General features: G+C 48.1%; 2 protein-coding genes and 1 pseudogene across 3 annotated transcripts; all 3 read right to left on the reverse strand.

Moving 5' to 3' along the window:
- Nucleotides 1-2122: 2122 nt before the first annotated feature.
- Nucleotides 2123-47380, reverse strand: TCEA3 (transcription elongation factor A3). The gene is made up of 11 exons (XM_074380265.1): nucleotides 46065-47380; nucleotides 40057-40119; nucleotides 38881-38986; nucleotides 37909-38050; nucleotides 29180-29242; nucleotides 18938-19101; nucleotides 18692-18753; nucleotides 15065-15214; nucleotides 6787-6933; nucleotides 5270-5341; nucleotides 2123-2245 (listed from the first exon to the last, which is right to left on the reverse strand). The coding sequence occupies exons 1-11, from the start codon at nucleotides 46131-46133 to the stop codon at nucleotides 2237-2239; spliced, it is 1047 nt and encodes a 348-aa protein (XP_074236366.1). The 5' UTR covers nucleotides 46134-47380; the 3' UTR covers nucleotides 2123-2236.
- Nucleotides 29256-37902, reverse strand: LOC141580214 (ribosomal protein uL30-like; annotated as a pseudogene).
- Nucleotides 47381-50640: 3260 nt separating the features above from the next.
- Nucleotides 50641-112692, reverse strand: ASAP3 (ArfGAP with SH3 domain, ankyrin repeat and PH domain 3). 2 transcript variants are annotated; one of them, XM_074380264.1, is made up of 25 exons: nucleotides 112425-112692; nucleotides 78426-78498; nucleotides 78186-78331; nucleotides 74945-75019; nucleotides 73762-73811; nucleotides 64007-64118; nucleotides 63696-63781; nucleotides 63177-63252; nucleotides 62911-62997; nucleotides 62626-62741; nucleotides 61204-61273; nucleotides 60810-60897; nucleotides 59543-59591; nucleotides 59258-59448; nucleotides 59039-59172; nucleotides 58688-58782; nucleotides 57949-58126; nucleotides 56511-56596; nucleotides 56232-56347; nucleotides 55811-55878; nucleotides 55583-55690; nucleotides 55235-55430; nucleotides 53962-54190; nucleotides 53312-53402; nucleotides 50641-52320 (listed from the first exon to the last, which is right to left on the reverse strand). In XM_074380264.1, the coding sequence occupies exons 1-25, from the start codon at nucleotides 112551-112553 to the stop codon at nucleotides 52246-52248; spliced, it is 2724 nt and encodes a 907-aa protein (XP_074236365.1). In that variant the 5' UTR covers nucleotides 112554-112692; the 3' UTR covers nucleotides 50641-52245. The 2 variants fall into 2 exon arrangements, with proteins under 2 accessions (XP_074236365.1, XP_003934926.1); XM_003934877.4 differs by having other exon boundaries at nucleotides 62626-62735; nucleotides 112425-112691.
- Nucleotides 112693-139077: the final 26385 nt, after the last annotated feature.

Genomic DNA, 139077 nt, shown 5'->3' on the forward strand with positions numbered 1-139077 from the left:
TATGAGGATTTGTGATCTTTCCAAAGAAATGATTCACCCCAAATCTAACTTTTTAAAAATCAAAGATGGGCCTAGCGTGGTGGCTCATGCCTGTAATCCCAGCACTTTGGGAGGCCAAGGTGGGTGGATCACCAGATGCCAGTAGTTCAAGATTGGCCTGGCCAACATGGTGAAACCCCATCTCTACTAAAAATATTAAAAAAAAAAAATTAGCTGGCTGTGGTAGTGGGCGCCTGTGATATCAGCTACTTGGGAGGCTGAGGCTGGAGAATCACTTGAACCCAGGAGGTGGAGGTTGCAATGAGCCAAAATTGCACCATTTCACTCCAGCCTGGGCAATAAGAGCAAAACTCCATCTAAAAAAAAATTTTTTTTTTAAACCGTCAAAGTCAGGACCAGGCGCAGTGGCTCACGCTTGTAATCTCAGCACTTCGGGAGATTGAGGTGGGTGGGTCATTTGAGCTCAGTAGTTCAAAACCAGCCTGGCCAACATGGTGAAACCCCGTGTCTAATAAAAATACAAAAATTAGCTGGGTGGTAGTGGTGCGTGCCTGTAATGCCAGCTACTAAGGAGGCTGAGGCAGGAGAATTGCTTGAGCCTGGGAGGTGGAGGTTGAAGTGAGCCAAGATTTCACCACTGCACTCCAGTCTGGGTGACAGAATGAGAACCTGTCAAATAAGTAAGTAAGTAAATAAATAAATAAATAAATAAATAAAAATAAAAGTCAAAGTCAGTGGAAGACTCCTGTACCTAGTGTATTTCCAGGCTTCATCTACAGGAGCACTTTTGGAAGGAAGAAGACAGTAACCAATTCTAGAGTAAATGATGTCCAGGGTATGTCAGGAACTTGGGCTATAATTGCCCCAACAGCTTCCTCAAGGTTTTTCTAGAAGTTTTCGGCTTTGCTGAAAGTTCCTGTCAGCATCAAAAGCAAGCCAAGGCCCGGCAAGGTGGCTCACACGTTTAATCCCCGCACTTTGGGAGGCTGAGGAGGGGGGATCACTTGAGCCCAGAAATTTGAGACTAGCCTGACCAACAGGGTGAAACCCCGTCTCTACTAAAAATTCAAAAAATTAGCCAGGCTTGGTGTCTTATGCCTGGGACTCCAGCTACTTGGGAGGCTGAGACAGGATAATTGCTTGAACCTGGGAGGTGGAGGTTGCAGTGAGTCTAGATCGCACCACAGCACTCCAGCCTCTAAAAAAGAACAAAAACAAAAACAAAACAAGCAAGCTGATAATTATCATGGGAGAAGCATGGCAAGGTCCCTGTGCCCTGCAGATGTCTTCTGAAGCTCACGTCACAGATGGAGCTGTGAGGGACACACTGATAAGGGCCTGGGCAGATTCAGAGGCTCAGGACTTTTAAGGGGCCATGGAAATCAGGGTGCTGCTGTCACCTTCACTCAGAAAGCCTACCTCAGGAGGATCTGTTCCCTGCCTAGAGGGATATGGCTTCGGGTCCTGAAAGGGATATGGCTTCGAGTCCCACAGCCAGCTGTGAACAGGGAATAGCAGAGAGTTTGGGAAGAGATAAGGAAACAGTAGGGAAGAAATATTTCCATTAGGCCAGTGCAAAAGTAATTGCAAAAACTGCAATTACTTTTGCAGCAACCTAATACATGGTATGAAAGGAACATCTGCTGAACCCAAATGGTGTACCAACTGTTCTGCATGTGTGACTATGAGGTGGGGGTGGGTTGACGTTTGTGTTGATCTAGCATTTTTCAATTCAGAAGAGGCTGGGAGATCCAGGTGGGAGAGAAGGAACTCAAAGCAAAGATCTGCCAGCCCACTGTCAAAGATACCACACCTCAGGTCTGAGGCGCAGCAGTTTCTTTATTTTTTCTTTTTCTTTTATTTTTATAAAGATGGGATCTGGCTATGTTGCCCAGGCTGGCCTCAAACTTCTGGGCTCAAGCAATTGTCCCACCTTAGCCTCCCAGAGTTTGCAGATTACAGCCATGAGCCACCGTGTCCAGCCCTCTGCAGTTTCTATAAGAGGTTCATCAATATGGATTCTCAGCATCACACCCCCAGCAAGCTTCCCCTGTTAACCAATTGTTAGTAATGACCGATTATTAATTTGCAAGATAATTATTCCTTCAACTCATACCACCTATTCAGAGTTCAGTATTTTCCTTTACTTTAATTTTTATTGCTTCTCCAGTTCAGACAGTTTAGTGCTTCCTCTTTGTTCTTCCTCACCTTGTTCATGTCAGTCCTGGCTGTTCCATCAGCAGAACTACAAAACCAAAAAGCAACAAAATGTGAAAGGTTTCTCTGCATCCTCCAAGCAGGCTGTGGGGGAATATGAAAAAGAAGGTGGGATCTGGAGCCACACAGACCAGAATCCAAAGCCCAGCTCTACCATGATTAGCTGGGTGATCTTGACTAAATCACTCACCTAGTAAAATTAGCTCATAATGCTGGTGAATGCAAGAGTGATATCAGGTAATAACATGAATGGCAATTCAGTGCCAGGAATGTGCTGGGCTCTTAATTTATGATCAAGAACATCACTGGAATGACTACTAAGCACTTGGTTAGACTTTCAGTCTCCCACAGGGCAATGGACACCATCTGAAAATGTGTCCAGATGCCTGTAGTTGTTATCTCTAGTGGATCCTGTCTCTCCAACCAATAAGAGTCAAGGAGGAGGAGCTAGATTTAGAGCATTCAGAATGTCTTTTCTCCAGCAGCAACAAAATCGCAAGAGCTACATTTATTGAGCATTTACTCTGTGCTAGGCAGTATTAACATGTACTAACTCATTTCACCCTTACAATCACTCTGTGAGGTAGGCACTATATCACTCCTTTTTTTTTTTTTTTTTTTTTTTTGAGATGGAATTTCACTTGTTGCCCAGGCTGGAGTGCAATGGGGAGATCTTGGCTCACCACAACTTCCACCTCCCAGGTTCAAGCGATTCTCCTGCCTCAGCCTCCCGAGTAGCTGGGATTATAGGCATGCACCACCACACCCAGCTAATTTTGTATTTTTAGTAGAGATGAGTTTTCTCCATGTTGGTCAGACTGGTCTTGAACTCCCGACCTCAGGTGATCTGCCCACCTCGGCCTCCCAAAGTGCAAGGGATAATAGGTGTGAGCCACCGGGCCCAGCATATCACCGGGCCCTTACCTATTTTTACAGGTAAGAAAGCAGATCAGGCTGGGTGTGGTGGTTCACGCCTGTAATCCCAGCACTTTGGGAGGCCGAGGCCAGCAGATCAGGAGGTCAAGAGATGGAGACCATCCTGGCCATGGTGAAACCCCATCTCTATAAATAAAAAAGAAAAAAGAAAAGAAGAAGAAGGAAAAAGAAAAGAAAGCAGATCAGAGAGGTTAACTGACTTGCCCAAACTCCCATAATACTAGTAGATGACATACCCAAAATAGTAAGAATAGTGATTTTTATGTACCAGGCATGTCTTTGCTCAGGGCTTTTTTTGTATTGTATAATTTGTTGACTGCACAAAAGAGCCTGGCCAAAGGTGCATGTTGAGGCTGACACTTAGCTCCTGCTCTGTTTGCTCTGCACCCTGGCATGAGGCTGTGTTGCTTGGAGCCTTCCTCCAAGCAACACTTTTTCCTAATTTGAAAAGATGCCATATGAGCTCTCAGAGGCCTTCTCAAAACAGCTCTGTGGGCTAGATATAAATACCTTCATTTTATAGTTGAGGAAATCCAGGCTTAGTGAGTTCAGGTCGCTGAGCCAAGTCACTTTGTAAGGAGTAAAACTAGGATTTGAGCCTGCTACCAAAGCCTATGCTTTAAACCAGTAGGCCACTATACTGACCCCATCCCTAAGTGCTCAATAAGTGAAAAAAGAAAAAATATGTAATCATCTAGTTTTTACTTTAATAAATGTGGCAGTTCTGGGTGGGTGCAGTGGCTCATGCTTATAATCCCAGCACTATGGGAGGCTGAGGAGAGTGGATCACAAGGTCAGGAGTTAGAGACAGCCTGACCAACATGGTGAAACTCCGTCTCTACTAAAGAAATACAAAAATTAGCAGGGCATGGTGGCATGCACCTATAATCCCAGCTACTCAAGAGGCTGAGGCAGGAGAATCACTTGAACCTGGAAGGCAGAGGTTGCAGTGAGCCGAGATCGCACCACTGCAGTCAAGTCTGGGTGACAGAGCAAGACTATGTCTCAAAAAAAAAAAAAAAAAAATGGCAGTTCTAATGAGGCCCCAGTAAAGGCTACTGAGGTCCTTAGTAAGAAAGAAAAAAAAAGAATTGATCAGGAAGTTGGTGCATTGGCTTTCAGTGTTTTAAACTGTGGCTTTATGCTTATTAACTATTCTGTAGTTCAGTTTCCTTGTCTGAAAGTGAGAATAACATTATAAAGGAACAGTTCTTGTCATTGTTTGCAAAGTGTTTATGCTTACATAATAATGTCAAAATGATCCTCATGATGATCATGTCAAAATGATCCTCACATCATAAACCCTGGGAGAAAGGCATTATTATTGCTCTTTTGCTGAAGGAGGTGAGTAACATGCTTAGGGTGAGTAGGGCAGCATGGGACCTGAAACCAGGGATACTGACTTGCCTTGCGCTGCTTGCTAAGTACCTGAGAACTTCTGGAGCACCTGCAGCATCACATGGTGCACATGCAAGTCCGATAGCAATTGGAGACTGACATTAGTCATATGACCACACTCCCTTCCTCCAGGAGACTTGGCAGGAAGGAGCACTCTGGGAGGAGTCTTTGCTTGGCTCCCATGCGTGAAAACAAAACCTCTGCCTTTGCAGGAGCCGAGGCAGTCTGAGCTACAGCCTTGCGTAATGTAAGACTTCCAGAGCTTCCTCAGGAGGGGAGGGTGACCTGGTGGCATTTAGGGTCAACTCATTTCTGACAGGGCTCAGCCTTCCTGTCTCCCATCCCTGGCTGTGGCCAGGTTCAAAGGAAATACCATCTGGGGAAGCACTTTCCAAAGAGGCGTGGTCCAAGTGCAGAATGTTATTGTTTTTCCTCTCCTCTGTGGATCTCAGGAAGCCAATTCCATCTGTGCTCAAATGACAAACTTGCTCATCCTGTGATAAAATGTGGGCTGCTGCCCCCACTCCAGCTTGGTGTCTTTCCAAAATGAAAACATACATGTGTGTTCTCTCCTCACCTTCCCAACAGCAAGCCACCACTATCTCTGGCTCTGCAGGCTACCATGCATAAGGCCTCTTCTGGGTTGTGGGAATACTACTCCTTATGTGGGCAAGGTCTATGGCTGACAGGGAAGGGGGGAATATATAAACATACAGACCTTCCAGCGATTGCCGCATTCATTGCATAAGACAAAGGTCGTCATGGGCTCATCAGCACTGCGTGTCTGCACCTGAGAGAGAGAAGAACCATTCATGAAGTCACTCCCCTGCTCCAGGACTTGCCATGGCTCCCACTGTCTTTGGGAGTAGGTCGAAATCCCAGAGGTTGGCACTAATATTCCCACCCCACTTTGGCAATTTCCTTATCACTGACAACTCCATAATGTATGCCTACCTCTCTTCTGGCAGTCCATCAGCTCACTCCCAGTATCTCACTGGTTTTTTGCACTCTCACTGTTTTGTTTTTTTTTTTTTTTTTTGAGACTGGAATCTTGCTCTGTTTCCCAGTTGGGAGTGCAGTGGTGCGATCTTGACTCACTGCAACCTCCGCTTCCTGGGTTCAAGCAATTCTGCTGCCTCAGCCTCCCGAGTAGCTAGGACTACAGATGCCTGCTACCACGACTAACTAATTTTTGTATTTTTAGTAGAGGTAAGGTTTCACCACGTTGGCCAGGTTCGTCTAGACCTCCGGACCTCAAATGATCCACCCACCTCGGCCTTCAAGGTAGTGCTGGGATTACAGGTGTGAGTCACCGTGCCCAGGCTTTTTTTTTTTTTTTTTTTTTTTTTTTTGAGATGAAGTGTTGTTCTTGTCACCCAGGCTCAAGTGCAATGGCAAAATCTCTGCTCACTGCAATCTCTAACTCCTGGGTTCAAGTGATTCTTCTGCCTCAGCCTCCCGAATAGCTGGGGTTGCAGTTGCCCGCCACCATGCCCGGCTAATTTGCACTTTCACTCTTGTTGATCTTTCATAACAGATCTCTCTTCTCTTGCCTCAAGACTCATCTCCTACAGGAAGTATTCCCTGACTCACCCGTGAACATCCCCTACTGGACATGCTCACTTGAGTGAACTGGAAGCAGCCTTAGCGGTCTAATTTATCTTCCTTATTTTACTGGTGGAAGACCTGAGGCCCAGAGAGGAAAAGGGACTTAAATATCATTGGGACTATTTAACGTTATATTTTCTAGCCTCATCACTCAGGTGCAGGAACTGGGTATCCCACAATAAAGCCCTGACACTCCTGTCACCCAGGCTGGGTCGCAGTGGAGCAATTGTGGCTCACTGTAACCTTAACTCACTGTAGCCTCAACCTCCCAGGCTCTAGTGATTCTCCTGCCTCATCGGCACCGATTTCTCCCCTCACCTGCCCTGCCGCACATTCAGTAGCCGGGACTACAGGCACACACCATCAAGCCTGGCTAATTTTTGTATTTTTAGTAGAGACGGGGTTTTACCATGTTGCCTAGGCTGCTCCAAGCCTAGGCTCAAGCCATCCACCTGCCTCGGCCTCCCAAAGTGCTGGGATTACAGACAGGAGCCGCTGCACCCAACCAAGCCAAGAGAATTTTAACCCTTTCTCCCCTCTGGCTCTTCCCTAAGCTTCTCTCTGGTTTTCCACCTCTACGGCCCTGCAGCCCCTTCCCCCTTGGACCCGTCCCCTCACGGTCCACACCTGGTTATAGGTGCAGTTCTTCTTCTTGCATTTGCTGCACTGGAAGAGGTCAGTGGTGGTGCCGCCGGTCTTGGCCATCTGGTGCTCACGGATGGCCTCCTGGGTCATGGCATTCCTCAACTCCCTCAGTTCATCACTGGCCATTTCCTGGAGAAAATAGAGTCTGCCCTTCAGGACTGAGGAGTCGCAGGGGCCCTGCCCCACACCAGGTTTCTAGATAGCCTGAACAGAAGAGGAGGTAACATGCTTTATTGACTGTAAGGAGCTGGAAGGAGGCCTGGATTCCGGGTCCTGCCCCAGTTGGGAGAAAGCTGTCCCCACAGAGTCCCCATGACGCCCATGGCTGGAAGGAGAGCAGCAGGCAAACAGCTTCTGGCTGAGGATGGGCACTCCTGTATATATTTCTTCAGATCTGGGGCTCATCTTGCCTGCCAGGATGAGCAGAACCTTGGCCTGAACCTTACTGCTTGAGCTGACTTGATCACTGCCCACCTGGTCTATGATGTTCCCCTTAGCTTTCCTCTCTGGACTTGACCCAGTGCCCTTTTACACTGTGATCACTGCCCTGCTGTTCTGCTTAGTGGGAATCTTGGCGCAACTACCTATGACTTGCTGCTGCTATCCCCTCCCCGAAGATCCTGGGCTCACACAACTAACTGCTCCTCTGTGAGCATCCACCTGAGATCATCTTTTTCTGAGAGTTTCTACAGAAGAGTCTCCAGTCTCCCACCAGCTCACGGTAGACACTCCATGTCTGCATCACCCATGCCTTTGCCTTCTCTGTCCATCTCCCTGGCCACGTGTCTCCCCTTAAGCCTCTGCCAGAGGAGAGCAGAGAGGGGGATAGTTAAACTGCAGAGAGCTCCAGTTAAGGGTTGGTGGAAGGGGGAGGAGGATGGCTGATGCTAATGTCAAAATGAAGATTTTAAACTTTTTTTTGAAATGGAGTCTCGCTCTATCCCCAGGCTGGAGTGCAGTGGCATGATCTTGGCTCACTGCAACCTCCGCCTCCCAGGTTCAAGTGATTGTCTTATCGCAGCCTCCCGAGTAGGTGGGACTACAGGCAAATGCCACCATGCCCAGCTAATTTTTGTATATTTAGTAGAGACGGGTTTCACCATGTTGGCCAGGATGGTCTCGAACTTGATAAAATGCAGATTCCTATGAATCTGAATTGCTGAGGGCAGGCCCAGGAATATGCATTTTTAAAAGTTATTTATTTATTTATTTATTTTTGGGACAGAATCTTGCTGTCACCTAGGCTGGAGTGCAATGGTGCGATTGCAGCACACTGCAGCCTCAACCTCCCTAGGCCAACCGATTCTCCCACCTCAGCCTCTCAAGTAGCTGGGACTACAGGCATGCACCACCACACCTGGTTAATTTGTGTATGTGTGTGTGTGTGTGTGTGTGTGTGTATTTTTTGCAGAGATGGGATTTTACCATGTTGCCCAGGCTGGTCTCCTGAGCTCAAGCAATCCACCTGCTTTGGACTCCTGAAGTGCTGGGATTACAGGCGTGAGCCATTGCACCCGGCCAGAATATGCATTTTTCCTAGTGTCCCCAAATTATTCTGGTACATATTAATGTTTAAGTCCTAGCATGTTAATTTGAAAGGCTGGGCCATAACCAATGGTAGGTGAATGTAGAAAAGTTAATAAAAGTCATTTACCCATATGAGTAAAAAGTAGCTAACTTTAATTTGGGTGGATTTTCCAGAGCATAAAGCATTTGCCCACTCAAAATTTATTGGATGTGGCCAGGTGGGGTGGCTTATGCCTGTAATCCCAGCACGTTAGGAGGTGAAGGCGGGTGGATCACCTCAGGTCAGGAGTTTGAGACCAGCCAGACCACCATGGTGAAACCCCATCTCTACTAAAAATACAAAAAATTAGGCGGGTGTGATGGTGGGCGCCTAAAACCCCAGCTACTCTGTAGGCTGAGGCAGAGAATCACTTGAAACTGAGAGGTGGAGGTTGCAGTGAGCCGAGATGGCGCCACTGCATTCCAGCCTGGGCAACAAGAGCGAGATTCCATCTCAAAAAAAAAAAAAAAACTAGCTGGGCGTGGTGATGCATGCCTGTAATCTCAGCTACTCAGGAGGCTGAGGCAGGAGAATTGCTTGAACCCAGGAGGCAGAGGGTGCAGTGAGTTGAGATGGCATCACAGCACTCCAGCTTGGGCAACAGAGTGAGACTTCATCTCAGAAGAGAAAAACAAAATCTGCTAGGTGCGGTGGCTCACGCCTGTAATCCCAGCACTTAGGGAGGCCAAGGCGGGTGGATCATGAGGTCAGGAGTTCGAGACCAACCTGATCAACATGGAGAAACCCCATCTCTAGCCAGGTGCAGTGGCGCGTGCCTGTAGTCCCAGCTACTCAAGAGGCTGAGGTGGGAGGATCGCTTGAGCCCGGCAGTTCTGGTCTGTAGTGCACTATGCTGATAGAGTGTCCACACTAAGTATGTCATCAATATGGTGACCTCCCGGGAGCGGGGGACCACTAGGTTGCCTAAGGAGGGGTGAACCGGCCCAGGTCAGAAACGGAGCAGGTCGAAACTGTGCTGATCAGTAGTGGGATTGCGCCTGTGAATAGCCACTGCACTCCAAATTGGGCAACACAGTGAGACCCCGTCTTTAAAAGAAAGAAAGAAAGAAAGAAAGAAACCCCATCTCTACTAAAAATGCAAAATTAGCCAGGCGTGGTGGCACATGCCCGGCTAATTTTTTTTTTTTGCATTTTATTTTATTTTATTGCATTTTAGGTTTCGGGGTACATGTGATGAACATGCAAGATTCGGCTAATTTTAATAATCTCAGCTACTCAGGAGGCTGAGACAGGAGAATCGCTTGAACCCAGAAGGTGGAGGTTGCAGTGAGCGGAGATTGCACCACTGCACTCCAGCCTGGGCAAAAAAAGCGAAACTTTGTCTCAAAAAAAAAAAAAAAAAAAAAGAAAAGAAAAAGAAAAAGAAAGAGAAACAAAATCTACTGGATGCCAATTTATTCAGTGCCTTTAACTATATTGGTTTGCAGGTAAATCCACTTTGGCTGTGGGGATGCCTTGATTTGTAGCATTTGTCAGCTTCCATGGTGCAAAATGCTCCCATCATGGCCAATTTCAAGCTGCTAATGTGATGTAACTGAATGCAGAGTTGGGAAGAGCTACACATCACCAGCTCCCTTGAGGTGGTAGAAGCTAGCTCAAGCATGCTACTGCCTCTGAGTCCAACGGATTCAGAAAGGAAGATCTGGTTCCTCCTCCCAAGTAGTGCTAATATGGTAGGGTAGCCAAGCATTTACACAGGATCACAGTATTGCAAGAAAGGGAAGGAAGTACCAAAGCAAAGGTATATAAGCTGCAAGGTATGGGGGTTAATTGTTTGGGGTCTGAGGGTCATGAAGAAGCTAGTACTTTAACCAGTCTTGAAAGATAGGAGTTCCTGGGGTGGGTGATGGCACATTCCAGACAAATAAAACAGCAGGGCCAGGTGCGGTGGTTCATGCATGTAATCCCAGTACTTTGGGAAGCCAAGGAGGGCAGATCACCCGAGATCAGGAGTTTGAGACCAACCTGGCCAACATGGTGAAACTCTGTCTCTACTAAAAATAGAAAAGTTAACCAGGCACAGTGATACATGCCTGTAGTCCCAACTAATTTGGAGGCTGAAGCAGGAAAATCGCTTGAACCTGGGAAGTGGAGGTTGCAATGAGCTGACATTGTGCCATTGCACTCCAGCCTGGGTAACAGAGCCAGACTCCACCAAACAAAACAAAACAAAAAAACCCACAAAAAAAAAAAAAAAGAAAGAAAGAAAGAAAGAAAAGCAGACACAAAAGATTAGAGGACAAGAATAGCATGTTTGGGGAAAAGTATTTGGGGTAGGTTCAGGTCGAGTGTGGGAGATGTGGCTGGAGGTCAGATTGTGGAAGGAAGGTCTTGTGTGCCAGCTAAGAAATAGAGAATAGAAAAATCTATCCAGCCACACACCAATCCATTTACTTCTCTGCCCTGCCTCATTAGAATGAGGCATCATCAGAAACACAGAGAGTAAGTACAACGCTGTAAAAAATAAGGTAGAAAATGAGGGAAAGGTGAGTCAGAGACCACGCTGGATCCTCATATTACATACACTGTTGGAGAATGGCACCAATGTGAATTCAATGTCTATTTGTTGAGCCCCATGATGTGCCAGACACTGCTCTCAGTGCTGGGTGGTCTGTGAATGCCAGTCCTCATGGGACTGACAAGATGGCATGTCCACTCAGCAGTGCTCATAGGTATCTCAGAGCCTACTCCATTCTTTGCTATGTCTGGGTAGGGAGGAAAAGAGATGGAAGAATGAGGAAGTCAGACAAACAAGGAGAGAGGCATAAAAACGCAATCAGGGAAGGAAATGCTGAGAGAGACACTGTCCACACGGGTCCTGATGGGAGCTTCCCAGCACAGCAGGCAGCCGAAGCCCAGGCTCAGATTTTTCTTTCTTTCCTTTTCTTTTCTGTTTTTCTAGACAGAGTCTCACCCTGTTGCCCAGACTGGGAGTGCAGTGGCACGATCCGTGCTCACTGCAACCCCCACCTCCCGGGTACAGGCAATTCTCCTGCCTCAGCCTCCCGAGTAGCTGGGACTACAGGTGTGTGCCACCATGCCTGGCTAATTTTTGTATTTTTAGTAGAGACAGGGTTTTGCCATCTGAAATTCCTGAGCTCAGGAGATCTGCCCACCTCAGCCTCCTGAAGTGCTGGGATTACAGGCATGAGCACCGCACCTGGCCTGATTTGTAATGGAACAAAAATTGTCCTGTATCTCTTTTTGAATTATCCTGCACAGGGCAAAAGATGACCCAGGATGAAGGTCTCCCGATATTCACCTGTTGAAATCCTAACCCCAAGGCGATGGTATTAGGGGGTCTTTGGGAGGTGGCTAGCTCTTAAGGGCCGAGCCCTGCTGCAGGGGACTAGGGCACCTCCAATAGGGGCCTGAGAAAGGCCCCTCCACCATATGAGGTCACAGTGAGAAGATGGCTGGCTATGAGGAAGCAGGCCCTCACTAGACACTGAATCTGCTGGTGCCCTGATCTTGGACTGTTCAACCTCTAGGAATTCGCAAAATAGGCTGGGTGCAGTGGCTCACATCTGCAATCCCAGCACTTTGGGAGGCCGAGGCAGGCAGATCACTTAAGGTCAAAAGTTTGAGACCAGCCTGGCCAACTTAGTGAAACCCCATCTCTACTAAAAACACAAAAATTAGCCAGGCATGGTGGTGGGCACCTATAGTTCCAGCTACTAAGGAGGCTGAGGCAGGAGAATCACTTGAATCTGAGAGGCCGAGGCTGCAGTGAAAAAAAGATTGTGCCACTGCACTCCAGCCTGGGCAACAGAGTAAGCCTCCACCTCAAAAAACAAAAAACAAAAAACAAAAAACAAAAAAAACCCAGCAAACAAGAAAAGAAATGTGAGAAATAAATGACTGTTGTGTATAAGCCACCCAGGCTATGGCATTTTGTTATAGCAGTCTGGACTGACGAAAGAGACACTGTAAAGCCAAGTTGCAATTTATAACTCCAGGCATATGTTGCTATTTACCTAAAAAGATCGGATATTTTAAATTAGGCAGAAAGATAACCCTGGTCTACCTGTGCCAAGTTCCCCATTTCATCCTAAAGCCAAGGCTCTTTGTTGTTTGTTTTGGGTATTTGAGGAAAGCAGTGAACCCTCTCCTCCAAAGAATGTACATCCACACGCGACATAACACAGATATGCACTTCCACACACCACACATACACAAACCACACAGGACACACATATACTAATCATACACATACTTCACTCAGACATCATACACACACACTTCACACATCATACAAACCACACACACACTCCATATGTTATACACAGTGCACACACTCCACACATCATACACACCACACACAATCCACACATCATACACACCACATACACATTCCACACGTTATACACACCATACACACTCTCTACACATCGTACACACCACACTGCACACATCATATGCAACACACACACAGACACACTCCACACATCATACACAGTGCACACATCACACACAGTGCACACATCATACACACACTCTACACATCATACACACCATATACACTCCACATATCATACACAACACACACGCTCCACACATCATGAACACACATGCTCCACACATCATACATACCATACACACTCTCTACACATCGTACACACCACACTGCACACATCATACGCAACACACACACACACTCCACACATCATACACAGTGCACACATCATACACACACTCCAAACATCATACACACACTCCACACATCATACACAACACACACGCTCCACACATCATACATACCACACACACACTTCACACATCATACACAACACATACACACTCCCCACATCATACACACCACACCACTCCACACATACACACACACTCCACACAGCATACACACACTTTCCATACATACACCACATATGCCCCACACAACATACACACCACACACACTACATGCATCATACACATACTCCACACATCATACACACTGCATACACTCCATACATCATACACAACACACACACTCCACACATCATACATACCACACACACTCTCCACACATCATACACAACACATATACACTCCCCACATCGTACACACCACACCACTCCACACATACACACACACTCCACACAGCATACACACACTTTCCACACAGCATACACCACACACACTCCATACATCATACATGCATTTTCCACACATCATACACCATACACACTCCACACATCATACACACCACACACACTCCACACATTATATATACCACACAGATATACTAAACACCAAACACACTTCATACATCATACACACCACACACAGTCCACGCATACACAGCCCCCACACCCCACACATCATATACACCAGTGGTCCCCAACCTTTCTGGCACCAGAGACTGGTTTCCTGGAAGACGACTTTTCCACAGACGGGGTAGGGGATGGTTTCAGGATGATTCAAGCACATTGCATGTATTGTGTACTTTATTTCTCTTATTATTACATTGTGATATATAATGAAATAATTATCCAACTCACCAAATCAGTGGGAGCTCTGAGCTCCCTTGTTTTCCTGCAACTAGATGGTCCCCACTTGGGGTAATGGGAGACAGTGACAGATCATCAGGCATTAGACTCTCATAAGGAGCGCACAGCACAGATCCCTCGCATATGTTGTTCACAATAGGCTTCGCGCATCTATGAGAATTTAGTGCCACCACTGATCTGACAGTAGGCGGAGCTCAGTCAGGAATGCCAGCAATGGGGAGCGGCTGTAAATACGATGAAACTTCACTCGCTCACCCACTGTTCACCTCCTGCTGTGTGACCTGGTTCCTGACAAGTACCAGCCTGTGGCCCAAGGGTTGGGGACCCCTAATATGTACCATACACACATGCTCCATACGTACACACCACACATACTCCACACACATACATACCACACACACATCCCACCTATACACATATACCCCCTACACACCTCACACATCATGTGTACCACACAGACACACATGTACACCCACACACACTCCACACACATCTAGCTCTGGGGCCAGACAGCTTGCCTCCTAGGCTTCAACCCTTTCTAGCTGTGTGCATGGGCAAATCAGTTAACTCCTCTGAGCCTCAGGAGCCTTATCTGTAGAATGGGAATAATACACCTTCTATCTCAGCTGGTGTGAAGGTAAACTTGGCCAATTCGCTGAACACATTTAGCACAGCACTTTTTTTTTTTTTTTTTTTTTTGAGATGGTGTCATGCTCTGTCACCAGGCTGGAGTGCAGTAGTGCGATCTCGGCTCACTGCCTCTGACTCCTGGGTTCAAGTGATTCTCCTGCCTCAGTGTCCTGAGTAGCTGGGACTACAGGCATGTGCCACTGTGCCTGGCTAATTTTGGTATTTTAGTAGAGACAGGGTTTCACCATGCTGGCCAGGATGGTCCCAATCTTCTGACCTCATGATCCACCCGCTTCAGCCTCCCAAAGTGCTGGGATTACAGGGGTGAGCCACGGCACCTGGCCAGCACTTATAACCTATTAGCTGTGTTCAGGATCCTGCTAGTCCAGAGCCTGGTGGGGAGGCTGAGATGGGGCTGTTGGAAAAGCTCCCTGGCTCATCGCTGCTGAGTCACAAGCCACTGCCCTTCTGCATTGGGCAGGGCTGGGGGGACCTGGCTTCCCGTTCCACCATGCAGACACCCTGCTCTCACCTCTGCCGTCATCTTGGCTATCAGCCCTGCAGAGATGGCTCCACTGAGCACATTTCGCCGCAGGCCGGGGTTCCTGGGGTCCTTGAGGTTGCTGATGCGGCTGCGCACGCGGTTCCGGTACTTCATGTCCGTGCTCTTGAGCTCTTGGTAGATATGTGATTCAGTCAAGGGCCAGCCAGCCACTCATGGAGGGGCACAGAAGGGTGTAGGCCTGGCCCTGAAGCCTGAGGAGCTCCAGAACCCTCTCTTTCTCTCCCTGGACTCCTACAGGGGTTGGTCCCCTCTTTTGTGACCTCTGACTCCCCAAGTTGGGCATTTGTGGTCAGCCAAGTATCAGAGACAAGAAACAGCCTCTGGGGTAAGATCAGATCACAGCAAGCACTACAGTGTCAGGGACACCGGGAACAGGCAGCCTGGGTTTGTCTGAGCCTCTTGTGTGACCACAGGTGAGGTTCCTTATTTATAAAATACAAGGATTCCGGGAGCTAAGCCACATGGTGCACTAGTGTGGTGTCTGGGACATATCAAATGTTTAATATGTATGGGCTGTTAAGATGATGACAAGGATGTGGACAGCCTCTAGTCTGGAAGGGCCCCTGGAGGTTGCAAGTCCAGCTTTCAGAGGAAAAGATTAAGAGCCACATGTTTAAGGCTCTAGGAAGAATTGCAAAAAAGAAATCACTGAGCTTTGTTTAATCTGGTGTTCCCAATAAATTTGATTATAGAGCCCCTTTCCCCTCCGTCCTTTCTCCTACAATACCTGTTACCATCCCATGGAAACTGCGCTGGGAATTGCTGGTCAGAACTACTTCTTCCATTAATAGATGAGGCTTAGAGAGGGTGCAGGCCCTTGCTCAAGGCCACGGGGCAAATTCCCGGCAGAGACAGGGCTGAAAGCCAGACCCCTCCTGCCGGTAACACTCTCTCCACTCACCCCGCAGGAAGTCACCCCTGGCCACCAACCACAGTGAGTTTCTGTCCAAACACTGCATCCTGGGCAAGCTTTTGAGCCTCCCACTCCCTCCACCCTCTGGAGGAGCTCAGGGAACGCAGCCTCATTTTCTTGGTCTCCTGAGCCAAGGAAGATCAGGAAGACAAAGCTGTTGCTGGGGAAAACCATCTACAAGAAAGAGACTGCGGGGAATGTGGAAAAAGGGAAACAGATGACTCGCTAGAAGTGGTGGGAGGGGAGGTGGTATTCTTTCTTTCTTCTGTTATTGTCTTAATGTTGTTTGTACAATAAAAGTGTGAAAAGCAAAGAATATGCCACAATGCATGTGAAAGCCAAAAAATGTGTTTGAAAATGTGCCACTCGGGATTCCTGGGGTGTGTTGATCTGTGGGGGCAGAAGGGCTGGTGGGACTTTCTCCAGCCTCTTCCTGACTCCTTCTCCACGTCCCAAGGCCACAGGAGGGGAGGAGGTGGAAAGCAGACCCAGAGGTCACCGGCCCCTCAGAAGAGCTTTTGGCTGCTTTGTTAGCACAGAGCCACTCCAAAGAGGACAGATCTATTTTAGGACACAGAGCAGTCAAGCCCCCAAGTGTGCTCTCTCCCTGACCTCCAGCTAGCTGAGAACAAAGAGCTACAGCGTTTGATGCAGCTTTTGTTTCCTCTCCTTTAGAGGAGGGACACTCAGGCCTTGCACAGTGACTCACGCCTGCAATCCCAGCACTTTGTGAGGCTGAGAAGGGCGGATCACCTGAGGTCAGGAGTTCAAGACCAGCCTGGCCAACATGGTGAAACCCCATGTCTGCTAAAAATACAACAAAATTAGCCGGGTGTGGTGATGGACACCTGTAATCCCAGCTCCTTGGGAGGCTGAGGCTGGAGAATCACTTGAACCCAGAAGGCAGAGATTGCAGTGAGCCGAGACGGGGCCACTGCACTCCAGCCTGGGCAACATAGCAAGACCCCATCTCAAAAAAAAAAAAAATGAGGAACATTCAGTGGATAGAGGAAAGGCTGGGAGTAGAACTTTGTACTGGTCCATCTGCTGTTACTTCAAACTGGGCTTGAAGGTGGAAAGGACCTGCTTGAAGGGATGATTGTTCAGGACAAAATGAAGATGAAACTCACGATCTATCTGATACCTTGTGCTCTGCCTTCCTGAATTAACAGGAAAGGATAAAAATGTACTTTCTGAGGTGCTGAATGGCTCCAGACTTGTTGAGGTATTGCTGATTAATCATTAAATGGCAATGGAGAGAAACCACCGGAAAATGAGTTGGAGGGAATGAGGGTAGGCCACAGGCAGGAGGTGGAAATGCAGGTTTGTTGCCTGCAGATCAGCCCATGGTCCTCCCCAGCAGACCCTGCTGAACTCCCCAGGTAGAACCCAGGAGCCCTCAAAAGGGTCAGTCACACCTCAGTGTGACACCTAGACTTCTTTCCCCTGATTGTCTCCCTGCTCCAACACCCTGCAAACCTTGTCTCTAGTAAAAGAAGCTCCATGTTTTCATTCAGTGGGGGCCAAAGGAGGAGGGATTTTTTTTTTCTCCCAAGCCAAACATCCTTTGGTGCAACAGATCTATTAATATATCCCAGTGGTGGTCACCTCTCCTGTCTACACAGGGCCCCTTTCAGATGAGAAGTTGGGAAGAGGAGGCACATGGAAAGGGTTCAGTACATGGAATCCAAAGACCAAGGTCTCCAGTCCCGCTTTGATACCCAGTAGTTCTGAGCCTCAGACTACTTGTCTGTAAAACGGGAATAGTCTCTGCCTCACAGAGAATGCTGTAAGAGCTAACAGAGGTGGTGGTAACTGTCAATTGGCCATTGCAGTGCTTGATATATATTTGGGAGTTAAAAAAAAAAAGGAGTGGGGGTGGGCACAGTGGCTCATGCCTATGATCCCAGCACTTTGGGAGGCCAAGGCAGGTGGATCACCTGAGGTCAGGAGTTTGAGACCAGCCTGACCAACATCGTGAAACCCCATGTCTACTAAAAATACAAAACTACCCGGGCATGATGGTGCATGCCAGTAATTCCCTCTACTTGAGAGGTTGAGGCAGGAGAATAGCTTGAACCCAGGAAGCAGAGGTTGCAGTGGGCCGAGATTGTGCCATTGCACTCCAGCCTGGGCAACAAGAGCAAAACTCCGTCTCAAAAAGAAAAAAAAGAAAAGAAAAGGGAGCTATTAACATCAGAGGACAGGAGAAGGGGAAAGGCTGAGCCTGGGAAATGCTGACCTCTCGTTCTAGTCTGTTCTGAAAGGTAATGACTTGACCAAGTGAGGCATGCTATTACACAGTCTAGCTGGCACAGCTGCTGAGCCCCCTACTTTCCAGAGTCTGGGTTCAGATCCCATCTCTGCTACTACTGTAGCTGTATGGGCTTGGGGGAATGATTTGAGCTCTGTAGGTCTCAGTTACTTCACCTATGAAACTGGAGACATCAGGGAACCTACCCTGTGGGGTTATCAACACTGAATGAGGTACTGCTCATTTTCAAGTTTTGCTGACAGGTGTAAAACATTAATGAATGTTAGAATTAAGAGCTCTGGTTCAAGGGCAGAGCAGGGGCTGTTCCTGGAGCCCTTCCTCTCCTTCCTCACTGTCCCAGCTCGCTTGCACCTTGGGGAGCTGCTGCTAGATGGTCCAGACACCCACAGCCCCGGCCCAGTTCAAGGATATGATCTTCGATTTCTGATGCCATCTTGTCACAGTTGACTCCATAGTCCTTGTAATCATCTAAAAGAGATTTGAGAAATACGGGCATCAGCCAGACACAACCTAGGCAGTGCAACCTGCTTATACTAGAGTGTTCCTGTACCATCCCCTGGAATGCTGAGGAAGACTGCATCTCACCTGTCTTTGGTGAGATTGGGAAAAGGAACCCCTTTTCCGCCCCCATCCCTAGCCCAGGCCCTCTCACCATCCGCCTTCAGGGCTGCTGACAGCATCTCCACACACTTGTCCCGGACAGAGTCTCCTGTGAGATAGCAGGGGGCCAGGAGGCAGATGGAGGAGGCAAACGTGGGGGTCAAGGGGCTGCTAGGTGTTTTGGGACTCTCCGCTTTTGATTTGCTGCTGTTTGATCTGAGGGTGACAGTCAGTAACAGACATTTGACATTAAGAGAGTAAAGCATTTATTGAGCAGCATTCTAGATGTCTTGATGGATGATCTCCTATAATCCTCATAACAACCCGATGAGGTAGGTTCTATTTTAGGCACTTGATATAGATCATCTCATTTAATCCTCGTGACAACCCCGTGAAGTCAATACTATTCTTATCTCTATTTGAGAGACACATTTTAAAGTTGCAGTGTAGAAAAAGATGTATCTAAAGGTACACTTGACTCAGGTCACACATTGATGAACCAGTAGAAACAGAATTCAAAGCCAGGCAGTTGGCTCTTAACCAGCCACTGTGCTTTACTCATTAGAGAACAGTGTGACACCACCAATAATTATATGCAACAGATTATGCACTGTGCTAGCTGCTGTCTATCTGTGCTCTCATAAATATATGAACGTTTATTCACGCATTCACCTGATATTTATTAGACACCTATTCTCCAGGCCAAGAACAAGGGATAACGCAGACAAGTCAGCAGAGCAACCTTCCCTGAAGGAACTTACAGTCTAGTGAATAGTGACTATCCACCACCATTTAAAAGGGCTGGCTTTACTAGATGCCAGAACTGTGCCAGGCACTTTACAAGCATTTTCTAATTTAATCTTCATAGCAGTCCCAGAGGTAGATACACTCATCATCCCCATCTAAAGGTGAGGAAATAAACCCAGAGAGTTGCAACACTGAGATTTGCCCAAGTCTATACACCACCACGGTTTGAACCCGCACCTGTCAAATTCCACACCTATGCTCTTTTTATTAATTTATTTTATTTTTTGAGGTAGGGTCTCTCTCTGTCACACAGGCTGGAGTGCAGTGACGCAATCATGGCTCACTACAGCCTTGACTTCCTGGGCTCAGGCAATCCTCCCACCTCAGCCTCCAAGGAGCTGGGACCACAGGAGCATGCCATCATGCCTGGTTAATTTTGCATCTTTTTGTGGAGATGGGATCTCACCATGTTGCCCAGGCTGATCCTCAAACTCCTGGGCTCAAGAGATCTACCTGCCTTGGCCTCCCAAAGTGCTGGGATTACAGGCCAATACCAGATTACCCAGCCAACACCTACGCTATATAATCTAGGATGTACTATCTAAGAGTGATCTCGCTCTGATTTTGTTTAAAAAATATACACATATGCATGTATGCACAGATAATTAGAAGGCTAACTATGTGGCTCAAGCTATCATAACAAAATACCAAGCTGGGTGGCTTCACTATCAGAAATTTATTTCTCATGGTTCTGGAGGCTGGGAAGCCCAAGATCAAGTTGCTGGCCAATTTGCTTTCTGATGAGAGTTCTCTCTTTGCCTGTGAATGGCAATCTTCTCATTGTATTCACATACAATAAGAAGTGTATGTGTCTTTTCTTATAGGGACGATAATCCTATTGGATCAGGGCTCCACCCTTATGACCTCATTTAACTTTAATGAAGGCCTTATCTCCAAATACAGTCACAATGGGGTTTGGAATTTCAACATATGAATTTTAGGGGGTCACAAACATTCAGCCCATAACACCATGTTAATAGCAATTATCTCTCCGAGATGGAATGACAGGTGATTTTCATTTTCTTATTTTGCTTAGGCCTATTTGCTAAATCTTCTATGAAGAATATATCTACTTTTGTGAAGAATATATCTACTTTTTTTTTCTTTTTTTGAGAGGGAGTCTCCCTCTGTGACCTAGGCAGGAGTGCAGTGGCATGATCTTGGCTCACTGTAACCTCTGCCTCTCGGTTTCAAGTGATTCTCCTGCCTCAGCCTCCTGAGTAGCTGGGATTACAGGCACATGGCACCATACCTGGTTAATTTTTGTATTTCTTTTCTTTTTTTTTTTTTTTTTTTTTTGAGACAGAGTCTCGCTTTTTCACCAGGTGCAGCTGGAGTGCAGTGGCACAATCTCAGCTCACTGCAACCTCCGCCTCCTGGCTTCAAGCAATTCTCCTGCCCCATACTCCCAAGTAGCTGGGACTACAGGCATGCGCCACCATACCCAGCTAATTTTTGTATTTTAGTAGAGACAAGGTTTCACTATGTTGGCCAGGATGGTCTCAATGTCTTGACCTTGTGATCCATCCACCTGAGCCTCCCAAAGCGCTGGGATTACAGGCGTGAACCACCTCGCCCAGCCAATTTTTGTATTTTTAGTAGAGTTGGGGTTTTGCCATGTTGACCAGGCTGGTCTTCAATTCCTGACCTCAGGTGATCCACCTGACTCGGCTTCCCAAAAGGCTGGGATTACAGGCATGAGCCACCATGCCTGGCCAAAAAAAAGCATTATTGGCAGAAATGCATGGAAGTGTGGAAGACCAAGGTTTGCATGGGCAATGTTGAAGGGCTCAATGCAGCTGGAGCATGAGGGTGAGGGAGCCTGTAAGAAGGTGAGGGAGTTAGAAAGAAAGGATCTGACCAGACTCTGGGGTTTGTTAAGGATGATAAAATAAAAGCCACCATTTACCACAGGTCTGCTGTTTATTCTTCCTGATAACCTAAAAGTCACAAATTACTAGGCCCATTCTATAGATGACGGAAGGGAGCCTTCAAGAAGTGAAGTGTGTTGGTCCTCCTGGGCTCAAACGATCCTTCCACCGCAGCCTCCCAAGTAGCTAGGACTGACTCCAGGCAGATGCCGCCATACCAGGCTAATTTTTTTTTTTGCAGAGATGGGGGTCTCAATATGTTGCTGGACTCAAACTCCTGGCCTCAAGTTATCCACTCGCCTTGGCTTCCCAATGTGTTGGGATTACAGGCCTGAGCCACTGTGCCCGGCATGACTTCATGATAGTTGCACAACTCCCTGCCTCCCGAGATGTTTTTTCACTATTTTTAGGGTAAGAGCCAGGAAGTCAAGAAGTCTCTGTCTTCATTCCTCTGCTCTTCTCACCTCCTTTTTCAATAACCCATCAGAATCTGCCAGCCAGCCCCTATATCACTACTCAGGAAAAAATGAACTCATCAGAGTTGAAAAATTAAGGTCCCCTCCTGGAGTGAAATTAAGACCCACTCGAGGGTCTTACCGCACTGAGTCCTTGTGGAAGCACCCAGAAAGCTGCTGCACTTCCTCACTCCAGGAGGCACCATTCACATTATTAGCTGGCTGCCTCCTGGAATTGTACAGTGCACAGCCTGGGCAGCTGCACCAGGCAGCTTGGGCCCTGGATCCATAGCTGCTTCCCGTGTTCACTTTCAGGCTGTGGACATGCTACTTCCTTTCAGGAAGAAGAGGATTTTGGACTTCTGACGAAGTTTTTCAGGCCCAGGGAGTTGTGTCTGAGAGTGAGGCTGACTGATTAGCTCAGGCTTCTCGGGATCAATAACCCAGAGTTACCAGAGAATCCCACCCAGCATCCTGCTGAGCACAGCTCAGTGTGGACTCTGCTGGTGACTTCCCTGCCTCTTACTGTTTAGCCTGATCTTGGATCCCCTCTGTCATTCCTGACTCCTGGATTTTTGGGATTTTTGCATTCTCTAGAGACTTGAGGTTCCTCAAAGGTGTCTCTGTGCATACCGGTGAGGTGGGCTGGGGATGGTAAGCTCTGTTCTTATAAGGTTTACATTTTGAATTTCTAAAAATTTTGTCCAAAGGGATTCATTTCCTAGCTTTTATTGATTTATTTTCAATGCAGTTTGAAACTTACTGTAGTAGATTAATCTAGCCTTGATGCTACCCAGCCCTGCCTGACAACTGGGTTGCCTGGCAGCGTGGTAGAGGGACAGGGAAGCTGAGATCCAAGCAGATTTCTCCTGGAGTCATTGCAGCAGGAGGGGACAGTTTGGCTGAGTAAATGCTGGAGAGGGGGTGAACTAGTGGGGCTGTCAGCAATCAAAACAGACGTTCCTGACCCCAAGCCTGGTCCTGGTCACTGGGTTCCCACCTGAACAGTCACAATAGCTGGCTTCCCTGTGTCCTCTTCCTCCATTACAATCCATTCGCCAAAGTGCAGCCAAAGGGACTTCTCAAAATTCACAGCTGATCAAGTCACTCTCCTGCTTCTAACCCTCTAACATACGGGTTTCCACCCCCCAGGGCCATGGACCGGCACCAGTCTGTGGCTTGTTAGGAACCTGGCCACACGGAAGGAGGCAGGCCCTATTGTAAACTGTCTGTGAGAGATCTAAGGTGTACACTCCTTATGAGAATCTAATACCTGATGATCGGAGGCGGAATGGTTTCATCTTGAAACCATCCCCCACAAGCCCTGGTCCATGGAAAAATTGTCTTCCATGAAACCAGTCCCCTAGTGCCAAAAATGTTGGAGACTGCTGTTGTAACAGCTTCTAATTATTTGCAGCATAAAGTAAAACTCCTGGATGGGTATGGTGGCTCATGCCTAAAGTCTCAGCACTTTCAGGGACTGAGGTGGGAGGATCACTTGAGGTCAGGAGATCAAGACTAGCCTCGCCAACATGGCCAAACCCTGTCTGTACTGAAAATATAAAAATTAGCTGGGTGTGGTGGCGCACGCCTGTTATCCCAGCTACTTGGGAGGCTGAGGCAGGAGAACCGCTTGAATCCAGGAGGTGGAGGCTCACTACAAGTGAGCTGAGATCATACCATTGCACTTCAGCCTGAGTGACAGAGAAAGACTGTGTCTCCAAAACAAACAAACAAACAAAAACAAAAACAAAAAACTCACCACAGTCTGCCAGCCCCTCCATGTCCTGCCCTGCTTTCTGATGTAACCTCATGCCAGGCTTTCCGCACAGTTTACGAAAGGCACCCACAGCACTGCTTCTTTCTGTTCTGTAAACACACCCATCCCTCCCATGGCCGGGCCTTTGCACAGGCTGGTCTTCCCTCCTGGAATGCTCTACCTTCCCTCACAACCTCAGCCAAGGCTGATGGTCCCCTCCTGTAACTCTCTAGCACATCACCTGATTTCTCTCTTTTACAGCACTTACCCAAGTCTATGATTAACTTGTTTATGCGTTTATAAACATTGCCTGCCTCCATCTCCAGATTACAGGCTCCAGTGTATTGGAAACCTGTAGTGGGTTCACCACTGCATTCCAGTTCCTGTAACAGTGCTCTAGGTGGGCACTTGATACATCATTGCTAAATGGATGAATGAATAAATAAATAAATGAATACATGACGGATTGAGGAATTGACAACAGAGAGATGAAAGGCACATCCAGAGGGTCCCCTAAGGCTGAAATGTGGAAAGGGGAAGGTCCTCTTTGGAAGGACAGTGGCCCCACTCTCTCGGCCTAAGAGAGGGATCTCTCTCGGAGCCAGCCTCTGGCAAATCCCATGACCTGGGCAACGTCATCTCCCGCAGCTGGAATGGTGCCTCACTGACCTGTGTGCACCATTGCATATCCTCAACAGCTATGACTCATCACAGGAATACCAGGGGAGCCTGTAACATGCTGCTTTGAAAGAGGCCCAACGAACGACAATAATAATGGTGGTCATTTTTGGAATGACTCCACTGAGGTGGTTCACTTTTTTTTTTTTTTTTTTTTTTTTGAGACAGAGTTTTGCTCTGTTGTACAGGCTGGAGTGCAATGGTGAGATCTCGGCTCACTGCAACCTCCACCTCCCAGGTTGAAGCGATTCTCCTGCCTCAGCCTTCTGAATAGCTGGGATTATAGGCATGCATCACCACACCTGGCTAATTTTTGTATTTTTAGTAGAGATGGGCTTTCACCATGTTGGTCAGGCTGGTCTTGAACTTCTGACCTTGTGATCCGCCTGCCTCGGCCTCCCGAAGTGCTGGGATTACAGGCATGAGCCACTGAGCCTGGCCTGAGGTGGTTTACTTATTAAGAACCCGGGCGGCCATGCTCACGCCTATAATCCAAGCACTTTGGGAGGCAGAGGCAAGCGGATCATGAGGTCAAGAGATCAAGACCATCCTGGCCAACATGGTGAAACCCCATCTCTACTAAAAGTACAAAAATTAGCTGGGTGTGGTGGTGCACACCTGTAATCCCAGCTACTCAGGAGGCTGAGGCAGGAGAATTGCTTGAACCCAGGAGGCAGAGGTTGCAGTGAGCTGAGATTCTGCCACTGTAGTTCAACCTGGAGACAAAGCAAGACTCCATCTCCAGAAAAAAGAACCCAGGCTCTGGAGTCAAACTCCCAGGTTCCCACAGCCTGATACCAACACTTTGTAGCTATGTGGCTTTGGGTGAGTTCCTTAACTTCTAGGTGACTCCGATTTTTCACATGTAAAATGGGAATAACAATAGTACCCATCTTATGGAGCAAATGAAAGCAACTTAGTGGCAAAGTATTAGGCAGTTTACATAGATAACCAGGTTTCATGTGAGTATTATTAGAAAGTGTTATGTATTTATTGAACTCTTACATGGTTTGGGAACAGTGCTTGGTATTTCATTACCTCATTTAACCCTCACGATGACCTTGACAGAGGTTCATAATTATCTTCATTTTACAGATCAATAGACTGAGGCTCAGAGAGCTGAACTGAATTATCCATCCACGTTATTGTCTCAAGTTATCCATCCAACTAGCAAAGGGTAGAGTCAGATCACGAACCTGCCTTCCAAATTCTTTTCAATACATCAACCTTGTCTCTAAAAGAGAGGTTTCCAGAGTCCTCCTACCTGAGCAACACTAGGCTGTGTGGAATATTTCTTCCCACCTTCCTGGCAGGGCACACCCAGCCCCAGTCCCGCCTCCCCAGTTGGGAGCTGGCTGCCTGGCTGGAATTCGTGTCTGGGCAGCAATTCAGTCAACCACACTTATTTTGCTTTCAATGCACACGCCTGGGAACTGAGCCAAACTGCACAGAGGCATCATCGGCCGGGGTGGGACTGGGGGTTGGATTTATCCACAGCTTCCTTCTGCTCCCCGGATGTGCCCGCACCGCACCAGCCCTTAGAAAATCCTCCTGCCCCAGGTCTGAGCAGCGGCATCTGGAGGCCGGGCTCGCTGCTTCCGTGCGCCACCTCGAGGGCATTTCAGTTACTGCATCAACCAGCATGCTCGCAAAGGGCAAATCTTTCTGACCCCCAGGTAAGAACAACTGAGAACAGGCAACTTTCTTCCCTGCCACCATGGTATCCCTCCTGGTCGGCTTCCTGGTACTCCAGCTGCAGTTCCCGGAGCATCGTGCTTACTCCCACTTCCACAGCTTTGCGTGTGCCATTTCTTTCTGCTTGAAATGACTCTCCTGACTTGTGTCCCCAACTCCTCCTATTCGACTTTCCATTCTGAGCTCAAATACCTTCTCTTCCACAAAGCCTCCTCTGACTTTTAGTCATATTGTGAGAGGCTTCCTATGTTCCCACGGTGTTCTATACCTCCCCGCGACCAAAAATATGCATTTTGGTGCCTGCTTCTTCACTCATGGTTAGCCCTGTGAAGGCAGAGATCATGAGTTTCAATCTTTGCCTGGCCTTAGAGTCCATGTTTCCTGCACGATTTACTTCTCTATTTCATCTTTCATATTCATATTCATTTTCATATTTCATTTTTCATATTCCCTCTCCTCATCTTATCCCTACTTTGGTCCAAGTCACAGCATAGTGACAACCAAAAATGCCTCCACACATTTCTAAATGACCCCTGCAAAGATACATTGGTCTAGAACCAGAATGACACTGGGGCCACCATTCCCAGGCCTCACCCACATCAGACATTGCTAACTGACTGCAGAACTTTTTCTACAGCCTCAGACTCCCTCTCCAATCAGCACTGCAGAGAGCTTCCACTCATCAGCTGGAGCTGGCTGCCACATCGGAGCTGTGCAATACAGCCCAGGCCTGTTCAATCTTCATAAAACCTTAAACAACCTAATTTTTGTGTCTCTACTTTTATTTCCAATGGCAGTCTTACTGATACATTAGGCTTAAAATAATTGTGCAGCTCCCACACCTACTCTCCCACAAACCAACACCCTTATCATCCCACCAGGGTGCCTCAAAAGCCAATATGGCCCATGGACCCTGATCATTCTCCTTGATCTTCTGCTTGGCCACTTCCTGGCCTGGCCTGCTCTCTTTGGCCCTGTTTCTCCTGCTCTGATCTCTGACCACTCCTTGGACCACACTTCACACCCACTCCTTTATCCACAATCTCTCCTCGGTGCTCTCATCCAGGTTCTTCTGATGCCAGTTACACATTAATGACTATGCAATTTTTGTTTTGTTTTATTTTGAGATAGAGTCTGGTTCTGTCCCTCACGCTGGAGTGCAGTGGCATGATCTCAGCTCACTACAACCTCCACCTCCTGGGTTCAAGCAATTATCTTGCCTCAGCCTCCTTAGTAGCTGGGATTACAGATGCCTGCCACCACACTCACTAATTGCTGTATGTTTACTAGAGACAGGGTTTCACCATGTTGGGCAGGCTGGTCTCAAATTCCCCGCTTCAAGTGATCTGCCTGCCTCAGCCTCCTAAAGTGCTGGGATTACAGGCCTGAGCCACTACCCTGGGCCTTGACTCTGCATTTTATATTTCCAGCCCAGACTTTCTTCCTGAATTGTAGCCTCAACTAATCCAACTGCATATTCAACTTCTCCAACTGAATGACTAACACACGCCTCGAATCCAACACATCGAGACCTGAACTCTGGATTTTCCACCCCAAGCCTGATTTGCATAAGCACAGTCTTCCCCATGCCAATTCATGGCAACTCCATCCTTGCAGATGCTGAAGTGAAAACTCTTGGACTCGTCCCTGACTCCTCTGTTTCTCTCATTCCCCACATCCAATCTGTCAGGAAGTCCTGTCAGCTTTCCCTTAAGATATATCCTGAAACCACCCCTTCTCCCCATCTCCACCATTACCTCCCTGATCCGAGCCACCATAATAGCTTGGCTGAATTACCGAAACAGCCTCCTGGCTGGTGTCACTGCTCCGTCATTCCTGGCACAGCAGCCAGAGCCATCCTGACACATGCGGTGACATCATTCCCACCCTCAGTACCTTCCAGTAGCTCCAGTTTTATTCAGTCCCCAACCCTCCGCATGGCTTAAACTGCTCCAGTCCTCGGCCACCTCACTGTTCCTTGACTTTGCCAGGCACACCCCCACCTCAGGGCACTTGGTTTGGAATGACCCCAAAATCTGCTTGGCTAAATCCCTCTTTGAAGCTTTTGCCTATAGGTCACTTCCTCAGTGAGGCCTTTTCTGACAACTCCATGAATATCCTTCCCCAGTCTTCTTCCCTCTCCTCTTTTGCTTTCCGTAGTACTTGTTACCTTCTAAGCTTTACCTGTCTCCCCCTACTTAGAATAAAGGCCCCCATGACTGGATAGATTTTTGTCTCTTTTGTGCATTTCTGTATCCCTGGCACCTAGAACAGTTCTTGGCACATAGTAGCCCCTCAATAAATATTTGTTGACTAAATGATTTGATGACTTGATGATTTATGCTACTTTTGGGTAGACGTCCTAGCCAGTTCGGCCCAAATCCAGAGAGCCCACTCCAGGTACAGGCTTTCTTTTTCATTTCTTTCTTTTTTTAGCTGAGTACAGTGGCATGATCTTGGCTCATGCAACCCCTGGCTCCCAGGCTCAAGTGATTCTCCTGCCTCAGCCTCCTGAGTAGCTGGGATTACAGGTGCCCGCCACCATACCCAGCTAATTTTTGTATTTTTAGTAGAGACAGGGTTTCGCCATGTTGGCCGGGCTGGCCTTGAAGTCCTGACCTCAAGTGATCCGCTCACTTTGGCCTCCCAAAGAGCTAGGATTACAGGCATGAGCCACTGTGCCCAGCCTAGGTGTTGGCTTCCAAGACTTCTGTCCTCACCGGGTTCAATCGGACCTTGGGACTGGTCCCGCCATGGCGACGGGGCAACAGCAACCAGTCAGCCGCCCCAGAAAAGGAGCCACGCCTCTGATTCAGGGGCCCAGTCAGCCGCCTCAGGGAAGGAGCCACGCCTCTGATTCGGGGGCCCACTCGGTCTCACTGTGTGGGTCTTAAAATATGGGGGCAACATAACGGAGGAGGTTTCTTCCTTCCCTCCTTTCCCCTGCCTCAGGCTTCCTCCATAAAAACGGAGAGGGGAACACAGGCTGAATAGGGTGTTGGGATGGAGCAGGGTGTGGCCCGCTTTACCTTTCCACCGATGGCCTTCTTGGAGAGGAGGTGGCAGAAGACTTGGAGTCCGCAGAGTCTCTCCTGAAAGAAGAGAAAGCGGCGATGAGACTGCTTTGTGGGCTGGCATCAGTACTGACGGGAAGGTGGGAGAAAGCATCCTGGGAAAAGGCCTGCTGGATTGAGGCTAAGGAAGCCCACGCGGACCACAGCTACCTGGGAGGGGGAGCTCCAGGTGGTGCTGGCTGATCATGACCTTCACCTGCCCTCCATCAAAGTGAGGCAATACAAGAGAAGGAAACTGATATCTGCCAAGGGCCTAACACAGGCCATGTATGTTCCATGTGTTGTTGCTCACTATTAATAACTAACTCTCAGCAGGCCCCTGTCCTCCTGACTGTCAGGCAGGCCTTAGCTAACTGGAGTCCACAGAGACTGGATTCCTGGAGTTGTCTGTACTCATCTGGAACCGGAGAAACCGAGAGATCAGCTTCAGCCTCCCTGGCAGGTACTTTAGGAGGAGGAGAGAAGAACTACATGGGCCTTGGGGATAGAAGAGCTGGGTTAAAATCGCAATCGAAAAGGCAGGAGACAAAATTAGATGCGGACTGTGCCTGAAGTCACGCAAGAAAACCAATGCCTAGGAGGAAAAACAGACCGGAAGAAAACGCACTCAAATGCTAACCACTGTTACGGCTAGGGTGATGGGATTAAAGGTGAATTTTTTTTCAATTTTTCCAGAATGCATGCAGCGACATTCTTTTAATGATATATAATGTAGTTCTTCCTTTTATTGGTTTTAGAAAATTTATCTGTTTGTAAATTGTAAACGCCACTCCCCATGTCACTTACCCTGCCCTCCTTTTAATTTCATAGCACGTGTCACCTTCTAGTATACTGTATAATTCACTCTAGGCTGGAGTGCAGTGGTGCTATATAGGCAGCTCACTGCAACCTCCACCTCCCAGGTTCAAGTGATTCTTCTGCCTCAGCCTCCTGAGTAGTTGGGACTACTAGTGTGTGCCACCATGCCTAGCTAATTTTTTTTTTGGGGGGGGGATGGAGTCTTGCTCTGTCACCAGGCTGCAGTGCAGGGGCACGATCTGGCTCACTGCAACCTCCACCTCCCATGTTCAAGCAATTCTCCTATCTCAGCCTCTTGAGTAGCTGGGACTACATGTTCCTACCACCATGCCCAGCCAATTTTCGTATTTTTATTAGAGACGGGATTTCACCATGTTGGCCAGGATGGTCTTAACCTCTTGACCTCGTGATCTGCTTTCCTTGGCCTCCCAAAGTGCTGGGATTACAGGCATGAGCCACCATGCCTGGCATAATTTTTATATTTTTATTAGAGATGGGGTTTCACCCTGTTGGCCAGGCTGGTCTCAAACTCCTAACCTCAGATGATCTGCCTGCCTCGGCCTCCCAAAGTGTTGGGATTACAGGTGAGAACCACTGTGTCTGGCCAATTTACTTATTTATATTTAATTATATTTATTGTCTGACACCCCATGCAAATTCCACAAGAGCAGCATTTGGCAGGTTTTGATCACTGTGGTGGATACTGCGTGTGCTAAGCCCACTTCCCCTTCCTTGGGTTCTCCTTCTCTCATTGCCTCTGGACCCAAGAGCTGCCTCCTGCAAGCTCCCCAGAGCTTCTGCCTGAGGGAGTTCTCAGCTAGGCTGGCTGGAAGTGCTGGTCATTAACTAATGACCCCAGGAGTAGCCTTCGACCAGACACATGGGAGAGAGAAAGAGAGGTCCTCATTCACACGCCCCTGCACTCCCACAACGGGCCCTGGGAGTTCAGTGGGGTTTCTCCCCAGTGACCCTTGGGGATAGACAATGCAACAGGAACCAAGAGCTGGAATTCCTACAGTGGGAGAGAGGAGAGAAGACACGAGCCTCCGCCCCAGAGAACCACCACTTTCTGACTCTTCCTCATTGCTTTTCTTTTTCGAACAAATCAGAAATATTCTGCAGTTATTGCAAATGACTGTTCTGAAAACTATTCAGAAACATGAAAAAATGCTTGGAATACACTAGCAAGATAGCAAGGAGTGGTGGCTCACACCTGTAATCCCTGCACTTTGGGAGACAGAGGTGGGTGGGTCACCTGAGGTCAGGAGTTCAAAACTAGCCTGGCCAACACGGCGAAACCCCATTTCTACTAAAAATACAAAAATTGGCCGGGCATGGTGAATCACACCTATAATCCCAGCTACTTGAAGGCTGAGGCAAAAGAATCACTTGAACCCAGGAGATGGTGGTTGCAGTGAGCTGAGACTGTGTCAACTGCACTTCAGCCTGGGTAACAGAGGGAGAGTCCATCCCCCCAAAAAAAGAAACAATGAAAGAAGAAAGAAAAAAACAGGAAAGAAGGAAGGAAGGAAGGAAGGAAGAAAATAGAAGCCATGTTTTGAAGACCTGTATTACAGGTATTTCTCTTTTTTTTGGAGACGGAGTTTCGCTCTTGTTACCCAGGCTGGAGTGCAATGGTGCGATCTCGGCTCACCGCAACCTCTGCCTCCTGGGTTCAAGCAATTCTCCTGCCTCAGCCTCCTGAGTAGCTGGGATTACAGGCACGCGCCACCACGCCCAGCTAATTTTTTGTATTTTTAGTAGAGACGGGGTTTCACCATGTTGACCAGGATGGTCTCGATCTCTCGACCTCGTGATCCACCCGCCTCGGCTGTATTACAGGTCTTTCATCAGTTCGTAAGGCATGAGTCCAAAACAGCTAGCAGTTGGGTTCTTGAAAGATCCTTGAATCGTGTGCAGTTTCTTGGGCAAGTGGGTTAGTACCCTGTCATGAGATAGATAGAAGGAAATAATCTAGCACAATATTTTCTCTATCTGTGGTGATAAGGAAACAGTGAAGTCTACCCAATGGGTGATGTCTGTCAAGATGACGTGGCACAGAATATCAGCATTCTAGCCAGGCCTTGGAGACGTGGCACAGTGGAAAAGAGGTCTGGAATTTAGTTTTACTTTTATTTATTAATTTTGAGACAGTCTCCATCTGTTGCTCAGGCTGGAGTGCAATGGTGCCATCTCAGCTCACTGCAACCTCCATCTCCTGAGTTCAAGAGAGTTCCATGCCTCAGCCTTACAAGTGGTTGGGATTACAGCCATGTGCCACCATTCTCAGCTAATTTTTGTAATTTTAGTAGAGACAGAGTTTTGCCATGTTGGCCAGGCTGGTCTCAAACTCCTAACCTCAAGTGATCTGTCTGCCTTGGCCTCCCAAAGTGCTGGGATTACAGACATGAGCCACTGCACACAGCCAGGGGTCTCAAATTTATGTGAAAGAAAAAGCAGACTATGGTGAATAAATGGATAAAAATAATGGGAGGCAACAAGCCACAACAATCACAGCTGATAGTGGGATATTTCTGAGTGACCAGACAAAGAAGACATAGAATGGGTGATTATTCTTTAGCCCTTGTTTGCTACAGTTCATTTCCAAATCATGTACAATCTTTATAGTTCCTAAGGACAAAAATTCAAATACTGTTTTAGATTTTTAAAAACAATTTGTGCCCATAGTCCCAGGTACTCAGGAGGCTGAGGTGAGAGGATCACTTGAGCCCAGGAATTGCAGGTTGCAGTGAGATGTGATCATGCCACTGCACTCCAGCCTGGGCAACAGAGTGAGACTTTGTCTCAAACAAAAAACTGCACACTCTGCCTAAAGGAATGGAAAAATTATGTAGTTATACCAGGCCTGGGAGAGGAGAGGAAGAAAAATAAAAGCTGCTTAATTTGTCTGCTATGCACAAATACTTCCCACTCTTATTCTAAATTTCACTAATGTGGTTACAGTGTTTGTATAATGAATCATCATTAAGAAAACTAAAAAGAAAGGAAATTCATTAACCGAGCTGAAATAGGACCCCTGATAACTGGCTTCTCCCAGCAGAAGGAGGAGATGCTGCTCCATTTTCTGCTAAGCCCCAGCGACAGCTTCATTTCAGAACTCCATGGTTGTGACAAAGTGAGTGGGCATAACAATTTTTTTTTTTTTTTTTTTTTTGAGACGGAGTTTCGCTCTTGTTACCCAGGCTGGAGTGCAATGGCGCAATCTGGGCTCACCGCAACCTCCGCCTCCTGGGTTCAGGCAATTCTCCTGCCCCAGCCTCCTGAGTAGCTGGGATTACAGGCACGTGCCACCATGCCCAGCTAATTTTTGTATTTTTTTTTTAGTAGAGACGGGGTTTCACCATGTTGACCAGGATGGTCTCGATCTCTCGACCTCGTGATCCACCTGCCTCGGCCTCCCAAAGTGCTGGGATTACAGGCTTGAGCCACCGCGCCCGGCCTATGGGCATAACAATTTAGTGTCCCAGGAAAATGTACAGTGCACTTCAAATTTTCTTAAGAAAATGCAAATATAAATGTACATATGCATGTTTTTTTCTTGAGACGGAGTCTCACTCCTCACCCAGGCTGGAATGCAGTAGTGGGGTCTCAGCTCACTGAGACCTCCACCTACCAGGCTTAAGTGATCCTCTTACCTCAGCCTCCCAAGTAGCTAGGAACACAGGTACATACCACCACACCTGGCTAATTTTTTTTTTACTTTTTAGTAGAGATGGAGTTTCTCTGTGTTGCCCAGGCTGGTCTGTAACTCCCTAGCTCAAGTGATCCACCTGTCTCCACCTCCCAAAGTGCTGGGATTACAGGTATGAGCCACCATGCCCGGCCCATATGTATTGTTTTAAAAGACAGGGTCTGTCTCTATCGTCCAAGCTGGAGTGCAGTGGGGCAATCTTGGCTCACTACAACCTCAGCCTCCCAGGTTCAAGTGATTCTCCTACCTCAGCCTCCAGAGTAGCTGGGATTACAAGCACCAGGTGACATGCCCACTACCATGCCCAGCTAATTTTTGTATTTTTAGTAGAGACGGGGTGTCACCATGTTGGCCAGGCTGGTCTTGAACTCCTGACCTCAGCTGCCTCAGCCTTCCAAAGTGCTGGGATTAAAGGTGTGAGCCACTGCGCCCAGCCTGGCCTGTATGTTCTTAAAAGACTATAAAGATATACATCAAAATGTTGACAATAGTTATTTCTGTTATTTTCTTCTTGTGTTTTATTTTCTAAACTTTTTACACTAAACACACCTTGCTACTGAAATGAATACATTTATGTACATGAAAAGGTTACAATATAATATACAGAATATAATTCCATTTTATTAAAATACATATTTTAGGGCAGGTCTGGTGGCTCATGTGTGTAATCATCACACTTTGGGAGGCCGAGGCAGGTGGATCATGAGGTCAGGAGTTTGAGACCAGCCTGGCCAATATGGCAAAACCCTGTCTTTACTGAAAATGCAAGAATTAGCTGAGTGTGGTGCTGCTCACGTGTAGTCCTAACTACTCGGCAGGCTGAGGCAGAAGAATCACTTGAACCTGGGAGGCAGAGGTTGCAGTGAGCTAAGATCATGCCACTGCACTCCAACCTGGGCAACAGAGAAAGACTCAAACAAAAACAAAACAAAACAAAAAACAAGTAAGTATTTTATAGGTAGTAATGCACAGGAATAGTCCAGCAGGATGTGTATATATATGTATATGTATCTAAATTGTGTATGTATATATACACACAATTATATGAGTGCTTGTTTCTAGATAATAAATGATTTTTTTATTATTTGTATTTTTAAAACTTTCTACAATGAGCAAGTAATTATCTGTACTATAAAAAAATACAAAATAGCTAAACTAAAACAACAAATACAATTAAAGACTATTACAAATAAAACATTTTATTTTTTCAGAGCGACAAGTAAACATTTATTTTTGTCCCTTTCCTCCTATGTGTATTTCAAGTCTTTCTCACAAGGCCCCAGGAATCACCAGATTCAGTTACGTCCCTGGGCTTGTCCACCGCTGCCGGAGTCTTAGGGAGCCGGGTACAAATGCTAGAGTTACTCAGTTACCAGCATTAAACCTTAGGATAGGAGATGCAGCAAAGCAGGACTCCTTCCTCTGTGGAATGCGCTGATTTCAGATGAGGCAGTGGCCAATGTAGAACACGCTGGAATTCTTCCTTGGAACTGGATTGTGATGAGAGGCGCTTGCCATGAACATAAGCTAGTTTTTTTCTTTCTTGTTTTTTTTTTTTTTTTTTTTTTTTTTTTTTTTTTTTTTTTTTTTTTTAGACAGAGTTTTGCTTGTTGCCTAGGCTAAAGTGCAATGGTGTGATCTTAGCTCACCGCAACCCCTGCCTCCCGGGTTCAAGCGATTCTCCTGCCTCAGCCTCCCGAGTAGCTGGGATTATAGGCATGGGCCACCATGCCCCGCTAATTTTTGTATTTTCAGTAGAGACAGGGTTTCACCATGTTGGTCAGGCTGGTCTCGAACTCCCGACCTTAGGTAATCCGCCCTCCTCAGGGTCTCAAAGTATTGGGATTACAGACATGAGCCACCGCGCCTGGCCAGCTACTGTCTTTTCTTTGACCCTTCCTTTCCAGTTTTTAAAGATAAAGCAGGAAATAATCTTCTCTGAAGATACTTGATACAAATTCTCCAAACCCAAAAACACATGCTTCCACTTCATTGATAAAAATTTATTGCAATTTGGCACCTGGTTCTAGTTCAGCTGGCAGATGAGCTGATTGATGCGTTCACCCCAATAGCCAGGTGTGCCCATCTCCTTGAGGAAGCCCACTCTATTTTTGGTAGCATGACGGGCCACTGAGAGGTGGAAAGGGAGAAAGAACCATGAGATCTCCTGGAAATGCTTCCCCGGGAAGGCAATTTCATGAATGAGGTCTTCCAAGCAAATGACACCAAACTTCCCCAGGTGCCCCTCAATCACAGTGTTGTCTGTCAGAGGGATGGTCTTGTCCTTGACCCTGGCTTGTCCACGTTTCAAAATGAGTTCCCGGACTGACTTCAGATTTGGAAATCCCCAGGTCACATAAGCTTCCACTATACGCAGCATTTTCAGGTTCTGGAGAGTGACTTTTACAAAGACACCACTAAAAATTTTCTTTAGGCGAAGTCTTGGCAGCGGTTCTCTGCACCAGTAAACTCACACCATCAATCCTTTCGATGCATACAACAAAGGCCAAAGAATGTTTATCTGGCAATTCCAAGGCGTGAGGCTTCACTTCCAGTCGTCTGACATGCACCTTGCCACGTGTCTGCTGCCAGGAATCACGTAGGAATGACTCCACTCGCTTAAACCTGAGCCCTTTTCCTTTCCTCTGCTCCTTCTTTGCCAAAAGTGCCTGCTTTGCCTGAGTGGCTTCGAGGGCTTGATAAGCCTTCCTCCTTTTCAGGAGATTTTCTGGAACCAAAGGGATTTTTCTTTGCTCTTGCTCCACCATCTTTCTGGTGTAGCAGCTACTCAACATTTTATTTTTAAGAAGAAAGAACTGAGAAAATGATGTCTGGTTTTCAGGCCATAATACTGAGTCTTGGAGCCGAAGGTCGTAAGTGACCAAGTTCAGCTCAGAACTTCGCTTTCTGCTTTTTCATTGTTACCTCTCCCACACCTGTTGTCCCCATACAGGCCTTTCAAAGAAATCTCTTTACTGTTCTCTCTCTTTCTTTTCCTTCCTTCCTTCCTTCCTTTCTTCCTTCCTTCTTCTCTCTCTCTCTCTCTTTCTTTCCTGAGTCTCGCTCTGTTGCCCAGGCTCAAATGCAGTGGCACAATCTCAGCTCACTGCAACTTCTGCTCCCGGGTTCAAGCGATTCTCCCACCTCAGCCTCCCGAGTGGCTGGGACTACAGGCACATGCCACCATGCCTGGCTAATTTTTACATTTTCAGTAGACACGGGGTTTCACCATGTTGGCCAGGCTGGTCTTGAACTCCCGACCTCAGGTGATCTGCCCACCTCAGCCTCCCAAAGTGCTGGGATTACAGGCATGAGCCACCTCGCCCGGCCATCCATTATTTTCTAAAACAGATTTTTATCAGTCTTGTTTCATTTTTAAAAGCACTATTATTATTTTTTATTTCAAAACCAGTGCAGGATCATTGTGAATAAAACCCAACAATTCAGATTTAAAATTTTTATTGTATGATACAGAAAATAGAGTTCCATTTAATTTATAATATATGTTTTGGTGTTTTGTTTGTTTTTGAGACAGGATCTTGCTCTGTTGTTGAGACTGGAGTGCAGTGGTGCAATCTCAGCTCACTGCAACCTCTGCCTCCCAGGCACAAGCGATTCTCCCACCTCAGCCTCCAGCGTAGCTGGGACTACAGGTGTGCGCCACCACGCCTGGCTAATTTTTGTATTTTTTGCAGAGGTGGGGTTTTGCTATGGTGCCCAGGCTTGTCTCAAACTCTTAGGCTCAAGTGATCCTCCCATCTCAGCCTCCCAAAGTGCTGGGATTACAGGTGTGAGCCAGTGCGCCAGGTGGAGTGATTCTTATAAGCGGCTATTGCCCTTGCTAGCATCTTGGAAACTTTGTCTTTGGGACTGTTAGATTTGGGATGTGAGGCTTCCACTCATTGTGGTCTTGTTTCCCTGCACCTAGGCTGTTGCTCTTTCCTGTCACTGCACCCTTCTAGGCAAAGCCAGGGCCACTTATGGCCTAGTTGGGTCTTGTGAGTCTAATGTCTGGTTGAGCCAAAGAAGGACTCCCAGAGGGGGCACAGCAGGAGATAATACCAATATCTACCCGCTGCTGGATGTGAGGCTTAAATGAGATAATATACACAGAGCTGCTGGCAGAGGATGTGACAAGTGTCAGCTTCCTGCTCTCCATCCCAGAAAAGAATACCTGGTTTGGGGCTCTTCTCGTTTTTCCCTTGGCGGAGAAAGGCCTGCTTCTGGCTTCCAGTCTGAACAGTCAAGCCTTTTTTCCTTCTTCTTTGCTTTTTCTCTTTCCTCTCCTTTTTCTCCTTTTAGGGGTCCAGGGGAGTCTGAAAAAAAAAGGGTGGCATTGTCCCTCAATTAAGCTTTGCCTCAGCAGAACCCAGCATGACTTTAGTGGGGAGGGAGCAAAGGGCAGGGATGAGGACAGCTGCACACACACTCCCAACACACACACACACACATTTACACACAAATGCACATACAACAGGAACGTGTGTACAAATACACATTCTCACATAGGGACATAAATACATTGGAAAACACGCCTCGGCACATATTCAGACAAATGATGTGTGTATGTAGCCATGTATGAGACCACAAACACGTAATAGGTGCATGCACACAAAAACTCACAAGTTGGCTGGGTGCGGTGGCTCACGCCTGTAATCCCAGCACTTTGGGAGGCCAAGGTGGGCAGATCACCCGAGATCAGGAGTTCAAGACCAGCCTGGCCAACGTGGCAAAAGCCCGTCTCTACTAAAAATACAAAACTTAGCCGGGTGTGGTGGCAGATGCCTGTAATCCCAGCTACTCAGGAGGCTGAGGCGGGAGAATCACTTGAACCCAGGAGTTGGAGGTTGTAGGGAGGGAGCCAAGATCACGCCATTGTACTCCGGCCTGGGCAACAAGAGCAAGACTCCGTCTCAAAAACAAACAAACAAAACAAAACAAAACAAAACTCACAAGTCTACAAATCTTGCCATGTGTAAACAAACACTGGCGCCCCCCCACTAGCTACATCCTGGATCCAGAAGCCATCTGTCACTGATTAAGTCACTCAACAGACATACACTGAGTCCCGGTGCTGAGCCAGGCCCAGTCCTGTCCCAAGTGCTAGGAGAAAAAAAGGGTTCAAGTTAAGCTTCTCCTCTCTCACCTAGCAGCCGCTTCCAGTTTTTGATGAGGACTTTGGCCAGGGACACCACCTCCTTGTCTGAGCAGTGCTTGCGGACCCCATTAACAGCCACTCCAATCCTGGTTGTCTGCAAAGTGAGAGGGTTAAGACCTGGTCTGGGGATGGATACACAGGAATGGCTGCCCTCATTGGCTGGTCCTTCCCCAGCTCTACCATCACCTCCCCTTCCAACCTGGACCCCTGGCGTCCTAGCCCTGACTCCCGGCTGAGGTCAGAACCCCAATACTGTAACTGAGGCCCTGCTCTGCATGAGGCCAAGTAAGCCTGACATGGAGGATACCTGTGGCTTTGGCGAAAAGCTGTGGCTAGGGTTGGGGGCGGCACTTGGCTGACCGTCAGGACCCCTCCCATTCCCAAACCCTCTAGTATCTTTTTTTTTTTTTTTTTTTTGAGATGGAGTGTCACTGTGTCACCTGGCTGGAGTGCAGCAGTGCAGTCTTGGCTCACTGCAACTTCCACTTCCTAGGTTCAAGTGATTCTTGTGCCTCAGCCTCCCAAGTAGCTGGGATTACAGGTGTGTGTCACCATGTATGCCCGGCTAATTTTTGTATTTTTACTAAAAACAGGGTTTCACCATGTTGGTCAGGCTGGTCTTGAACTCCTGACCTCAGGTGACCTGCCTGCCTCAGCCTCCCAAAGTGATGAAATTACAGGCATGAGCCACCATGCCCGATTCCCTCTAGTGTCTTTGAGCTCCAGTTTCAACTTAGATAGCAGCCCCGGCTATGAGACCTTGCATCTGTCTCTGTTCATTTTTCAGGGCCAGGAGCTTTGGGTAAATTTGGGGACTTTAAGGACCAAACGGGGATTTTTAAATGGAGAACTTTTCCCTCTCCCTGGATTATTGGTCTCTTGGATCCCACAGGCCCAAGGCCTTGGGAATTGGGGTACTCAAGAGAAGCAAACCAGTCTTGCTGCAAGGCCCAGAGATCCCCCACACATAGAAGGTACCCTCTCTGCCCTTGAGGTGCCCCCGTGTCTCCCTCAGTCCCTGCCTGGGAGGTCTGCACCTCAAGATCCTCTCCCCCAAGCCTCCCCTCAGGAATTCCTCCCAGGCCCCACCTTCCCCCACCAGGGTCTTTCCCTCCCCCATGAGCTCTCCCCCCAGGCACTGCCCCAAGGCTTCCTGCCCCCCACCTGTAGTAGCTGGATGGACATCTGGCAGCTGTGCAGCTTCTTCAGAAGGTCCAGGGCCCCTTCCTGTGGGAGGCCAGAAGTGAGGACTGGGGCCCGGGTCCTGCCCAGGCTTCTGTTCATTGTGCGGTCTTGGTGCAGGGAGCAAGAGGATATAGACAGACACATGGTGGAGGGACAGGCAAGGGGCAGAAGGAGGGAGAGAGACATCCTGTCCTTGACTGTGCTCTAACTTCATCCTCCGCCACCTGCTGGGTTCAAATCCTCTGAGCCAGGCTCCTGACCGACAGCCCTTGGTTCTGCTGTGCCTCCCCCCAGGAATGCCCTCCCCTTCCCCCATCTCTCCTCCAAAATGAATTCCTTCCTGGCTTATTGTGCCTGTAGCATCCTTCCCTCACCTCCCCACAGTGTGCTTTGCAGGGTGAGGACCGGGGCTTTTTAAACAAAACAAAACAGCTTGGTCAGCATGGTGGCTCATGCCTGTAATCCCAGCACTTTGGGAAGCTGAGGTGGGTAGATCACTTGAGGCCAGGAGTTCAAGACCAGCCTGGCCAACATGGTGAGGCCTCAGCTCTACTAAAATACAGAAATTAGCTAGGTGCAGTGGTGTGCGGCTATAATCCCAGTTATTCAAGAGACTGAGGCAGAAAAACCGCTTGAGCCCAGGAGACGGAGGTTACAGTGAGCCAAGAATGCACCACTGCACTCCAGCCTGGATGACAGAATGAGCCTCCAACTTGAAAAAAAAAAAAAAAAGCAGCTTTATTGAAGTGTAATTGACATACAATAACTGCACATTTGACAGTGTACAATTTGATGAGTTTCAACATACATGTACACCCATGGAACTCTCATCACAAACAAGATAAGAGCACAGCCACCAGCCCCCAAAACTTCCTTCTGTCCCTTTCTAATCCATCCCTCCTTATCCCCAACCACAAACAACCACAATTCTGCCTTCTGTTACTATAGTTGACCTTGTGTGTTTAAGGATTTTACATAAAGAGTATGTAGGGCAAAAACACTTTTTCATCTGGCTTATTTCAGCATAATTATTTTTGAGACTCATCCATGTTGTCTCATGGATCGGTAGTTCCTTTTTATTGCTTTGTGAATTTTTTTTTTTTTTTTTTGAGACAAGGTCTCACGCTGTTGTCCAGGCTGGAGCGCAGTGGCAAAATTGCAGCTCACTGCAGCTTCGACTTTCCAGGTTCAGGTGATCCTCTCACCTCAGCCTCCTGAATAGCTGAGACCACAGGTGTGCATCACTGCACCTGGCTAATTTTTTGTATTATTTTGTAGACATGTTTTCCCATGTTGCCCAGACTGGTCTCAAACTTCTGGCCTCAAGTGATCCTCCTGCCTCAGTCTCCCAAAGTGCTGGGATTACAGGCGTGAGCCACTGCACCCAATCTATCACAATGTTTTAAATTCATTCAGTGGTTGATGGGACTTATGGATAGGTTCCCATTTGGGGCTGCTACAAGTAAAGCTTCTAGGTACATTCATCCCAAGTCTTTGTGTGAACAGATACTTTAACTTCTCCCGGGTGAAGGGAACTGTTTTAATCTCTGAGATCTTAGGGCTCAGCAGAGTCTAGCACTCCCTGAGTGGATGAACTTGTGAAGGAGTAAAGCAGAAAGAAGACGGGAGAGAGAAAAAGGAGGCTTAGATTTGATAATTGGTGAGCTGCCAGGCCCTGGACACCCTCTGACCCATTTCAGCCTTCTCCTTTCCCCCAACCTCTTCCTAGAAGCCATCCCTGCCTGCTGTCCTGAGATCAGTTCCCTAGGGAGCACCAGCTGACTGTGTCCTGTATGTTCCTATCCTTGGCCCACACTTCATGGTTCCAGCTGCCAATCTCCACCCTGCCAGGACCTGGACCATGTCCCAAGAGCTGCCCTCTGTCAGTCCATAGCCTCCCTGAGAACTGGGGTTCACAGTATGTTATCAGAGGCATGACTTGCAGATGTGTGCGCATGTGAACTTGGTGGTGAACAACTCCAAGTGTAACATTAGTTAAAGGCTTACTATGTACTGGGCACTCTTCTAAGTAGTTTACCTGTATTATCTCATTTAACTCTCACAACGACCCTATCAGGTAGGTCATGTGTATTATTCCCTTTTTTTTTTTTCTTTTTTTTTTTTTTTTTGAGATGGAGTCTTGCTCTGTCACCCAGGCTGGAGTGGCGTGATCTCAGCTCACTGCAACCCCTGCCTCCCGGGTTCAAGTGAGTCTCCTGCTTGAGTCTCCTGAGTAGCTGGGATTGCAGGCACCCACCACCACGCCCGGCTACTTTTTGTATTTTTAGTAGAAAAGGGGTTTCACCATGTTGATCAGGCTGGTCTCGAACTCCTGACCTTGTGATTCACCCGCCTCAACCTGCCAAAGTGCTGGAATCACAGGCGTGAGCCACCGTGCACGGCTCATTACTCCCATTTTTACAGAATTATTACCCCATGTTCACAAAAGAGCGATTCAAGAAACAAAGAGGTTAAGTAATTTTTTCAGGCTCACATGCTTTATAAGGAGCCGAGCTGGGATTCAAACTTGGGACTTTTGGGCTCTAACCACTATACAAATTGGGTTAGCGTGGGCATAGCTCTGTCTAGACATACACAATCATGGAATATCAACATGGGTAAGTTCGGTGGTGTGCTGGCCAACATTAAACAACCAGTTCTCAAGGAAAAAAAACTGACTTGTAGTGCTTGCCAGTTTCTGTGGTGTAAACGCTCATCCCATGGCCAATTTCAAGCTACCTACATGCTGTCACTGAACTGAAGGAAGTTTTGGGAGGAGATGTGCAGTCCCATACCATTATATAGTATTTCCACCATACAGAAAACAATAGAAGTAAATTACCTCTGACCATACATGATAGTAACATGTAGTCATATAATTAGGAAGTGATTATTTTGGAGGATTCATTACCTTTGTTTTTAATATAACTTATTTAATTGTAAGCAGATAATGTAATTTTTAAAAAAGAATTGCTGTGTTTAACCACCAGGTTGCAAAATTCCTGAAAATGCGACCATGAGTGTGAAGCCAGTTCCAGCTCTCTACTGGGTGTATGCCTCGTGTGTCGCAGCTGTATAACTGGGTCACATTGGAGAAAAATAGCCATGAGCCTTGATGGTAGCTGGGTTCACAAAGCCTTGTGCAAATGTTGCTGGGTGTCTCTCTCTGAATACACATATGGGTTGTGTAGCCAGCAGTATCTCTGGTTAGGTGTGGAACTGTAAATATGCAGCTCCAGGCACAGCTGTGTCTATTTGTCTTTGTGGGATGATGCCTGTGTTATAACATCTGAATGGTGTGGCTGCTTGCTAAGTCTGTAGCATTGCACATGTGTGTGGCTGTCTTTGTGTATCATTCTGTAACTACAATGGTCAGTGTGGGTCATATGGGTCACTAAGCTTGTCATGTTGGTGTCGATAGCCCTGTCTCATATGCAGTTAGGTTCAGTTGCTTGTTTAACTGTTGTGTTGTGGCTGCATGTGTATAGCTATGTGTATGTGTAGTTGTGACCATAGGCACTTGATTGTGTGTTTGAAGTTGCTTCTGTTAGTGCATGCTCAGAGGATGTCACAAAGCCCTAAGTGGCGGAGACTTCAGCCACTGGCAGTAAACCCTGGGCCTGAGCTGCAACGTGGAGGATCCGTCTTATTACAGGAAGTAGGTCCTCCTCTGCCTAACCACTGCTGGGTGGGTCCACTCTCACTCCCACAGCAGGCCCCACCTTTCTCGGCCAGATGCCCAGAGCTCTGTGCCCACCCAGATGCTGCCAAGAGCCCAGGCGCAGACGTGGCTGTAAACTGGCTCCGTGCTGCAGGAACCCTGCGGCCAGACTTGCGTCTTTTCTGGGGACAGCTCCAGGCACTTCCCAGGAATCCATCTCCAGGAGACACCATTTCCTCTTCCCATTTCACAGAAGAGGAAACTCGGGCCCAGAGAGGGAAAGTTGAGTGGCTCGTTTAGGGCCATAGAAGGAGTGAGGGGGTGGCCAGGGCAGGTCCCCTCCTCTTCAGCCAGAGCTCTGCCACAGCAGGCTGCCTCTCCCAGGGCCTCTAAGCATCCCCACCCTACCCCTCTTACCCAGAGGCCCAGAATTTCTTTCCTGGCCCGAGCTTGGGGGTCAGTGAGGGGCTGGGCTGGGATAACCTGTCTACTTGAACTGGAATTTGGCTCAGAATCCCTGACTGGGCTCTGCCAACTCCAGCTGAGAAAATGCCCCCCATGACTTGAGGCTCAGTTGTACTGAGGATTTCGGAGGAGTCGGGAACGGGGAGCACGTGGAGGCTGGGAGTGTCAGATGAGAAGCTCCCAGCACTCTGTAGGTTTGTCGCTACCTTACCATGTTGGACCTGGCTGTGTAGAAGCGGGTGTCGTTTCCCAGCTCTTACCACACACCAGTCTGAGTCCTACTAAGGGCTTTACATCTCCGTCTCATCTCTGCAACCCTCACTTGCTGTCAGCAGAGACAAGAATCCAGTGACACCCCTTCTCCAGAGGCAGATAATCTCATCTTTCTTACAGATAAAGAAACTAAGGCTCTGGCCTTTATTTATTTATTTATATTATTATCTTTGAGATGGAGTCTCACTCTGTCACCAGGCTGTAGTGCAGTGGTATGATCTTGGCTCACTGCAACCTCTGCCTCTGGGGTTCAAGCAATTCTCCTGCCTCAGCCTCCCAAGTAGCTGGGACTACAGGCATGCGCCACCATGCCCAGCTAGTTTTTTGTATTTTAGTAGAGATGGGGTTTCACCATGTTGGCCAAGATGGTCTCGATCTCCTGACCTTGTGATTCACTCGCCTCGGCCTCCCAAAGTGCTGGGATTACAAGCATGAAGCACCACGCCCAGCTGGCTCTGGCTTTTATATGGACACCCACTCATGACTGCCTAGTGTCCACTCTAGGGCTCCCTGCCACTCCATGGTTCCAGCGACCCTTCCCTGGGCCTTGGATACTCTTGCTGGCTCTAAAACTTCCCGCAGGGTTTCTTCCTTTCCCAGGCTCCTAGGTTTCCTGGAAATGCAGGTCGCTGCAGCACAGGGCTAGGGATGGCAGGAGGAAGAGGACCCCGGGACAGGGTGGGAGGTGGGATGGGTATGCTACCAGGTTCCCTTTCTTTCCTCCCAGGGTGAGCCCTGGCCCTCCAGAACCCAAGGCCAAATTTGCACTGGTCAGGCGACCAGTCCACTGCCAGCAGGAGGCAAAGATCACAGGGAAGATCAAACATTAACTTCCAGTTGGGTCTGTGCTCTAGCCGGGACCCTCCCGTACGGCTGTCAGCCCTGCTCCCCACCTCCCACCGAGCCGCTCCTCCCTCCGCCCTCGCCCTCTCTGCACAGGCCTCCAGCCCGGCCCCCTTTGCCCGCCCTGCAGGCCCCCGCACCTGTTCGGCCCCCGCCTGCCCGTCCGGGCGGCACCCAAGGCCAAGAAAAGGGAAAGTTGCCAAAAGAACCGCTCCTGACGCCCCAAGCTGTGGGGTCGCAGGATCCACGGCTCTTTGCTTCTCTCCTGCAGACCCACTCCGGGGTGCAGGGATGCAGCTCAGCAACCCTCCTCAGCCCAAGTTTCTCTGTCCCTTCTAGGGCCACCAGGATTTACCCCCAGCCCCGCCCCCGCCATCGCCGCCGCTCCCAGGGTGTGCACACGCCAAGTCCCCGGGACTCCCGAAGTCCTTTCCCACTCTCTTCGCCCGCTTTCCTGGGCCCTGCACTAGCTGCCTAGGGTGAACCCTACACGTCCAAAGGGACGTGCGCAAGCCGCGCCTCCAGGACCCGCAGGATCCCCTGGCGCCCTGGGCCACACACACGCCCACCTCGAGGTGCCCAGCAAGGGTCCCCAAAGGGCCTGGGGTCCTGCACCAGTCGCGCCTCCCTCGGGTCCCCGAGTCCCATTTGCGCAGGCGGGGTGCCCCGCCAGCACGCCCCCACCCCGGACTCCCAGGCTCGCCGGCGCCTGCCGGGGGCCGTGGCCCAAACTCTGCAGCCTCACCGTTTTCTTCCTGGCCACCATCTTCTCCAGCTTTTTGGCGATCCTCAGCAGCTCCTCTTCCTGGCCCATGTTGGCCCGCGACGCTTGGCGGGGCGAAGGGCGCGGGGGCAGCAGTCGGGCCTCGGGGGCAGGAGGTGCGAAGGCGGAGGGCGCACAACCCGCGCGGGCCCCAAACACACACGACACACACACCCGGCGGGGGCGGGGCTCTCCCCCACTACCCCCGCCCGCCTCCCAACTGTGCGGGGGAGGGGTGGCGGGCACTAAATATAGACTTCAAGGACTCGCTCGGGCACTGATTGCCTGCGCGGGCGGGTCGGGCCTCAGGGGAGGGACGAGGCTGCGAGAAGGGGCCCTCCTCCTCCCGCCCTTCCAGGGGAGCCGGGGGCCGAAGGGAGATTTGGGGAAGAGGTTTCTCTGGAGAGGTGGGAGGCTGTGTCCCCGGCCACAGGCAGGCAGCGGTCGTGGCGCGGAGGGCGCCCAGGGGTGTCCCGGGGGATCCGGGAAGCGTTCTGGGCTCCCGCGTCTCTGCACCGTTGCAGCTCAAAACGGGAAGACCCAGTTCAGCGCCTATGTCCAAGTGGAGGCAACTCGGTGCGCTGGAATCCCTTTACGTGTGTGTGTGTTTATCACTAAATTCAGCTCTGCTTTAACCTGCACTCACTCCATCGCGCATAGCCTGTGCATGCCACGTGTATCCAGGCTCCTGTTTGCCTCTGAATACCTTAAACTGAGTTTGCTGGCTGTCTTGTTAGTAAGGCTTTGCATTTCTAACAAGCTCCTACGTGCTGGGGGTGCTGCTGGTCTCAGAACTACACTCTGAGTAGTGACAGCTTGTGGGGAGATTCTTATTTTTCTGAGACAGGATCTCCCTCTGTGCCTAGGGCTGGAGTGTAGTGGAGCAATAACGCTCACTGCCTCAACTTCCCCAGCTCAAGCAATCCTTTCTGCCTCAGCGTCCTGAGTAGCTAGGACTACAAGCGTGAGCCATCCATCATGCCCAGACAATTTTTAATTTTTTTCTGTAAAGACTGGGTCTATGTTGCCCAGGCTCGTCTGGAACTCCTGGTCTCAAGTGATCCTCCTGCTTCAGCATCCCAAATTGCTGTGATTACAGCGAGATTCATTCTTAAGTGCACCAAATTTTGAGAAATACCGATCCAGGTGCAAGGCTGCCAGGTCAGGCCAGTGCCCCCTCAGTGGGTTTGTAAGGGTCATCCTGGTGGAGGCGGTGGAAATACAATTGTGCCTACCTTCCCCAGCCATGCGAAGATCTGCCTTCCGGTGGAATCATCTCCAAGTGTCTCCTACAGTCCCGGTTCTCTTGCTAAACAACTGAGTTTAATGGACAGAAATGATCTTCCTGTGACAGGGGTGGGGCTCAGGAACCTGGAGGGAAGGCATGAGAAGTGGGCCATAGTGTATGCAGGTTGGGAAGCTGGGATTAGGGTGTCGAGTGTAATCTCCCAATTTTCCTGAGAGAACCCAATTCCAGCGTGGGTCATAGAGGCAGCTTGGTGTGGACACCTATCTTCCAATTGCTATGTGACTGGGATCAAGGTAGGATGGTGTGGGTTTTTCATCCATTTAACAAATACGTATCGAGTGTCCAAGCAATGAACAAGACAGACCCCGTCCCAGCAAGCTGTCTATGGGCAAGAGAAAGCTTAAACAAAAACAGACATGGTCAATTAGTGTATTTATCACAGCTGGGGTGAGGGGCAGGAAACAGTGGAGGACAATTTAAGGACACATTTGAGGAACCTGCACTATTTAGAGTGTCATCTTCTCTGAAGAAAGTAAGTTTAAACTTTGGCTGAAACGCATAGCAGGAGTTGAGGGGAGGAGGAAGAGTGTTCATGAAAGAAAGGAAGAGGCATTCAACATACATTTGTGAAGCACCTAATATGTGCCAGGCAGTTCTTGTTCTGGACATCCAGAGAGGAACAAAATAATCTTCTCTTCTTGTAGTTCCAAATGTGCAAAGCTTAGGGATGGGAGGGTGCCCGGCCCGCCTGACAATGTTGGAGGAGCTGAAAAATTGGCATGGCTGCAGCAGAGAAGTGTGGGAAGAGGCCGTGGGCGGGACCTGAGCTTGCAGTGCTGCCATTCACATTTGGGAGGTTAGGCTCTAATGGTCTGGGGTGCTGGGAGGCCTTTTGGCCAACTCCTGGCCAAGTCCTTCTGGGTTGAAGAGACATCCTCAGCAGCCTGAGGGTACTTAGGATTGCCTTATAAAAAGATGGCCAGGAATGGTGGCTCATGCCTGTAATCCCAGTGCTTTGGGAGGCCAAGGCAGGAGGATTGGTTGAGGCCAGGAGTTCAAGACTAGCCTGGGTAATACAGAGAGAGACTTCACCTCTATGAAACACTAAAAAAAGCCAGGCATGGTGGCGTACACCTATAGTCCCAGCTACTTGGAAGGCTGAGGCAGGAGGACTGCTTGAGCCCAGGAGTTCAAGGTTACAGTGAGCTCTGATTGTGTCACGGTACTCCAGTGTAGGAGACAGAGCCATCAAAAAAAAAAAAGAAAAAGAAAAAAGAAAAAGGATTTTTCTCAAACTTCCATCCCGTCCTCACCCTTTGAACTGTGGGACATCAAAAGAAGCTAAGATTCCTATAACATCAGGGTATGAAGGACCCTAAGGAAACACAGAGTCCAATTTCCTTATTGTACAGGTGGGAAGACTAAGGCCCAAAGAGGGTGATGATTCTCTCAGGGTTGGACGGCGTTCATATGCATCATATCCCCTCTGCCTACCTGTCTACCCTGCAGGTCACTAGAAGATAATTCTTGGACACACCTTGGACAGCTCTCCACATTTCTCTGATCGGGAGCTTTGGGATGGTAGAAAACTGATGCCCTCAGAAAGGACACCACCAACCAGCAAGAAACCAAAGCTGGTGGAGAACACCCAGTTTCTTCATTCTCAGTGGGACAACCTGAAGGCATCTTCTAGTCAATACCATTTCTCACAGGTCCCCAACAAGAGTCAGAGACAGAGTCTTGTTCTGTTGCTCAGACTGGAGTGCAGTGGCGCCACCATGGCTCACTGCAGCCTTGAACTCCTGGGCTCAAACAATTCTCCCACCCGAGTAGCTGGACTGCAGGTTCTCACTGCCACGCCCAGCTCTTTATTGCTTTTTGACTTTCTGTTTCACTTTTCTATTCCCTCATTATGCTTCCTGGGAACATTTCACAGATAAGCTACTTGCTCTCAAATCCTTGTCTCAGGGGCACTCATCAGAGACAGTGGCAAAGGACCATGGGAGAACCAGAATTTCAGGTCTCCAGACTCCTAGCCCAGTGCTCTTTCCAGGGTTTCTCCACATTGGGCACTATTAACATTTTGGACTGAATAATAATGCATTGCTGGCTGGGTGCAGTGGCTCAAGCCTGTAATCCCAGCACTTTGGGAGGCCGAGGCAGGTGGATCACGAGGTCAAGAGATCGAGACCATCCTGGTCAACATGGTGAAACCCCGTCTCTACTAAAAATACAAAACATTAGCTAGGCATGGTGGCGGGTGCCTGTAATCCCAGCTACTCAGGAGGCTGAGACAGGAGAATTGCCTGAACCCAGGAGGTGGAGGTTGCGGTGAGCCGAGATCGCGCCATTGCACTCTAGCCTGGGTAACAAGAGCGAAACTCCGTCTCAAAAATAATAATAATAATAATAATAATAATGATGCATTACTCTGGAGGGCTGACCTGTGTACTGTGGGACGTTTAGTAGCATCTCTGACCTTTGTCCACTACATGCCACTAGTACCCTCCAGTTGGGAACAGTCAAAACCATTTCCTGCTTTACCAAAAGTTTCCCAGGGGCAAAACACTGCAGTCGCAAACCACTACTCCACATCAGGCCATCTCCCTTGCCAGGACCAGAAAAAGAATTTCAAGCCCCAAGATTCTGTTCCCCTCCCTGTTGTTCTTTCAGGTTGAGGTAATGTGTTAACTTCTCTTCCTGGGTCCACAAGGGGTGTGGTTTCAAAGGCAAGAACTTCCCAGTGACTGCCTGACCTGCCTTCTTTCACATCCCCATTCAGGAGCTTAGAGGTCTTTGTCTAACTTTCACACGTGTGGGAAGACAGACTGCCCAGGTGGGCCTCTTTTGTTTAGAAAGGCCTTGAAAAGCTATGGGAGGATTGTGGGCCAAAAAACCAATCAGATGTCAGAGTTGAAGATCAGTCATTCCAACGAAGGAACTCCTCTCTCGGGACAAGAACTTGAATGGGGCAGGAGTAACTCCCAGAGTAAAAGACCCCTTACCCCTTACCTGTGCAGATTTTCCTCTCTGGGATCCCCTCCCACGACAGTGTGAGAGCTGGCTTTCTCTCTCTCCCTATTTCTCTTTCTCTCTCTGCCTAATAAGTCACTTTTCTGCAAAAGCTCTTGGGGTCTGACATTTACTTGAACAATATCACTGCACCAGGGTCTCCTACCCATTCTTAGGTGGACGAGAGCCCAAGGACCTGAGCACGTCGGGCACCTCGGGCACATCCCATCGGGGAGCTGAGCCTCCCCCACATCCTGCAACCCGGTCACAAGATCTCATAAATGAAACCACTGGAAATTGACCCCCCAATCTTTTATTAGAGATGAATGAAATAACAAGTCTGAGATGAATGAAACCAGATACTGGGGGCTAAAAAGACAACCCTGTTCCTGTGAGAACCACAGACCAGTCAGGTCTCCAAGGGAAACAGCACAGCCTCTCCAGCCGGGCAGCAGTGTGAGCCACTGGTGCTCTCTGGTCTCCCCTGCTTAGCTTTGCCCATTCCTGCCAGGGCTAGGCATCCAGCAACCGGCAAGTTGAGATGTTGGCAGTTGATGATGGCTTAGGTGTATCTGCTTTCTCATTGGGGCTGACAAATGACAGAACTTCTACTGCTGGGAAGCAGAACCCTAAGTCTCTGCCCTCCCATTTCTATCACTCTCCCTTCTTTGCCTCTCCATTCCCTCAGATTAGAAGGCTCCTGTGTTGACCAAGAGAAAGGGAACAGAAGTGGACATCCATCAACCCAGACCATTCCTTTCCTTCCTGCTAAATCATGGACACAGGCAAATGTGAGTACATCTGACTCTACTACTTGGCTGGGGAATACAGGAGAGTGCCTAGAGAAGGCTGTGCTGTCCCTCAAAAGGAGTGACATTCAGAGTATTTTTTTATTTTTTATTTTTTATTTTTTTTGAGACGGAGTTTCGCTCTTGTTACCCAGGCTGGAGTGCAATGGCGCGATCTCGGCTCACTGCAACCTCCGCCTCCTGGGTTCAGGCAGTTCTCCTGCCTCAGCCTCCTGAGTAGCTGGGATTACAGGCACGTGCCACCATGCCCAGCTAATTTTTTTTGTATTTTTAGTAGAGACGGGGTTTCACCATGTTGACCAGGATGGTCTCGATCTCTCGACCTTGTGATCCACCCGCCTCGGCCTCCCAAAGTGCTGGGATTACAGGCTTGAGCCACCGAGCCCGGCCAGAGTATTTTTATTTAACAGCCAGTACAGCATGCATGTTGAACAGCCAGATGGATGCGGTCTGCAGACAACTGCAGTGGTCATACAGGTATAAACCAGCTGAGTCCAGAACCATGCCCTGGAATCTGACCCTGTGCATTCCCAAGCCCAACCCTTAAGACCAGCTTTCCACCAAAGGACCACCCCTGCAGGGCCCTTGTCTTACTTATGTGGCATCTGAAGTGCCTAACACAGGTCCAGACATAGAGCTGGAATTTAGAAAAGGAATACGAGACTAATAAATGACTAGCTGAGAAGACAGTCCCTACTTGGCAGAGTCCCTGATCTGGAAGTCAGTGATGGAAGGCTCTCCTCCCCTTGTGAAACCCCCAGACTGATGGGAGAAATAAAGTCTCGATCTGATGGGGGACGGAGGGTTCTGCAGCTGAAGCCAGCTTAAGAACTCTCAGATCCAGCGACAGGGCTCCCAGGCCCCTAGTGGGTAATGAGATAGGAAAGAATTGCCATCAGACCTAACAGAGAAAGGTCATGTGTCCTTGGTAGGGGCATGGCCCGTTGCAGGAAGAAGTCCAGCCACAGAGGCACAAGGGACAGAGAGAGTGAGACCCAAGAGAACAAACACCTCAGCTCCCCAGTTTTGTGAGCTCAAGTCCCAGCTCTGAACGCTGGGGCCCAGCATGGGGCATGCGGAGGCCAGCAAGGAGCTAGTCTTGCAAAAGTTGCATAGAACTTGCTGGGAGAGTCCCAGTCCTTGAGCCATCTCCTTCAGTGAAGCCAACCTGCAGAAAGAAGGATGAAACTGACATTTTCAAAGCACCTGTAACATACCAGGTGTTCACCTCACTCATTTTCACGTCTGTCCTATTGTGGGTAGATTACATTATTCCCATTTTACAGACAAAGAAACTGAGGCTTGACAAAGTGGAGCCACTTGCCCAGTCTCCTCACTCTAAAGCCCAAGCTCTTACTATGATAAACACCACAATCACAGGCATCAGTTAAATTCCATCTGATGGATACTTGGTTTTCAGGGCAACAGTGGAATCAGGCTGTGGACATAGATTTGTGTCTGGTGCCTAACTCGTGGACTGAAGATGATGATTCCCCAGACAGAACCAGCTTCTGCCCCTGCCATCCTGACTCCCACCCCAACCAATCCATTCTGAGGGATTCCTGGAGGAACAAGGGACAGAAGACACTTCCTTCCCAACACAACTGGCTCTGATCTGTGCCCACTCCTAGGTTCAACTAATATATGCCATTGTTGGAGACTGTGATTCAGCAGGGAGAAGCTGGATTAAAAATGACAGCTCTTGCCCTGTCCCTGTCACATCCCTCTATGCCTGAGACCTTCAAGTCCCTGTGGATTCCAGAAGACTTACGAACAAGGGGAGAGTTAGGCAAACAAGGACTGGTACACAGCCACCCGAATCCTGCCTCTTCTGCATGGAAGTGATGCCTTTTCTGAGTGACTGGCCTGGCCGACACAACTTTCCTCATACTCCCCTGGGGAGAAGCCAGAGCTTGGGCCTCATCACTGCTGCCATCCCAGCCCTGGGCTGGAGCAGGGAAAGAGGAGAACCAGGACAGGGACTAGTCAAACCATGCTGGGTACCGGGACAGAGACTGGCCAAACTGTGGCTGCTTGGGTCCATTTGTACCCCAGTCACGGGAAGGTCTCCCACCCCAATATGCCTACTCAATTTTAATTAACTCTGCCTCCCAGGTACCCTGCCACCACCCCTCAAACCATGGTCCCAGAGTTCCTACCGGCATGTTCCTTCTGGGCAGAGGCTGCCTGGCTGAGGAACCATCTTCCAGGCTCCGTGCCCCCCGCCGATAGGAGCGAGTGCTCTCAGAGCTGGAAGGCAGGGAAAGGCCAACGTGATTCTGGTGTCCCAAGAGTTCTTCAGAGTGGGGAGAAAGGGCTCAGGAACAGAGCCAGTCTGGGGGCTTAGGATGAGTGGGTAGAGTCCACAAGTTCCCCAGGCCAGGTCCATCACAGGCCCACGGAACTGACCTCCAGAGGGCTCTGGGGATATCCCCAGGTCTACTTCTCTCCAAATTCCAGACTGAATGGGTTTGCAAGGAAGGGAGAAGACTGGATCCTGGGTTGGAGGTGGGGACAGAGTGAAGATCCCACTGAGAGCCCCTAGAACAAGCCACACAGGTGGGGCTAACCCTCCTCTACTCTAGCGTCAGCAGACAGAATCCCTGGCTCCTACTCAGCTCTCCATGCAGGACTTGGGAGCAAGTTTGTAAAGGGGGAAGGGGTCCCAGGGTCCGGCATTTCTGCATAAGTAATGGGCCCAGACTGTGACCCAGTCTTTAGGCAGGTACGCTTTAGAGGTTTGGAAATCAATGGATGCTCAGAGAAGTCAGGGGATTTGCCCTGGTTGCACAGCTGGGCCCTCACCAACCTGAACCTGACGGGGAGATACATCTCTGAAGGGGTGGTCCCAGATGTCAGGCTGGGTCTGGAGGTGCCTGGGGGCTCCCGGAGGCCATCTTCAGAGCTGGGTGGGGCTTGGCTGGGACCCCCAGGGTCCGTGGGGCTCATGAGGCTAGAGGAGGAGGAGGAGGCTGGACTGCCCAGACTCTCAGGGGCCTCAGGGGCATCTGAACTCAGGCTGGGGACTTCAGAATGATCTGGAATCAGAAATGATGAAGCCTGTCTTTATCACTTGCTCTGTACCCAACCTCAAAGCAGTCTCTGGCCTCTAGGATGTCTCTTTTCTTTCTTCCTTTTTTGAGACGGAGTCTCACTCTATCACCCAGACTCTCTGCCTCCTGGGTTCAAGCGATTCTCCTACCTCAGCCTCCCAAGTAGCTGGGATTACAGGCATGCTACCACGCCCGGCTAGTTTTTACATTTTTAGCAGAGACAGGGTTTCATCATGTTTGCCAGGCTGGTCTCAAACTCCTTACCTCAGGTAACCCACCTGCCTCGATCACAGGCATGAGCCACCGCACCTGGCCTAGGATCTCTTACGGTTCTCTGCCAACAGTCCACTCTCCATCTAGCTGTCCAGTTCTTCAACTAGAGCCTTCATTCGCGGCGGCCAGGGCCATGCTAACTCACTTTTTTGCTTGTGCTCACACTCTGTCCTCAGTTTGGATTCTTCTGCTCATCCCTCAGGTTCACTCAGATGCCACCCCCACCAGGAAGCCTTCCTAAGCCAACCCCCAATCCCAGCAGGACATGCTCCTTCCCTCCCCTAAGCTCCCAGAACAAGTCTGTTTCTTCATTTGACAAATAGTTATTGAGAACAGCCAGGCTCTGCACTAGGTGCTAGACAAATTGTTTTCAACAAAACACTTAAAGTCCCTGTCCTTTGGGGATCTACATGCTACATCACATCGTGCCTTGTATTACAATGAACTGCATTCCAGCTTTTAACTCCCCTCCTAGACTGTGTCTTGGTAGCCCTCAAAGGACTTAGGATGAAGTAAATGCTCAATAAATTCTTCTCTCTCCTAAGTGAAGCATTGAGGAATTTGGAATAATATGGTCTGGGATTTGAATCCTACATCAGAGACTTATTAGCACCTGTAAGGGGAAGATGAGAACCCCTCCCTGGAGGTCATTATGAGGATGCTATGGACTAATATATGCACTCAGCTCAGTGCCCTGGCATACACAGGCCCTCTGGGAATCGCATGGTGAGCGTTTTTCTGGGCATCCAACTGTACCTCCACTGGCGTGTCTTGCACACCCTTGGACCACGGTCCGAGAAGAGTTTTTGATGGGCAAGGGTGGGGGACAGTCCTCACTCTCGCCCTGAAGGGTGGCTGCTCCCAGGCTGGCGACAGTCTCGTAGGTCTTGTTGCTGATGTCCAGCCTCCCACTGGCCCAGTGGGCCTGGGCAGGGGGTTTCAGCAAGCAGCGCTGCCGGAGCAAAAGAGTGAGGAGGAGGACAGCCTGGTTCCTCTGGTGTAGACCTGTCCCCCTGCCTCACTGCCCCCATCAACACACACCAGGCAAAATCTGGCTCTTTCCTTATACCATCCAGAGGCCCGAGGGTCTGGGCTGGGACCCACCTTCTCGTCCTCATCCTCCTCACTCTCAGAGCCAGGCTCTGTGGAAATTCCCCAGGAGTAGTCCACATGCAGAGGGAAGGCAAGGGTCCCCGCCTGGGCCTGCTCCAGCTGCCAAAAACAAAGGCTTGGCAGTTCAGAAGGTTGGGGCTCAGCAGGGAGAGAGCAAGAGTCAGGAACTCAGCAGGGAGAGAGAAAGGGTCAGGGGCCCCTTGCCTCCCAAGACCTCACCAGCTCCTCACACTCCTTGTGCTGCTTCTTCCTGGCTATGTCCAGAGCTGTCTCCCCTGCTTCGTTTACTGTCAGGAGGGAAAGTCAGCGGTCATGGTCAAAGAAACATTATGGCTTAGAGATGAAGACGTGCCTCTGGAATCAGAATGTCTGCGTTTATGATCATTATCATTCAGATCCAGCTAATATTTATTTGCCTACGTACTTCCAGAAATATTATTTTCTCTTTAGCAGGCCTGCTAGGTCAGTGGTATTATTCCCATTTTACAGATGAGAAGCTGAAATTCAAGAGATGAATGACAAACCCCTAAGTCACAGAGGTGGTCAGAAGCAAGCCAGGATTATCACCCGAGACTATCAGAAGTCCACACAGAGGGTAGCTGGGAATAGGAAACTGATGGAAGAGGTATTCAAGCCCCACCTATGCCAAGCAAAGCTCTCCCCTTCAGCAGCAGCTTGATGCAGTCGGGCTGGTTGTAGAGCGCCGCGTAGTGCACAGCCGTGCTCCCGTCCACAGCCCTGGCATCCAGGTGACCACTGGGGAGAGGAGGGTTCAGGAAGAAAGGAAGGGGAACAGATCAATGAGGGGATCAAAGTCAGGGGGAAAAGTGGGAGGGGAAAGGAGGGAAGAGAGTGGGAGAAGAGAAGGGAAAGGAGAGGGAGTGTGAGGAGGCAGACAGACAGGCAGGGAGGCTCTCACCCGTTCTGGATGATGAAATCCACCAGAGGCAGGGAGGCCTGGTTGGCGACTTTGACAGCCAAGTGTAGAGCGAGCTCTTCAGGTGCCTGAATACACATCCAAACCCCTGAGTTTTCCCCCAGTGCACCTGCTTCCAACCCAGTATTTCCTTCTTGAACTCTTGCTACCCTCTTATCGCCCCATAGGAAGCTGCCAGAACCCCTGAGACATGAGACTGCCAGAGCAGAGCCTCATGTTTGGGAGGAAGGTGAAGGACTACTCTGTCATTGTTTCCCTTCATGGCTCTTCCTCCTCTGCCCCCAACAGGGGTTTCCCAAACCTGTTTCTCGGCTCTGGGCTACTCTCTCTGATTGCACTTCCACACCAAGACCTCAGTAACCTCATGTTTTCAACTATCACACATGTGTGCTTGGAGGACGCCTGAGCACCAAATGCAGGTGAGCATGCCCAGGTTGCTGCTGAGCCACATGGGGTCTGCAGAGGAAAGCAGCTTGAGCCTGGAGGTGCAGCCCCTCCCCTCCACTTCTGCCTCCCTCCTGCCCCAGCCCCAGGGCCCGATCTGCAGCCCTGCAGTTCCAAATTCTTACCTCACCTAAGTGCTGTGCCGCCCATTGGATAGTCCACCAAGATATCAGACAGTTCAAAGATATTCATTTTTAGTTTTTCTGAGACAGGGTCTTGCTCCAGGCTGGAGTGTGGTGGTGCAATCACAGCTCCCTGTAGCCTTGACCTCCTGGGCTCACAGCTCCCTATAGCCTCAACCACCTCAGCCTCCTGAGTAGCTGGGACCACAGGTGTGGTCTTTACTTTGCCCAAGCTGATCCTGAACTCCTGGGCTCAAGGGATCCTCTCACTTTGGCCTCCCAAAGTGTTGGGATTACAGGCTGGGTGCCACAGCACCCAGCTGACATCCAATTTTTGATGTCCAATCAGTCAGCAACTCTTGTGGACTGACTTTTTCAAATGTCTCTGATATCCTTTCTCTGTGCTCACGTTTGTTCTTGGAATAGCCAAAGCAATGTGGCCTTCCTGGCTCTAAACTAACCTGCCCTTACCTATTTTCAGGACTATTTGGGTAAAAGGAAAGGATACTAACATTTATTGCAGACCCATTATACACGAAGCCCTTTATATACATGACTTAATTCTCACTTCATCCCTGTGGGCGCTATTATTAACCCATTTTATAGATGAGGAAATGAGACTCAGAGAAGTAACCTGCCCTAGATCACACAGCTAGGAAAAAAACAAAGCCAGGATTCCCACCGAGGTCTGCTTGACTGAAGCTGTGCTCTTTCCCACTTACCCCTCTGATGGTGAGATTTGAGCAGATGTCAGAGGTGAAGCAGAGGGGGGTAACAGCTGGTCCCAGAGAAGAACTGGGGAATATATGAGGCTGGGTTATGAGTGGCCCTTGGGGGAAGGGGGGAGCTGTCACCTGTGCATCAGGCCCTGGCAGTGGTTGTCCAAAGTCCTGACCATTGGCAAAGGCCTCCAGCACTGACAGGAGATCCCTGTTACAAATGGCTGTCCAGAGTCTCTGAGGCTCAGGTGTGCACCGGCGCGCAAACCTGTGCTCCACATACTTGGCCACGATGTACTCTCTGCGTGTGCCCCTACCAAAGACAACCACAGGATTTCAGAGCAGGGACTGTGTCCACCCAGCTGACCCCCGGGGCCCTTCCACAGGAGATACAGCTCTCTTTTTCCCCAGAACCATGTCCTGAAGACATCAGATCTGAGGCTTCCCTCTCCCCAGACGTTTTTTTTTTTTTTTTTTTTTGAGACAGAGTCTCACTCTATCGCCCAGGCTGGAGTGCAGTGGCGCAATCTTGCAATCTTGCAATCTTGGCTCACTGCAATCTCCGCCTCCAGGGTTCAAGCAATCTCGTGCCTCAGCCTCTTGAGTAGCTGGAACTACAGGCATGCACCACCACGCCCGGCTAATTTTTGTACTTTTAGTAGAGACGAGGTTATGTCATGTTGGCCAGGCTGGTCTGGAACTCCTGACCTCAAGTGATCCGCCCGCCTTGGCCTCCCAAAGTGTTGGGATTACAGGCGTGAGCCACTGCGCCCAGCCTCCCCAGGCTTCTGATCCAAGACCTTTCCAAGCCCCTGGGAGCTACGGAGGCAGAATCCCCTAAATAGGATACCGCTGTCTCTGAGAATCCCCTTACATGTCACTCTCAGCTGAGGGTTTAGGGCCGCCGTGTGAGGGTAGCTGGGCCTCCATGACCTCATTGAAGCTCGTGTTTCCAACGTTCAAGGCCAGCTGGAGTCGTGGAAAAATAGGGGTTGGGCGGGGTAGGACCAGGTGGTTAGGCCCGCACTGGGTTGAGCTCCGAGGCCCCAGAGTCCCGCCCTTCGGCCGCCCTCCCGGCTCAGGCCCCGCCCCTGACCACCAGCTCCCCGGTTTGTCCCAGCCCACCTCGGCCAGGTCCCACCCACAACCTGCAAGCCCCGCCCCCGGATGAAACTACACCCCTAACTCCGAGTCCGGCCCCGTCCAGGCCCCGCTCCACCCTCACCAACAACTCGGAGGGGCCCAGCAGATCCAAGGTGAGTGACTGCATGCGCGAGAAGCGCACGCCCAGTTCGCGGTGGACGCCCGAGCACTGGATGCAGGTGAGCACGCCCAGGTTGGTGCTGAGCCACGTGGGGTCTGCAGAGGAAAGCAGCTCGAGCCTGAAGGTGCAGCCCCTCCCCGTGACTTCCACCTCCCTCCTGCCCCGCCCCCGGGGCCCGACCTGCAGCCCCGCAGTCGCAGCACTGGCTGTTCCCAGGCCTGCTCTTCACCTCCGCGATGAGCAGCTTCGTGAGGTCCTGGGGCTCGCCGTCCTGCCCGGCAGCCCCCCAGGACCCCGGGCCACCGCTGGGCTCCCCGAGGAAGGCGCTGCTCAGGGCTTCGTCCTTGCTGTTCTGGAGCACTGACACCCACCTGCGGAGATTGAGCGGGGTGGGATGGGGATGTCAGGAGGGAAGATGTAGGGCCTCCAGCTCCCACCCACAAGGCTGGCCGAGGGGGCACTCACGCCTCACACTCGTGCTCGTCCTCCGCGTGGAAGTGGTACGTCCGGTTGTCTATCAGGAGAAAAGGGGGTCTCTGGTCCACAAAAATCCTGCTGGCCTTCCCGGAGCCCCCACCAAAGCCACTGGAGCCATATGGAGATTTGTCCCTGCCAAGTCTGAGACTCAAGCTAGGCATAGGGAGGGAGCAGAATGACAGTGGCTGGCAGCAGGGAATCCCAACAAAGCTCTTTCTGTGTGAAGCCCTCATTCCAGGCTCAGATGAAGTGTCCCAGGGCACAGAATCCCAGAGAACACAGCTCAGAGGCACAACATCCTCTGAACCAACTGTCACCACCCCACTGGGCCCCTCCTGGTCCCCTCCTGGGCGACCGGGCCTACTGTCTGGTCTCCTTGCTTCCCATTTCTCCTTTCCCCCAGCCTGTACCAGCTCCCAGCTGTTGTGCCCAAGGCTCTGCTCTGATGACACCACTGCCCTGCTCCAAGATCTTCCCTGGCTCCCTATTGCCAGGAAATAAGGTCCAAACCTTCAGGAGGGATTCCCAGGCCTCAGCTCTCACTCCACTACATGAACCCTCCACTCTGGCCAAACTGGCCAGACCCACTCTCCTGCTTCCATGCCTTTCACCATGTGAATCCTGTCACCTCAAAAGCCCCCATCCCACAAACTCTTCATTCTACATGTCCTTCAAGGCTAAACTCAAATACTCTCTTCCAAATGCCTTTCCTGATTCCACAGCAGCACAGGCCTTCCCGCTGTCTAATCTTCTACAGGGCTATATCTGCATCCATCTTCTGGACACCCCCCTCATCTTACAGGCCTGGGTCCCCACCCCACACCCCTGCCAGAGAGAGCTTCCTGAGGACAAGATCTCGTCTTTCTCAGCCTGTGTCTGCTTCACACAAAGTCTGCACCAAAGGCTCTGAGGAAGGAAAAGTGGAAAATGTAAAGAAATAATAATATCTTCTTCAAGTCTGGGTATTTGGGAAAAAAGGTAAAAATTTTTAAAAAGAAATAATTTCAAAACCCAGATGATCTAAATCCACTTAAATATGCTCTATATAGTCACATTTATTATGGAGAGTGGGTGCATTTTGATGTTTAATGTGAGGTGAGTGTCCTGGACCTAAGGATTCTTATGCCTGCAGTAGCGGCTCCTTGATACCATGTGGGAACTGGAGACAGAACCCGCACTGAAGCCCTGTGGGGGCTGACAGATGTCTTAGAGAAGCCCTGGGCAGCTGTCGGGGAGAGGCACAGGGACCACTCACGGGTCACCAGGTCGAAGCACTTTTTCTCCTCAGGGTTTGGCCTCACTTGGCATGTCAGCAGGGTCAGCTTCACTGGGGGCCGGTTTATCTGTGGAGGATGTATGCGTTACCTCTGGCCCTCCAAACTCTTTAGGCCTCCATTTCCCAATCTGTTAAATGGGCATAATCATCCTGTTCCAGTTGTGTCTCTCCTCACCCAGCACCTCAAGGATGTGGCGTGTAGACTAAGACTAGACTGGGGCCTTCGGGTCCCATCCGTCCTCCCACAAGGGTGTGCAGCTCCCTGGACCAAGGTTTGGGGGCCAGTCTTGGAGGGAGGGCTTGACGTTGTTTGCTCAGAACAGCAGAAGAGGCTCTATCGCGCCCTGAGACTCCTACCACCTCTAGGCCTCACCGTGCTGTGTGAGATGGTCAGGCAGCCATACTTGACTCCACACTTCCTTTTCTGCCAGACTCTTCGAATTCTAAGGCCCAGAGGGATAGAAGGACAGGGACCCAAGGCTCACACCTAGTTCCCTGGTGTCAGAGAATGAGAGACTTGACCCCACCTGTATGATCTCTAGCCACATTCCTTTACCTCTTCCTTCTCCTCACCCTACACCCCCGACCCCTGACTCTCTGGGGCGCCCTTCTGATAAAGGAGACACAGTTCTGCTCTTAGGAAGATCCTCCTAGGCTGATGGAGAAACACAGCCTCACTCCCTGGGAATCCTTATTCTAAGGGGATGATGTGACTGGCCCTCTGAGAGCTCCAGTCTGATGGTGGAGACACAGCTTTTTTTTTTTTTTTTTGAGACGGAGTCTCATGCTTTTGCCCAGGCTGAAGTGCAGTGGCATGGTCATGATCTCGGCTCACTGCAACCTCTGCCTCCCAAGTTCAAGAGGTTCTTCTGTGCTCAGCCTCCCAAGTAGCTGGGAGCTGGGACTATAGGTGTGCGCCACCCTGTAAAATTAGCCTGGCTAATTTTTGCATTTTTAGTAGAGACAGGGTTTTTTGGCCAGGCTAGTCTTGAACTTCTGACCTTGTGACCTGTCTGCCTTGGTCTCCCAAAGTGCTGGGATTACAGGCGTGAGCCACCGTGCCCAGCCGAGACACAGCTTTATACCATTAGGGAGTTCCTAGTCTGAGAAGCACAGGCTCTTGACCAGAACAAATAAATTATGGTTCAACTAAGCAAGATCAATATTAAGACCCCAAAAATAAAATTAGCAAGTCCATGACCCAAAATTACTTAAGACTTCTCCTGTAACAGGTAAATATTCATTGGTTTCTTCTTCAAAGTTATTCTTCTCTGATTAAACTGATTAGTAGGTAGAAACATGAATGTATCCCAAAAGAACCTTTGCATTTCACAACAATTTTTTTTTTTTTTTTTTTTTTTTTTTTGAGACCGGGTCTTGCTCTGTCACCCAGGCCTCAAGTGATCCGCCTGCCTTAGCCTCCCAAAGTGCTGGGATTACTGATGTGAGACACTGCACCCAGCCCACAGACTGATTTTTTTTTTTTTTTCACACTAGAGAGCAAGGCAGTCAATACTCTCATTTCTAGGCATATTCAGTATATTGCAGAGGCTAAGAATGAGGGCATAGGAAATGTTCAATACGTGTTAGCTATTGCTATTCTTCCTCTTTAAGAACAACCAGTGACCTTTCGCGTGCCCAGGTGTCATGGACAACCCAGGATTTGAGGATTTGCATTGCAACCCTCAGGGTCTACACAAATGATAAGAACAGTCCCTTTGGGCAGCCTGCCCAGCCCTGTCATTTACCAGCAGTGTTGACATTGGGTGAATTACTTAAGCTCTGAATCACTTACCCGTCACTTTTCTTGTATAGAAAGCCCACTTTCTCCGTCCCAAACTGCTTGTTGCCTTGGTGCTGGTGGATGCTGTAGCCACCTCCTGAGTTCTTGCGACTCAGGTGTTCCTGTCCCTCAGACATGCAAAGGAGAACTCAGGGCATCTCAGTGGGAAGAGCCCCATTGCGCGGGGGCTCACTCAGGGACCCTTCTCCAGGGGACCCTGTGGGTCTTCCTTCTCTTCTTCCCTCCATGGTGGGCCTTGGGGGAGGGCATTCCTTTTGGGATGGTTCAGGGGCTGACCTCTCTGCTGTCAAGCTGCAGCGTCCCTCGGAGAGAGTCCCGGAGCTGGGTCAGCTTCTGTAGCTCCTCCTCCTGGGCCTGATGGAGCTATGGGACAGAGGATGTGACCCTATCACCAGCCAACAAATGTGCCAGGCACAGAGCCCAGACCCAGAAGAGCAGGGCAGTAGCCTTACTCTGTGGGAAGGAGCCAGCTCTTCCACACCCAGATTTTCCTGGAAGGACCGGGGGCTTAATCACATTCCCAAGGGTGAGACCCAACTTACCGCATGTACTGAGGCTGCCAGCTTCTCGATGAAGGGGGACAGGCTCTGGGCAGCCTTCCAGCCATCTTGGAAAAAGCTAAGAGATATCAGAGGCCAAACAAGGGCCCAGAGAAAGATGGAAATGAGAGATGAAGCCAGAAGTGTGGGAGAAGCTACTGTAAAGATCACAGGGCACCTCAGGGCACTGTAGCCTGATGGTCAAGAACAGACACTCCAGAGACAAGAGTCTCTCTTGACTAGGTTCAAATCCCATTTACTAGCTGTGTAATCTTGGAAAATGAGCCTCAGTTTTCTCATCTATAAAATAGTAACAGTACCTGCTCCCAGAAGATTGAATGAATTGATGTTTGTGAAGTACTCATGCCTGACACCCAGTGAGCACTCAATGAGGAGGAGCTCTGAAAGTTCTGCCAACAGGTGCAGGCATCCAAAGAGACTTGCAGGTCTGCTACATCCTGAGAGAGGCCTTGTCCTGTGACACTGGAAGAGCTAGTGGCAGGGATGTGGGGAGACACCTACTTGTGCTGGGCATGGAAGAACTTGATGAGGCTCTGAAGGAAGTCAGGACCTTGCTTCATCTGGCTCTCTCCAGCTTTGAGCAGATACTAGGGGGAGGGCAGGGCAAGATGTGTGATATAAGCTGAAGCAGAATCCTGGGAATGAGGGGCTGCAGTCCCCATCCCAGGCTAATCCTCCTGTGACTGGGCCTTGGTGACATCCCACAGGGCCGTGTGTCCAGGACCTTAGCTGAGCCTATGACTGGTCCCCTGAAGAGGCAGACAGGAAGATACATCCCACCCCCCCCACCCCCCATCTAAAGCATCCCTTACCTCACACATGTGCAGCTGGAAGATGCGCCGCTCTCTCTGCGTGTCCTGGGTCACTTCCCCATGGATCCCTCCTGTCACCCTGGCCCGATCACGCTCCTTCTCCACCTTGGCCCTAAACCCCAAGGAAAGAGAAAACTGAACTCTCACCAGCCCGTATATCCTCTTCTGCCAGGGACGCATAAGCAAGGGGGCCACATGGTGCAGGAGGCCCTCCTGTGCCAGCTGTGTGGTAGGGGTGGGTACAATAGTGAAGAAGACAGATTTAGGTAATCCACAGAGTGGTGGGGGAGAAAGACATGAATCAAATCACTGCCATGCAGAGAACTATGGGAGAGAAAATGGGGATCCAATCTTGTTGGGGCTGCTAAAGGAGTGATGTCTGAACTGGAATCTGAAGCCTTAGAACCTTAGAGGAAGCTGCCGCTGGGCAGGACGGCTGGACCATGTGATGGCCCCAAGGCGGGAGCGATAGTGCCAAGATGGAGAGGGATGGTGTCAGCTGAGGTGAAGAGGGGCCAGACCATTCAGGGTGTAATTCACACCATGTTAAGATTTTTGGTCTTTATCCCAAGAACAATGGGAAGGATTTGAAGATTTTTATGGAGGGAGATGAAGGGCTCAGACGAGGGCCAGGTGAGATTTGGGGCAAACAGTTCTGATCTTCCCAGAAGGGGTTTAAGTCACAAGAGTGCCTTCATTCTTTTTTATTTGTACTAATTTTATAGATTTAGGGAGTACAAGTGCAGTTTTGTTTCATGGTATACTGCGCGGTGGTGAAGCCTGGGCTTTTAGAGTACCCATCACCCAAATAGTGTACACTGTACCCAATAGGTAATTTTTCATCCCTCACCTACCCGCCCACCTTTTGAAGCCCCTCCCACCTTTTGAAGCCTGCTTAGCCCGCACTTATAAGGGAGAACATGCAATGTTTGACTTTCTGAGTTATTTCAAAGTGCTTTCATTCTTCTCAGCCCACGGAGCTTCCCACTTAAAAAGCTCAGAAAACCTTTGCTCTTTTCTTTTGCTTTTCTTTTCCTTTCCTTTCCCTTTCTTTCTTTTTTTTTTTTTTTCTCAGAGTCTCACTCACTTTGTTGCCCAGCCTGGAGTGCAGTGCACAATCTCGGCTCACTGCAACCTCCACTTCCCAGGTTCAAGCGATTTTTATGCCTCAGCCTCCCAAGTAGCTAGGATTACAGGTGCTTACCACCATATCCAGCTAATTTTTGTGTTTTTAGTAGAGACGGGGTTTCACCATGTTGACCAGGCTGGTCTTTGAACTCCTGGCCTCAAGTGATCCATCTACCTCAGCCTCCCAAAGTGCTGAAATTATAGGCATGAGCCTGTGCTCTTTTCTTTTTAAGTGGAGACAGAAAGCGCTTCCCATCCTTGTAGCTAAGAGTAACCGGGGCCTTCCCTGTCAGTGGTTGGCTGTTTTCCCTCTTTGGGGATGGGTGGATCTGTGTGTAAATGATTTCCTGGAAATCCCACGTCCAGCAGACTACCCACTCACAGCCAGGAGAGTATTTCCACATCTCAGGCTGGGTGCATGTGACCTCGAATCCCATGGAAAGGAAAAGTCTTGCTTAATAGTTCTGTTCTCAAGTGGGGGCCAGCCCTGAGCAGAGAAGACAAAGGCAGAGTGGGACTAACATGAGTTCTGCTGCTTACTAGCTGCACTTCCTCCCCTCTCTGAGCCTTGGTCTCCTCATCTGGAAAATGGAGATTCTTATCTGTACCCAGATGAGGTGCAGCATGCAAAAGACTCAGCTCATAGAAGACATATGGCAGCTTATACTGTAGGCCCTTGAAGGCTTCCATTTTCCCATCTGTAAATGGAGGAAGGTCTACAGTCAGTTCTCAGGTCCCTCCTGTCTCTAAAGTTCTGGGTCCTCCTGAGTAGGTAATACTCAGGGACAGTGTGCATTTCCAGAATCTGTCCCTGGGGACATGTAGAGCAGTTTCTCAATCGTGGAACTGATGACATTTTTGGCTAGATGATTCTTCATTATAGGGGGCTGCCTGGTGGTTTGTATGTTTAGCAGCCTCCCTGACCTCCACCCATTAGCTGCCAGTAACACACCCACCATCCCCCCAACCAGCTGTGACAACCAGAAATGTCTCCAGACATTGCTCTAGAGCAGGCTCTGTAGGCTTTTTTTTTAAATTTATTTTAAAGAGAGTTTTTTTTTTTTTTTTTTGGTTTTTTTCTCCCTAAGCTTCCTGATACCCCAAACAAGAGTTTGTGAAGGGTGGTAGAAGTAGGGTAGGAACTGATTCTGTGAACCAGGCCTGAGGGTCAGGACAGATGCTTTTTTTTGTGTATCTGAAAAAAAGCAGCAGAGAGGGGAGGTGATGGCTGGGCCTGCAGCATCTCAGCAGCAGTGCCTGGCAGCTTGCTAAGGAATTGGGGGAGGGCTGGGCATGGCAGCTCATGCCTGTAATCCCAGTACTTGGTGAAGCCAAGGTGGGAAGATTGTTTGAGCCCAGGAGTTCAAAACCAGCTCAGCATCTTGGTGAAACCCTGTCTCTACAAAAAAGTTAAAAATCATCCAGGCAGGGTGGTGCATGTCTGTAGTCCCAGCTACTTAGGAGGTTGAGGTAGCAGGATCCCTTGAGCCCAAGAGGTTAAGGCTGCAGTGAGCTGTGATTGTGCCGCTGCACTCCAGCCTGGGTGACAGAGCAAGACCCTGTCTCTCAAAAAAAAAAAAAAAAAGGAATGGAGGAGACCAAGTGCCATCAGGTGGGCAGGGGCAGGGGAATCCCCCACTGTACACTGTTAGCATATCTTTCAGTAGTCAAAAATGAAAAATCAGCTAAATGTCTATCAGTAGGAAGTAGATAAATAATAGTATGGCTATATATAGGAATATTATGCACCTGTTAGAATGAAGATCAGCCAGGTGCAGTGGTTCATGCCTGTAATCCTCCTTTGGGAGGCTGAGGTGGGAGGATCACTTGAGGCCAGGAGTTCAAGACTGCTCTGGGCAACACAGCTAGACCCCATTTCTACTTTAAGATAAAATTTTAAACAATTATCCAGGCATGGTAGTACACTCCTGTCAGAAGTTCCAGCAACATGGGAGGCTGAGGTAGGAGTATCACTTGAACCCAGGATTTCAAGGCTGCAGTGTACCATGATTGCACCACTGCACCCCAGCCTGGGCAACAGAGTAGACCCTGCCTCATAAAAAGAAAAAAGAAGAAATATCTGTACATACAGTTGGCCCTCTACATCTGTGTGTGTGGAGCCTGAGGATATAGGTGGCTGACTAAGGGGTTTTGCCATCCTCAGATTTTGGTATCTGTGTGTGTCCTGGAACCAATCCCCTATGGGTACCGAGGGATGACTGTACTGACATGGAAAGATATCTTCTCCAGAGTAAATGGACAAAAAGCAAACCACAATATAGAACAGTGGTTGGAAATGTAGGTTCTGGATTTGAATGGCAGCTCCTTCACTTATTTAACCTTTATAAATCTGAGCTTGTTTCCCCATTTGGAAAATTAGAGTAATACTAAGTCCCTCCTTCTCTGCAGTTTTGCTTTCTGTGGTTTCAGTTATTAGTGGTTAAACCCTGTCCAAAAATATTAAATGGAAAATTCCAGAAATAAACAATTCATAATTTTTTTTCCGAGACTTGAGTTTTGCTCTTGTCCAGACAGGAGTGCAGTGGCAAGATCTCAGCTCACTGCAACCTCCACCTCCCAGGTTCAAGTCATTCTACTTAACTGGGATTACAGGCGCCCACCAACATACTCAGCTAATTTTTATATTTTTAGTAGAGCTGGGGTTTCACCATGTATTCTAGGCTGCTCTCCAACTCTAAACCTCAGGTGAGCTGCCCACCTTGGCCTCCCAAAGTGCTGGGATTACAGGTGTGAGCCACCACACCTGGCCCAATTCATAAGTTTTAAATCATTGGGAAATCCTGCATCCTTCTGCTCCGTCCTGCCTGGGACATGAACCATCCTTTTGTCCAGTGTATTTACATTATCTATACAGCAGTCCCCAACATTTTGGCACCAGGGACTAGTTTCGTGGAAGACAATTTTTCCACAGATGGTAGGGTTGGGGAGGGTGGTTTTGGGATGAAACTGTTCCACCTGAGATCCTCAGGCATTGGATTCTCATAAGGAGCATGCAACCTAGATCCTTGGCATGTGAAGCTCACAATAGGGTTCCTAAGCTCCCGTGCGCATCTAATGCCATGCTGATCTGACAGGAGGCGGAGCTCAGGCAGTAATGCTCATCCACCTGCCACCCTCACCTCCTCCTATTCAGTCCAAGTTCCTTACAGGCCTTGGACCAGTACCAGTCTGTGGTCCAGGGGTTGGGGACCCCTGGTCTATACCACCTGCCATTAGTCATTCAGTAACAGTAACCTTCTTGATTATCAGATTAGCTGTTTCACTATTGCAGTGCTTGCGTTCAAGTAACCCTTAATTTACTTCATAATGGCCCCAGAGTGCAAGAGTAGTGATGTTACTATATTCTATTTTATTACTGTTGTTGTTAATCTTTTACTGTGCTTAATTTTTAAATTAAACTTTATCATAGACATGTATATATAGGAAAAATCATAGATTATTTTTTAATGGCAAAAACTGCCAGAAATACTTTTGCACCAACCTAATATAAGGTTCAGTATCATCTTCAGTTTCAGGCATCCACTGGGGCTCTTGGAACGTATCCCCCAAGGATAAGGGGAACCACTGTAATCACACCTAGTCCTTGGATAATATAATGCATAGGAAACAGTACAGTTCCTGGCATATGGCAAGCCCTCAATGAATGGAAGGATTATGATGATTCTAGTGGTGGCAGTGACAGTACAGTAATAAATACTGGTGATCCCTTTTAGATATTTTTTTCAGCATATGGTACTTTCTTCTTTCTTTTATTTTTTGAATGCTAGTAGAGATTAAAAGATAGTGCTACTTAACTCAGAGTGCAGACAAGCTGTAAAGTACACAGCTTTGTCAGTGTACTTCGGCTCTGACAAAATGGCTTTGTCAATTATCACAGCTCTGTCCCTCAGCCTCCACTAAGATAATTCATAGAGATTTATCCTAGAAAGTCTGACATAGTCATTCTGAGATGACCTAATAGCTGGGGAGTGCTTTCCTTCCCCTTACCCTATAAAATAACACATCCCATTCCTTCCCTATCCTCAAAGGATCACCACCATTTTTTAAACATTTCAAATGTTAGAAACATTTTTCTTTCTTATGAGTGGAGTTGCAGCAGAAGGAATGAAATGAAATAGCGGGTAAAAGTACTTAAATGCTAGTTACTAAGACCGAGATAACTGCAGAAGGGACTAAGGAACAGTCCAGTGTTATTCATGGGATGGGTACAGGGACTCCTGATGCAGGCAGGAAAGTATTTAAAACAAACCACACACCCACCAACCTTGACATCTTCAGCCACGCTTAGGTGCCACATCACCTGTGATGCCTTTTCTGACTACCCTTCCCTCCATTAAAAAAAAATACTCTTTTTTTTTCTTTTTGCCACCTCTGTGCTAATACTATCATTATGACATTTCCACTTTGTATTTTAATTATTTTTTGAGCTGCCTCCCTTCTTACCTTTCAAACCAGGGGGCATCTACTAAGGCAGGGATTCCTCACTACTTACCAATAAACTGGGGATAACAACAGCAGCTTTCCCTGCCAGGGAGAATAAATCTGGTAATAGATGCAAAGAGCTTACTCCAGTGCCTGGCACAAAGGAAACTGTAAATAAGTAGAAGCTGCTATTATTACTAATTATTCTTCTACTTTTTTAGAGACAAGATCTAGCTCTGTCTCCCAAGCTGGTCTCAAATTCCTGGCCTCAAGCAATCCTCCTGCCTCAGACTGCCAAGTAGCTGGGATTACAGGCATAAGCCATGACGTGTAGCTTCTGATTATAAATATATATATACATATATATGTTATATATGTATTATTACTATTATTGTTAATTTTTAAAATAGAGACAAGGTCTCACTATGTTGCCCAGGCTGGTCTTGAACTCCTGAGCCCAAGTGATCCTCCTGCCTTGGCCTCCCAAAGTGTTAGGATTACAGGCTCCTAATTATAATTTTTAGGCTCAGGCCCTCTGCTAGGCCCTTCACACACTAAAATGATAGCCTCATGAGGCAGAATCATTATCTCATTTTATAGAAGAGGAGCCTGTGGCTGAGAATCACACAGCTGTTAAGTGGTGGGGCCAGGAGTTGAACCCAGGTCTGGCTGATACCTGAGCCTTAGGGGCAGCCCTGGCAACCAACACTATGGCTCAGGTTTGTTCCAGCCTTCCTTTCCTGCCTCATTCCCACCAGGTGACAGTCACACTGTTTCTTTTCTGAGAGAAAACAGTCTCTCTCAGAACAGGGACCATTTTACAGATGATGAAATCCAGAGAAGGAAAATGGCTTGCACAAGTTCAAAAGCTGGCTGGGAAAATGCTAGGAGCAAACATGTGGGTTTCTGCCTCTCAATCTTCCTGTGTTATTCTGGTCCTAGTTCTGGCTCAGACGTGGTCAATAAATCCTTGCCGAACCAAAGTGCTGAGTGCTTTATATGCACTGTGCTTATTCATGGCCACATTGACCCTACAAGGTATTACTGTCCCTGTGTTACAGATGAGGAAACAGACCTGTACATGGAACGGCCTAGATAAACTTGGCCTCTGTACAGGGCCTGGGATGCCTTTCTCAGCAGTCCTATGTGGAGAGGGAATCCTCTTCCTATATGAACAGCCAGGGGTGAGGCTCCCAGTGGTTTTGACAGATGCTATCAGGGCCCTAGGCCCTTCCAGCTGCTGCTCAGACTTGTTTGGTAAGAATTGGTGGATTTACATAGCAACTATGGCTCACGCATATCTGGCTGTACCTGGACCCCATATGAAAAGGAGTGTACACAAGTCACCCATGCCAAGACATGTAGCTCAAACTATGTGGCTCCGTGGTAGGAGCCAGGAGACCACGTGGCAGAAACAGCACTGAACTCAGAAGCCCTGGGTTCTAGTCCAGGTCCTGTTGATGACTCACCAAATAGCCTCAGCCAAGCCCCCTTTCCCATCAACTCAATGGAGTCTTGCCTGTAAATGGAATCCTACAGGAAGGCTCAATATAGGAACCTAGGAAAAACAGACTGCTCTGGGAAGGTCAGCAGAGTAGAGCTTATTGTTTCCATTTGGTAGACAATCCCTGAGAGTCTAAGGGCTTAGTCAATGTAACTCAGGAAGAAGAGGGCCATTTGGCCCCACAGCAAATCACAAAGACAAGGTCAGCCTGGGCCCTCACTACCCGTCCCTGGGCCTCCAGTGAGAGCAGATGGCCATGCCCCATCACAGGCAGGGATGGGGCCCCACAAGGATGGCCACACAGTGCCTACTCCCTTCATCACAGGATCTATGCCCACAGCTGGGGCTGAAGATGCTCGTGCAGGGACAAGATGTGACCTTTCTTCAGACTGGGAGAGGTGCCATGGCTCTGGGAGGTGAGGGAACAATAAAAGCTCCAGGATCTACTTCTTGAAATTGATCCTGCAGAAATAATTATGAGTAGGGGCAAATATTTAAATCCAAGGATGCTTCTCCAATGACAGGAACAGATTAAATACATGATGGCTTGTGCATGTTTTGGCACACCCGTTTGAGTGATGTTGTGGAAGAATATGTAATAGTGTACAAAGATGGTCACAATGTATTTTTTTTTTTTTTTTGAGATGGAGTCTCGCCCTGTCACCCAGGCTGGAGTGCAGTGGCGTGATCTTGGCTCACTGCAACCTTCGTCTCCCAGGTTCAAGCCATTCTCCTGCCTCAGCCTCCCGAGTAGCTGGGATTACAGGTATGTGCCACCACACCTGGCTAATTTTTGTATTTTTAGTAGAGATGGGGTTTCACCATGTAGGCCAGGATGGTCTCAATTTCTTGACCTTGTGATCTGCCAACCTCAGCCTCACAAAAGTACTGGAATTACAGGCATGAGCCACCGCGCCCAGCCAGTCACAATGTATTTTTGAATGAGAAAAGCAGATTACAAAACAGTATATTGTTATGACCTCAGTTTTGTAAAAATATTTTTTTGGATATAGAAAAACAAATGGCAAGGGCCGGGCACGGTGGCTCAAGCCTGTAATCCCAGCACTTTGGGAGGCCGAGGCAGGTGGATCACAAGGTCAAGAGATCAAGACCATCCTGGTCAACATGGTGAAACCCCGTCTCTACTAAAAATACAAAAAATTAGCTGGGCATGGTGGCACGTGCCTGTAATCCCAGCTACTCAGGAGGCTGAGGCAGGAGAATTGCCTGAACCCAGGAGGCGGAGGTTGTGGTGAGCCGAGATCGCGCCATTGCACTCCAGCCTGGGTAACAAGAGCGAAACTCCATCTCCAAAAAAAAAAAAAAGAAAAAAAAAAAGAAAAAACAAATGGCAAAATGTTAATACTTTAGGCTTCAAAATTAAGAATTTTTCTCCTATTTTGGGGTAGTTTCTCCTCAACCCACCTTTTTAAAAAAAATAAAATTATAGGCCAGGCGCGGTGGCTCAAGCCTGTAATCCCAGCACTTTGGGAGGCCAAGGCGGGTGGATCAGGAGGTCAAGAGATCGAGACCATCCTGGTCAACATGGTGAAACCCCGTCTCTACTAAAAATTTAAAAAATTAGCTGGGCATGGTGGCACGTGCCTGTAATCCCAGCTACTCAGGAGGCTGAGGCAGGAGAACTGCCTGAACCCAGGAGGCGGAGGTTGCGGTGAGCCGAGATCGCGCCATTGCACTCCAGCCTGGGTAACAAGAGCGAAACTCCGTCTCAAAAAATAATAATAATAATAAAAATAAAATAAAATTATAATGTTACCTGCACCTTGTAAAAAAAAAAAATTCAAACAACAGAGAATATTATCCCCCTGCCATGACCCTAATCCTCTAAGAATTTTTTTTCCTCTTTTACTTCTTATTTTCTAAATTATTCATAATAAACATGCATTGCTTTGGCAAAATGCAAGAGAAAACAAAATTTCACAAAAAAGCTCAAACAGTGCTCCACAGTATGGTCCTGGCTGGGCAGAGGGCAAGGGCTGAGATCTGGACAGACTCCTCAGAAGACAGGGCCCAAGGAGTCTCTGCCCAGGAGGAGTTGGCCACTGGACACCTGAGGCTCCTTCTTTCCCCATGATGTCCCAGTAGCTGGTGAGAGATCTGAAGTATTGTGTGGTATGCACAGGACACAGGAAGCCTAAGTGTGACATCAACTCTATTTCTTCCTCTAGAGATACCACCTGGCATTGAGGAATGAGGAGCAAAAGGCATAATCCCCAGTTCTGCCTCTGCTGAGCTGTGGGTCCTGGGGCAAGTGACTTAACCTCTCTGAGTCCTCCTGTGGTAACTGTGATGCTAATACCTCTCTCATATGACTGGGTGACTGTGAGGATTAAATGGCCAGCACATGGAGGTATTGACTGGGTCAGTGCTAGCTCCTTTCCATCCCTGCCCACGTCAGGCACCTCTGAGCAGATGGCACTCTGAGGGCAGCATCCTGAGGTCCCTTCACAGCAGCTCCTTTGGTGGTCTCGTGGCCCAGTTCCCAGAATCCAGTCAGGCCTGGATATAAACCATCCCCTGTAAATGCCTTCACAGAGCCAGATGCCACCCACTTTTGGATGACATGTCTTGGCAGCATTTAGGTTCTTCCCTACCCAGCTCCCTGCTGCAGTGCAAGCGTTACTCTCCTGGGCAAACCACCCTGGCTGTGGCCACTTACATTTTGGCTTCATAGTCCTTCCATGCCTTCTCCAGCTGCTTTTTGGAATCCTAGGGGTTAAAAAAGAACAATTTGCCCAAAGGGAAGCTGGAGCACTGGAATAAACAGTACACTCTGCTGCCTGTAGGAGGACCTGCGAGTGTGCTCCCCTCAGCTGCTCAGAGCCCTTCTCTAACCAGCCCCTGCCCCCACAGTCCTGCTGCAAACCTGCCCCCACCAGACAGGCTCAACTGACCCCATTACTCAGGACTGAGGCCCTCCTCCCAGCAGACCTTCTCCTCCCCAGAGGAGGAGGAGAATCAGTCAGGTTTGCTGGGCCCTGGCTTGGGGTGTGGAGAGATCTTTGGGCTCTGCCCTGAGACCTCCTGCTCAGAAGAGAGACCAGTCATGAGCATGAGGATGGCAGGATGAAGGTAAGCTCCCCTCGCCTGACTTTCTCCCACTATTTTCTCCTGATGGTGCTAGACCATCCTCTTAGAGCAAGGGTAGAGGTCAAGAAACATGCCAGAGAGGTTGAGAAGTCTACCCAAGGCTCAACAGCAAGCTGGGGAGACCTGGCTACCCGCTGCCTAGCTTGCCTAAGCCTCATCCAGCCAGGCTGCTCACACCCTTCTGAACAGTCCTGAGACTCCCAAGGTGAAAAAGCTGCCTGTCTGGTTTGTGTGGTTAGCAGGCTGGCGTGCAGGCTGGCAGCCTAGGGCAGGGAGGGAACCCTCTGGGGGAAGCACGGCTCCTCCCCTAGGCAGTCTGGGGCAGATTGCCCAGGGAGATTATTCTGTCACCTTCTTTGGGCTCCACTCTGCATGCAGCCACAGAGACAGCAGCTTGAGTATGGGATTCAGGATCCCTGGATTCCCACATGGGCTCTCAACTTCCTAGCTATGTAAACCGTAAGCAGGTTACCTAACTCCCTGGGCCTTGAATTTCAACTGCAAAATGGGGAACAGTGTACCCACAGAGTACCTCATAGGATGGTTTTAAGATTTACATGAGATGTTTCATACAAGGGGCCCAGCAGGCAGCAGGTCAGGCATCCTAGGCTGACCTGAGCCAGGTCCTCCAGACCTCCCCAGGCTCAGCCCCTTCACTTAGCCTCCACCCTCAGCCCAGCCCCGTCTTCCCCTAGTCTCCTACCCACTCCTCTTTCACTCTGTCCCACCACCATGCCCAGCATGGAACTCACCTGTCGCCCGTCCCTTAGCTGCCCCTTCATCAGACTGTCCAGGGGGAATGAGACAATGTTGTTCAGGTTCTGAACCTGGAAAAAACAGAGATGCCCACTCCTGCCTCAGGTGACCGACATCCAACCCCTAGGGATTCAGGGTGTGGTGAAGCATCACTTGGCAAAGACAGCAGCGGGGAAGGGAAGCAGGGGAGAGGAAGACATGTCATCAAAGAGATGACAGCTGAGTGAGGGGTCCATCATGGCAGGAGTCCTGGGGAGGACTAGAGGAGCTGGCTCTGGGGTCAGCCTAGGATGGCTGACCTGCTGCCTGTCAGGCTTCCTGTGTGAAAGGAGGCAGGAGGGGAGGCTGAGGCATGTTGCAGTCAGCCCCTCCCCTGATGACTCCAGCCTCATCACTGCACTGCTCCAGGAATGACTCCAGCCTCATCACTGCACTGCTCCAGGAGCATCCCATGGTCAGTCTCTCCTCTGTTCCTTGCCAGGAGCAGCTTCCCTTCTCCTCTCTTACTCTCTCGAGTTGACCTGTAGTGCACATCTGTTGTTCTGGGCTGGCTAACGCTTCATGAGCCTCCCCTACTAATGGTCATAGAGCCCCCTTTCCTGTGGAGAACTCCTCTGTGGTCAGATGGGGTAAATGCAGGAGTCAGATCTGACCAGGGCACCCCAGCCCCAGGATAGAGGGACTCGATAGGGAACAGGCATGCAACCCAAGCCAGACAATCAGAATCCTCTCTGGGATTTTTCTGCCTAAGTCATAAGAGAAAGACCATCTTTATTCTGGTAAGATGTGCATCTGGGCCTGCTGGGTTATCCTGCCCACTGATCAGAAACAGAGAGACACTATCTAAGGAGGAAAGGATGACACGTAAGCCAGCTGCAGCCCTGGACTTCCCATTACAGGAGCTAATGAATTCCCTTTTTAAAATTTAACCTAGTTTGAGTTGGGTTTCTGTGATTTCGCAACCTAAAGAGGCCTGTCTAATATTTCAACCAACTTCCAAGGTACAGCTTGTGTCTCTTCTCCTCCAGGAAGCCTCTCATGGCCACTCCTCCCCCCGGTCTATGCGGATCTCCCCTTTCCTGAACCATGGCAGCACTAGGCCTCTGACAGCAGCCACTGGGTCCTTGAGTTTGTGCCATGCTGCTGGTATTTCTTGATGCTATTCCACACCCTAGTTCTTATCTCCCCGCAAGACTGTGGCTCTCTGAGGCAGTCTGACCCCTTCCTGTGTCAACAACCCTTGGTATAATGCCCGCCAGACAGCAGACTCCCCAGGAAACACTAGTTTGACTGAAACAGGGAGAAAACAGGGAAAGACAAAGAAAGACATTAATCAGTTCAGTGGAACTCAAATACTACCTTTTTTTTTGTTTGAGATAGGGTCTTGCTTCATTGCCCAGGCTGGAATACAGTGGTGTGATCACACTCACTGCAGCCTCGACCTCCCCCACGCTCAATTGATCTCCCTACCTCAGCCTCCCAAGCAGCTGGGACCACAAGCGCATGCCATCACACCTGGCTGATCTTCGGGGTTTGTTTTTTTTTTTTTTTTTTTTGAGACAGAGTCTCACTCTGTCACCCAGGCTGGAGTGCAGTGGTATGATCACTGCAACCTCTGCCTCCCGGGTTCAAGCAATTCTTCTGCCTCAGCCTCCTGAGTAGCTGGGATTACAGGCACCTGCTATCACGCCCAGCTAATTTCTGTATTTTTTTTTAGTAGAGACGGAGTTTCACCACATTGGCCAGGCTGGTCTGGAACCTCTGACCTCAAATGATCCACCCACTTCGGCCTCTCAAAGTGCTGGGATTACAGGCGTGAGTCACCCCACCCAGCAATTTTCATATTTTTTGTAGAGACAGGGTCTCACTACATTGCCCAAGTTGGTCTAGAGCTCCTGGGCTCAAGCGATCTACCCACCTCAGGCTCCCAAAGTGCTGGGATTAAGGTGTGAACCATCATGCCCGGCCTCAAACATTGTTAAAGGCTTCTACATGCAGGACAGTGTACAAGGCACAGCTATGCCAAGAGCTATAACAATGACAGATTTTATTAGGTTGGTGCAAAAGTAATTGCTGTTTTTGCCATTAATATATTATAATATTAGCCAACATTTACTGAGCGCTTACCATAAAGTAGGCACTAACTTGCTTAATCCTCATTACCACTCTATGAGGTAGGTAGCATTATTATCCCAGTTTCACAGATGAGAGACCTGGGGCTCTGGCAGACTGAGTGACTTGACCTAGTAAGCAGCAGTGTGAGGATTCCAAGCCTGAGTCTAGGTCCAAGGTCAGGTGCTTCACCAGTGAGCACATTGCCTCTCAAGGATGATGTGGCCTCTGCCAACAAGGGAGGATGCTGGGGAGGACTGGAGCCACAAGAGCTGGTCCAGTGCCATGGAGCCTGGAGGGAGACAAGAGGCTTTCCTGGGAGGCAGTGCAGCCAGGCTTATGCTCGGACTCTGAAGCCAGGCAACCTGGGTTCAAACCAAACCACATGACCTCGGGCAAGCTGCTTAATTAACCTCAACGTCTTAGTTTCCTAGCCTGTAAGGTGGAGACAACAGTGATACCAGCCCCACAGAGCTGTGCACCTGGATTGAATGAGTGAACATGTGAAGTACTGAGAAGTGTGCCTGCACATAGGAAGAGCTGCTATCACAGGGTGGCCTTGAGGTGAGGACTTGAAGGACCAGAGAGGAAGCAGTCACCAAAGAGGCCATCAGGAAGCAACCCGAGGCCACTGGGCCATAAGCAGGGGCTGAGAGGCTTGTGGAGGCAGGGACAGGTTCTGGGATTTGAATATGAAGCAGATGGCATTGGAAAAGCAAAAGACAAAGAGGGAGTGAGGAGAGGAGGGGGTGGTGGTGGCGGTGGCAGCGACGGCAGCAGCAGTAGCAGAATAAAGGTAGGAACCCCTGAGCCTGTCTCTCCTTTATCCCAAAGCTCCTCCAGGGAACCCTCCCTTGCATGGGGGTCTTCCCTGCTGTGAGATTCCCCTCTGCTCCTGTGTAAAGAGAAAGAGGAGAAGAGTGAGTGGGGTAAGAAGCTAGAGAGAAAGGAGGATTATGCAAAAGGAGGATCAGGGCTGGAAAGGGACCTCAGGTCATAGGTCAGAGGTCAAGTGCAAATTGGGAGAAGGAAGGAAATGGACCCTTTCCCGGTCAGGTTCTTAAGACCACTAGATTTGCCCTGAGTCTGGCTGAGGGCTGGGCAAGGAAGAGACAGGGACCTCACCAAGTTCTTGAAGAGCGCAGCCACCTCTCGGGTGAACACGGCCAAGTTCAGGAAGCCTGTGGACAACTCATGGCTGTTCTGGGACAGGTGGCTGTTGCCTAAGGATTCCACGGCCTCTCGGTACTGCTCTTCGTTCTCTACATGGCCTGTGGAGGTACGGACAGGAGCTTGGAGTTAGCTCCAGGCTGGAGCTGGGGAGGGGCTTCCTGGCCAGGAGGGGCACCCAGCAGGCTCACTCACCAAGGCCGGAGCTGTGGATTGCCCGCACAGCCTTCTTTATTCTCTGTAGGATGGCTTGGTCTCCTTCCAGGATCTGGAAGCAAATGTGGACAGAGGTTTAGGGATGTCGAGCTGGAAGAGAGTGCTTCCTTCTGGGAACCTTGACTCCATGACTTCCCTGCCTCCAGACAAATACATTGAGTTTTGCTGTCCTCTGGAACGTCTTCCTAGGGTCTTCCTGTTTAGCCCACCAAACACAAAAACCACACAGACACCACACACTAGTCACACCACTCCAAGAAGGCCATGGACTTTTCTCCCTGAATCCAATGCAACGTAAATGTAGTGATTCAAAGGGATGTGGCATGATAGGGTGTGCCAGGCCCAGGTTTGAATATTGCCTCTGGCACTAGCTAGTGTGTCAATTAGACAAATCTGTTAACTTCTCTGAGCCTTGAGTGCCTTGTCTACAAAATGGGGATGATACTAGGGGACTTGTGGAATTGCTGAGAAGATGATTTGGTAACTATGTAATGCTGAGCAAAAGTCCGGAGGGGAGAACATGGACATCTCTATGTTCCCTTAAGATACAAAGCAGGGGATGGTTGTTCACCAAACCCCAGGCTCAATAAACAGTTATGTCAGGACAAAGAGGAAGAGGCCGGGATGCCATGGGTGAACAGAGAGGGGTTGGTTGGAGGCATTCGACTGCCTGGGTCTGGGGAGATGGCAGAGGGTGGAGGGAGCACACTCTGTCCCCACTGGGGACAACTGCAGGGACAACACCAGGTAACCCCCAAGCCCAGAGACTGCAGAACAAGCTTCAGCGTGTGGGAAAGGCCAGAGATGTGATGGCAAGAAGCAAGTCTCACATGCTCCAGGCGGGCTCAGCCTAGATGGGAAACTTCCTAGACACACTCCCTCTTTCACTGGGGCGTGGAAGTTGACGACCTCATGAAATCCTTGTGAAATACACAGTTAACTTGGAAAGTACAGGAAAGTACAGAATGTCAGAGTTGGAAGGGGCCCATAGGTGACAAAACTGAAGCCAAGAGAGGAGAGGCCCTTACCCAGAGTCACATGGCGGGGTAAAAGCAGGGCTGGACTTCCCAGGGTGCAACTGAACAGTGCACCATCCTTGCACCACAGCCCCACCCTGACCCCAGCCCAGCTGTTCTTTCCAGTAACAAAAATGGTATCAGAGTCTGATTTCCAGAGTTACATGACAAGAGTTAGCAAACACATTTGAAATGGTACTGCCAAGGATTCAAAATGATTCCCACAAAAGGACATGCACCGGCAGACGTAAGAGGCAATGTGGAGTATTCTCAGAGGCCTGTGACACGTGGGGAGCCTCTGGAGGAAGGGGGTCTAGTTTTGAAGCTCAGCTCCACTACTTGGGCTCTATGTGATCTTGAACATGTTGCCTATATATATATACACATATATATATATATATATATTTTTTTTTTTCTTTTTCTTTTTTTAGACGAAGTTTTGCTCTTGTCACCCAGGCTGGAGTGCAGTGGCACGATCTGGGCTCAATGCAACCTCTGCCTCCCAGGTTCAAGCGATACTCCTGCCTCAGACTCCTGAGTAGCTGGGATTACAGGCACCCGCCACCACGCCTGGCTAATTTTTGGTAAATTTAGTATAGACAAGATTTCATCATGTTGGCCAGGTTGGTCTCAAACTCCTGACCTTAAGTGATCCACCTGCCTCGGCCTCCCAAAGTGCTGGGATTACAGGCATGAGCCACCGTGTCTGGCCACAAGTTGCCTATTCTTTCTGAGCTTCCTGATTAGCCATGTGTAAAATGGGGAAATTGATGCCTACCTCTCAGGGTTGATATCAGGGATATATGTATGACAGCATACACATACAGGATTTAGCTTGGGGCTGGGCACTGAGTATGTCCTCAGTGAACAGCACCTGTGGTCATTATTATCAGCTGCTGCTGATCCTAGAAAGGTCTGCCAAGTTCTGGGTTCTCTTCCTACAGGAACTAGAAACCTTACACTTTCCTCCTTGGGTGTGAAGTTGAGACACTTTCATATCTGAGACCAGTGGAGGCCCATCCCAGGGCTGAAGAAAGAAAATAAAAGAGTCAGGTAGATTAAGGAGAAGGCATCATATTTGAGTTAGTTAAAATATGAGGCTGGGCATGGTGCCTCATGCCTATAATCCTAGCACTTTGGGAGGCTGAAGCAGGAGGATCACTTGAGACCAGGAGTTCAAGACCAGCCTAGGCAGTATAGTGAGACCTTGTCTCTACTGAAAAGAAAAAATAAACAAAAAACAGCTGGGTGTGGTGGTGTGCACCTGTAATTCCAGCACTGGGGGAGGCCAAAGCAGGAGGATAACTTGAGCCCAAGAGTTCGAGACCAGCCTGGGCAGTATGGTGAAACCCCATGGCCATATGGTGGCATGCGCCAATAGTCCCAGCTACTTGGGAGGCTGAGGTGGGAGGATCACCTGAGCCTGGGGAGGTCAAAGCTGCAGTGAGTCCTGATTGTACCACTGCACTCCAGCATGGGTGACAGAGAGAGATCTGTCTCAAAAAACAAAGCAAACAACCAATCAAGCAACCAAAACGTTTCTTACTAAAGAGACAAAGACAAGTGAGGGAGAACAATTCTTTCTAAACTGGTCAACAAAAAAAGAAAAAAAAAAAGAGGAGAGAACATGGCCGTCTCTATAGTTCCCAAAAATCCAGAGGGAGAAACAGAAGCATGTGTTTACCAAATCCTTTGATCCCCATTTTGAAACCTGGAAAGCTAAAAGATGAGTAATGTAAGGAGCTATGATTTCACTCTAAAAGACAATTCAGGTCAAAGATAGGAACAATTTCCAAAGAGATTTCCAAAATCCCAACAGGACAGATCCACGTGCCTAGCACACAGAAGGTGCTCAATAAATGTTTACCTAAATGAATGATGGTTTGCAAAGTCCGGGGACATGGACCTGGGAGGAGGATGTTCATGCTGTAGATACATTTTGAGGAGTCTTCCCATCCCATGATACCCATTCTCTGAAAACTGCCCTCCTTCCCTCTGGAGTGGGCCCCTGCAGCCTTGTTTATTCTAGCCAGAGTTGACAGACACCTGATTCAAACTAAACCAATCAGATTCTCTCTCCCACCAGACCCAAGCTGGACCAATCAGATTCTCTCTCCAAGGACTTTGGAATTGCACTCTGCAAAGCTAGTTAACCGGCTGAAATGCTAAAGCTGGGATGTCCTTCCTGCCACATGCTGGGATGTCCTTCCTGCCACATGCAGAGAGAAAAGAACAGAGCAGATGTGTAGAAAGCAGTGAACAAGCCCCATGCTGCCACAGCAAGGCAGAAGAGAAGCCCAGTGCTGGTTTCTGGCAACTTTCCAGATGCTGCCTCTTCAGAGGCAACCTCCACACATCATGTCTTTGGTGAAATTTCATGAAATACCCCTGAACCCACCCAGCAAAGTTCCTTTAAGCAAGTTTGAGAAGATTTCCTTTCCCTGTAGTGTGGAGAGATCACTGGGTGGTTCCCAGTGTCCATTCTCTTCTTCCTTCACAAGAAACCTGACTTTTCACATGGCCACATGGCCACCCAGAATAAAGACTACCTTTCCTACCTTGCAGCTAGCTGTGGTCACGGGACTAAGACCTAGCCATGGAATATAATAGATATTGCATTTGTTAACTTCCAAAAAGTATCTTACAAAGAAGGGAGATAACCCCCAAACTCATCAAGCTATATACACTGACTATGTACAGCTTTTTACATGTCAATTCTATCTCAATAAAGTGGCTTTAAAAAAAAAAATGAAAAGGAAGGGAGGGACTACACACCTGTTAGAATAGCCAAAATCCAAAACACTGACAACACCAAATACCGGCAAGGGAGGCTGGGCGCCATGGCTCATGCCTGTAATTCCAGCACTTTGGGAGGCCAAGGCGGGTGGATCACTTGAGGTCAGGAGTTTGAGACCAGCCTGGCCACCATGGTGGCCCCATGGTGAAACCCCATCTCTACTAAAAATACTAAAATTAGCCAGGTGTGGTGGCACATGCTGGTAGTCCCAGCTACTCGGGAGGCTAAGGCAGGAGAATCACTTAAACCTGGGAAGTGGAGGTTGCAGCAAGCCAAGATAGTGCCATTGCACTCCAGCCTGGGTGACAGAGTGAGACTCCGTCTCAAAAACAAACAAACACACATACACACACAAAACCAAAAACACAAATACTGGCAAGGATGTGGAGCAACAGGAACTCTCATTGTTGGTGGAAATGCAAAATGGTACAGCCACTTTGGAAGACAGTTTGGCAGTTTCTTACACAACTAAACATACTCTTGCCAAATGATTCAGCATGCATACTCCTTCATATTTTCTCAATGAGTTGAAAACGTATACACACCTGCACACGGATGTGTATAGCAGCTATATTCATAATTACCCAAATGTGGAAGCAACCAAGATGTCCTTCAGTAGGTGAATGGATAAAGAGACTGTCATACATTCAGGGAGTGAACTGTTTGTTATTCAGCACTGAAAAGAAATGAGCTATTAAACCATGAAAAGATGCAGAGGAAAGTTAAATGCATATTACTAAGTGAAAGACGACAACTTAAAAAGGCTACATACTGCATGATTTCAACTATATGATATTCTGGAAAAGGCAAAACTACAGAGACAGTAAAAAGATCAATGGTGGCCAGGGATGGGGGAGGGAGGAGGAACAGGGGAAGCACAGAGGGTCTTTAGGGCAGGGAAACATTTCTGTATGATGCTATAATAGTGGATACATGGAATTATACATTTGTCCAAGCCCACAGAAATGTACAACACTAAGAGTGAACCCTAATGTAAACTATGGACTTTTGGTGAGGACATGTCAATGTATAGTCATTGACTGAAACAAATGTGCCACTATGGTAAGAGCTGTTGACAGAGTGGGAAGCTGTGTGTATATGGGAACTCTACATACTCTTGCCCAATTTTGGTGTGAACCTAAAACTGCTCTAAAAAATAAAGTCATTTGTTTTTAAATTAAGAAAAAAAGGGGCTGTGGTATGGTGGCTCACGCCTGTAATCCCAGACTTTGGGAGGCTGGGGCAGGAGGATCGCTTGAGCCTAGGAGTTCGAGGCCAGCCTGGGCAACATAGTGAGACTCTGTCTCTACAACAAATAAAAAATTATCCGGGCATGGTGGCACGTGCCTGTAGTTCCTGCTGCTCAGGAGGCTGAGATGGAAGGACCATTTGACCCTAGGAAGTCGAGGCTACAGTGAGCTGTGATTGTGCCACTGCACTCCAGACTGGGCAACAGAGCAAGACCCTGCCTCAAAACCAAAAAAATAATAAAAAAAAAAGAAAAACAAAAAGAAAAGAGAATGTAGGGGCACCCTCTGTCACCCCTTTCTTCTGGCTACAATGTGTTTGTGATGTCTAGAGCTCAGGCAGCAATCCTGCACCAGGAGGTAGAAGCCATTTATTATGCATGGCAGAGCAACAAGATACCAGCCTTGTCCCTAGTGATTAGGAAATTACCCTAGCAACCCTGGTCTACTTATCTGTGGACTTCTTTTATATGATTGAGCCATGGTTATACGGGGTATTCTGCCACTTGTGGCTGAAACTAGCTCTAACTGGTACAGGAAGGCAAGTCACCTGAATCACTCACAGACTGTTTCTCGATGCCCTTGTCAGCCATCTATCAGGAAATGGCTTCCCAGCCAGATACCATTCCCATCCCTACTGCTCTTGGCAACCAAGTTCACATGACTATTTATTCATTTGACTAGTTATTGAGTGCCTGCCACACCCTGTATAAAAAAAGACACAATCTCAGTTCTCAAGGACATCATCATGTAAGGGAAGAAAAAGCCATTCCAAACAGACACTTATCATACAACGTGATGAGGACTGTGATGGAAAGTTCCTGGAAGTCCAGGGAAAAGAGAGTCATGTCTGCTTTGAAGGAATGGGGAAGGCTTCCCTTAAGCTGTGCTGCTTACCTCTGGCCCGTGGACAGGCAGAAAAGAGACTGAATAGACTGTAATGTGAGATAGAGGGGAGGGAGCACTTCGTATAAATGGTAGGACTGCCAGGAAGGGAGGCTTGCTCTAGGAAGAATGGGCAAGGGGGGGAACATAGTTCTTCCATTCATTCATTCATTCATTTCAACAAGCATTTCTTGGTGACTGTTTCAGCCAGGCATGGTGCCAGATGGTGGGGACACATAAGACATGCCCCCTTCCTTCAAGAGAATCACAGACTTAAGAACATACAAGTGGCCAAAGGGAGACTGAAAAGGGAAAAGTTCTAATTACTCCTTTCTCAAGAAAACATCTGAAAATCATTCACACTGGGGTATAAATGACTGATAATATCTATCTCATGGTATAAAAGGGCTCAAAGATTTAAGCTAAAGAAATATAGTTTTTTTTTTAACCCATCCATCTGCAGATGGATAAAGAAATTTAGGGTTTTTTTCTTTCTTTCTTTCTTTTTTATTTTTTGAGATGGAGTTTCACTCTTGTTGCCCAGGCTGCAGTTCAATGGCATGATCTCGGCTCACTGCAACCTCTACCTCCCAGGGGCAAGCAATTCTTCTACCTCAGCCTCCTGAGGAGCTGGGATTACAGGCGTCCGACACCACAACTGGCTAATTTTTGTATTTTTAGTAGAGACGGGGTTTCACCATGTTGGCCAGTTTAGTCTCGAACTCCTGACCTCAGGTGACCTACCCATCTCGGCCTCCCAAAGTGCTGGGATTACAGGCATGATCCACCACGCCTGGCCAGAAATTTAGTTTTAAGGAGAAAATTGATAGTAGCCTGGGGAAAGGAGGGTATCTGGGGAAAGGCAGAGAGGTTCCAGAGTGCTATGATGAGTTAGTAGCTAAGATACTAGTCCCGGCTTCTTCAAAATTATGTCCCTCGGTGACACTAGCCCAGCTAGTTCTCTAAACTTCCTCTCCTTTAAAATATATATATATATATTTTTTTTTTTTTTTTTTTTTTTTGAGACGGAGTTTCGCTCTTGTTACCCAGGCTGGAGTGGTGCAATGGCGCGATCCCGGCTCACTGCAACTTCCACCTCCTGGGTTCAGGCAATTCTCCTGCCTCAGCCTCCTGAGTAGCTGGGATTACAGGCACGCGCCACCATGCCCAGCTAATTTTTTTGTATTTTTAGTAGAGATGGGGTTTCACCGTCTTGACCAGGATGGTCTCGATCTCTTGACCTCGTGATCCACCCGCCTCGGCCTCCCAAAGTGCTGGGATTACAGGCTTGAGCCACCGCGCCCGGCCCGAAAATATATATTTTTTAAATATGAGGAAAAATTCATTCTGTGCTTAACTCACAGAATTACTCTGAGTCTTAACGAGGTCACAAACATGGCAGCATGTAGCAAAGCTTGAGGCAACTGGAAAATATGACTATTGTTCTTACTGTGGTTTGTTTTCTGCCTCTGTGTGAAATCAGCCTTCATTCCCCATGAGACTGGATAGATTAAGGAAAAGCCAGGTGTGGTGGCTCTCTCCTGTAATCCCAGCACTTTGGGAGGCCAAGCTGAGAGGATTGCTTGAGCCCAGGAGTTTGAGACCAGCCTGGGCAACAAAGTGAGACCCTCTTCTATACAAAAAAAAAAAATTTTTTTTTGGCCGGGCGCGGTGGCTCACTCCTGTAATCCCAGCACTTTGGGAGGCCGAGGTGGGTGGATCACGAGGTCAAGAGATCAAGACCATTCTGGTCAACATGGTGAAACCCCATCTCTACTAAAAATACAAAAAAAATTAGCTGGGCATGGTGGCGCACACCTACAGTCCCAGCTACTTGGGAGGCTGAGGCAGGAGAATTGCCAAAAAATAAAATAAAATAAAATAAAATAAAAAATTTTTTTTGAGATGGAGTCTGGCTCTCTTTCCCAGGTTGGAGTGCAGTGTCATGATTTCGGCTCACTGCAACCTCCGCCTCCTGGGTTCAAGTGATTCTCCTGCCTCAGCCTCTCAAGTAGTTGAGAATACAGGCTAATTTTTGTATTTTTAGTAGCAATGGAGTTTCACCATGTTGGCCAAGCTAGTCTCAAACTCCTGACCTCAAGTGATCCTCCTGCCTCAGCCTCCCAACGTGCTGGGATTACAGGCATGAGTCACTGTGCCTGACCATCTACAAAAAAAATTTTTTTAATTAGCCAAGTGCTGTGACACACACCTGTAGTCCCAGCTATTTGTGAGGCTGAGGTGGTAGGATCCCTTCGGCCCAGAAGCTGAGGTTGCAGTGATCTATAATCATGTCACTGCACTCCAGCCTGTGTGACAGAATGAGACCCCGTCTTAAAAATAAATAAATAAAATCAGCCTCTGGTTTCAGGCGGACCCATTTAATCCCTGATAGTCATTGATTCTCACGGTGGGCAGCAGCATCACCCAGAACTTGTTAGAAAAGCAAATTCTCCAGGTGAATCAGAAAATCTGGAGGTTAAGTCCAGCAATCTGTGGTTTAACAAGCCCTCCGGGTGATTCTAACACATGCTGAAGTTTGGGAATTACCGTTCTAATTCTCTTCAGAGGTGCAGTACATCATCACTACTAAAAGTATGGGGCTGTCCACAAACTACCTGGATTTGAATTCCAGCTCCATCAGGTACCTGATGTGACCTCTCAGTGCCTCAATTTCCCATTTGTAAAATGAAGATGATAATATTTCCTACCATATAAGTTTGTTGGGGAGAGTAAGTAAATTCTATAGGTAAAGTGCTTAGAATACCATCTACTATTTGATAACTAAAACTGTTACCTACTTCAAAATTAAATTGAATTTGGTTTAGGAATTTCTCAACTTTCATGAATTAAACATGTCTCCCCACACCCCCAACTCCATGTTCATCCTCGTGAGCAAGCTGTGGGGAACCACAGGTGGAGAGGGAGCACAGCAGACCTCTGCCACCAGGCAGGAGGGGTGCAAGCAGCCTGTCCCAAGTGCCTGCTCTGTGCAGCCTCATTACTTGTCACTGTCTTGGTCATTCTTTGAGGAAGGCAATGCCATTCCCATTTTAAAGATGAAGCTGCCGGGCGCGGTGGCTCAAGCTTGTAATCCCAGCACTTTGGGAGGCCGAGGCGGGTGGATCACGAGGTCAAGAGATCGAGACCATCTTGGTCAACATGGTGAAACCCCGTCTCTACTAAAAATACAAAAAATTAGCTGGGCATGGTGGCGCGTGCCTGTAATCCCAGCTACTCAGGAGGCTGAGGCAGGAAAATCGCCTGAGCCCAGGAGGCGGAGGTTGCGGTGAGCCGAGATCGCGCCATTGCACTCCAGCCTGGGTAACAAGAGCGAAACTCCATCTCAAAAAAAAAAAAAAAAAAAAAAAGATGAAGCTGCCGGGGGAGGGACAAGCCCAAGTCACACAGTGATCAGCAGTGGCAGAACCGTAATTTTTTTTTCTTTCTGTGACAGGGTCTCACTCTGTCGCCCAGGGTAGAGTACAGACATATGATCTTGGCCCACTGCCACCTCTGCCTCCCAGGCTCAAGCAATCCTCCTGCCTCAGCCTCCCAAGTAACTGGGATTACAGGTGCATGCCACCTTGCCCAGCTAATTTTTGAATTTTTAGTAGAGACAGGGTTTCACCATGTTGGCCAGGCTGGACTCGAACCTCCGACGTAAGGTGATCCACCTCTGCCTCCCAAAATGCTGGGATTACAGGCGTAAGCCACCACACCTGGCCCAGAGTTATAATTTAAACCCAGAACTGGCCAAATCCAGGGCCAGTGTTCTTTCCCCATCTCCAGTGTGCCCCCAAAAGGTTGGGGGGCACAGCTTCTTTGATCCTGCAGCTGGATCTGCCTCCAAATCTAAATCCCCATTCCACCACCTCTACCATATTCCCTCACCATCCCCACAGGCTTAGGAGAGGGAGAATGCAGGGCACAGAGGGAGACCTGTCCAAGGAAAACAAGGTTGACAGCAATGCTGTAGGCCCTGAATACAAACACTCTACAGGATGCCCTACTGAAAAGAAAACGGATTTGTTCAGGCTGGCCTCAGAGAAGATTCCCAGGACCGAGAGGTAGAAGTTAGGGAGACAGAAACAGATTTCAGCTCAAACAGGGGACATTCCTGAGGAAGAATAAGCTAACCCTAAAGGGAATGAGCTCCCCATCACTTGAAGTATTCAAATACTTCAGGTGCTAGAGAGGGATTTCGACACTGGATTTTGGATTAGAATGGACAGCTATTTAGATTTCATTCAAAGCTAAGAGTCAATGGATCCATGCAAAAGCCTGGCAGGCACTGGGCAAAGGTGGATGAAACACATCTGAGTGTAAGAAACACGTCTGAGTGTAAGAGACACGTCTGAACTTGGAAAGCTCACTGGAATCCTTTGGGCAGCTTACCCTGGCTGGCCCTAGACAAGGCCTAAATTCCAGCTGCTGGCACTGCCCTTCGGGTCGCCTACCCTGACCCAACCCACACACACAGGGGGACACATACACACACACACATACACACATACACACACACACACACACACACACCCCATTATCTGGCTTTCTGGTTTATGTTCTCTGCAGGCAAAAGACCACAGATGGCAGCACTAGGCCATGCCCGGCTGCCCTGCCTAGAAGGGCCTTCTGCATGCCCCCTCCTGGGTCAGGATTCATCAATAGGACCCATTCTTCATTCCCATGGTTTGTCAGAGCCAACTGTGGTTACCAAGGCAATTCAGCCAAGGGGGCAGAGCTGCTAGAACTAAGGCCTTGGGAGATGCAGATTACATTTCACCATCAGACATTAATTCTTTTGGACCATTATAATATAGTGCATAGGCATCACTTCTATGTCATCCCATGACCATTACAGCCACTATTATTATTATTATTATTATTATTTTTTGAGAAAAAGTCTCGCTCTGTTGCCAGGCTGGAGTACAGTGGCATGATCTCGGCTCGCCACAACCTCCACCTCCTGAGTTCAAGTGATTCTCCTGCCTCAGCCTCCAGAGTGGCTGGGATTACAGGCATGTGCCACTGCACTCAGCTAATTTTTTGTATTTTTGGTAGAGACTTGAACTTCCGACCTCAGGTAACCCACCCACCTCGGCCTCCCAAAGTGCTAGGATTACAGGTGTGAGCCATGGTGTCCGGCCCATTACAGCCATTATTAATCAATCACAGTATTTTCCCCACTGACTGTGGGTTTGGTTCAGCATTCTGTTAAGATGGCTCTTCAGGTAGCCTCTACCAATTAAACTAGAGTACACAGGAGATGAAACCATTTTCTGTCTTTGTTTGGGCTGTGGTGTTGTTCCTTGAGAGACTAAGTCACAGAACTTTAGAGATTATCTAACATTACCTACTCGTTTTACAGACTGCAAAATAAAGGCTCAGATGAGTTTCTTGCCCCAGCTTTCACTGGAAATGCAAACAAACTAAGGAACAAATACAAACTAAAACTTTATAGAGTTTTACAGTTTGTAAGGAAGTTTGACACCCACCGTTTAAGACTCACAGCATCAGGCCGGGCGCGGTGGCTCAAGCCTGTAATCCCAGCACTTTGGGAGGCCGAGGCGGGTGGATCACGAGGTCAAGAGATCGAGACCATCCTGGTCAACATGGTGAAACTCCGCCTCTACTAAAAATACAAAACATTAGCTGGGCATGGTGGCGCACGCCTGTAATCCCAGCTACTCAGGAGACTGAGGCAGGAGAATTGCCTGAACCCAGGAGGCAGAGGTTGCGGTGAGCCGAGATCGCGCCATTGCACTCCAGCCTGGGTAACAAGAGCGAAACTCCATCTCAAAAAAAAAAAAAAAAGACTCACAGCATCTTAATGGGGCAGTCATCATTTTTGTTCCCATCTGGCTGATAAGTCAGCGAGGCGCAGAGCAGTAAAGATCGTTGCCTGAGCTCACACAGCCAAAACGTGGACCTGGGAACTAAACTGTTAAGACGCTAACTGCCTCGCGTTCATTTCCAGCCAATGGCCCCAGACCCTGGAGGTCCATGGTGTTACCGGCAGGACCCTTTGAAGCCACACTTACATCATGAGCACTACTGACAAGTACAAAAATGTTTCACAAATTAGTCTGGCCACATTCCAAATATATGCAGCTCTATGATCAATAAGACACAAAACTCTAAAAAAAAAAAAAAAAAAAAAAAAAGTGCACTGTGGATGCTGCAAAAAAAAAAAAAAGACACAAAATTCTTTAAAAGCATTCTTGAATTCATGGTGGCTTTTGTTCTTTCCCATATTTCTCAGTCAATCAATACTAATAATCAATCAATACTAACAGTATTTTCCCACTGATGTGGGAAAATCAGTGAAACTCCAACAATGAAAAGGAGTTTTCCTGTGAGGTGGCTGAATCCTGGCTCTTTGGTCTTTGACTACAATGTCCACAAAGATGATTAAATTATATGTACTACATATTAAGCATGATCCTTAAAATACAATATCTTAATGAGCAAACCAAGTTATACTTAAAATATTTAATAAAATGATAAAGTACAAAAAAAAAAAAAACCCAGACCTTCTCACTTCTTGATCCGATTACCAATTTACAGAAAATGCAGTTCAGATGTAGTGGCTCATGCCTGTAATCCCAGCACTTTGGGAGACCCAAGTGGGCAGATTGTTTGAGTTCAGGAGTTTGAGACCAGCCTGGGCAACATGGCGAAACCCTGTCTCTACAAAAAATACAAAACAATTTGCCAGGCATGATGGCACATACCGTCCCAGCTACTTGGGAAGCAAAAATAGGGTATCACTTGAGCCCAGGAGGTCAAGTCTGCAGTGAACTCTGATCACACAACTGCACTCCAGCCTGGGCAACAGAGGGAGACCCCTGGTCTCAAATAAAAAAAATTTAAAAAAAGAGTGGGGCTACAGACGAAAAAATAAGATTAGCAAAATACTGATAATTGTTGAAGCTGGGTTATTCTACTTTCATGTTTGTTTGAAATTTTTTGTAATACAAATTTTTTTTTTTTTTTTTTTTTTTTTTGAGACAGAGTTTCACTCTTGTTACTGAGGCTGGAGTGCAATGGCATGATCTCGGCTAACCGCAACCTCCGCCTCCTGGGTTCAGGCAATTCTCCTGCCTCAGCCTCCTGAGTAGCTGGGATTACAGGCACGTGCCACCATGCCCAGCTAATTTTTTGTATTTTTAGTAGAGACAGGGTCTCACTATGTTGACCAGGATGGTCTCGATCTCTTGACATCGTGATCCACCCGCCTCGGCCTCCCAAAGTGCTGGGATTACAGGCTTGAGCCACCGCGCCCGGCTTTTTTTTTTTTTTTTGAGACAGAATCTCGCTCTGTCGCCCAGGCTGGAGTGCAGCGGCGCGATCTCAGCTCACTGCAACCTCCGCCTCCAGGGTTCAAGCGATTCTCCCGCTTCAGCCTCCCAAGTAGCTGGGATTACAGGCATGTGCCACCACACCTGGCTAATTTTTGTACTCTTTAAGTAGAGACGGCATTTCGCCATGTCAGCCAGGCTGAAACTCCTGACCTCAAGTGATATATCTGCCTCAGCCTCCCAAAGTGCTGAGATTACAGGTGTGAGCCATTGTGCCCGGCCAAAGTTTCCTATAATCCAAATTGAAAAAAGGCAAAGGGTTCTTATATTCAGAAAAAAATGGGAACTGCTGCATTAAATTACTTGAAACTAGTCCTTCACACCTTGGTATATTGAAGGGATCCCTTTTCTTTTTCTTTAAGGACAGGGTCTCACTCTTGTCACCCAAGCTAGGGTGCAGTGGCACAGTCATAGCTCATTGCAGCCTCGACCTCCTGGCCTCAAGCAATCCTCCTGCATCAGCCTCCTGAGTAGCTGGGACCACAGATATGCGCCACCACATCTGGCTAATTTTTAAATTTTTTGTAGAGACAGGGTTTCGCCATGTTGCCCAGGCTGTTTTTGAACTCCTAAGCTTAAGCCATCTGCCTCCTCAGTCTCCCAAAGTGCTGGGATTACACGCATGAGCCATTGTGGCTTGCCCCAGCTAATTTTTAACTTTTTGTAGAGTCAGGAGTCTTGCTATGTTGCCCAGGCTCGTCTTGAACTCCTAGCTTCAAGGGATCCTCCTGTGTCAGCCTCCTGAAGTGTTGGGATTACAGGTGTAAGCCGCTGTGCCCAGCCTGATCCTTTTTCTTTTCTTTTTTTTTTTTTTTTTTTGAGACGGAGTTTCGCTCTTGTTACCCAGGCTGGAGTGCAATGGCGCGATCTCAGCTCACCACAACCTCCGCCTCCTGGGTTCAGGCAATTCTCCTGCCTCAGCCCCCTGAGTAGCTGGGATTACAGGCACAAGCCACCATGCCCAGCTAATTTTTTGTATTTTTAGTAGAGATGGGGTTTCACCATATTGACCAGGATGGTCTCGATCTCTTGACCTCGTGATCCACCCACCTCGGCCTCCCAAAGTGCTGGTATTACAGGCTTGAGCCACCGCGCCCGGCCGATCCTTTTTCAATGAATGAATGGCACCACCTTTCAACAAGAGTGATGGGATGGGAGTGTGCGGTCTGGGAGAAACAGGCCTTAGGAAGGCCAGAGGGCCTCGAGTCCAGGGCCAAGGGCAAGGGGAGGGTCCTTGAGAGCAAAGAAAGAATGGGCTAAGGCAGCACCTGCTGACTCAATCTGACTCAATCTGCTAAAAGCATCCACTAAGCACCGTGGCCTAATTGCAGAGGGCATGGAGCAGAAAGGGCAGGGTGTGGAGTGAGGAGACCAAGTTATTTTCCTGGCCCAACTCTTTATCAGCACTGTAACCCTGAGCAAGTCCCCAGCTTCTCTGGGCTACAGGATCCCCACCCGCAAAATGGAATGATAGTCAACATTGCTTCCGCCACTTCCCACTGAAAAACTAAATCATATAAAAATGAGGCATGTCTGTAGCCTGTGCAAATGTGAGCTGGCCTATGTTCCTGTCATGCTCTAACTTTGCTTTTTCTCACCCACCAACCCAACCACCAGATCCAGAGAAAGGCAGGGAGCTCCACAGAGCCCTTCCTGGGTGGCTGGCAAGGAAGGGGAAAGGGTAGGACTGAGAAGCATTTGCTAGCATCCCACCTCTGTGGCAATTCCAGCTCAGCTCCACTTCCTCAAGGTCACCTAAGGGCCTCTTAACAGCCACCTACTCGGGAATCTCATCTGGAAATGTGCTCCTCTCCACTCTTTGGGGCAGAAGAAGGAACTGGTGTAAATTCTCAAACAGAGTCACTGGCACATCATAGGAGCTTGTACCTTACTGTACACTAGGCCCTGTGCAGGAGCTGGGGATCAAGGGATGCTGGGCTCAGGCTTTGCTCTCAAGGTGCTCACAGCACAGTGGGGGAGACAGAATATAGGTGAGGATGTGCTTGCTAAGGGCTGAGGAGGTCTTGGCGAACCCAGGGCAGGAGAGAAGCTAAAAGGAACACCTATTCCACTCCAGGATGAAGTGATGCTCCAACAGAGCCTTAAAAATAAGGAGACATTGGTGAAGCAAAGCAGGAAAAGGGAAGATGCCTTTAAGAGAGCAGAGACACCTCCGTGAAGCTCCCAGGCTAGGAGCACTCAGCACACTTGGGGAACAGCCAGGGCCAGCAAGGAAGTAATGAGTCAGGCCTCAGGCCAGGTGCGGCAGCTCACGCCTGTGATCCCAGCACTTTGGGAGGCTGAGGCAGGTGGATCACGAGGTCAAGAGATTGAGACCATCTTGGCTAACATGGTGAAACCCCGTCTCTACTAAAAATTCAAAAATTAAGCTGGGCGCGGTGGCTCAAGCCTGTAATCCCAGCACTTTGGGAGGCTGAGGCGGGTGGATCACGAGGTCGAGAGATCGAGACCATCCTGGTCAACATGGTGAAACCCCGTCTCTACTAAAAATACAAAAAATTAGCTGGGCATGGTGGCACGTGCCTGTAATCCCAGCTACTCAGGAGGCTGAGGCAGGAGAATTGCCTGAACCCAGGAGGCGGAGGTTGCGGTGAGCCGAGATCGCGCCATTGCACTCCAGCCTGGGTAACAAGAGTGAAACTCCGTCTCAAAAAAAAAAAAAAAAAACAAAAATTAGCCGGGCATGGTGGCGCGCGCCTATAATCCCAGCTACTCAGGAGGCTAAGACAGGAGAATTGCTTGAACCCAGGAGGCAGAAGTTCCAGGGAGCCAAGATTGTGCCACTGCACTCCAGCCTGGTCGACAAAACGAAACTCCACCTCAAAAACAAATATAACAAATATACAAAAAAGTGGCCAAGCGTGGTGGCATGCACCTTCAGTCCCATCTACTCTGTAGGCTGAGGCATGGGAATCACTTGAACCCAGGAGTCGGAGGTTGTGGTGAGCCAAGATCATGCCATTGCACTCCAGCCTGGAGACAGAGCAAGACTCCGTCTCAAAAAAAAAAAAAAAAAAAAAAAAAATTAAGGCCTCAGGGCTAAGCAGGGCCTGAGCTGACAGCTGGGAGACCAGGCTAAGAAAAACAAGAGCACAGCTGTGGGGCCGGGTGCGGTGGCTCAAGCCTGTAATCCCAGCACTTTGGGAGGCCGAGGCGAGTGGATCACAAGGTCAAGAGATCAAGACCATCCTGGTCAACATGGTGAAACCCCGTCTCTACTAAAAATACAAAAAATTAGCTGGGCATGGTGGCACGTGCCTATAATCCCAGCTACTCAGGAGGCTGAGGCAGGAGAATTGCCTGAACCCAGGAGGCGGAGGTTGCGGTGAGCCGAGATCGCGCCATTGCACTCCAGCCTGGGTAACAAGAGCGAAACTCTGTCTCAAAAAAAAAAAAAAAAAAAAAAAAAGAGCACAGCAGATGCTTCTTTACCAGTGCCAGGCTTTCTTCTCTGCACTTAACACACTTTGTATTATTTGTATTATTTCATGTAATCCTTTCAAAAGCCCCAGGAGATTTTACAGATGAGGAAGCTGAGGCCCAAGGAAGTTATGGCCTTTGCCCAAGCTCACACAACAAGTGCTAGAACCTAAACTGAAACCAACAGGCTAGGCATAGTGGTTCATGCCTGTAATCCCAATACTTTGGGAGGCCAAGGTGGGAGGATCACTTAAGCCCAGGAGTTAGAGGCCAGCCTAGGCAACATGGTGAGACCCCCATCTCTAGACACTCTAGACACACACACACACACACACACACACACTAGCCAGGCATGGTGGCAAGTCTCTGTGGTCCCAGCTACTCAGGAGACTAAGGTGGGGCTGAGGTGGGAGGATCCCTTGAGCCCAGGAGGTAGAGGCTGTAGGGAGCTGTGATTGCGCCACTACACTCCAGCCTGGGCAACAGAGCAAGACCTTGTCTCAAAAATAATAACAACAATAATAAATAAATAAACTCAAACTCAGGCAGTTGGGCTCCAGAGTCCATGCCTTTAACCAAACCTCTAGGTTTTATTCTATAAATGATGGGGTGTTCCTGAAGGGTTCTGAACAGGAAAGCAGTTACTTGGTAATTCTCAACATAGAAAGTTTGACTCCAGGCCAGGCGCGGTGGCTCAAGCCTGTAATCGCAGCACTTTGGGAGGCCGAGGAGGGTGGATCACGAGGTCAAGAGATCGAGACCATCCTGGTCAACATGGTGAAACCCCGTCTCTACTAAAAATACAAAAAATTAGCTGGGCATGGTGGCGCATGCCTGTAATCCCAGCTACTCAGGGGGCTGAGGCAGGAGAATTGCCTGAACCCAGGTTTAGTGAGGATGCGGTGAGCCGCAATCGCGCCATTGCACTCCAGCCTGGGTAACAAGAGCGAAACTCTGTCTCAAAAAAAAAAAAAAGAAAGTTTGACTCCAGGGCTGGGCTGCAGATCCATGTTCAAGCGGGACAAAGAGGGTTTAGCCTTGTCCCATAGGCATGACAGGGTGATGGGAACACAGCCCAGCCCTGGCCCAGAGCAGATCACTCAACAGGAAGGACTCCGATTCCAAGCTCCCAGCATGAGTCTATTATTAGCATGAATTCAACTACCTGCCGCCCCACTCACTGACTGCTCACTTTGGACCGGGCACTTTGTGTTTGTTACCTGGCCTATTCCTCCCAACAACTCTGTGAGGTAGTTATTATCCTCCCGACCTTACAGATGAGGAAACTGAGGCTGGGGTAGATTAGGCAGTTTGCTCAAGGTCATGTAAGAAGTTGTAAGAAGTTCAGAGCCCTCTGCCTCCAGAGCCCTCTCTTGCTATCATACTAAAGCAAACCACGAGCTAAATCCTCTCTCTCTGAGCCCCAGCCATCTCTGTAAGGATTGTTGTGAAGAGGAATTGAGGTAATGTTTTCTCTAATGGCAGATGATAGGTAGGCATCTTCAGAGGCGCCACAGAAACATTCTGAGAGAATGGCCTTCTACTGCACGTAGAACAAGGCCATGAGACCAAGAGCCCTGAACTGGGAAGTGCTGAACTTTAGGGCTGTCTCTGCCATTAAGCCCTGTGCTTCTGAGCAAGTTCCTTCCTCTTTCTATGCCTCAGTTTCCTCATCTGTCCAATTTTGAGCTAACAGACATGAGCTCTAAATTCCTTTCCAGCTCAAAGTACTGGGACTCAGTTGAGGTTAGTCATACCCTACAAGGTTGCTCCAACCTCAGCCACCAGCAGGAGCAAGCGAAAGACTCCAAATGGTTTTCCTCTGGATCAGGCCCCACCCCCAGCATCTGAGAGTTCAGGCTGGCGCAGAAGAGGGTGCCAGAGGAAGGCAGTACTCTTCCCAGCCATCCCTCTGCCTCATCCATACCAAGGTGGCTCTTGGTCCTGCTTGCCCCTGCAGTGACCACACTACAAGGCCTGGGAGCCAAGACTCAGGATCAGTCCCCGCCCCGGCCCTGTCCCACAGTGTGACCTGGCCAGTCTCCTTCCTACCCTGACCCTCTGACTCCTCTTCTGGAATGAAGGGTTTGGGTTGTGACAGGGAAGGCTCCTGTCTTCTCTGACATTTATTGTTTCAGGATCCTTTGGCTTCTTGCTGTTTTCCTTCCTGCACTGCTGAAGCCTGTGACTGGCCGTGTGCCCCTTGGTCAGGACTCTGCAGACATCTTCCCAGCCTGGGCACCAGTCCAGCCTCGCCAGCTCAGCCTTACTGGCTGCCCCTTGTGGGGTGATGGGAAGCAGGGAAGAAGAGGGGTTGCAGGAAGGGAGCCACGCCCTCAATGTATGGTGGGGCCTCTGCAAACCCCAAGTTTCCTGGCTGGGATTTTCCCCGGGAGATTGCTTGTCGGTGATGAGCTAAGAGAACAAGAACTTGGCTGGACTAACCGCCGAAGGTTCCTACCCAACCCCTGGCCCAAGCCCTGAATTCCACCCAATCCTAGGGCAGAACCTGGCCTGCCCTCTTCAACAGAGCAGCAAATGGTCCCTCCCACCTTCTGGGTTCCCTTGTTGGCCAGGATGAATCCCTCCCTGCCCCCGACTCGGGCTTGCTATCCATCACTGATCCCTTAAAACCAGCCCTATTGAAGTCTTGGCAATTTCCTAAATCTGCCCAACTGTTTCCAGCCACCAGACCTTTGCTCACACTACTCCCTCTGCTTGGAGGGTCCTTGCCCCATTCTGTCCAGTAAACACTTCATCTTTCCCTACTCAGCTTACATGTCACCCCCTCCCCACCACAACAGAACTGATCACGCCTGCCTTATTCCATCCTGTGCCCACTACAGGCTTTCATTAGAGCATCCTGGCCCTTATTTGCCATACATGTTTGATCTCTATAGGGCTGAAAACTCTAGAAAGGCAGGATACAAGGCTCATTTACCTTTGTATCTGCAGCACTCAACATAAGGCTCAGGATATGAGTGTCAATAAACACGTGTGGAATGAATTATTAAACGTATGAATACATATTAGCAAGGCCCAATGGCAACAGAGAAAAGAGAGCAAGGGTTAAGAACTCTGGCTTTCATGTCATACTGTCCTAAAGTCCAAATTCTGGTTCCAGTCCTCTTAGCTATGTGACCTGAGGCAAGTGACATAGCTTCTCTGACAGACGTGCCCCATCTGTCAAATGGCATAATAACAGCATCTATCTAATCAGATGGAACTCAGTCAGGCATTTAAGCACATAGCCCAGCATATGACACACAGAAGGCGCTCCATGGTAGCTATTCCTGCCCAGCAGACACCTTCTCTGTATCCAAATAACTGGACAGGCCCTGGGTTATGTGTTAATATCCGAAAAATGCTTACAGTACTGCCTGATGTGTTTGTCATTCTTATTTTTACCGCTTTTTAACACAACCCAGACAACATGGATGAACCTTGAAAACATTATACTAATTGAAAGAGATCAGACACAAAAGGCCACATATAGTAGGATTTCATTCATATGAACCATCCAGCATAGGGAAAGCCATAGAGATGGAAAGGTGCCAGGGAGTAACTACTAATCAATACAGGGTTTCTTTTTGGGGTGATGGGAATATTCTGGAATTACATAGTGGTGATGACTGTACAACATTGTGAATATACTTAAGGCCACTGAATTGTACATTTTAAAATGGCGAATTTTGTGTTCTGTGAATTTTACCTGAATGAAGATAAATCAACCTAAAACCAACCTAAGGGATTGTAAGATGCAGCCAGGACTGAGAAATGCTGGGTAGCCTCTCAGCAAATGTTTTGTTCTGTTTTTGTAGAGACAGGATCTTGGTTTGTTGCCCAAGGTGGTCTCAAACTCCTGGCTTCAAGTGATCCTCCCACCTTGGCCTCCCACAGGGCTGGGATTATAGGTATGAGCCAATGGCCTCAGCAAATGTCTGACAAAGAAATGAACAGATGGGAGACAGCAAAGGGCAGAGCTGAGGGAAGACCCTGCCTTGTCCAAAATCAGGCTATTCATTCCCCCAACACCTCCAAGGTATACAAAAGTTCCCTTTTTGCTCTGGTGCCAGGACTGCACAGATAATCTCAGCACTCACTCGTGGTTAATTACCTCATCCCTATTGCAATTACTTTCTTATTCTCTCTGTATGTTTCCTGATCTCTTTAAACTACCCCGTGTGCAGGTATACTTGTGTTCACAGTAAGAAGGAATTTTTATTTTATTTTATTTTATTTTTTTGAGACGGAGTTTCACCCTTGTTACCCAGGCTGGAGTGCAATGGCATGATCTCGGCTCACCGCAACCTCCGCCTCCTGGGTTCAAGCAATTCTCCTGCCTCAGCCTCCTGAGTAGCTGGGATTACAGGCGTGCGCCACCATGCCCAGCTAATGTTTTGTATTTTTAGTAGAGGCGGGGTTTCACCATGTTGACCAGGATGGTCTCGATCTCTTGACCTCGTGATCCACCCGCCTCGGCCTCCCAAAGTGCTGGGATTACAGGCTTGAGCCACCGCGTGCGGCCAAGAAGGAATTTTTAAAAATTATTAAGTACCTGTTATGTGCTAGGTATATGCTAGATTTTTTTATGTGTTATCCCCTCAAACAAACCCATAAGATAGTTATCATCATTCCTAATTCACAGATCAGGAAACCAAGATTCAGAAAGGTTAAGTCATTTGCCCAAGATCACACGCTCAACAGGAATGCAAACCCAAGTCTGTTTGATTTTAGTTACTAGACTCTCACCACAGACCTCAGCCACATCCCTGTATGCTATATAGGTTGTCAATCAACTTTTCACGGCAGTCCTTCTGCCACCCAGAAGGGGACCTTGTCTAGTTCTCTCCATGCCCTCAGGGCCTGCCTTTGTACACAGCAGGTGTTCCGTAAATATGGCTTAATAGATTACTAACCTTCGGTGGGTGTGCAATAGCTCACAATAGTTTTCACCCTGACTGCTCCTCGGTTACCTGGGAACTTCTGAACTGCACACTTGCCTAGGCCTCACCCTGGGAGATTCTGATTCAGTGGGTCTGGGTGTAGCCCGTGGCAGCTGAGAGTCTTAAAAGATCTTTCAAGGTCTAAAACCAGTCAAGTTAGAGAACCTTCAGCAGCTGTTCCCAGCTCAGCCTCCCATGCCCTCCAAAGCACCTCTCGTGACCTTGGTGAGATGGAATCACAGTGTTTCCAGAGCCCTACTCTAGAGACACAGAAGCCACTCCCTGTGAGCCTCTCACCCCCTCATCTGCCCTGGGGCCAAGCTCTAGGCCTATGGAAGGGATCTTCTAGGAGCATCTGTCTGAGAATGTGATCAAATTGCCTTCCGGGAAAACATGTTCCTTCTGCTCTGACCTACAGTACAGTTTCTGCCCCAAAATCTGCCTGCGTCATCTGTCTCCTTGCACCTCAGTGGCCAGAAACAGCTGAACACTAGGCAAGGAAGTGAGCACAAAATTTGGGGAGAGACTTTGAGAGACAGGCTCAAGGAAGACAAATCCTGGGAGAGAAGGAGACTTTGAGAGATAGGCTCAAGGCTGACAACTCTGGGAAGACCCTCAGCCCCCTGTGCAGAGGCTGCTGGTCAAGAGGAGGCTGGCTCAGTGGAGTCGTGTCCCAAGTCCATCCCAGAAAACCCTGCTGATCACAGGGCCATGGCCACACCCTATGTCTCTGTTCCCCTTCTCGAAAGAACTTCTCATCTGCCCCCTCCTCAAATCAGTCCAGGCTGATGTGGAGGGGAAAATAACATTAAATCTGCTCTTTTTTTTTTAGTTTTGCTGTGTCTATAGTGGCATGATCTCAGCTTACTGCAACCTCCACCTCCCAGGTTCAAGCCATTGTCCTGATTCAGCCTCCCAAGTAGCTGGGATTACAGGTGCCCGCCACTATGCCCAGCTAATTTTTGTATTTTTAGTAGAGATGGGGTTTTGCCATGTTGGCCAGCCTGGTCTCAAACTCTTGACCTCAGGTGATCTACCCGCCTCAGCATCTCAAAGTGCTGGGATTACCAGTGTGAGCCATAAATCTGCTCTTTTTTTTTTTTTTTTTTTTGGACAGAGTCTTGCCCTGTTGCCAGGCTGGAGGGCAGTGGTGCAATCTCAGCTCACTGCAACCTCTGCCTCCAGGTTCAAGTGATTCTCCAGCCTCAGCCTCCTGAGTAGCTGGGATTACAGGCTTGCGCCATCACACCTAGCTAATTTTTGTATTTTTAGTAGGTATGGGTTTTACCATGTTGGTCAGGATGGTATCAATCTCTTGACCTGGTGATCTGCCTGCCTTAGCCTCCCAAAGTGCTGGGATTATAGGTGCCCAGCCCATAAATCTGCGCTTAAGATTACCAATGACCCCCATGTTGCCCAAGCCAAAGGCTGTGTCTCTGTTGTTGTCTTCTTTTACCTCTGGACATCTAACAGAGCCAAGTACCCCTCCCTCCTCAGAGCACTTCTCTCCTTGCTTCTGAGGCAAGGCACTGTCTTGATTTCCTTCCTTCCCCATTGGCAGACCATTCTTGGCCTCCTTTATCAATTCCTCTTCCTATCCCAATCTCTTGATACTGAGGGTCCCCAGAGCTTGGGCCTGGGTCTTCTTCATTCCTCTCTCCAGGTGATCTTGTCCATTCCCACAGCTCTATTTTTTTTTAATTATTATTATTTTTTGAGACAGAGTCTCACTCTTTCATCCAGGCTGGAGTGCAGTGGTGCATCTCAGCTCACCGCAACTTCTGCCTCCCAGGATCAAGCAATTCTCCAACCTCAGCCTCCAAACAGCTGGGATTACGGGTGCGTGCCATCATGCCTGGCTAATTTTTTGTATTTTTAGTGAGACAGGGTTTCACCATGTTGGCCAGGCTGGTCTCAAACTCCTGACCTCAAGTGATCAATCCCCCTGCCTCAGCCTCCCAAAGTGCTGGGATTACCGGTGTGGGCCACTGCATTCAGCCCCCACAGCTTTAAATACCAGTTCAAGCAATGGGTGCAAATGTGGTTCAGGCAGCACCTGCATGGGAATTTCCAGAGTGTTGGTTTAAATGCAGAATCCCATACTCTCCCCCATGCTGGCAAACCTGCTGTCAAGTACATCTGTCATCGTGTGCCAGTCTGGCACCTGACCTCCTTCCTATGTCTGGGGACTTCCTTGCTGCATAAGTCTTGGCAGAGCTTGCCTCCTATAAAAGCTGAAAACAACAAATTATTGCTTTTCCAGCCTCTCTTATACCTAAGCTCAACGAGTCAGAGACCCTCACTACAGACTTTGAATCAGGAGCACAGTGGAGGATACATTCCAATGCTAGTGGCAACAGCAGCAATGATGCCTAGTGTCCAGGGGACAGTGACACAGGTGATGGCATTTAGCGTGTGGCAGCAGTGTCCTGCCAAACTGGCTCAGTGGCATGATTTTGGCTGAGATCCTACCTGCTGCCCGGCCCCAGTTTTCCAACTTCCCAGAAATTCTGTGAGCTACTGAACATTCCCTTTCAGTGAAGCCCTTTTCTGCTTAAATCAGCTCAGGCTGTTTTCTCTTCCTTGCCATGAAAAGCCTAAGATACCTCCACTGAATCATACTCTGGGAATGACACCAGGTGATGCTGACACAGATGCAAGTTTGAAACCCACTATCTCGATGCTGGCAGCTCTCAAATGTGTATCTCCATCCCGCTCCTTTGAATTCCAAACTCAAATACCCAGCTGCCTTCTTGACATCTCCATTTGCATGTCTCAAGACCTATAAAGATATACAGAGGCCCAATTGGCTCACACTTGTAATCCTAACATTTTCAGAGGCCAAGGCAAGAGGATCACGTAAGCCCAAGAGTTTGAGACCAAACCAGCCTAGGCAACACAGAAAGACCTCATGTTTACCAAAAGAAAAAACAAATTAGCTGGATGTGGTGGCATATGCCTGTAGCCCTAGCTACTCAGGAGGCTGAGGCAAGGGTATTGCATAAGCCCAGGAATTCAAGCCTGTGGTGAGCTATGATTGCACCACTGCATTTCAGTTTGAGCAAAAGAAGGAGACCCTGTCTCTAAAAACAAAAAATTTAAAAAAAAATAGAATTCTTGATTTCCTCCCAAACCTGTTCCCCTGCCAGATTTCCCCTTCTTGGTATATGGCACCCTTCCATCAAAAATTTAAGGCTGGGCACGGTGGCTCACACCTGTAATCCAAGCACTTTGAGAGGCTGAGGTTCGAGGATCATTTGAGGTCAGGAGTTTGAGACCAGCATGGCCAACATGGTGAAACCCCGTCTCTATTGAAAATACAAAAATTAGCTGGGTGTGGTGCCATGCGCCTGCAGTCCCAGCTACTCAGGAAGCTAAGGCACGAGAATCACTTGATTCTGGGAAGTGGGGGCTACAGTGAGCCAAGATGGTGCTTCTGCACTCCGGCCTGGGAAACAGAGCGAGACTCCATCTCAAACAAACAAAGGTATTTGGGACCCATTCTTGAGCACTCCCCGCATGTACTCCATCAACAAATCTTGACTGCTTCTAAAACACTTCTACAATCTGTGCACTTCTCTCCTCCTCCACCAACCACGACCCTATCCATGCCACCATCATCTCTTCCCTGAACAACTGTATGGCCTTCTTGGGTCCTCTCCTGGCCCCTCTAATCTAGTCTCCACACAGCAACTGATATGATCTTTCTAAAATATACACTGGATTCTGTTGCTTGCCTGTGTAAGAAATAAAACTTATGGCCAGGCACAGTGGCTCACGCCTGTAATCCTAGCATTTTGGGAGGCTGAGGCAGGTTGTATCACAAGGTCAGGAGATCAAGACCATCCTGGCTAATATGGTGAAACCCCGTCTCTTCTAAAAATACAAAAAATTAGCTGGGCATGATGGCATGTGCCTGTAGTCCCAGCTACTTGGGAGGCTGTGGCAGGAAAATCACTTGAACCTGGGAGGTGGCAGTTGCAAGGAGCCGAGGTCATGCCACTACACTCCAGCCTAGGTGACAGAGAGAGACTCCGTGTCAAAAAAAAAAAGAAAGAAAGAAAGAAAAAGAATGAAAACTAAAACTTGCTAACTTGCTACAAGGGCCATCAAGCTTGGCCTTGCCACTGCCATGCAAACTCAGCTGGTGCCACTCTCCCCTTTGCCCATCTTGATGCTTTTGCCCCTTGGGCCCCCTTTCGGGGTCACATATACTTCAGCTTCTTTATTGCCTCGGGGCCTTTGCCTAAGCTGTCCCCTCCATCTCAACCACCCCCATACCATCATTCTCTATGAATGCTCCTTTTTAGTTTTTTTCCTTTGATTTATTTGTTATTCAACCAATATTTTCTGAAAACACACTATGGTTCTATGGTAAATATTAGGGACACAACAGTGAGATTAGTTTCTGTTCTCATGGAAGTTAAAATTTATTGACAAATTAGATCTTAACAAAATTATTATTATTTTTTGAGACAGAGTCTCGCTCTGTTGCCCAGGCTGGAGTGCAGCGGCACAGTGTGGGCTCATTGCAACCTCCGCCTCCTGGGTTCAAGCCATTCTCATGCCTCAGCCTCCTGCATAGCTGGGATTACAGGCACACGCCACCACACCCAGCTAATTTTTGTATTTTTAGTAGAGGTGGGTGGGATTTCACCATGTTGGCCATGCTGGTCTCGAATTCCTGACCTCAGGTAATCCACCCACCTTGGCCTTCCAAAGTGCTGAGATTACAGGCATGAGTCACTGGGCCTGGCCTAGATCTTAACAAAATAATTTTTCAAATAAACGTAAACTTTATCTATAACGTGTGCTACAAAGGAGAGCAATACAGTGCAATTGGGGGCTGTGCCAGAGTAAAAGTGGAGAGGCCAGTTAGGAGGCCACTGCCATGTTCCAGGGGAGAGGACAGTGGCATGTTCTGGGGTAGGGATACGTACAGGCAGGGAGGCTACCGGTGCTTAGAAGGTAAAACTGATGGCTGGGCACGGCGGCTCACGCCTGTAATAGCAGCACTTTGGGAGGTCAAGGCGGGCGGATCACAAGGTCAGGAGATCAAGACCATCCTGGCCAACATGGTAAAACCCCATCTCTACTAAAATATATATACATATATATGTAAAGTAGCTGGGTGTGGTGGCGTGTGCCTGTAATCCCAGCTACTTGGGAGGCTGAGGCACAAGAATCCCTTGAACCCAGGAGGTAGAGGTGGCAATGAGTCGAACCACTGCACTCTAGCCTGGCGACAGAACAAGACTGTCTCACAAAAACCAAAAGAAGGTGGCCAGGCACGGTGGCTCACACCTGTAATCCCAACACTTTGGGAGGCTGAGGCAGGCAGATCACAAGGTCAGGAGTTTGAGGCCAGCCTGACCAATGTGGTGAAACCCCGTCTCTACTAAAAATACGAAAAAAATAGCCGAGCGTGGTAGCAGGCAGCTGTGATCCCAGCTACTCAGGAGGCTGAAGCAGGAGAATCGCTTGAACTCGGAAGGCGGAGGTTGCAGTGAGCCAAGATTGCGCCACTGCACTCCAGGGACAGAGCAAAACCGTCTCAAAAAAACAGAAGGTGAAACTGATGACCCTTGGTGCTGAGGGGCACATGTGGAGGTGAGGGGATACACCGCTCACTGTGAAAGGAACACTGGAAGGAAACCTGGGGGAAAGTCATGAGTGTGGTCAAGTGAGCAGTGGGACGTGAGGATCTGGGCCACAGGTAAAAATGTGAGTCACCTGGATATGGGTGGTGACTAAAGCCACACGTGTGGACAAGATTCCCTGAAGAGATGAGGACCCAGAACAAACCTCCAGGAAGGCCTTGATGAGGAGGATGAGTCTCTGTGCCACTTACTACAATGAGCAATTTCTGACTTACTTGTTCTTTTTGTTTGTTTTCTATTGTTTTGGAGACAAGGTCTTGCTCTATCACCTTAGCTCGAGTGCAGTGGCACCATCATATTTCACTGCAGCCTCAACCTCCTGGACTCAAGTGATCCTCTCACCTCGACCTCCCAAAGTGCTGGCATTACAGGCATAAGCCACTGCACCCAGCATGACTTATTTGTTTACCTGGTTAGTGTTGGGCTTTGCCAGAAGACTGTAAGCTCCACAGGGCAGGGACTATCTCCTTAACTGAGCAATGCATCTGCCCAATGTCTCATACAGGGCCTGGCATGGAGCAGTCCTCAGGCATTATTCTGGCAGGGCCAACCTCATCCATTCTTTGAACAACATGATTGGGTCTACTGGTCCCCACTGCCCAGCAAAAAGTCAGAATGCTTAACTGGAATTCAAGACCATCCAAGTCTTGCTGCATCCCTTTAGCATTCTAATCTCATCTTTTAAATCTTTTAAACTCCTATACTGGCTGGGCGTAGTGGCTCATGCTTGTAATCCCAGCACTTTGGGAGGTCGAGGTGGGCAGATCACCTGAGGTCAGGAGTTTGAGATGAGCCTGGTCAACGTGGCGAAACCCTGTCTCTACTGAAAATAGAAAAATTAGCCGGGCGTGGTGGTGAGCACCTGTAATCCCAGCTACTAGGGAGGCTGAGGCTGGAGAATTGCTTGAACCCAGGAGGTGGAGGTTGCAGTGAGCCGAGATTGTGCCATTGCAATCCAGCCTGGGTGACAAAAGCAAAACTCCATTTCAAAAACAAAAAAACAAAAAAAAAACCCTCCTATAACTGAGTTTTCTAAACAGGTTCTTCTACACCTGGGAGTATACATAAATGATCTAAACCAGGGAGGTACAGAACAGGATGTGCACGGCACCTCTCCCTAGAACCTGGACTGTGTCGAATAAAGAGGAATCGCCATGGACACTTCTGAGGGAACCTTCCAGGCCCTGTTCCTCTTCTCTGAGAAATGCCCCCTCCCACACAGTAGGTCTCTATGGCCATGTTTACCCTGCCTGTCACTATCCCTCCATGACCTCTGCTGATGAAACCAGGGGTAGAGACCCAGCTACTGGAACCAATCCAGAAGCTGGGCTGGGCTGTCAACCTCTGCCAGGAACTTGGAAGTGGGACATGAGACTGGCTCAGTCTTGTGTCCGGTTACCTTTAGACACTGGCCCAGTGAGGTCACATGAGCATGGGAGCTGTGCTTTGGGACCTGTGTGAAGATGAATGAGCAAAAGCGCTGATCAGATGTGCAGAGAGAAGCAGAAGCAGGTGAGAACAAGAATGATGAAGGAGATGCCTTAGTTCCTGACAACTTCCCAGCCTCCAGTTCCAGGCCCTGGTGAGGTGTACTTTTACCTACTGCCCTTCAGTCCCATGAGGCACCTCTAGTTCTTTAAAGTTCCCTCAATCTCCATGCCTGATGATCAAAAAACAAACAAATTTCCTTCCAACAGAAACAAGCTGGACAGGGTTTATGTTTCTTGCAAACAATCTCTAAGATTACACAATTTTAGACTACAATACAGACACATTACAAAGTAAGTTGTAAAATTCACAAGAACATTAAAAATTAAGAAGGAAATCCTTTCTAAAGCAAGATTCAAAAAAGCAAAAGTCACAAAGGAAAAGAAAAATGTGACTCCAAAACAATTTAAACTGTGCATTGTAAGACATGATACCGATTTAGGTAAACATTCCCCCAGCCACTCCCCTTCCCCACTGACAATATATTTTCCATGAGGACATACATTGAGAAGCATGTACATTTCCACAGCAATTACCCCTGGGGAAAATATAGGAATTGAGAGAATTGTTCATAGGCCTTTTCTGTTATGTTTTAAATTTCTTAAAATTATGCCCTTGTAATCCTACCATTTTTGGAGGCCGAGGTGGGCAGATCGCTTGAGCCCAGGAATCCAAGACCAGCCAGGCAACATGGTGAAACCCCATCTCTACAAAAAATACAAAAATTAGCTGGGCACCTGTAATCCTAGCTACTCAGGAGGCTGAGGTAGAAAAATCACCTGAACCCAGAGGTTGAGGCTGTAGTGAGCCATGATTATGCCACTGAATTCTGTCCTAGGTGACAGAATGATACCCTATCTCAAAAAATAATAGGTCAGGCACAGTGGCTCACACTTGTAATCCCAGCACTTTGGGAGACGGAGGTGGGTGGATCACGAGGTCAAGAGTTCAAGACCAGCCTGGCCAAGATGGTAAAACTCAGTCTCTATTAAAAATACAAAAATTAGCGAGGCGCCGGGCGCGGTGGCTCAAGCCTGTAATCCCAGCACTTTGGGAGGCCGAGGCGGGTGGATCACGAGGTCAAGAGATCGAGACCGTCCTGGTCAACAAGGTGAAACCCCGTCTCTACTAAAAATACAAAAAAAAAAAAAAAATTAGCGAGGCATGGTGGCAGGCTTCTGTAATCCCAACTACTTGGGAGGCTGAGGCAGGAGAATCACTTGAACCCGGGAGGCAGAGGTTGCAGTGAGCTGGGATCACGCCACTGCACTCTAGCCTGGGCGACAGAGCAAGACTACATCTCAAAATAAATAAATAAATAAAATAATAAATTATGCCCCTTGTCCAATTAAAACTTTACACACACACACACACACACACACGACTTTGAAGATCTCCTATTTGTGGCAAACTGCTTCATTTGAGACATACTGGGGGATATGTGTCCACTATCAGTTTGAGGCACACGACATAGTGTGAATTCTTAGCTCTTATCAAAACGGCTTACTTGGTTCCTAACATGCCCTCTTCCTACCAGTCTCTGAATTCACTCCCTTGTCCTCTCCGCTAAATGGGGTTCATCTATCCTTCCATCCAGAAGTGTCACCTCCTCCAGGAACTTCTTCCTGATTGCACCAGTCCTTACTGCTCTTTCCCTCTCCTGTTCCACTTGCCTCTTATGGCATTGACTGTACCTTTCTCTGGGGACTCAGGACAAACTCCTGGGGTTCTTAGTGATCTCCTTGTAATAGGCTGCTTCTCCCTAGTCAGTCAGCAAATCAAAGGAGCATCTTTATGAACTTCGTGTCCCTGATGTCCATAGAGATGGCACAGAGAACTTGACAGAGCTCAGGCAGAGCACAGCAGAGTCAGAGAGACCCACTATGTGACACAGGGCATTTGCCTTAACTGCCCTAGGCCCAGTTTCACCTGTTGTTGTGAAAATCAATGAGATGATGGGCATAAAGGGGCCCAAGACAGGAAGAGGCTGGTTGACGTAATGACTATCTTAATATACTCCCTCATATTTGTATAGTGTTTCATAATTGAACACAAAAAACTTTACCAGTAAGGTAAGCAGGGAGTGATTATGACATCCATTTTAAGGATAAAATAACGAGGTTCAGAGAAGTTACATAGGGAGGAGAGACAGATGGACTTTAAAAGGAAAGAGAATAGAACCAGGGTAGAAAATATGGGTAGAAATGCTAATTCTTGGCCAGGCGCAGTGGCTCACACCTGTAATCCCAGCACTTTGAGAGGCCAAGGTGGGCGGATCGGATCACAAGGTCAAGAGATTGAGACCATACTGGCCAACACGGTGAAACCCCGTCCCTACTAAAAATACAAAAATTAGCTGGGCATGGTGGCGCACGCCTGTATTCCCAGCTACTTAGGAGGCTGAGGCAGAAGAATCACTTGAACCGGGAGGCAGAGGCTGCAGCAAGCCAAGATCGCACCACTGCACTCCAGCCGGCAATAGCGTGAGACATCATCTCAAAAAAAAAAAAAAAAAAGAAATGCTAATTCTTCCACTACCCAGTCCCAGGAGCTTGGACAAGTCTGTTGGCCTCTCTGGACATCAGTTTCTCCATCTTATCTGAGAGAGTTTCTAGCTGATCTCTACGTTTATGGGGTCCCTCAGCCCTGACATTCTAGTGACATTCTAGTTCCCTGTGACCTGCCAGGGTCCTTCCCAGCAAGACCGTACAAAAGGGCTGCAAGTCCCCAAACAGGGTCCCTACTTACTCCCAGGAAACCAGCCAGAACTGGAAGATTTGACTTACGAATCAGCTGCATTTTGATTCAGTCAAATAGAGCTTCAAGCCTGGGGGTGGGTTAGTCATGCTCAGAACTGGGGGAAAAAATTGCAGCATCAAACTACATGCAAACACAATATAATCGCAAAATATAAATGCAAATGCAAAACCAAACAGGAAACCTCAGGGAAGTCTAATCCAAAGCTCAGACTAACTTTTTGGGCCCTGAAATGCTGAAGAGAAAAGCTGTGTTTGGGTGCCACAAGCCTTTCTGTTGTAACAGTGAACCTCTTCATGTACCGAACCAAAAATCTGAAGGCAAAGGAGGATGGGTTCGAGCTTGCTGCGGCCTCCAGACCCAGTCTAACAACCCCCTTCCCAACACACACAGTGCTTACACTTATACAGCCAGACAAGGCCAGATGCATAGGCATAAATGGGCATTTCTGTCCATGGAGAAGATTCATACTGGAGCCCCTTCTCCTGCTCTAAGATTCTAATGAACAACCTGGAGAGGAGGGTGAACCATGAAATCTCTAAGAATGCAGATGGCACTGACTCTGCCAGGTCATGAAATGCGAGGCTATGAAGACGAACCTCAGGAAGCTCTCCAAAGGATGGGCTGGACAGCAGTGTTCCCTGTGAGCCTCCCAGTAAAATATAGCTCACATCCACAGGAGGTGGACTCTAAGCTACTGATTCTGCCCAAGAAAGGAAGCCAAATCTGACCACTGCTTCTTATTTTAATAAAATATGTACCCTTACTATGTGCAAAGTAGTAGGCTAAGTTCTGTGAGACAAATGAGAGAAGGCTAGGCTCTGTGAGACAGACGAAGACAAAAGAGACCCGATCGCTGTCTAAAGAAGTCTGCCAATTAACCTGATGATAATAATTCCATTTATCAAGAGGCATGGGCCCGCGTGGTGTCTCACGCCTATAATCCTAGCACTTTGAGAGGCCAAGGCCGATAGACATCCTGAGCTCAGGAGTTTGACAACAGCCTGACCAACATGGTGAAACCTCGTCTCTACTACAAATACAAATATTAGCTGGGTGTGGTGGCGCACTCCTGTAATTCCAGCTGCTTGGGAGGCTGAGGAATGAGAACTGCTTGAACCCAGGGGGCAGAGGTTGCAGTGAGCCGAGATTACACCACTGCACTCTAGCCTGCGAGACAGAGCGAGACCGCCCCCCAAAAAAGACACATGCTTTATTTACATTGTCTCATCTAACACAGCTCTGTGAAGTACACATTATTACCCCATTCCACAGATGACAGAACAGGTCACATGCCCACGTTCACCCAAATGGCAAACTGCAGAGCCAGCGTTTGAACACAGGTCTGCCTTCCCCAAAGTCGATGCTCCTTCCACAGTCCTCTATCACCCTTACAAAGTGATACAAACAGACTCCGCCATGGAGGGTCAGCCTGCCAAGAAAGAGGAGGAGGAGAGATTTCCCGACACTGGCCTAGGGTGTTAAGAACTACTGAGCTTTGTATCTGCCGCACAGTGGGTGCCCAGTACACTTAGGGTGAAGGGTGGAAGGCTAGAGCCGTTGCTGAGGTCCAAACACCACCCAAATTCAGGGCATCCTTTGGAGGGGAACTGCAAAACCACATTACTCTCTGTTGGACCAAGGCCACGGGGTGTCTGCCCTAGAATATTCCCCGCAGAGGAGCCGGGGAAAGCTGCAGCAGGTTCAAAGAAGCGAAATGGAAGGAACTCCAAAGAGCATGGGAATGGGGTGGGGCAGGCTGCAAGGCCGAAAGAAAAGGCCTAGGACGCTTTGCTGGGAAAGACAAAGAGGAGAGGGGAGGGGAGAGGTGACGATAAACTTGCCAACAGCCGGGCCAAGGTGAACCCCGGCTCCTGGCGCCTTCCCATCCGCATTCATTCCACAAACTCGGGCCAAATCTTCGAACCAGCCGCAAGGGGGAGGGGGCCTCCCTGCAGCCAGGAGGAAGAAAGTTCAGGACCGAGGCGGGAAGCCTGCTTCTCAGAAGGGGAGTGACGGGGGTTGGGGGGGCACACTTGCGGGGCTCCGAAGATGAAAACGCAAACTGAGGCTGGAAGGCGCTAGGCAAACCCATATGTGAGGAGGCAGTCACGCGGGGTACTTGGGGTACCTCCCCCGACCTGTAGAGTTTGTCATCGAAGTGACCTCGAGGACCCCCAAAACGGTCCCTCGGGCCTCCCCGCCGCCTAGACGGTGAGGACGCAGCTGTTGAAGATGCGCTCGGTCCTCCCAGATCTAGGGAAGGAGCAGGTTTCCGGGCGCAGTCTGAAGGGCCGTCGCAATTCGGGTCACGCCTGTAGAGGTCAAGGCCAGGCCAGGCGCCTACCCCCGACCCCTCCCTCCTCGACCCCCTCACCTCCTCCCGCGCCAGCGCCGCCCCCCGGCACCGGGACATCTTGGCGGCGAAGGCAGCGGCCCCAGTCGGGGAGCTGAGGTCCTCCGTGGTGACGGCCAGGAACTCGGCGACGCTGAACTGCTCCGGCATGGCGGGCGCGGGCGTGGGGCTCCCGGAGCGGGGCGCGGGGGGCGCTGCGCCGTTCCGCACTGAGCCGGCCTCACAGCCAGCCGGGGGCGCCTTCCCGGCCTCCGCACGCCCCGCCCCTCCGCACGCCCCGCCCCCGACCTTCCAGTCGCTCTCCGTTCCTCAGCTGGGACGGCCCCGCCCCCGGTCCCTCGCCCGCCTCCCCGGCCCCAGCCCCTGCCCCCACCCCCGGCCCCGGCCCTACACCGCCTCAGGCCCCGCCTCCGACTAGCCGTCCCGCCCCCGGCCCCTTCGGCCCCGCCCCCAGCCCGTCTTTGCCTCAGCCTCAGACCACGCCCCCTGGCTCGATGCCCCGCCCCCGGCCCCCGTCGAAGTTCCTCCGCCTTCCCCCATCCCTGCCCCTCCACGACTGTGTCCCCTTTCATCCCTCTCTGGGTCTCCCAAATCCTCCTCCCTCGCACGGCCCAGTCTGCCCCATCTCCGCGCTCCGTCTGAGAGCCCCCTGCCTCTTCCTCCCTCCTCTGCTGATTTGTTCCGAGTACCCCATGACCTCGCCCCTTCTGCCGTACCCCTCAACCCGCCTTCCCCTTTCCCCACAGCACCCCCAAGTCTCCTTGCCACGCTCCGCCCCAATCGCCCCGCCCCTCCCTTGCACCACAAGCCCAGCTAGCTCTCAGCCTCGCCTCCGCAAGCATCCAGGGACTCCCTCCTGCTAACCCCCGCCCACCCGGGAATGTGTGGTTCGGGGCCGCTGGCTAGCTGTGTGACTTGGGGAAAATTACTTCTCTCCTCGGAACCTCAATTTCCTTGCCTGTACAATGGGAAGCCTGATGCCTGCTTGGTTGTGATGTTGCAAAGAACCGAACACGTGCGTGTGCCAGTTCCCTCTTACCTGACCATCGATCGCACCCATGCCTTTATCTGCCTCCGCCTGCCTTTCACCCCTTAACCTTGCTCACCATCCTTTGGGGCGGATGAGGGATGGGGTTCAGGATAGAAACCCACTTAGGCTTAGTTTTGAGGCCTGAGGTCCTCCAGGGAAAAGTTCTCCAAGTAAAAAAAAAAAAAAAAAAAAAAAAAAACAAGAAGGCACCGCGGCAAGGAACATTGGTTTTGGGAGTCAGAGGAACTTAGATTCCAATCTTGGTTACTTTGGATAAATTACTTGCTCCTCTAAGCCTAAATTTCCTCCTCTTAAAATGGCCTCTTGGTGTTTTACCCCACACGGCGGCTATTGAGAGAATGTTTCCTTTTCTTGCACAGAAAAGAAAAACCAAAATCCGAAAGATATGCGCTAAAATGTTACTAGCTGAAGACATTATGAGTAATTTTCTTTTCTTTTGGTGAATCTATATATCCGAAATTTTATACAATGACCATATACTACTGTGTAATAGAATTAAAAGTTGACAAGCGCGGTGGCTCACGCCTGTAATCTTAGCACTTTGGGAAGCCAAGGAGAGTGGATCGTTCAGGAGCTCAAGGGCAGCCTGGGCAACATGCTGAAACCTTGTCTCTGCAAAATATACAAAAATTGGCCAGGCGTTGTGGCTCTTGCCTGTAGTCCCAGCTACTTGGTGGGCTGAGGCAAGAAGATAGCTTGAACCTGGGAGGTCAAGGCTGCAGTGAGCTGAGATCGTGCCACTGTACTCCAGCCTAGGTGACAAAGTGAGACCCTGTCTCAAACTAAATAAATAAATAAATAAATAAATTTCTGGAAGTCACAAGTCTGAAATGACTTTCACTGGGCAGAAATCAAGATATCAGTGGGGCCGTACTCCCTCTGGAGGCTCTAAAGGAGCATTTATTGTCTAGCTTTTGCAGCTTCCAGAGCCATATTTCTTGCATTCTTTGGCTTGTGGCACCTTCCACCTTCCAGGGCAGCAGCAACTTCAAGCATCTTACTTGCTGTCTTCCCTGTGGTCAGATTTCTCCCTGCCTCCCCTCTTTTTTTTTTTTTTTTTTTTTTTTTTTTTTTGAGACAGTTTCACTCTTGCTGCCCAGCCTGGAGTGCAATAGGGCAATCTTGGCTCACTGCAACCTCCACCTTCTGGGTTCAAGCAATTCTCCTGCCTCAGCCTCCTGAGTAGCTGGGATTACAGGCATGCACCACCATGGCCAGCTGATTTTGTATTTTTAGTAGAGATGAGGTTTCTCCATGTTGGTCAGGCTGGTCTCAAACTCCTGACCTCAGGTGATCTGCTCGCCTGGGCTTCCCAAAGTGCTGGGATTACAGACAAGAGCCACCACACCCAATCCCATTTTTTTTTTTTTTTTTTTTTTTTTGAGGCAAGGTCTCGCTCTGTCACCTCAAGCAGTGCAGTGATCACAGCTCACCGAAGTCTCAAGCTCCTGGGCTCACGCAGTTCTCCCACCTCAGCCTCCCAGGTGGCTGGGACTGCAGGTGCATGCCACCACACCTAGCTAATTCAACCTCCCAATTTTTTTTTTTTTTTTTTAAAGACAGGATCTTGCTCTGTCACCCAGGCTGGAGTGCAGTGGCATGATCTCAGCTCACTGCAACCTCCGCTTTCCAGGTTCAAATGATATTTGTGTCTCAGCCTCCTGAGTAGCTGGAATTACAGGCATGTGCCACCACACCCAGCTTTTTTTTTTTTTTTTTTAAGATGCGGTTTCACCATGATGGCCAGGCTGGTCTTGAACTCCTGACCGCAGGTGATCCACCCACCTCAATCTCCCAAAGTGCTAGGATTACAGGCGTGAGCCACCACGCCCGGCTTTTTTTTTTTTTTTTTTTTTAATAGTAACAATAGGCTTTCACCATGTTGGCCAGGCTGGTCTCGAACTCCTGACCTCAAGTGGTCTGCCTACCTCTACCTCCCAAAGTGCTCAGCCTCCCTCTTATAAAGACACCTGTGATTACATTTAGGGCCTATCCAGATAATCCAGGATCATCTCCCCATCTCAAAATACTTAATTTAATCACATCTACAAAATTTCTTTTGCTACATAAGTGCCATCTACTGGTTCCATGGATTAGGACCTGGATATCTTTGGGAGCCATTACTGAGCCAACCACATCTTCCAAGGCTGTATCTCCAGCCTGGACCTTTCTCTAGCTCAAGATCTATGACAGTTTCGCTTCACTGCCTCACAGACACCTCAAACTCTACAGGTCCAAAAGTGAACTCATCATTTTGTACGCCCACCCCTTGCACGAGATTCTTTTCTGTCCCTGCCTTGATGGAAGGTATCACCATGCACCCCCGTCAGGGTCATCCTCTCCTCCCTTCTTCCAACCTCCACTCAAACAAGTCTTGTCACTAGTCTCACCAATGAGACCACCTTCTCCATCTGCAGGCCAACCCCAGTCCAGACCACTGCCACCTCTCACTTCCTCGCTGGTCTCTCTGCCCCTATGGTGCGTATCTGTTCTGCCGCTCCCTGCTTAGACCTCTTCAGTGTCCCCCATTCCTCTCTGAATAAAAGCTAATCTTCTTTTCATGGATGTCTAGCCCTCCTTGGTCTTGCTGCTCCTGCCATTCACAGGCTGATCTCCCGCCTCCCCATCCCTGCTATGATTGAGCCCTTTCACTGTTCTCCATTTTGTCTGTAATGCTCTCCCGTCTCCTTTCAGCTGGCCAACTTAGATGTCAATTCCTCCAAGAAGCCTTCCTTGCAGGGCGCAGTGGCTCACACTTATAATCTCAGCACTTGGGAGGCCGAAATGGGAGGATCACAAGGTCAAGAGTTTGAGACCAGCCTGGCCAACAGGGTGAAACCCCTTTGCTACTAAAAATACAAAAATTAGCTGGGCGTGGTGGCATGTGCCTGTAGTCCCAGCTACTCAGGAGGCTGAGGCAGGAGAATCCCTTGAATCCAGGTGGAGGTTGCAGTGAGCCGAGATTGCACCATTGAACTCCAGCCTGGGCAACAGAGAAAGATTCCATCTCAAAAAAAAAAAAAAAAAAAAACCTTCCTTGATGTCCTTATTCTGGACTCCTACAAGACCCAGTATCCCCCACCACAGCAATTACCACTGTGGGCTGTAATCATCTGTTTTCTGATCTGTGGCTCTGGCCCACCTATTTATTTATTGAGCATTTACTACATACTAATCAAAGGGCCAAGGGCTATACAAGCAATAGCTCACTAAATATCCACTCAATACTCACAGCAACACTATGAGGTAGGTGATGTTACACTTCCCATCTCAGTAAAATCAAAGCTCAGAGAGGTTAATTTTGATAAAGTCAGAATGAACAAGTAATATAACCAGGATTCCAACCCAGGTCTGCATGACTTCAAAGCCTTTTTTGTTTTGTTTTATTGTTATTTTGAGACAGGGTCTCACTTTGTCACCTGGGCTGGAGTGCAGTGGCATGATCATGGCTCATTACAGCCTCGGCCTCCTAGGCTCAAGGGGTCCTCCCATCTCAGCCTCCCAAGTATCACAGATGTGTACCACCACACTGGGCTAATTTTTAATTTTTATATGGAGGTTGCAGGGAGGTCTCACTTTGCTGCCCAGGCTGGTCTCGAACTGCCAGGCTCAAGTGATCATCCCGCCTCAGCCTCCCAAAGTGCTGGAATTATAGGTCTGAGCCACTGAGGCTCACCATTCTCTCTCTCTCTCTCTCTCTCTCTCTCTCTCTCTCTCTCTCTCTCTCTCTTTGAATATATATTTTATTGCACTTTAGATTCTGGGGTACATGTACAAAACATGCAGGATTGTTGCATAGGTACATACATGGCAATGTGGTTTGCTGCCTCCATCCCCCTGTCACCTATATCTGGCATTTCTCCCCATGTTATCCCTCCCCAACCTCCCTACCCTCCGCTGTCCCTGTCCTGTTCCCCCACAACATACCCAAGTGTATGATGCTCCCCTCCCTGTGTTCATGTGTTCTCATTGTTCAATATCCACCTCTGAGTGAGAACATGCAGTGTTTGTTTTCTGTTCTTGTGTCAGTTTGCTGAGAATGATGGTTTCCAGATTCATCCATGTCCCTACAAAGGACAAACTCATCGTTTTTCATGGCTGCATAGTATTCCATGGTGTATATGTGCCACATTTTCCTTGTCCAGTCTATCATAAATGGGCATTTGGGTTGGTCCCAGGTCTTTGCTATTGTAAACCGTGCTGCAATGAACATACATGTACATGTGTCTTTATAATAGAGTGATTTACAATCCTTTGGATTTATACCCTGTAATGGGATTGGTGGGTCAAATGGAATTTCTATTTCTAGGTCCTTGAGGAGTCACCACACTGTCTCCCACAATGGTTGAACTAATTTATACTCCCACCAACAGTATAAAAGTGTTCATATTTCTCCACATCCTCTCCAGCATCTGTTGTCTCCACATTTTTTAATGATTGCCATTCTAACTGGCATGAGATGGTATCTCAATGTTTTGATTTGCATTTCTCTAATGACCAGTGATGATGAGCATTTTTTCATATGTTTGTTGGCCTCATACATGTCTTCTTTTGAGAAGTGTCTGTTCATGTCCTTCACCCACTTTTGAATGGGTTTGTTTGTTTCTTGTAAATCTGTTTTAGTTCTTTGTAGATTCTGGATATTAGCTCTTTGTCAGATAGGTAGATTGCAAAAATTGTTTCCCATTCTGTTGGTTGCCTGTTCACTCTAATGACTGTTTCTTTTTTTTTCTTTTTTTTTTTTGCTGTCCAGAAGCTCTGGAGTTTAATTAGATCTCATTTATCTATTTTGGCTCTTGTTGCCAATGTTTTTGGTGTTTGAGTCATGAAGTCCTTGCCTGTGCCTATGTCCTGAATGGTTTTGACTAGGTTTTCTTCTAGGATTTTTATGGTGTTAGGCCTTATGTTTAAGTCTGTAATCCAGCTGGAGTTAATTTTAGTGTAAGGTGTCAGGAAGGGGTCCAGTTTCTGCTTTCTACACATGGCTAGCCAGTTTTTCCAACACCATTTATTAAACAGGGAATCCTTTCCCCATTGCTTGTATTTGTCAGGTTTGTCAAAGATCAGATGGTTGTAGATGTGTGGCATTGCCTCTCAGGCCTCTGTTCTGTTCCATCGATCTATATCTCTGTTTTGGTACCAGTACCATGCTGTTTTGATTACTGTAGCCTTGTAGTATAGTTTGAAGTCAGGTAGAGTGACTCCTCCAGCTTTGTTCTTTTTGCTTAGAATCGCCTTGGCTATGTGGGCTCTCTTTTGGTTCCATATGAAGTTTAAGGTGGATTTTTCTAGTTCTGTGAAGAGGGTCATAGGTAGCTTGATGGGGATAGCATTGACTCTATAAACTACTATGGGGAGTATGGCCGTTTTCACTATATTGATTATTCCTAACCATGAGCATGGAATGTTTCTCCATCTGTTTGTGTCCTCTCTTATTTCCTTGAGCAGTGATTTGTAGTTCTTCTTGAAGAGGTCCTTTACATCCTTTGTTAGTTGTATTCCTAGGTATTTTATTCTCTTTTTTTTTTTTTTTTTTTTTTTTTGAGACGGAGTTTCGCTCTTTTTACCCAGGCTGGAGTGCAATGGCGCGATCTCGGCTCACCGCAACCTCCGCCTCCTGGGCTCAGGCAATTCTCCTGTCTCAGCCTCCTGAGTAGCTGGGATTACAGGCACGTGCCACCACGCCCAGCTAGTTTTTTGTATTTTTAGTAGAGACGGGGTTTCACCATGTTGACCAGGATGGTCTCGATCTCTCGACCTCGTGATCCACCTGCCTCGGCCTCCCAAAGTGCTGGGATTACAGGCTTGAGCCACCACGCCCGGCTATTTTATTCTCTTTGTAGCAATTGTGAGTGGCAGTTCATTCTTGATTTGGCTCTCTTTAAGTCTGATATTGGTGTATAGGAACACTTGTGATTTCTGCACATTGATTTTGTATCCTGAGACTTTGCTGAAGTTGCTTATCAGTTTCAGGAGATTTTGGGCTGAGACTATAGGGTCTTCTAAATATACAGTCATGTTGTCTGCAAATAGGGACAATTCGACTTCCTCCTTTCCTAATTGAATACCCTTTATTTCTTTTTCTTGCCTGATTGCTTGGATAGAACTTCCAATACTATATTGAATAGGAGTGGTGAGAGAGGGCACCCTTGTCTAGTGCCAGATTTCAAAGGGAATGCTTCCAGTTTTTGCCCATTCAGTATGATATTGGCAGTGGGTTTGTCGTAAATAGCTTTTATCATTTTGAGATACGTTCCATCAATACCTAGTTTATTGAGAGTTTTTAGCATAAAGCACTGTTAAATTTTGTCAAAAGCCTTCTCTGCATCTATTGAGATAATCATGTGGTTATTCTCTTCGGTTCTGTTTATGTAGTGAATTATGTTTATAGACTTGCATATGTTGAACCAGCCTTGAATCCTCAGGATGAAGCCTACTTGATCATGATGGATAAGCTTTTGGATGTGCTGTTGCAATCAGTTTGCCAGTATTTTATTGAAGATTTTTGCATCTATGTTCATCATGGACATTGGCCTGAAGTTTTCTTTTTTTGTTGAATCTCTGCCAAGTTTTGGTAGCAGAATGATGTTGGTCTCATAAAATGATTTGGGAAGGATTCTTTCTTTTTGTATTGTTTGTAATAGTTTCAGAAGGAGTGGTACCAGTTCGTCTTTGTATGTCTGGTAGAATTCAGCTGTGAACCCATCTGGACCTGGGCTTTTTTTGGTTGGTAGGCTATTAATTGCTGCCTCAAATTCAGCCCTTGTTATTGGTCTATTCAGGGTTTTGACTTCTTCCTGGTTTAGGCTTGGGAGAGTGCAAGTGTCCAGGAATTCATCCGTTTCTTCCAGGTTTACTGGTTTGTGTGCATAGATTTGTTTGTAGTAATCGCTGATGGTAGTTTGTATTTCTGTGGAATCAGTGGTGATATCTTGTTTTTTATTGCATCTATTTAATTATTCTCTCTTTTCTTTTTTATTAATCTGGCTAGTGGTCTATTTTGTAGATCTTTTTAAAAAAAAAAACAGCTCCTGAATTTATTGATTTTTTGAAGGGTTTTTTGTGTCTCTATCTCCTTCAGTTCTGCTCTGATCTTAGTTATTTCTTGCCTTCTGCTAGCTTTTGAGTTTTTTTGATCTTGCTCCTCTGGCACTTTCAATTTTGATGATAAGGTGTCGATTTTAGATCTTTCTTTGCTTCTCATGTGGGCATTTATTGCTATAAATTTTCCTCTAGACACTGCTTTAAATGTGTCCCAGAGATTCTGGCACGTTGTGTCTTCATTCTCGTTGGTTTCGAAGAACATCTGTATTTCTGCCTTAATTTCATTGTTTATCCAGTCAACATTCAAGAGCCAGTTGTTCAGTTTCCATGAAGTTGTGCAGTTCTGAGTTAGTTTCTTAATCCTGAGTTCTAATTTGATTGTACTGTGGTCTGAGAGAATGTTTGTTATGATTTCCATTCTTTTGCATTTGCTGAGGAGTGATTTACTTCCAAATATGTGGTCAATTTTAGAGTAGGTGTGATGCAGTGCTGAGAAGAATGTATATTCTGTGGATTTGGGGTGGAGAGTTCTGTAGATGCCTATTAGGTCTGCTTGGTACCGATCTGAGTTCAAATCCTGGATATCCTTGTTAGTTTTCTGTCTTGTTGATGTGTCTAATATTGACAGTGGAGTGCTAAAGTCTCCCACTATTATTGTGTGGGAGTCTAAGCCTCTTTGTAGGTCATTAAGAACTTGCTTTATGTATCTGGGTGCTCCAGTATTGGGTGCGTATATATTTAGGATCATTATCTCTTCTTGTTGCATTGATCTTTTTACCATTATGTAATGCCCTTCTTTGTCTCTTTTGATCTTTGTTGGTTTAAAGTCTATTTTGTCAGAGACTAGGATTTCAACTCCTGTTTTTGTTTTGTTTTCTCTCCATTTGCTTGGTAAATCTTCCTCCATCCCTTTATTTTGAGCCTATGTGTGTCCTTGCATGTGAGATAGGTTTCCTGGATACAGCACACTGATGGTTTTTGACTTTTTATCCAATTTGCCAGTCTGTCCCTTTTGATTGGGGCATTTAGCCCATTTACATTTAAGATTAATATTGTTATGTCTGAAGTTGATCCTGCCATTTTCATGCTAGCTGGGTGTTTTGCCCATTAGTTGATGCAGTTTCTTCATTGTGTCTATGCCCTTTACCATTTGGTATGTTTTTGGAGTGGCTGGTAATGGTTGTTCCTTTCTGTGTTTAGTGCTTCTTTCAGGAGCTCTTGTAAGGCAGGCCTGGTGGTGACAAAATCTCTGAGCAATTGCTTGTTCATAAAGGATTTTATTTATCCTTCGCTTATGAAGCTTAGTTTGGCTGGATATAAAATTCCAGGTTGGAAGTTCTTTTCTTTAAGGATGTTGAATATTGGCCCCCATTCTCTTCTGGCTTGTATGGTTTCTCCCAAGAGATCCACTGTGACTCTGATGGGCTTCCCTTTGTGGGTAACCCAACCTTTCTCTCTGGCTGTCTTTAGCATTTTTTCCTTCATTTCAACCCTGGTGAATCTGACAATTATATGCCTTTGGGTTGCTCTTCTTGAGGAATATCTGTGGTGTTCTCTGTATTTTCTGGACTTGAATATTGGCCTTCCTTACTAGGTTGGGGAAGTTCCCCTGGATAATATCCTGAAAAGTGTTTTCCAGCTTAGATTCATTCTCTCCATCACATTCAGGTACACCTATCAAATGTAGATTAGGTCTTTTCACATAATCCCATATTTCTTGGAGGCTTTGTTCATTTCTTTTCACTCTTTTTTTCTCTAATCTTGCCTTCTTGTTTTATTTCATTGAGTTGGTCTTCAATTTCTGATAACCTTTCTTCTGCTTGGTCGATTTGGCTATTGAAACTTGTGTATGCTTTGCGAAGTTCTCATGCTGTGTTTTTCAGCTCCATTAAGTCGTTTATATTCTTCTCTGAGCTGTTTATTCTCATTAGCATTTCATCAAACCTCTTTTCAGTGTTCTTAGTTTCTTTGCATTGGGTTAGAACATGTTCTTTTAGCTCAGAGAAGTTTGTTATTATCCACCTTCTGAAGCCTGTTTCTGTCAATTCATCAGACTCATTCTCCATCCAGCTTTGTTCCTTTGCTGGTGATGAGCTATGTTCCCTTGGAGAGGAGAGGCGTTCTGATTTTGGGTGTTTTCATCCTTTTTGTGCTGGTTTCTTCCCATCTCTGTGGATTTATCTACCTGTGGTCTTTGTAGTTGGTGACTTTTGGATGTGGTCTCTGAGTAGATGTCCTTTTTGTTGATGATAAAGTTATTTCTTTCTGTTTTTTAGTTTTCTTTCTAACAGGCACCTCTGGTGTAGGACTGCTGGAGGTCCACTCCAAATCCTGCTTGTCTGGGGATCAGCTGCAGTGGCTGCAGAACAGTAAGGGTTGTTGCTAGTTTCTTCTTCTGTTATCTTCATCCCAGAAGGATACCCACCAGATGCCAGCCTGAGCTCTTCTTTATGAGGTGACTCCTTGGATATATGGGGGTCAGGGAGCTGCTTGAGGAGACAGTCTGTCCCTTATAGGAGCTCAAGTGCTGAGCTGTGAGCTGCGTTGTTCTGCTCAGGGCTGCTGGGCAGATACCTTTAAGTCTGCTGCAGAGGAACTCATAACCACCTTTTTCCCCAGGTGCTCTGGGAAGGTGGGGCTTTATTTATAAGTTCCTGGTGTGCTGCTGCCTTTTTCAGAGCTGCCCTGCCCAGCAAGGAGGTAGCCTAGTCACAGTCTGGCAGCAGAGGCATTGCTGCGCTGCCGTGGGCTCTGCCCAGCTGCTGTCTGAACTTCCTTGTGGTTTTGTTTATAGAGGTATAGTTAGAACTGCCTTGGTAATGGTGGTCTGCCTCAGTAATGGCAGACTGCCTCTGTAATGGTGGACTGCCTTGGTAATGGCAGACTGCCTCAGTAATGGCAGATTGCCTCGGTAATGGTGGACACCCTTCCCTCAACAGAGCTGGACCGTCTTGAGTCCAGCTGTGCTTGCTGCAAAACTCTCAATCCAGAGCATTTCAGATTGCTGGTCTTTGTGGGGGTGGGACCTGCTGAGTCAGATCACCTGGCTCCCTGTTTCAGTCCCCTTTTTTTCAGTTGAATGGGAAGCTCTGTCTCCCAGGCATTCCAGGTGCCAGTTGAAACGGCCACCAAGATTTCTGTGAGTTTTTGTGCGGAGACCCGCTGAGCAGGCTGAAACAGCCATGCTGGAAACTTATGGCACTTTTCAGCCCTCAGCGTTGAGTGTTCACTCACCCTCTGCATTGTTCTCACTGGGAGAACACCACTGTTCGGCCACCTTGGGTCTGCCTCCTCTCTCTCTCTCTCTCCTTTTACATAAAATAACTTTTTGTTTTTACTTAAGTATTATGTGAATAATTCAATTACAGTGAAGTTTTTTTTTCTGAACTTCCAGATTTGGGGTAATCTTTAAGTTATCTCCAGATGTTTGATACTATGTCATGCCCAAGATTATGTTTATATTGGATCAAAACAGAGAAGAAGAGAAAACTTAAGCATTCCAAGTGTTTGACGTACCTAATGCAAATACTGTACTCTCAGTGCCATCATTTTCAAAATAGAACCTCTCAAGATAGCTTCTCCTCATTTCTGCATACAATCAATAAATATAGAGTCAGAAGCAACTGCTTGAACAGTTGTGTACTGGTATTGTTACCGGAAAGGGGTCCAGACCCCAAGAGAGAGTTCTTGGGTCTCACACAAAAAATAATTCAGGGTGAGTCCATAAAGTGAAAGCAAGCTTGTTAGGAAAGTAAAGGAATGCAGAATGGCTACTCCATAGGCAAAGCGGCCCCCAGGGGCTGCTGGTTGCCCATTTTTATGATTATTTCTTGATTATATGCTAAACAAGGGGTGGATTATTCATGAGTTTTCTGGGAAAGTGGTGGGCAATTCCTGGCACTGAGGATTCCTCTGTTTTTTAGACCATATAGTATAACTTCCTGATGTTGCTCATGCATTTGTAAGCTGGCAAGGCACTAGTGGGAGTGTGTCTTAGCATGCTACTGGATTATAATTAGCATATAGTGAGCAGGGAGGATGACCAGAGGTCACTTTTGGAGGCATCTTGGTTTTGGTGGATTTTGGCCAGCTTTTTTACCGCAATCTGTTTTATCAGCAAGGTCTTTGTCACTTGTATCTCATCCTGTGACTTAGACTGCCTAATCTTCAGGGAATGTAGGCCGGTAGGTCTCAGCCTTATTTTACCCAGCCCCTATTCAAGATGGAGTCACTCTGGTTTAAACATCTCTAATGGTATTAGATTCTTGTGCTTGATTTTGGTTCACAGGCAAACTGCTGTGTGTCAAGAGGAGAGTCCAGGATGCTGCTGGGGTGAAATGGTGGGGAGAGTAAGAAATGAGCTCAGAAAGGCTTGCTTTCTGGAGCAAGTTTTTTTCCAGATAAAATAAAACCTTCAAGGGGTCAGGCACAATGGCTCATGCCTTTGGGATGCTGAACGTAAGGATCACTTGAGGCTAGGAGTTTGAAACCAACCTAGGCAACATAGTGAGACTTCACTTCTACAGAAAATTTAAAAATTAGTCAGGTGTGATGGCACATGTCCTGCTGCAGCCTGCTACTTGGGAGGCTGAGGTGGGAGGATTGCTTGAGCCCAGGTGTGTAAGGCTGTAGAGAGCTTTGGTCACGCCACTGGTTAGAGACAGGGTCTCGTTCCGTCACCCAGGCTGGAGCACAGTGGCATGATCACGGCTCACTGTAATCTTGACCAATCCTCCTGCCTCAGTCTCCAGAGTCAGCGCAACTACTGGTGCGTGCCACCATACCTGGCCTTGCGATATTCTCTTAAACTCTGCCTGATCAAGATTTTGCTCCCACCAGCCACTGAACTGCTCTCATCAAGGCCACCAGCGACCCCTGCCTGCTGAACCCAGAGGCCAGCGCTCAGCCCTCACCCCACAGCCCCTCCAGCAGCTGCCTAACATCTTCCCCATTTCTTCACGTGGCCCCGAGACACCACACTGCTTTTTCTTCCTCTCTCACTGGTGGCTCCTTCTTGAACTCCTTGGTGGGCTCCTCCTCTTCTTTCCGATTTCTCAGCACTGAGACTCCTCTCCACTCTCCATGCCCACTCCTTTGGGGATTCCACCCAGTCCCATGGCTTTAAAATCCATCTAGATCCTGATGATTCCCAAGTGGTAACTCAGCCTGGACCCTCTCCCTTGACCTTCAGATTACTATATCCAACTGCCTCCTGACACATCTGCTTGGAAGTCCAACAGGCTGTCTTGAACTTAACCTATGCAAAGCTGAACTCCTGGCTTCCCTACCCAAACCACCTATGCACACACACATTCACACACCTCTTCCCCATCTAAACTGGTGGGAACTCCCATTTTCTAGTGTTCAGGATGAACATTCTTGACTCTTCTCTTTCTCTCACACCCACATCATGAAATCCATTGGCTCTAACCTTAAAATATCCAAAACCCTACTCCTCATCCTTCTACTGGTAGTTGCCTGGTTCAAGCCATCGTGACCTCTTACCTGGATCACTGCCAGAGACTTCATTGTGCTCTCTGCCTCCACCTTTGCTCCTCTGCAGCCTATTCTCTCTCTCTCTCTCTCTCTATCACTCACTCACTCTCTCTCTCTCTCTGTCTCTCTCTGTCTCTCTCCCTCTCTCTCTTTGAGACAGGGTATCACTCTGTTGCCTAAGTTGGAGTGCAGTGGTACAATCTTGACTCACTGCAACCTCACAATTCTCATGCCTCATCCTTCGGAGTAGTTGGAATTACAGGAATGTGCCACCATGCCCGGTTAATTTTTGTATTTTTAGTAGAGATGGCACTTCACCATGTTGGCCAGACTGGTCTCCAACTCCTGACTTCAAGTGATCCGCCCATCTTGGCCTCCCAAAGTGCTGAGATTACAGGTGTGAGCCACCATGCCCCGGCCCACAGCCTATTCTCAACTGAGCAGCAAGTGACTCTGATGCCAGATTATGTCATTGCACTCTGCAAAACCCTGTAATGCCTCTCACTCAAGCTAAAAGCCAAGCCCTTGCACAGCCTGAAGGCCTTGCCTAATCTGCCTTTCTCTGATCTCATCCCTTCTCATTCTCCTTCTCCTCCCCTGCTTCCGTCATCCGTCACATTGACTTCCTTAGTGTTCCCTGAATGCACTTGGCACACCTGTGGATCTTTTTTTTTTTTTTTTTTTTTTTTTTTAGACGGAGTTTCGCTCTTGTTACCCAGGCTGGAGTGCAATGGCGCGATCTCGGCTCACCGCAACCTCTGCCTCCTGGGTTCAGGCAATTCTCCTGCCTCAGCCCCCTGAGTAGCTGGGATTACAGGCACGTGCCACCATGCCCAGCTAATTTTTGTATTTTTAGTAGAGACGGGGTTTCACCATGTTGACCAGGATGGTCTCGATCTCTTGACCTCGTGATCCACCCGCCTCAGCCTCCCAAAGTGCTGGGATTACAGGCTTGAGCCACCGCACCCGGCTAACACCTGTGGATCTTTGCACCGGCTGCTTCTCGCGTCCAGCATGCTCTTCCCACAGACATGCACATGGCCAATGTTCTCACTTCTTCCTCCCAAGTCTTAGCCCAGATGTCACCATTTTGGGAAGGCTTATCCTGACCATCCTATTTAAACTGCAGTTGGCCAGGTGTAGTAGCTCATGCCTGTAATCCCAGCACTTTGGGAGGCTGAAGCAGGCAAATCACCTGAGCCCAGGAGTTCAAGATCAGCCTGGGCAACGTGGCAAAACTCCATCTCTACAAAAAATTGGCCGGGTGTGGTGGCACATGCCTGTAGTCCCAACTACTCAGGAGACTGAGGCGGGAGGATCACCTGGGCCCAGGAAGTTGAGGCTACAGTGAATTGTGACTGTACCACTGCACTCCAGCCTGGGCAACAGAATGAGACCCTGTCTCAAAAAACAAAAAGACTATGGTGATGATGATGATGATTTTTCGAGACAAAGTCTCAAACTGTCATCCTGCCTGGAGTGCAGTGGCATGATCTCAGCTCATTGCAACCTCCGCTTCCAGGCTGAAGCAATTCTCGTGCCTCAGCCTCTTGAGTAGCTGGGATTACAGCCATGCATCACCATGCCCCGCTAATTTTTGTTGTATTTTTAGTAGGGACCAGGTTTTGCCATGTTGGTCAGGCTGGTCTCGAACTCCTAGCCTCAAATGATCTGCCTGCCTCAGCTTCCCAAAGTGCTAGGATTATAGGCATCAGCCACTGTGACCAGTCAGGACTGTGATTATGTTAGGTCTACCTAGATAATCCAAGCTAATCTCCTGTCTCAAGGCCGGCCGATCACCAATCTTATCGCCTATAATCTGAATTTTCCCTGGCCATGTCATATCACACATTCATAAGTTCTGGGGATTAGGGCACTGGATATCTTTGGGGAGTGGGGCATTATTCTGCCGACTACGGTGGATAAGAAAACACTGTCGTTGGGCAATAACACACGGGGACTTTGAGCTGAGTCCACCTGTGCTCAAAAAGCTTCCAGGGATCCCCACTGCCTCCAGGATGAGGGCCAGACCTCTCAGCCTGGCAGGCAAAGCATGTCATGAATTGACCTGTATTCCCATTTTATGGATAGGTACTTTCTGGCTTCCTTGCTTCCACTCTACCTTAAAGCCCCTTTCTTCCATTTATGATCTTGAAAGTCCTGTCATTCATCACGGTCAAGTTCAGGTGTTGCCTATTCCATGAAACCTTTTCAGAACCCCCAGAATGACTCTCCCTCTACCATTGCTGTTACAGAATTTGTCTGGATGGGAGTTGTTTGTGTATGTACCAGTTGGGGGTCGTTTCCCCCTAAGTGTGGTTACCTGGACCACGGGATCACTGCAGCGTAGGTCAGCAGTTCTCACACTTGAGGGTGCATCTGAATCACCTGGAGGACTTATTAAGATGCAGACTGCTGGGGCCAATATCCAGAATTTCAGATTCAGTTGACATGGGACGGGACCTGGTCATCTGCATTTCTGACAACTACCCAGGTGATCCTGACACTGCTGGGCTGGGGAGTACACTCTGAGGACCACAGACACAGAAGCTGAGATGTTCTCATCAGCTAGACCTGGCTTTCAATCTCAGCTCTGCCTCTTACTTTGTGATTTTGGAAATGTCCCTATCCCTCTCCAGGCTGCTTTCTCCTCTATAAAAGGATTCATCAGGCCGGGTGCAGTGGCTTAAGCCTGTAATCCCAGCACTTTGGGAGGCCGAGGCAGGCCAATCACCTGAGGTCAGGAGTTCGAAACCACCTGACCAACATGGAGAAACCCCATCTCTACTAAAAAAAAAAAAAAAAAAAAAAAAAATACAACATATTAGCTGGGTGTGGTGACGCATGGCTATAATCCCTGCTACTCCTCAGGAGGCTGAGGCAGGAGAATTGCTTGAACCCAGGAGGCAGAGGCTGCAGTGAGCTAAGATTGTGCCATTGTACTCCAGCTTGAGCAATGAGAGAGAAACTCTGTCCCCACTCCAACCCCCCCAGAAAAGGATCTTCCCCTTCTCACCGGTGAGGGATGTGAGGAGTGACAGGCTTAGGACAATTCCGTGTACCTTGCAGGTGCTTAATAAAAAGCATGAAGCTCTACCTCTAAAATTTTCCTCTCCCTGTGTTTTGCTTCCCTAGTAGGTGCTCAATAAAAACTTGTGAATTGTTTTTAGGGGAACCTACTGACTTGGACACTTGGGGAAAAAAAGTGCTGGCGGGCGGGCACGGTGGCTCATACCTGTAATCCCAGTACTTTGGGAGGCCGAGGCAAGCAGATCACTTGAGGTCAGGAGTTCAAGAGCAGCCTGGTAAAACCCCATCTGTACTAAAATATATATATATATATTATACAAAAATCAAAGGGGCATGGTGATGTGCACCTATAGTCCTAGCTACTCAAGAGGCTGAGGCATGAGAATCACTTGAACCCAGGAGGTGGAGGTTGCAGTGAGCCAAGATCATGCAGTCTGGGCAACAGAGCAAGACTCTCTCAAACAAACAAACATATATATATATATATATATATATATATATATATATATATATATATGCTGGCAACATAAGAAGAGCTGGGTGTATCTGGGTCAAAAGACTGTGAGTGACCTTCACACTGGCGAGCATTTTCTTTTTATGCCTATGACCACAGAGCACAATAACAATAACATCAGAAGTGACAACAGATCAACTATATTGCAAGTTCACGGTAATTTATCCACAAATGCTTCCCTAGTATCTCCAAGGAACCTGGTGGCTGGTGCTCCTGCCAAGGTTAGAGAACTTGAGAGAAGGCAGTGGTCTTGAAGGGGCTCAGACCATGGGAAAGATTTGTGTAAGTAGAGAAATAATGAGGCCAGGCACAGTGGCTCATACCTGTAATCCCAACACTTTGGGAGGCTGAGGCAGGAGGATAGCTTGAGTCTAGGAGTTTGAGACCAGCCTGGGCAACATAGTGAGACCCCCCCATCTCTAAAAAAAATACAAAAATTAGCTAGGCATGGTGGTGTGCATCTGTAGTCCCAGCTACTTGGGAGGCTGAAATAAGAGGATCACCTGGGCCCGGGAAGTCGATGCTGCAGTGAGTTGTGAGCATGCCACTGCAGTCCAGGCTGAGCAACAGAGGGAGACCCTGTCTCAAAAAAAAAAAAAAGAAGAAGAAGAAGGAGAAGAAGATAACAGGATCAGGCTTGTCCCAGTTAGAAGGAGGAGGAGGAGAAGTGGTGGAGGAGGAGGAAGAAGAAGAAGAAGAGAAATAACAGGATCAGGCTTGTCTCAGGGACCTGAAACTACAGCCTAGTAGTGGTGGAGCGGGGCGCGGTGTGGTAGGGGGGGGGAGTGCAGGTAGCTGATTGTGGCCTCAGGGGACGCATTGCCTGGGAAAAGATTCCTTGTGGCTGGGACACTTCCCAGAGGCTTCCCCAAGAACCTGTTTCCTTAGAATACCAAATACACACACATGCAAATTTTGCTTTTTTTGCTGCTTCTGAAGCCAGGTGTCTCTTTACAGCTTATATTTGAGGGGCCATTAGTCAAACTGTTTGTGGGCAAAAGAACATGTCTTTGTTTCCCCAGCATCTGGCAGTGTACACACGCAGGAAATCTCAAAGGTCATAATGGAGCCCCCGTAATGCCAGTTAGGAGGCTGGACCACATGGAGGTCACAAGTACGTGCCTTGGAGCTTAGATGGCCACGTTGCAGTCTGGTTGTGTTACCAGGGCCAGACTAGGATGAGGAGGTGAAGTACCTCACTTGTAAGTACCACCCTTACTAGCTGTGTGACCTCACACAAGCAAATTCACCTCTCTGAGCCTCACTGGTGATAATCATGCCTGTTCAATCAGGTTTTTGAAAAGATTACATAGAATAAAACCTGGTCCCTAAAGAGTTCTCAATAAAAGGTAGCGCTTTTTCCAATTTCTGCATTTGGCAGAGTGGCCACCAGAGGGCAGTGGTCCCCATGTTGGGAAAATAACCTGCCTGGGCAGAGGCCTAGCAAGGGCTGACCAGGAGAACACGCTTAGAGTGGTCAGGGATCCCTATAATTGAGAGATCACACACTCCAGGAAAGAGTGTGTGTCCACGATTGGGTCAACACTGCCACCAGCCAACAGATACACTGGGCATCCTGCTGGTCACTCTTTGGTGTGGTCACTTGAGGACTGGCACAAGCCTTGGAACCAGTGAATTGGGATGTACTGGGACACACTCTAGTCTACGTTCATTTGCTTTTTTGTTTTTGTTTCTGTTTTGTTTTGTTTTTTGAGATGGAGTCTTGCTCTGTCGCCCAGACTGGACTGAAGTGGTGTGATCTTGGCTCGCTGCAACCTCTGCCTCCTGGGTTCAAGGAATTCTGCCTCAGCCTCCTGAGTAGCTGGGACTACAGGTGAATGCTGCTATGCCTGGCTAATTTTTTGTATTTTAGTAGAGACAGGGTTTCACTGTGTTGCCCAGGCTGGTCTCGAACTCCTGAGCTCAGGCAATCCTCCCGCCTCGGCCTCCCAAAGTGCTAGGATTACAAGTGTGAACCACCGGCCCTATTCTACATATTTTAAACATGAGCCACCTGGCCTTTTCCCAAACAGCTCCTTCTGCCTGCTGTGCCGCCTTCTCCCCTGCTTTCCTTTGACAAATGTCTCCTTCAGGCCCTATCCCCCACTTGACCTCTCTGAGTCCATCCTTCCATAGATGGAGTCCATCCAAGCTCCCAGAGCATTCCATTCTTCTTTGATGGTGGCATTTATAACAGTTTATTATACTGATAATACATGAGGTTTGGCTAGATGTTAAGAGCAGGTTTTCCTGGGGATGCACAGCCTGGGCTCCATCGCATGCTGTGTTACTTTGCACACATTGCCCAACCTCTCTGAGTCCCAATTTCCTCATCTGTAAACATGGGGCTAATAACAATACCCACTTTATAAGGTTTTGCCAGAAACTATTTAGCCATAACTTTTAATGGCAAAAACCGCAATTACTTTTGCACCAACCTAATAAATGATTTTTGTTTTTGCTTTTTTGTTTGTTTGTTTGAGATGGGGTCTCACTCTGCTGCCCAGGCTGGAGTGCAGTGGTATGATTATGACTCACTGCACCCTAGACCTCCTGGACTCGGGTGAGCTCCCACCTCAGCCCCCCAAAGGGCTGGGACTACAGGTACACCACCACCATGCCCGATTAATTTTTTTTTTTTTTTTTTGAGATGGAGTTTTGCTCTTGTTGCCCAGGCTGCAGTGCAATGGTGTGATCTCAACTCACTGCAACCTCCACTTCCCAGGTTCAAGTAATTCTCCCGCTTCAGCCTCCCAAGTAGCTGGGATTACAGACATGCACCACCACGCCAAGCTAATTTTTGTATTTTTAGTAGAGCTGGGGTTTCTCCATGTTGGTCAGGCTGGTCTCGAACTCCTGACCTCAGGTGATCTGCCCACGTTGGCATCCCAAAGTGCTGGGATTACAGGTGTGAGCCATTGCGCCCAGCCTTTAATTTTTGCCTTTTTTGTAGAGATGGGGTTTCACTTATGTTGCCTAGGCTGGCGTCAAACTCCTGGGCTTAAGTGATCCAGCCGCCTCTCAAAGTGCTGGGATTCCAGGCGTGAGCCACCTCACTTGGCCAGAAGCTAAATGATGTTATGCACACAAGGCCCTAATTTGTTGAATAAATGAATGAGCAAGTGAGTGAATCCACTGGGCTGTGAGTCCCTCGGGAATAGGGATTGTTTTCTTTATTTTTTACATTCTGCAATGTCCCACCCCTGACCTACTGAATCAGAAACTCTAGAGATGGAGTCCAGCAAACCATACTCTAACAAGTTCTCTGATTCTGATGAGCGCTGAAGTTTGAGCTCTACCAGCCAGCACATAGAGGCTCAAAGGTGTTTGTTTAAATGAACAATCACCTCCATAAACTATTATATGGTTTGAATTAGAATTTGCTGTAAGCTCCATAAAGTTGGGGCCATGGTTTCCCTAGCACCAGGCAGAGGCAGGCACATAGTAGGCGCTCAGAAAAGGTTTATGGGCTGGGCTTGGTGGCTCACAACTGTAATCTCAACACTTTAGGAGGCAGAGACAGGCAGATCACTTGAAGTCAGGAGTTTGAGACCAGCCTGGCCAACATGGCAAAACCCCATCTCTACTAAACACACAAAAATTAGTTGGGCATGGTGGCGTGTGCCTGTAATCACAGCTACTCGAGAGGCTGAGGCATGAGAATTGCTTGAACCCTGGAGGTGGAGGTTGCAGTGAGCCAAGATCACGCCACTGCACTCCAGCCTGGGCAACAGAGCCAGATTCCGTCTCAAAAAAAAAAAAAAAGGAAAAAGTTTTGTGAAACAAATGGGTGAAGTGCCCTTTTCTTTTGGTTCTTATGGTGCTCGGTATTTTAGATTTTCCAAAGTTCTGTTTTATTACCTGTTATCTCTCCCAGGATCTGTGGAAGGATCTACAAGCAAACTAAATAGCTTAAAATACATATAACCAAAAAGTATTGTCACACTGTTGAGCCCTTCAAAACTCTCAGACCCTCCCCCTAGAGAGGTCTGGTTTTCTAGCCCTGCTGCAACCCAGAGAGCTTCAGGCACCTCAAGAGTCCTGCTGCAGACACACATCTGCCACACCTTGGCCACCGAGGGAAAGAGGAAGTAAACCCTTAGGGCAGGTAAACACTCTTGACAAGGAGGGAGCAGTAGTTATGACCCCACCTTGGAACAGGGTAGATGCCCAATAAATGTCTGATAAATAAATGACCCTTGTTCGGGACAGCATTGTAGTTAATTGCATAAGTTCTGAACAGACTGACAAGGGTTTTTTCTTACTCCTTGTTTTATTGCTTTGTCCAGGATCACTAATACAATGTTGATTTGTAGGAGTGATACTGATGTCCTTCTCTCATTTTTTGGGGGGGTGGGATGGGGGGAGTATCATTCTGTCACCCAGGTTGAAGTGCAGTGGCTCAATCTCGGCTCACTGCAACCTCCACCTTCTGGGCTCAAGCAATTCTCCTGCCTCAGCCTCCCAAGTAGCTGGGACTACAGGCACACGCTGCCACACCCAGCCCCCCAACCCCCCCGCTTTTTTTTTGGTTTGTTTTTATTTTTAGTAGAGATGGAGTTTCACCATGTTGCCCAGGCTGGTTTCAAACTCCTGAGCTCAGGTAATCCACCCATCTCAGCCTCCCAAAGTGCTAGGATTACAGGCATAAGCCACTGCGCCTGGCCCCTTCTCTCATTTCTAAGGTTTCACCATTGAGTTTGATATTTACTGTAGAAAGTAATTCCTGCGTATTCTTATTTAGCTATCAGGTTTCTAAAAATCGTGAATGAATGTTGAATTTTTCAAGTGTTTTCCCTGTATCTGTGGAGATGGTCACATGGGTTTTTCTTTTAATTTGCTAATGTGAAGAACTGCATTGATTGCTAAGTAAGAATACACAGGAACCATCATCATATCACTTTAGAAAATTTTCATCATACCCCCTGAAGACCCTGTGTCCATCAGCAGTCATTCTGCTTCTCCCCTCCCCAACAGCCTTAAGTAACCACGAATCTCTATACATTTGCCTATGCTGGATGTTTTTATATAAGTGAGATCATATAGGTCAGGCACGGTGGCTCACACCTGTACCCCCAGTACTTTGGGAGGCCAGGCCAGGAGGATCACTTGAGCCCAGGAGTTTGAGATCAACCTGGGGAACATAGTTAGGCCTTGTCTCTACAAAAAAATTTAAAAAATTAGCTGTAGATCGTTTTCTTTACTTTCTTGATGAAGTCCTTTGCAACAAAAAAAGTTTTTAATTTTAATGAAGTCCAATTTATCTATTTTCTTCCTTTTGTTGCTTGTGCTTCTGGTGGTGTCATATTTAAGAAATTGTTACTTTGAAAGGCCAAGGCAGGAGGATCACTTGAGGCCAGGAGTACAAGATCAGCCTGAGCAACATAGGAAGACCCTGTCTCTATAAAAAAATTTAAAATTAACTGAGCATGGTGGCAGGCATGTGCCTGTAGTCCCAGCTACACATGAGGCTGAGGTAGGAGGATTGCTTGAGCCCAGGAGGTCGAGGCTGAGGTGAGCTGTGTTCACACCTGGTCGATAGGTGAGACTTTTTTTTTTTTTTAAAGAAAAGAAATTGTTGCCTAATATAAGGTTACAGAGATTTATGCCTATGCTTTTTTCTAAAAGTTTTATAGTTTTGGTTCATATATTTAGAGCCGGTTTGTATAAGTTGTTTTTGTTGTTGTTGTTTTAATTATAAAGACGGGGTTTCACCATGTTGGTCAGGCTGGTCTTGAACTCCTGACCTCAGGTGATCTGCCTGCCTTGGCCTCCAAAGTGCTTGGATCACAGGCATGAGCCACCATGCCCAGCCTGTATAAGTTTTAAAATCGGGACGTTCACTAGCTTCATTTTTCTTGCTGAGATTATCTTGGCTATTCCAAGTCCCTCAAATTTCCTTACAAATCTTAGGATCAGATTGTCAATTTCTGCAAAGAAGCCAGCTGGAATTTTGATGGTGACTACATTGAATCTGGAAGTCAATTTGGGGAATATTGCCATTTTAACAATATTGTGTCTTCCAATCCATGAATATAAAATGTCTTTGCATTTACTTAGGTATTCTTTAATTTTGTTCAATTAAAATACAAAGTATTATTTAGTACTTTGTAGTTTTTGGAGTATAAGTTTTGCATGCTTTTGTTACATCTATCTCTAAGTATTTTGTTATTTTTGGTGTTATTGTAAAAAAACCATGTTTTCTTAATTTTATTTTTTGGATTGTTCATTGCTAATGTATAGAAATACTACTGATTTTTGTATACTGATCTTGTATCCTACAACCTTATTAAACTCATTTATTCTGTTTTTTAATGGATTTCTTAGGATTTTCTATGTTATCTGCAACTAGAGATGATTTTATTTCTTCTTTTCAATCTGGCTGCCCCCACACTATTTTCTTGCCTAATTGTCTTGGCTGGAACCTCCAGTACAATGTCGAATAGAAATGGAAGGAGTGGTTATCCTTGTCTTGTTTCTGATCTTGGGGCCAGGGTTGGGGGAGAAGCATTCGCATTCAGCATGTCACCATTATGTACGACACTGATTGTGGGTTTTTCATAGATGCTCTTCATCAGGTTGAGAAAGTTCTTTTCTAGTCCTAGTTTCTTGATTTTTTTTTTTTTTTTTTTTTTAATAAGATGCGGTTTCACCATGATGGCCAGGCTGGTCTTGAACTCCTGACCACAGATGATCCACCCACCTTGGCCTCCCAAAATGCTAGGATTACAGGCGTGAGCCACCATGCCCAGCCTTTTTTTTTTTTTTTTTTTTTTTGAGACGGAGTTTCGCTCTTGTTACCCAGGCTGGAGTGCAATGGCGCGATCTCGGCTCACCGCAACCTCCGCCTCCTGGGTTCAGGCAATTCTCCTGCCTCAGCCTCCTGAGTAGCTGGGATTACAGGCACGCACCACCATGCCCAGGTAATTTTTTGTATTTTGAGTAGAGACGGGGTTTCACCATGTTGACCAGGATGGTCTCGATCTCTTGACCTCGTGATCCACCCACCTCAGCCTCCCAAAGTGCTGGGATTACAGGCTTGAACCTCTTGATTTTTTTTAAATCATGAAGGGGTATTAATTTTTTTCAAGTTCTTTCTGCATCTGTTAAGATGATCATGTGGTTTTTGTCCTTTATTTTACAGATATGTGTATTACCCTAATTGATTTTTGGATGTTAAACCAATCTTGCATTCCTAAGTCCAATGGAGTGTAATTCTTTTTATTTATATATTGCTAGATTTGGTTTGCCTGCGTTTTGTTGAAAATTTTTGCATCTCTATTTGTAAGAGCCCTCATGCCCATTTATAATTAATCCCATTCCTACTCCTAACCTGAGGCAATCACAGTCACAAATACACTTGCTTTCTTTTTGAGGCAGGATATCACTCTGTCACCCAGCCTGGAGTGCAGTGGTGCCATCTCAGCTCATTGCAACCTCTGCTTCCAGGGTTCAAGCAATTCTCCTGCCTCAGCAGCCCAAGTTGCTGGGACCACAGGCACGCACCACCGTACCTGGTTAGTTTTGTTTGTTTTCTGTAGAGACTAGTTCTCACTATGCTGGCCAGGCTGGTTTTGAACTCCTGAGCTCAGGTAATCCACCCGCCTTGGCCTCTCAAAGTGCTGGGATTATAGGTGTGAGCCACTGTGCCTGGCCCTTTGTAGGTTTTCCTATTCTGCACATCTCACATACATGGAATCATATGTGATCTTTTGTGATCGGCTTCTTTCATTTAGCACCATGTTTTTGAGGATCATATTGTAGCATGAATCAGTACTTCATTCGTCTATATAGTTGAATAGTATTCCATTGTATTAATCCAATACATTTTGTCTATCTGTTCACCAGTTGATGGATATTTAGGTATTTCCAGTTTGGGGCTATTATGAATGAATAATGCTGCTAGAAACATTTGTGTCCAAGTCTTGTCTTTGCGTAGTTTTCATTTCTCTTGAAATAGAAATGATTCTACTTGAAATAGGAATGATTTTATAACCAGGAGTAAAATTGCTGGGTCTTCTGGTAGTTTCATGTTTATCTTGTTGAGGAGCTGCCAAACTGTTTTCCAAAGTAGCTGCAAATTTTACAACCCCAACAATGTATGAGGGTTACTTGGGAACTTCTGAGTGTTTCCTCATCTATAAAGTGGTAATAAGACTGATTTCCTGAAGTTGTAGTAAGTATTAAATGAGATTATGGTGTATAAAGGCCAGGAAGCTTTCCAAAATGACCAACCCCCTCCCAGGTATACATACAATTCCTGTAATGTATACCAATCACAATTGTTACATTATTTATAATAATTATTATTATTATTTTGAGACAAAGTCTCACTCTGTTGCCCAAGCGATTCTAGTGCCTCAGCCTCCTGAGTAGCTAGGATTATAGGCGCATGCCATCATACCTGGCTAATTTCTGTATTTTTAGTAGAGATAAGGCTTCACCATGTTGGCCAGGCTGCTCTCAAACTCCTGGCCTCAGGTGATCCACTACTTGCCTCGGCCTCCCAAAGTGCTGGGATTACAGGTGTGAGCCACTGCGCCTGATCTATAATTATATTTGTATGTTTTGTGTTTTGTGAGCATCTTAAAAATGGGGCCTAGGTCTTATTCATATTTATCTTCTCAGTGCCTAACATGTAACAGATATTCAATAAGCCATAATATCCATGTGCAAAGTACTAATGCTTACACGTTAATGTCAAGAAAACTACAAAAAAGGCTCTTAAACTGGGCCTTGTAGAGTAAGTAGGTACCCACTCAGCTGAAATGGAGCCGGGCATCCTAGGTGGAGGGAACAGCGTGTGGACAGGCCCGGAAGAGGAGACTAATTTCCAGAGCTGACAAGAAGCCCAGTGTGGCAATGGGTGATGGGAAGGAATGGCCAGGGAGGCCACCAGTGAGGTAGAGGAAGCCAATCGAAAGACTGTAATGGCCATTTATACCATGCAAAAGAGTTAGAACGCCATCCTGAGGGCAGAGAGGAGCCATGGATGGGCATTAAGCAGGAGAGTAATGCGATTAGAACTACATTTTAGAGAGCTCTCTGGGGTAGCAGAAGGCATGTGTTCTCAAACTTCAGCTGCATTAGAATCACCTGGGGGGCAGTGCTCAAGGAGACTTGGAATTCTGAGCCCCACTCCATGAGTTTCTTATTCAGCAGGTCTGAGGCAAGGCCTCTCTCTTTGAGACAGTCTCACTCTGTTGCCCAGGCTGGAGTGTAGTGGTGTGATCTCACTGCATCCTCTGCCTCCTGTGTTCAGCAATTCTCCTGCCTCAGCCTCCTGAGAAGCTTGGATTACAGGCGCCCACCACCACGACCGGCTAATTTTTAAAATATTTTTAGTAGAAATGGGGTTTCACCATGTTGGCCAGGCTAGTCTTGAACTCCTGACCTCTAGTGATCCACTGCACCCAGCCTGAGGCATGGTCTTGAATATACAGGTCTCACATTTCCAGGTGATACTGCTGCTGGTGGTCTGAGGACTACAGCTGGACTCACTGATGTAGAGGGTGGGATGGAGAGTTTGGGCAGCAAGA

This window comes from Saimiri boliviensis, chromosome 11 (assembly GCF_048565385.1).
Source record: "Saimiri boliviensis isolate mSaiBol1 chromosome 11, mSaiBol1.pri, whole genome shotgun sequence".
NCBI classification, from domain to species: Eukaryota; Metazoa; Chordata; class Mammalia; order Primates; family Cebidae; genus Saimiri; species Saimiri boliviensis.

Coding starts and splice junctions, on each gene's coding strand:
- TCEA3 (XM_074380265.1), bottom strand. CDS start 46,133: ATGGGCCAGGAAGAGGAGCTGCTGAGGATCGCCAAAAAGCTGGAGAAG. Junction 38,051..38,880: donor AAACTGGAAGCGGCTGCTAG/GTGAGAGAGGAG, acceptor TTTTTTTTTCAG/ACTCCCCTGGACCCCTAAAA. Junction 18,754..18,937: donor AGCAGCCCTGAAGGCGGATG/GTGAGAGGGCCT, acceptor AATCTCTTTTAG/ATGATTACAAGGACTATGGA.
- ASAP3 (XM_074380264.1), bottom strand. CDS start 112,553: ATGCCGGAGCAGTTCAGCGTCGCCGAGTTCCTGGCCGTCACCACGGAG. Junction 78,499..112,424: donor CGGCGCTGGCGCGGGAGGAG/GTGAGGGGGTCG, acceptor ATTTGCTTCCAG/ATCCTGGAAGGAGACCAAGC. Junction 55,879..56,231: donor GAGAGCTTTGCTTGGCATAG/GTGGGGCTTGAA, acceptor CCCTCCTGACAG/TAAACGAAGCAGGGGAGACA.